This window comes from Ranitomeya variabilis, chromosome 8, assembly GCF_051348905.1.
Source record: "Ranitomeya variabilis isolate aRanVar5 chromosome 8, aRanVar5.hap1, whole genome shotgun sequence".
Taxonomy (NCBI): Eukaryota; Metazoa; Chordata; class Amphibia; order Anura; family Dendrobatidae; genus Ranitomeya; species Ranitomeya variabilis.
The window spans coordinates 182,063,218-182,207,396 of NC_135239.1; the positions used below are offsets into that span (position 1 = coordinate 182,063,218).

The following is a 144,179-nucleotide window of genomic DNA, read 5'->3' on the forward strand; positions in this document are numbered from 1 at the left end:
CCAATACCATCTATTTTTTTTCCTTTTTGGCACGGACTTACAAAAAAAAAAAATGTGGGATTTTAATGTTGTTGGCGTTCTGTTTCTCTGTAGATACGCTTGATATTTTTTTACATTTCTTATTTAGATCTTTATACTCTCCTGAAATGCTATTTCAGTATTCTCGGCTTTCAAGATTTTGAATGCCCTTTGTTTTTGTCTTATTAAACTTTGTACTGTCCTGATCATCCATAATGGTGTCTTTTTATGCCTTGACATTTTATTACCAGAGGGTATGTTTTTTGCAGGATTCTAGTAGTATTCCCTTAAAAATGCCCTATTTATGTTTGGTATCCCCAATTACCATGACGTTGTCCCAGTCTATACGATTAAGCTCTTCCCTTAATTTGTTAATCAGCTTTCCTAAAGTTCCAGGTTTTTTGGCTTTTCCCCCTTTGAATGTTTGATTATTACATTGAAACTTACAATGTTATGGTCACTGCTTCACAAATGATCTCTGACATGCAGATCTGAAATTGTATCTGGTCTATTTAACAGAACCAGATCCAACAGATTATCTCCCCTGGTTAGTTCGTCTACCAGCTGATAGGTAATTGTCCCAAACTGTTGATAAGAAATTGTAGCTTTTAGCACAACCTGGAGATTCTATGTCCCATTGAATGTCTGGATAGTTAAAATCTCCCATTATAAGAACCGTATTACTGTTTGCTGCCTTTTTAATTTGTTGCAGCATTTCATCCTCTACCTGTTCAGCTATATTAGGAAGCTTGAAGCAAACGCCAATTAGCGGCTTTCCATTATTACCGTCCCCATGTACATTTACCCATAGGAACTCCCCCGTCTTCATTAAGCACAGGTTTTAATGTTTATTTAACGAAGATGCACACGCCTCCACCTTTTTTTCTTTCCTGTCCTTTCTAAATGTAGTGTACCTCTCTACATGTTACCCAGTCATGGCTCTAGTCAAGTCAGGTTTCCGTAATGCCCACTACACCGTATGCTGTGACCATCATAAGAGTCTCCAGTTCATCCATTTTGCTCGTTAGACTTCTTGCATTTGCCAGCAGACATTTAATATTCTTAGAACATTTTTACTCCTATTCAGCTCCTTGCTTTGCTTACATATCCCAGCCCCCTAAATCCTTATTTATCCCTACTGACTCATTCTGTGTACTCTATCCCCTTAATAGAACTACCCTCCATCCGCCGTACTATTTTTTCCCCCCCAAGCACAGTTGCACCCTCCCCATTGAGGTGCAGCCCGTCCCTACTGTAGAGCCTGTAGCCGACAGAAGTCGGCCCGGTTCTCCAGGAACTGAAACCCCTCCTTCCTCCCTGCACTAATTTCTAAGCCACTTATTTATCTCCCTAAGCTCCCACTGCCTATCTAGTGATGCTCGTGGCACTGGCAGTATTTCAGAAAATACCACCTTGGAGGTCCTGGCCTTCAGCTGCTCTCCTAGTTCCCTAAAACCATTCTTAAGGCCCTTCTAACTTTGTCATTGGAACCGATGTGTACCATGATTGCCTAGGTTTTCCCCAGCCCCACCCAGCAATCTGTCTATCCGATCCGCAATATGTCAAACCCGAGCACCCGGCAGACAACACACTGTTCGGCATTCACGGTCTCGGCAGCAGATGACCCTGTTTGTCCGCCTAATTATAGAGTCCACTACCACAATCTGTCTGGTGTTTGCTGCACTCCTATTTCCCTCCAGCAGTCGTTTTCCTGGTTGCTAGGAGCAACGTCCTGCTGTAGTTATTATCCCAGTCCTGGGCTTGCATTCCTAATATCAGCCAAACATGCATATTTACTAGGTTGTGCCAGATCAGGACTGAGCTCCCTGATACTTTCCCCCTACCCCTTCTTGTAGCTTTTACCCAGCTATGTACTTCTCTGTCCTGATCTTCCCCACCTCCACCCTCCTCCATATCACTGGCCCCAGCCAGTGCAAGCTCAGTGAGCTCTCACCATTATGCTGTCAGGCCCACCGCTAGAGAAGTATGATTGGCATTTATTAGATCAACGTTCCATAGTTTTTTTTGTCACTTAATCTATAACCCACAATGTTATGTGTACTGAGGAAATCATCCATCCCTTTTCTTAAGCCGTTAATAGCGTCTGCCATTACTACCTCTTGTGGTTGTATATCCACAGTCTGACTGCTCGAACTGTAAAGAACCCTTTCCTATTTAGCTGCTGGAATCACCATGCGGCAGTGCTTTATTAACCACAAATTTATTTAGACATGAAAATGAGATCAACTCTGAGACATCTTTTTTCTAAGCAAAAAAAAGCCCAACTTATCATATGAGAGGCCTCCCATCCCTTGTAATAATCTAGTTGCAATCTTTGAACTGACTAATTTCTGAATGTCCTTTTTTAAAATGTGGAGCTCAAAACTGGTTCCCATATTCTAGATGTGGCCTCACCAGTGATTTATAAAAGGGTAACAATACGTTGGGATTGCAGGATTTTCTTTTTATACACCCTAAAATCTTGTTTGCTTTAGCAGCTGCTGCCTGACATTGAGTGCTGCTGCTCAGCTTATGTGTAACCAGAATACCCAAATTTAATGTATATGTAACTATAGGATTACTCCGTCCTAGGTGCATTACTCTTAATGTTGGCAAACGAGATTACATTTATCAAGTGTCTGCCCATTCAGTCATCTTATCCAGATCGTTTTGCAAAATTGTACTGTCGAGGCCCGATTTTAGTATCCTAAATAGTTTGGTGTTATCAGCAAAGACTGGCACTTTACTCTCAATGGTCATTAATAAAGAGGTTAAAAAGAATCTGTCCCAGTACAGATCCCTGCGGTCTCCGCTGCTGACTATACCATTTACGACTGTTTCCTGGCATTTAGCCAATTCTTACCCATCTGCATATAGTTCCCCCCCAGTCCTTGTTTATGGAGCTTCAGTATAAGGGTAAGTTCACACAGGACTTTTTTGCTGCGTATGTTTGCGGCATTTTTTATGCTAATTTTCAGCTGCTTATAGGTGCATTTTTGGTGCGTTTTTTTGTTGCGTATTTGGTGCGTTTTTTTTTCTCTTTTCCCAGGCTAATGTCCTTGGATTTTCAGCAGCAAAAACGCAGCAAATACTGATAACTGCGTTTTTGCTGCGTTTTTTTCAACACTCATTCAAGTCAATGGGTGAAAAAACGCAGCAAAGCACAAAATACTGATCAAACAAAAAACCAATGTGTGCGCATGAGATTTCTGAAATCTCATAGGCTTTGCTGGTACTGTAAAAAGCAGCTGAAAATTAGCATAAAATAACGCAGCAAAAAAGTCCTGTGTGAACTTACCCTAAGACTGTTACGTGGAACAGAATCAAATGCCTTTGCAGAGTCCAGATAAATCACATCAGTTCCATTACCAACATCCAGATTTGCACTCGCCTCCTCATAGAAACCCACCATGTTGGTTAGACACGACTTATTCTTCATGAATCTGTGCTTTTTGTCAGTTATTATATTTCTGCAGGTTATCTCTTATAATGAACTCCCATATAATGCACAATAGTGATGTCAGGCTTACCGGCCGGTAGTTGCCTTGTATGTTTGGCTGACACTGGCTTCTCCCCACCCTTGTACAGGCACACTGGGAGAGACCAGTCACTTAAGGCAGAGCGTGTGAACAGTAAGTCCCAGCGACCTGCCTCCCGACTAGTCAGCTGTTTGACCCGGTTTCCGGCGACTTAGAAAATATGGTTTTCTCTGAAACGTTGCAGAGTCAAACATACCTGCCTGAAATCGGGCACCATGGATCAGCTGTCAGGTTCCCTTTAATAACTCTGCCTAAATCACAGAACACCGATTCAATTCAGAAAAAGTTAATTTTATTCAAACACATGTATATGTACAATCATGTAATTACCATGAACATTTCCATTAGAAAATCAAATCTATAACATTTAATACAAAAACGCACGATTAGATGAATCTCATCCTGATGCCTAAATAAACCCCAAGAAAGACAGAGGCTTGTACAGTTGTCTCCTCCAGGGAAAAAAAGATAGGCAACCCACCACCTCTTCCTAGAAATACTACGCTACAGATCAGGACCCTCAGAATTAAGGAGACTTTTTTTATTTTGTGCTTTCATTTTTTTTCCTCCCACTCTTCCAAGAACATAACTTTTTATTGTTGCCATTACTGAAAATCTTATTTTTTTTGTGCCAAGCTGTAGTTTTTATTGAAGACTGAAACATTTTACACTTTTAAAACATTTTTTAAATAATTACATTTTACTTTTTCAGTTTTCTTAGGGGACTTGAGCCTGTGATAGTCAGATACAATATATTAGTATTGCAAGATATAGTTACAAAAAATCTGCATTCTTTGTAGGTGGCAAAACTTGCAAGATCAGCAGTGAATCAAACACTTATTTTCCCACTAATATATTTATGTAAACACACACACAAAAATCTACAAAGTGCAGAAACTAATAAAATAAAATGATATAATGTCTTGTATAACAAAGAGGTAAAATGTAAATATCAATGTTACCACCTCTGTGCAGCAGGGGGCGCAAGATGACAGCGATTCGTGAAGCCGAAGCTTCCATGGCCGCAGTAGATGAAGCTTCTTCTGGACGCTCGTCTGCTCCACAAGGAAGGCAATAGATTGTACAGTTATCTCCAAAATAAGGTAAAAATCACTACCTTACAACTATACAATCTACTACCTCACCCTGACGCTGGAGCACTGCACCAGGAGGGGGCGCTGACGGCCTTCACGATACATTTTCAAACATCCCGAAAAGTAAAGAGCACGTGCCGTGAAGATGATGACCGGAGGAAGGTGACCGGGTTCAGAGTCGTCGCCGTTCTGCCACTTTGGGAAAGACAGTAGATTGTATAGTTATCTCCCATCGGTGGGTGTGACCCTAAAACTAAACAACCTACTACCTCATCTCACAGCGCAGGGGTCTTCAGGATGGTCCCGACCTGCTACTACCTACAGTAACCAATCAGCAATGTAAGAGTTAAACACCAGCTTCTCATATTTAATTTTTCCATCTCAAAGACACAAATGGCGCCCATATAGTCAGATAAGGAGAAAACAAAAATGATGCATGTCTGAGTATGATCCGATACAGATCGTACTCAACTGTGCTAGTCCATTAGTGTGGAAACCAGCGGACTGCACTCGGACGACATCTGAGTGCAGTCTGATTTCCACACACTGACAGAATGGAGTATGTACCGTATATATAATTTTTGTCCAGCATGGAAAGTTGAGAAACTTTGCAAATCACTTTTTTCATTTGTCTTCATTCTTGTAAAAAAAAAAAAGTGGCTTCCAAACCACTACTTTTCCCCACATGTGCGATCATCTGCAGGACGTACTCATTTGGAGTACAGACAATAGCAGTGATGTCTGTCTCACTAGGGCTAGGTTCACATGTCCATTAGTGATCTGTTCTAATGGATCCACCAGCAAAAAGTGGTGCAGACACTACATTTCAGTCCGTTTTTAACTGATCTCTGCTGGATCCGTTTATTTAACATTGAAGTCTATGGAAAACCGATCAATTAATCAGCCATCCGTCTGCTGGATCCGTTCTAATGGCTGATTACTGGACATGTGTACATAGAAGAATCTTCTGTCCAGAGTTAGGCTTGATAACCTGAATACTCAGGAGGAGACAGGCGCTGACCCATCACTGCCATCAGCGGTACTCCATATGTGTATGTTCTGATACCAGTAAATAGAGTGGGGAAAAGCTAGGAATTGGAAGTCTATTACATGTCTTATTTTTACAAAAAGCGAAGACGAAGTTCCTACAAGTGACTTCCTAAGATTCATAACTTTCCATGGCGGATACATTTATAAAAGAAAAATAATAATAAAGTTTAGTTACAAAGTTGGGCAAAGTTCACACAATCCATGAACGCTGCAGATTTTTCATTTGTTTTTGTGGGCAGAATATCTGCGGAATCACACACTAGCAGCCCAGTGGAAGATATTTTAATGAGTCTCATCCACTCGCTGTGAAAAAAAAAAAAAATCTCTAGTGGAAATAGACCGGCGGTGCAAGACAACTTCTGCTTTTCGAGTTTGTACGTGTGACTATTCCTTACCTTGGGGCGGCGTCAGATCACATATGTGACAGCAGACAGGTTGTCAGTGTCCTCGAGCAACCAAGAAGAGCCACGAATGCAAGGCGCATCTCATATATAAGGCTGTTCGTTCAGCCGTAGGGTATGTGCACAGAGAAATCCAGGAACAAGGGCTCCAAACGTCCTCCTTTTGATAACTATCAGTACAGAAAAATCACAACATTTCGTCCATGCAGGGCCTTTATCAAGCCATAAAAAAAAAAAAAAAAAAGACATCTGGTTGATGGAGGCCCTGCGGGGCTAAACGTTGTGATGTTTCTGGACTAAAAGTTACCAAAAGGAGGACGTCTGGTGCCCCGCCGGCTCCTGGATTTCTCTGTATTCCTGCAATCATCTGGAGGATTGCACCGAGTGTGTACAGAGAGCAGAGTGGTGCGTGGGACTCCTCTATTGCAAATTTGTGCACATTGTCTTTTTCAGGAGGAAACCACCAGAAAAACCCATCTGCAAACACGTTAAAGGTTTATGTAGTTCTATGTAAAAACGACTCGCTGTTCATAGGGTCCGGTTTTTGAACGGCTTTTAACCGCTTCAGGCTTCTAAAATCACCCAAGCTGTTAAAAAGAGCGACCAGTCTGTTCTCCTGGAGTTTGTCGCCCAGAAGACTGTCTGCATTTTACAATACAAGTCAAGGGGAAAGTTCCAAAGACATTTTCAGGAGCGTTTTACCATAGTTTTCACCAGGGCTGTAGTCGGTCGAGGATTCAGAGTCGGCAGTAAGAGAAATTGAGGAATCGGGAGGTTTGGCTTACCAACTCCACAGCCCAGGTTTTTACTTAATTTTTTTTTTTTTTTTTTTTTTTAAATCAGATATTTTTTATTCAACAAGTAAAGCAAATACAACTTATATAAAATAACATACAATGAGGCATTTATAAAAATTTTTGGATTAGTTGCGATACATACCATATCCCTCTACTCGACCAAGCTTTCTGTTCTCCCAATTTATGGAATTCGGCCAAATTTTCATTCCTCCAGAAGGGAGTATAGGTCGTCAATCCAGAAATCTCTAATCTTTTTAATCCTATACCATGTTTTCTGCACCAGACCCAGAGTGGGGAACCTCTTACCCAACCGCCCAAAACTCCCATCCTCCAGCCCCTGCACCAAAGGGACCTTTCGAACCATATTATCCAAGGATAGCCTGCACTGAACTCCCTCCGACCCCTGATTCCCACCCTCTAATATGCGGGCCTTTAGACGCCAGGAACTATATCCAAGGATTTGATAGAGCCAATCCCCCTTCATCCTTAGGTCTCTGCGAAATCTCTAGTTTTATCCTAGGTTGACGTCCACCCCAAACCAAAGTCTCAAAATATTGAATTAAGTCTTTGGAATAAACCCCATGGGAGCCAGATTGGCGAATTATGAAGCACATATAGGAGTTTTGGCATAAGTATCATCTTAGACAGGTTTGTTGTACCCCCCACAGAGAGACTCATCTTGCACCAGATCTGGGCCTCATCTTTAAATTTTGCCAGGAGCGGAATCACATTTAGAATACAGTATTCCTTAATCGGTAAAGCAATCTGTATTTCTAGATATTTAAACTGGTCCACCACTCTAAGCCTAGTACATCCAGATTCTCCCAACTCTCCCTGTCTACCATCATAAGATTGTATTTATCCCAATTTATCTTCAATCCAGACATAGCCCCAGACCGCTCGACAATAGCTACCGCCTGACTTAATGACTCATGGGGATCCTCCAAGAACAGGAGAACGTCATCTGCATAGAGTGCAATCTTTTCCTCCACCGGGCCATACTTAAAGCCTTTAACTCCAGCTGCTCTTCGAATATGAGCAGCATGTGGCTCTATCGCGAAGGTGAACAGTAATGGAGATAGGGGACAACCCTGCCGAGTTCCACTGGTAAGATCAAATTTATCCGATCTCGCTCCGTTCACCCTTATTCTAGCCATCGGGGAGGAAGAGAGCAGCTTAACCCAAGAAATGAATCGGCCCAAGAACTATCCACAAATACTCCCACTCTACACAAATGCCTTATGCGCGTCCAAAGAAGCCACCGCTCTGCATCCCGCATTATCCGCCTACAGTTGAATATTCAAGAATAGCCTCCTCAGATTGATTGCTGTTGATTTATTAGGCATGAACCCAGTCTGGTCCGGGTGTATCACTCCAGTAACCACCCTCGGGAGCCAGCCCGCCAGAACTTTTGCCAATAATTTGAAGTCAACTGGCAAAAGAGATGGACCTATACGAATCCGGTCTCCGAGCATCATTCTCTTCCCTAGGCAAAACCACAATCGTTGCCTCCCTCATAGACTCCGGTAGCCGTCCCTCCCAAGGGCCCCCAAAATACATCACAATTTAGGTAGCAACACATCCTTAATCTGTATATTTCAACTGGTAGGCCATCTGCCCCAGGAGCCTTATCGTTTGCCATAGAAGTCAAATCCTCTTCCAGCTCTTCTACTGTCTGGTTTTTACTTTAAATTAAAAAAAAAAAAAAAAAAAAAAACTCACTGGATCGTCATTCAATGGAGTGAAAAGAAAAAAAACTAGAAAATAATTTTAAAAAAACTTCATAAAAACCATGGGAAAACCCGTGAAAAAACTCAGAAAACACCCGAAAAATACGACACAAAAGACACTTTAGGAAAAATGGTTTATTGAAGTGTCTTCTGCATGAAAAGAAAAAAAAAAAAACCTCAAGTATAAAAGATGCTGTGTGCACAGAGCCGAAACATCTCCATTGTGCATTTCCTGAACCTGAGTTATGAGGACCAACGGAGAGAAGAAAAAAAAAAAAAAAAGTGGTTGTAAAAACAAATTTACGACTACATTCTACTTTGAGATCTTGGATTTGGTTAACATATTTGAAAAAAAAAATAAAATTAAAAATTAAAAGAAGTTGAATCCGGCTTACAGACAGATTTAAATTCACTTTGACTTCCGCAATAGTTTCATTATGTCCTAATAAACACCAAAAAGCAGCCAACATAGCTACTGCCTACATTACGTGGTGTGAATCTATGAATGGATACTTACCCATCTATCCGAGCTGGCACAGTGAACCGATAAACTTGCCACACGGAATACCCACGGACGTGCCTCTGTAATGGGGTCCGATCCTGGAACGAGAAAAGCAAAAAATAAAATAAAATGGAACAAAATGACAACGAAGGTATCAAGAGCTGCAAAGTCACGTAATGGCATACAGCAAGAGGTCTGGATAGAATACACTAGATACGTCTCCAAACAAAGCCCAGGGATGGCTCCATTCGGCACGGCCACAGAATGCTAATGCCTGGTAGCCACCCGCCGTCACAAAGGGGACGCGCATTAAAAATAAAGGCATAGTAGCGAATTCAGCCACTCCTGGAATACCTGCCTTTTACTTGGAGCATCTCCTTTAAGACAGAAATGCGCCGCTGACAATACATTAAATACAGAATGGGTCATTTAGGAGTCTGCCAGCGCTTGGCATATATCCCAGGCAGCCTCAACGGCAAAACCAAATGCTTTTTTTTTTTTTTTTTAAAGTATTCCTGCATACAGATGGTTACAAGCAGTTGGTCCAAAAGGCCCAAAACACAGATTAAAAAAAACAAACAAAAAAAAAACAAAGATGGCACAGTGACAAGAACCAAAGCCACTTAAAGGCGCTGGCACCCGGCCTTCATAGGTCAGTCTCCGGTCATTGCAAGGAGGCAAAAAAAAATAGCATGGAATCCAGAGACGGCTTTTAGCTTTTTCCTCCTCTCTCGCAGCCATCCGGAGAGCGGTGGTGGAGCCTGCCCGGTGATGTTGGACCTCCGAGCCCGGTGATGTTGGACCTCCGAGCCCGGTGATGTTGGACCTCCGAGCCCGGTGATGTTGGACCTCCGAGCCCGGTGATGTTGGACCTCCGAGCCCGGTGATGTTGGACCTCCGAGCCCATCTACGTCAGAGGAAGCACCATACGCAGGACAGCTTCTCCACATTTCTTCTCTGGGATTTGGGGAGTTAAATCCACGCAGCCCAATTCGCGTCAGACCCTGGCAGGACGACACAGCAGAAGGGGTGCGTTATATGACGATTTCCCCCCCAGCCAGCCGCCGCGCCGGCGTGCAGCTGCATCCAATCAGGCCCCTCAACATGTACACCCCATCAGGGAGCCCTGGGGGGGGGGTTGTTTTGTTTATTTAACCCATAAAAGGCAACGCTGGATTCAGAAGAAATCCTCTAAAAATGTTCTATTCCAAAATAAGACGACAGAATACCACTACGGGGGAAAGAACATACGCAGGGAAAAGGGGACAGAGGATTTGTTATCAATGGCAGGCAGGGAAATGAGAAAATGCCAGCTGTCAAATACATGGTGCGCTTTTTTTTTTTCTAAGTGCTGTTCCTTCACTATTTTTCCTGGAAATTTAGGACTAACCTGACAACGGGGGGTTTACCGGGACCCTTCTTGACAGCATGTTGGATGCACGATGAGTCAATACTGCCAAAAAAAAAAAAAAGTCGTCGTATGCCGTGGCTTTATGGCAGCAAAGTGCAAGTAAACGATCCACGATTCCAACTCTTAGCGGTTATTGTGGGTCACAATGTGACCACCATTCACTAGCACTAAATGGCGGTGTAACCTGTGTCAACGCCAAAGTCATCAGCCTCGGAAAACCTACATTACTGTAAGGCCATGTTCCCACCATGAGTTTTTGACGTTGCGGATTTTCTGCACTTAGGTTACTTGCATTTTATATCGCTGTGGTTTTTGGCTTTTTTTTTGGGGTGTGTCACACTTTGTTTTTGATACTCCCCGGTATTTGGCTTTAACAAAACTTTACTGATACACTCCTGGGCGGATCACATGCATTTTTTTTCTTACCTGCAGATTTGATGCATCGATGCAAATCTATGGGGAAAATCTGCACATAAAACTAAGTGTGCACGTGAGAGCAATCAACTTGCAAAAATTGAAAACCCGCATAGCAAGTCGATTTACGCATCATAAAAAAAGCAAACAAAAAAAAAAAAACAATGGGCACAAGTCCTTAAATCCCCCACTTTGTTGGAACTGTAAGATGCTGCGATTTTAGATTCTTCTCCCAGTCTATAAAAATCAGTACAAATAGCGGTGTGCGCTGCAGCTTATCGACAGCTCTTCTTCTCGCTAGACTATTTAGTGCAGACGAGCGTATTTTTAGTCATTGAGAAAAATCGGATCAATTATGCAAATGACAATCTGATCAAACTCTAAATCAGAGAGTAATCAGTGTGCTTCAATTCTCTCAAGTGAGAAGATGGAGGGAAAAAAAAAAAAGTATCTCCATGTTCTCCACTGTGTTAATCAAAAAGCAAATAATTGAAAAACTGCATACACTTATGAATAAAAACAATAAACAGAACATGTCCAAAGGGTCTAAACTTCATATGATAAATATACTTTCATTAATTTTTTATTTCCTTTCTTGTATTTGTAAAAAAAAATATTTTTCTTCTCAACTTGGACAGCCTCGTGTGCCTATCCTATGAACTCTGACACATCACACACTGTCAGGTGTCATTTTCGGCACCCTTAGACCTGACCTCTATATAAACATATAAATATGTTTTTTGTTTTTTTTTCATTTCCTGAAGGAGTGGGTTACACTTCTAGAAACGTAGAAAAATAAATTTATTTTATTCTGGGGTCTGACGTTCCTTCACAAGCTGGCAGAGCGGATATGGACCACAAACGCTGTAAAAGGGAAGATTCAGCGGCGCCAAATGCATATGGGGACCCCCGCCACCTCACTGCGGGCTGTCATGAGGGTTTCGTTCTGCTCACTCATGCAAAACTCAATACATATTCCCGGACAGACAGTGAATTGTGTGTCCTTCAGGAGAAGGCAGGCTGTCTGATCACACGGAGCAGCACACACAGGCGCCTATAGCCGCCATGTTTCATGGAAAGTTCCCACAGCCCTCGGCCACTTCTACACACCTCAGCTGCTTGGCCCCTCTTTACTCTTCATCGTCAGGAAGGCATCAACCCCAAAACATATGAGGGGCATTTGCTATTTGTAACTCTACAGGGAGAGTCTGCTGGCCGAGAGAGAGGACACCAGGAATAGGTGAGAATATCACCCGAAGATTCTTGGCAGACCTTTAGTTGTATAATCACTTAAAAGTTTTGAATCCTGACTTTGATCATTTATAGGTGATGGACCTCTACATGACCATATACCTAACTGCACGGACCTCCACCGTGAGAAAAAAAAAAAAAAAAAAAAAAAAAGGGTCCCCAGTGATGCACATGCTCAATCACTTCTATGAGACTGGTGGAACCGCTATCTCAGCAGTGCTATGGGGGCAGTGACTGAGCACTGACATCACTGCTCCATTCGCACACAGGACCTGTTCTCGGGACTGGCGGAGGTCCTAGCAGTCGTCCATTTATCACCCAGCCTGTAAATAGATAATAAATGTATTTAGAAGAGAACTACTTTACCTCTATAAAAAACAACAAAAAACAAAACACAGGGCTGTACGCTCGTAACATACTTACGTTGACCTTCCGGACCCTACAATCTATTCATTCATTTACACTTATGTCTTAGCTGTCAGAGCACGTTGGGTGTTGTAGTTATGCGAGACAAGCAGCAGATTGTTTGACCCCGCAGTGCCAATGTCTTCACCAGGTCAGTTTAGCATTTGCCATAGACTTTTATGGGCCTGCTTCATCTAAAATTAAAAAAAAACAGTCAGTCTGAAGAGCAGGCCCATAGAAGTGGTTAATAAAAGCAAAACGGCCATTGCCTATAAGTAACTCATTAATACCCTGTGCCGGCTATTTTGTGCTTTGTTTGAGCACTATGCAAAAAGAAGAGGAGACGCATGAAGCAATGGCGAGTGCCGCTCGTTCCTCCTTTCTGCTTCCGCGCTATGCGACAGCTTGTAGACTAAGGTATTAGAGGATAAAGCCATGTGCTGCCATTGCATTCGTTCTAGAAAACATCCACCAACACTTCTGCAGAGGTCACAAGAAGAATAAGACATCAGGAACATTAAGGTTTTTCACTTTGAAATATCTTGGCGAAATGCTAAGTGCAACACTTACGCAGCTGCATCTTGAAGACCAGAGCATTGCCTGCGAGCGGCCTCTCCCGGCAGCCATTAATAATTCAGGCGGCTGGATGGGAGATCAGAGCCGGAGTCAGGCAGTGGTTTGTGAGCTCATCAGGCGCCTTCCTGCAGCAGATCAGCGAGCCGCGGCCAGTCCCTGCGCCGTCTAATCAATTCCCCTCACATAACAGGAGCATGATACCAGCAAAGCCTCTCCGTCTTACAAGAACACTGCTTTTAATTTCCCAGGTCTTCTGAGGAAACGCTGGATCTCCACAATGTACACCCTTCAACAAAACAAAGAAAAGAAAAACATGTAAAATATTTATCAGGAGACATTCTAACCTCTGCTACATAGAAAGGAAACGTGACATTTCTGTGATTGCAGTAGATGTGTTCTATTATATAACCACATACTGTAGCACAGTACCCGAAACGCCCTATATAAAGGCAACTTGGCGGCGGATACACGCACAGTACCCGAGACGCCCTATATAAAGGCAACTTGGCGGCGGATACACGCACAGTACCCGAGACGCCCTATATAAAGGCAACTTGGCGGCGGATACACGCACAGTACCCGAGACGCCCTATATAAAGGGAACCTGGCGGCGGATACACGCACAGTACCCGAGACGCCCTATATAAAGGGAACCTGACGGCGGATACACGCACAGTACCCGAGACGCCCTATATAAAGGGAACCTGGCGGCGGATACACGCACAGTACCCGAGACGCCCTATATAAAGGGAACCTGAAGGCGGATACACGCACAGCACCCGAGACGCCCTATATAAAGGGAACCTGACGGTGGATACACGCACAGCGCCCGAGACGCCCTATATAAAGGGAACCTGAAGGCGGATACACGCACAGCACCCGAGACGCCCTATATAAAGGGAACCTGAAGGCGGATACACGCACAGTACCCGAGACGCCCTATATAAAGGGAACCTGAAGGCGGATACACGCACAGTACCCGAGACGCCCTATATAAAGGGAACCTGACGGCGGATACACGCACAGCGCCCGAGACGCCCTATATAAAGGGAACCTGAAGGCGGATACACGCACAGCACCCGAGACGCCCTATATAAAGGGAACCTGAAGGCGGATACACGCACAGTACCCGAGACGCCCTATATAAAGGGAACCTGACGGCGGATACACGCACAGCACCCGAGACGCCCTATATAAAGGGAACCTGACGGCGGATACACGCACAGCGCCCGAGACGCCCTATATAAAGGGAACCTGGCGGCGGATACACGCACAGTACCCGAGACGCCCTATATAAAGGGAACCTGGCGGCGGATACACGCACAGTACCCGAAACGCCCTATATAAAGGGAACCTGGCGGCGGATACACGCACAGTACCCGAGACGCCCTATATAAAGGGAACCTGGCGGCGGATACACGCACAGTACCCGAGACGTCCTATATAAAGGGAACCTGACGGCGGATACACGCACAGTACCCGAGACGTCCTATATAAAGGGAACCTGACGGCGGATACACGCACAGTACCCGAGACGTCCTATATAAAGGGAACCTGACGGCGGATACACACACACAGTACCCGAGATGTCCTATATAAAGGGAACCTGACGGCAGATACACGCACAGTACCCGAGATGCCCTATATAAAGGGAACCTGGCGGCGGATACACGCACAGCGCCCGAGACGCCCTATATAAAGGGAACCTGAAGTCGGATACACGCACAGTGCCCGAGACGTCCTATATAAAGGGAACCTGACGGCGGATACACACACACAGTACCCGAGATGTCCTATATAAAGGGAACCTGACGGCGGATACACGCACAGTACCCGAGACGCCCTATATAAAGGGAACCTGATGGTGGATACACGCACAGTACCCGAGACGCCCTATATAAAGGGAACCTGACGGCGGATACAAGCACAGTACTCGAGACGTCCTATATAAAGGGAACCTGAAGTCGGATACACGCACAGTACCCGAGACGCCCTATATAAAGGGAACCTGACGGCGGATACAAGCACAGTACTCGAGACGCCCTATATAAAGGGAACCTGATGGCGGATACACGCACAGTACCCGAGACACCCTACATAAGGGAACCTGACGGCGGATACACGCACAGTACCCGAGACACCCTACATAAGGGAACCTGACGGCGGATACACAGTACCCGAGACACCCTATATAGCCTGACACCGTATACACGCACAGTACCCGAGACGCCCTATATAAAGGGATATATAAAGAGAACCTGGAGGCGGATAAAGGCAAAGTACCCGAGACGCCGTATATAAAGGGAACCTGACACCGTATACACGCACAGTACCCGAGACACCCTATATAAAGGGAACCTGACGGCGGATACACGCACAGTACCCGAGGCGCCGTATATAAAGGGAACCTGAAGGCGGATACACACACAGTACCCGAGACGCCCTATATAAAGGGAACCTGACACCGTATACACGCACAGTACCCGAGACACCCTATATAAAGGGAACCTGACGGCGGATACACGCACAGTACCCGAGGCGCCGTATATAAAGGGAACCTGAAGGCGGATACACACACAGTACCCGAGACGCCCTATATAAAGGGAACCTGACACCGTATACACGCACAGTACCCAAGACGCCCTATATAAAGGGAACCTGACGGCGGATACACGCACAGTAACCGACACGCACTATAAAAAGGGAACCTGAAGGCGGATACACGCACAGTACCCGACACGCCCTATATAAAGGGAACCTGACAGCGGATACAAGCACAGTACCCGACTCGCCCTATATAAAGGGAACCTTAAGGCAGATGCACGCACAGTACCCGACTCGCCCTATATAAAGGGAACCTGAAGGCGGATACAAGCACAGTACCCGACACGCCCCATATAAAGGGAACCTGACAGCGGATACAAGCACAGTACCCGACTCGCCCTATATAAAGGGAACCTGAAGGCGGATACACGCACAGTACTCGAGACGCCCTATATAAAGGGAACCTGACAGCGGATACACGCACAGTACCCGAGACGCCCTATATAAAGGGAACCTGACAGCGGATACACGCACAGTACCCGAAACGCCCTATATAAAGAGAACCTGAAGGCGGATACACGCACAGTACCCGAGACGTCCTATATAAAGGGAACCTGACGGCGGATACACGCACAGTACCCGAGATGCCCTATAAAAAGGGAACCTGACGGCGGATACACGCACAGTACCCGAGACGCCCTATATAAAGGGAACCTGGCGGCGGATACACGCACAGCACCCGAGACGCCCTATATAAAGGGAACCTGACGGCGGATACACGCACAGTACCCGAGACACCCTATATAAAGGGAACCTGACGGCGGATACACGCACAGTACCCGAAACGCCCTATATAAAGGGAACCTGGCGGCGGATACACGCACAGTACCCGAGACGCCCTATATAAAGGGAACCTGAAGGCGGATACACGCACAGTACCCGAGACGTCCTATATAAAGGGAACCTGACGGCGGATACACGCACAGTACCCGAGACGTCCTATATAAAGGGAACCTGATGGCGGATACACGCACAGTACCCGAGACGTCCTATATAAAGGGAACCTGACGGCGGATACACGCACAGTACCCGAGACGTCCTATATAAAGGGAACCTGACGGCGGATACACACACACAGTACCCGAGATGTCCTATATAAAGGGAACCTGACGGCAGATACACGCACAGTACCCGAGATGCCCTATATAAAGGGAACCTGGCGGCGGATACACGCACAGCGCCCGAGACGCCCTATATAAAGGGAACCTGAAGTCGGATACACGCACAGTGCCCGAGACGTCCTATATAAAGGGAACCTGACGGCGGATACACGCACAGTACCCGAGACGCCCTATATAAAGGGAACCTGATGGTGGATACACGCACAGTACCCGAGACGCCCTATATAAAGGGAACCTGATGGTGGATACACGCACAGTACCCGAGACGCCCTATATAAAGGGAACCTGATGGTGGATACACGCACAGTACCCGAGACGCCCTATATAAAGGGAACCTGATGGTGGATACACGCACAGTACCCGAGACGCCCTATATAAAGGGAACCTGACGGCGGATACACGCACAGTACCCGAGACGCCCTATATAAAGGGAACCTGAAGGCGGATACACGCACAGCGCCCGAGACGCCCTATATAAAGGGAACCTGAAGTCGGATACACGCACAGTGCCCGAGACGTCCTATATAAAGTGAACCTGACGGCGGATACACACACACACAGTACCCGAGATGTCCTATATAAAGGGAACCTGACGGCGGATACACGCACAGTACCCGAGACGCCCTATATAAAGGGAACCTGACGGCGGATACACGCACAGTACCCGAGACGCCCTATATAAAGGGAACCTGATGGTGGATACACGCACAGTACCCGAGACGCCCTATATAAAGGGAACCTGACGGCGGATACAAGCACAGTACTCGAGACGTCCTATATAAAGGGAACCTGAAGTCGGATACACGCACAGTACCCGAGACGCCCTATATAAAGGGAACCTGACGGCGGATACAAGCACAGTACTCGAGACGCCCTATATAAAGGGAACCTGACGGCGGATACACGCACAGTACCCGAGACACCCTACATAAGGGAACCTGACGGCGGATACACAGTACCCGAGACACCCTATATAGCCTGACATCGTATACACGCACAGTACCCGAGACGCCCTATATAAAGGGATATATAAAGAGAACCTGGAGGCGGATAAAGGCAAAGTACCCGAGACGCCGTATATAAAGGGAACCTGACACCGTATACACGCACAGTACCCGAGACACCCTATATAAAGGGAACCTGACGGCGGATACACGCACAGTACCCGAGGCGCCGTATATAAAGGGAACCTGAAGGCGGATACACACACAGTACCCGAGACGCCCTATATAAAGGGAACCTGACACCGTATACACGCACAGTACCCGAGACACCCTATATAAAGGGAACCTGACGGCGGATACACGCACAGTACCCGAGGCGCCGTATATAAAGGGAACCTGAAGGCGGATACACACACAGTACCCGAGACGCCCTATATAAAGGGAACCTGACACCGTATACACGCACAGTACCCGAGACGCCCTATATAAAGGGAACCTGACGGCGGATACACGCACAGTAACCGACACGCACTATAAAAAGGGAACCTGAAGGCGGATACACGCACAGTATCCGACACGCCCTATATAAAGGGAACCTGACAGCGGATACAAGCACAGTACCCGACTCGCCCTATATAAAGGGAACCTTAAGGCAGATGCACGCACAGTACCCGACTCGCCCTATATAAAGGGAACCTGAAGGCGGATACAAGCACAGTACCAGACACGCCCTATATAAAGGGAACCTGAAGGCGGATACACGCACAGTACCCGACACGCCCTATATAAAGGGAACCTGACAGCGGATACAAGCACAGTACCCGACACGCCCTATATAAAGGGAACCTGACAGCGGATACAAGCACAGTACCCGACTCGCCCTATATAAAGGGAACCTGAAGGCGGATACACGCACAGTACTCGAGACGCCCTATATAAAGGGTACCTGAAGGCGGATACACACACAGTATCCGAGACGCCCTATATAAAGGGAACCTGAAGGCGGATACACGCACAGTACCCGACACGCCCTATATAAAGGGAACCTGACGGCGGATACACGCACAGTACCCGAGACGCCCTATATAAAGGGAACCTGAAGGCGGATACACACACAGTACCCGAGACGCCCTATATAAAGAGAACCTGACACCGGATACACGCACAGTACCCGAGACGCCCTATATAAAGGGAACCTGACAGCGGATACACGCACAGTACCCGAGACGCCCTATATAAAGGGAACCTGAAGGCGGATACAAGCACAGTACCCGACTCGCCCTATATAAAGGGAACCTGAAGGCGGATACAAGCACAGTACCAGACACGCCCTATATAAAGGGAACCTGAAGGCGGATACACGCACAGTACCCGACACGCCCTATATAAAGGGAACCTGACAGCGGATACACGCACAGTACCCGAGACGCCCTATATAAAGGGAACCTGAAGGCGGATACACGCACAGTACCAGAGATGCCCTATATAAAGGGAACCTGAAGGCGGATACACGCACAGTACCCGACACGCCCTATATAAAGGGAACCTGAAGGCGGACACACACACAGTACCCGAGACGCCATATATAAAGGGAACCTGACAGCGCATACACGCACAGTATCAGAGATGCCCTATATAAAGGGAACCTGACGGCGGATACACGCACAGTACCCGAGATGTCCTATATAAAGGGAACCTGAAGGCGGACACACGCACAGTACCCGGGACGCCATATATAAAGGGAACCTGAAAGCGGATAAACGCACAGTACCCGACACGCCCTATATAAAGGGAACCTGACGGCGGATACACGCACAGTACCCGAGATGTCCTATATAAAGGGAACCTGAAGGCGGACACACGCACAGTACCCGGGACGCCATATATAAAGGGAACCTGAAAGCGGATAAACGCACAGTACCCGACACGCCCTATATAAAGGGAACCTGACAGCGCATACACGCACAGTACCAGAGATGCCCTATATAAAGGGAACCTGACAGCGCATACACGCACAGTACCCGAGACGCCCTATATAAAGGGAACCTGAAGGTGGATACACACACAGTACTCGAGACGCCCTATATAAAGGGAACCTGACGGTGGATACACAAACAGTACCCGAGATGTCCTATATAAAGGGAACCTGAAGGCGGATACACACACACAGTACCCGAGATGTCCTATATAAAGGGAACCTGACGGTGGATACACAAACAGTACCCGAGATGTCCTATATGAAGGGAACCTGAAGGCGGATACACACACAGTACCCGACACGCCCTATATAAAGGGAACCTGAAGGCGGACACACACACAGTACCCGAGAGGCCCTATATAAAGGGAACCTGACGGCGGATACACGCACAGTACTCGAGACGCCCTATATAAAGGGAACCTGACGGTGGATACATGCATCCATTGTATGATTTCAGCCAGGTATGCCCGACTGTGAACCACACTTTGCACCAGGGACCGAGCCGCATGGGCTTCTCCACGCCTGCTGCCAGGTCTCTTCCAATACATACAAGGAGAGACATGTCCTCCCAAGTGAGCAAGCGGGGAGAAGCTGCAGGGAACTTGCCTGTTGGACTAGTGTCCCGTGCAGCTCAGTCCCCGGCGGCTGTTTTAGTACGTTTTTCTCAGCGTTTCAGAGTCAAATATACGAGGCTGAAATCATATAATCAGTGTCTGATACAATGCCTGATCCACGGGAATCATGTATCAGCTGTCGAATTCCCTTTAAACTGACAAAATTAATATATTGCACTAGGAGTCTGCATACCTTTTCATTATGTGCAACTAGAAAAAGTGGAGAATAAACCGCGCCGCCGTAGTAAAAATGCAGTAGAAAAGCCTTGAAAGTACAAATGCGTTTTTTTTTTTTAATCTATAGTCGTGTTTCTAAGCACACCTCCTTCTTCATCAGGATAAACCACAGTATGGACCCCTGATTGACAGTCTCTTCAGGGTTCACAGGGGCTGTGTCTATCCCAACCTTTGGGTGAGCATGTTCTTTGCTTTCATGTTTACCCCATATAAAACCCTACTATGCTCATTCCCTTTCCAGTTTTTCATCATAATCGTACCTTTTCATTATATGGTAGAAAGAGGTACAGGGACCCTGGAAGACACTGTGCTACTGGGTCAATATCTATGCAGGCGACGGGTTGGAACAAGCAAAGCTGAGCCGTCATCAGTTCAGCCCTGTCCCCGTGCCACTTCTCAGGGATGATGATGGCATATCATAGCAAAATACCATTCGCCTCTTTAACACTTCTGCTTGCAATCAGCGAATGAAAACCTTCATTAAAACTTAAGAACTAAAAACATGGAGTAAGTCATGTAAACATAACATTAGAAAAAAAAATTCATTTCAGTAGCACATATGAAAACTCTTTGTATGCGAGGTTACAATAGTTTAGGAAACAGATTTAAGTATCACAAATTTGGCCCTTAAAACCTGTCTTAAGGAATCATTTAAAGTGTGATTTAGATTTGACTTGATTTTCCCAAATATACTGTAGGTCCAGTCTACCAAAAAACTGGCACACCCGGAAAAAATCGGGTTCATTTTTAGACTCACAAAAACCTTGCACCGTTTCAAGACAATTTTGACAAGTTTCTGGCAATGATTACACTTTTCATTTAGGTGAAAATCAGTAACAAATTTGTCTTAAATAAGAGTCTGTAGTTCAGTGACCTGCACTTCATTCTGTTGCACTCAGTTGTAACCTAGACATGACGGTATTATAACACAAGGAACCAGGCAAGGAGCGGCAGCAGTGCTGCACCAGGTAATGAAACATCTTTCATGCAGAGTAGCGGCATCCCCCTCTCCACCATCTAAATCCCTTTCTTTATGAATGCTAAGTGACTGATGTGACCCAGAAGTATCTTGGCAGTAAGTGGTATAGATAATCTCCAGGTCACAGCAAACACTCAGCATTCAGAAAGACAGCAGTGTGAGCAGCCTCTTCTAATACTGGAGATACCAGGAGTGCTGAGGTAGGAAGAGGCTGCTCACACTGCTGTCCACCCGGTCTATCTGATCTAATACTGAAGATACCAGGTGGTTGAGTTAAGAAGAGACTGCTCACACTGCTGTCCACCCTGTTTATCTAATCTAATACTGGAGATACCAGGAGTGCTGAAGTAAGAAGAGGCTGCTCACACTGCTGTCCGCCCTGTATAGCTGATCTAATACTGGAGATATCAGGAGTGCTGAAGTAAGATCAGCTATACAGGGTGGACAGCAGTGTGAGCAGCTTCTTCTTACCTCAGCACCCCTGGTATATACAGTATTAGATTAAGTAGACATGGTATATAGCAATGTGAGCAGTCTCTTCTTACCTCAACCCCCTGGTATCTCCAGTATTAGATCAGATAGACAATAGACAGCAGTGTGAGCAGCCTCTTCTAACATCAGCACCCGCTATCTCAAGTATTAGATCAGATAGACAGCAGTGTGAGTGGCCGCCTCTTACCTCATTACTCCTGCTATCTAGTATTAGATCAGAATATTCACTTGGATCACATCTTTCTAGACATATGGAGGGGGCTTATCTTCCTACTACACATGCTCAGTGTTTCTTTTCATTTTAACATTCTAGTACACGATTTTGTTAGTGTAATAAGGTGGTGGCCATTCTAATTCTACAGGGGGATTACCTCTCTAAACAAAATGAGAATGATTTGTAAGATATTTATTTATGACATTTATTTATTTCTATCCTCGAAGAGCCACTTTAATGTTGATTACAAGCACATATTTCTATCAATACCTGTTAAAATTTTGTCCTCTCTTCATTGGGAAACAAGAGGTTGAGCTGTAAGATTTGCTTCATATGAAGAGAACCTGCTAAAAAAAAAAAAAATAAATAAAAAATTCAGAATTAACTTTAGTGAAAGCTATTGAATGCTTAAAACACTAAACTCTCCAGTGTGCAATTGGGATCGGCAAATAAGATTATTTTGCCAGTAGGGTGTCTCGCGATCAGAATGGTTGAATTAAATTTGGGGGAGAGATGTCGGGAGTGCGCAGAGCAAAAACCAAGCTCCACTGGCATCCTCGCTTCTTGCGCAGCATGTACTAGAGCTAGTCCTTCCACAATACAAGGAAGCCATAGGTGATTAATATACGTGGTAGTTTACAGCCTGATCTCTATGCAAAGTACAACGGTGAATGATCACTACAGGTCCTTCTCAAAAAATTAGCATATAGTGTTAAATTTCATTATTTACCATAATGTAATGATTACAATTAAACTTTCATATACTATAGATTCATTATCCACCAACTGAAATTTGTCAGGTCTTTTATTGTTTTAATACTGATGATTTTGGCATACAACTCCTGATAACCCAAAAAACCTGTCTCAATAAATTAGCATATTTCACCCGACCAATCAAATAAAAGTGTTTTTTAATAGCAAACAAAAAACCATCAAATAATAATGTTCAGTTATGCACTCAATACTTGGTCGGGAATCCTTTGGCAGAAATGACTGCTTCAATGCGGCGTGGCATGGAGGCAATCAGCCTGTGACACTGCTGAGATGTTATGGAGGCCCAGGATGCTTCAATAGCGGCCTTAAGCTCATCCAGAGTGTTGGGTCTTGCGTCTCTCAACTTTCTCTTCACAATGTCCCACAGATTCTCTATGGGGTTCAGGTCAGGAGAGTTGGCAGGCCAATTGAGCACAGTAATACCATGGTCAGTAAACCATTTACCAATGGTTTTGGCACTGTGAGCAGGTGCCAGGAAGCATGAAGTGCTCCAAAATCTCCTGATAGCTAGCTGCATTGACCCTGCCCTTGATGAAACACAGTGGACCAACACCAGCAGCTGACATGGCACCCCACACCATCACTGACTGGGTACTTGACACTGGACTTCAGGCATTTTGGCATTTCCTTCTCCCCAGTCTTCCTCCAGACTCTGGCACCTTGATTTCCGAATGACATGCAAAATTTGCTTTCATCAGAAAAAAGTACTTGGGACCACTTAGCAACAGTCCAGTGCTGCTTCTCTGTAGCCCAGGTCAGGCGCTTCTGCCGCTGTTTATGGTTCAAAAGTGGCTTTACCTGGGGAATGCGGCACCTGTAGCCCATTTCCTGCACACGCCTGTGCACGGTGGCTCTGGATGTTTCCACACCAGACTCAGTCCACTGCTTCCTCAGGTTCCCCAAGGTCTGGAATCGGTCCTCCACAATCTTCCTCAGGGTCCGGTCACCTCTTCTCGTTGTACAGCGTTTTCTGCCACATTGTTTCCTTCCAACAGACTTACCATTGAGGTGCCTTGATACAGCACTCTGGGAACAGCCTATTTGTTGAGAAATTTCTTTCTGGGTCTTACCCTCTTGCTTGAGGGTGTCAATGATGGCCTTCTTGACATCTGTCAGGTCGCTAGTCTTACCCATGATGGGGGTTTTGAGTAATGAACCAGGCAGGGAGTTTTTAAAAGCCTCAGGTATCTTTTGCATGTGTTTAGAGTTAATTAGTTGATTCAGAAGATTAGGGTAATAGGTCGTTTAGAGAACCTTTTCTTGATATGCTAATTTATTGAGACAGGTTTTTTGGGTTATCAGGAGTTGTATGCCAAAATCATCAGTATTAAAACAATAAAAGACCTGACAAATTTCAGTTGGTGGATAATGAATCTATAATATATGAAAGTTTAATTGTAATCATTACATTATGGTAAATAATGAAATTTAACACTATATGCTAATTTTTTGAGAAGGACCTGTATTTTACTTTGCAAATACAGAGATCGGGCCGGGATCATCGAGTCTATAAATTAACCAATTATGAAACAGGATGGGGTTTAATAAAATAATACAAATACTGAGCTCATCAACTTCTTGCTGCCCCATCCAGACACTCTCCCGGGCCTTCAACTTGTAATAGTGTGGCCGCAGCGGTGACATTACACTACTTCGACCAGTAATAGGCAGCAGTGGCCATATGCTGACAGAGTCAGGTACACAGACCAGTGGAGACATGGAAGCGTTGGCCAGGCAGGATCATTAGTACTCATACTCCAGTTAGGTCCAGAAATATTTGGACAGTGACACAAGCAGTCATTTTAGTGGTTTACCAAAACATAGTCAAGATAGTTATATAATCAGTATGGCTCAAAGTGCAGACCCTCAGCTTTAATTTGAGGGCATTCACATCCTAATTGGAGTAACCGTTTAGGAATTACAGCTCTTAAATTTGTAGCTTTCTCTTTTTAATGGGGTCAAAAGTAAATAACGAGCTTTTGAAATAATTGTCTAAAGGGCTGCATGGACTATTCACTTGTTAATCCATCAATTAAGCAGGTAAATGGTATAGAGCTGATTCTAGGTGTGGCATTTGCATTTGGAAGTTGTTGCTGTGAACCCACAACATGAGGTCAAAAGAATCCTCAATGAATCCTCCCTCCATACAAGCTCCTCACATTCCAGCTCCCTCCATACGTGCTCCTCTCATCCCGGCTCCCTCCATACGTGCTCCGCTCATCCCGGCTCCCTCCATACGTGCTCCGCTCATCCCGGCTCCCTCCATACGTGCTCCGCTCATCCCGGCTCCCTCCATACGTGCTCCGCTCATCCCGGCTCCCTCCATACGTGCTCCGCTCATCCCGGCTCCCTCCATACGTGCTCCGCTCATCCCAGCTCCCTCCATACGTGCTCCGCTCATCCCGGCTCCCTCCATACGTGCTCCGCTCATCCCGGCTCCCTCCATACGTGCTCCTCACATCCCGGCTCCCTCCATACGTTCTCCTAACATCCCGGCTCCCTCCATACGTGCTCCTCACATCCCGGCTCCCTCCATATGTTTTCCTAACATCCCGACTCCCTCCGTACGTGCTCCTCTCATCCCGGCTCCCTCCGTACGTGCTCCTCTCATCCCGGCTCCCTCCGTACGTGCTCCTCTCATCCCGGCTCCCTCCATACGTGCTCCTCTCATCCCGGCTCCCTCCATACGTGCTCCTCTCATCCCGGCTCCCTCCATACGTGCTCCTCTCATCCCGGCTCCCTCCATACGTGCTCCTCTCATCCCAGCTCCCTCCATACGTGCTCCTCACATCCCGGCTCCCTCCATACGTGCTCCTCACATCCCAGCTCCCTCCGTACACGCTCCTCACATCCTGGCTCCCTCCGTACATGCTCCTCACATCCTGGCTCCCTAGATACATGCTCCCTCCATATTGTTATTCTTCTCTCATACCCACTTCCTACATTCGGACTCCCTTCACATCCCGGTCTCTGGTTCTGCTTTCTCATTAATTTCCAGCCCAGTTCCTTCGTTCTCTCAGCCCTGTCTACAGTCCTCTCCTTCCTATCCTCTGCTCCGGGCCATAGTGCCTCCATGCCAGCAGTTACGCCCCCACATTCCTACTCGCTTCCCACTGGAGGAGGAGTTGGGACGGCTTCCCAGTCACATTTCTCTCTACTGAGACTTCAGATTCCAGGTCTAAAATCCACCGTCATCTCCCTGCAGGAACACAAGGCACCTCTACACCGGAGGCCTCATCCAGTGACAATGCTGCGCTGCCAACGTCATGCAGTGACCGCTCCACACTGGCATCCTCCGACAGTCACCCCTTAGTGCTGTCAGCTCCATGCAGTGACCCGTGTACGCTGCAGACTCATACAGTGCCCATTCTGCACTGCCACCCTGCTCAATGACGCCTCTGCACTCCCAGCAGCAGTGCCCCCCACACACTGACAGCCTCCTGGTGACCCCTACTGCATCCCCGCCTTCATGCAGTGTCCCCACCATGCAGCGATCACCACTGCACTACAAGCCTAATGCAGTGTCCCCCACACTGGCAGCCCCCTCCTGTGCCCCGCTAGCACTGCAGTCTCCCGCAGCGATGCCTCCGCACTGCCTCCGTCCCCCAGCGCAGCAGCCGGTCATGCCTTCGGGAAAAGATCCGCTCACCTCGCTGCAGTCACCTACAATCTCCGCACACTGCTCCCCCGTCCATGTTACCTGTCACACGTCCTTGCCGATTTCCTCAGCACCAGTCCCCAGTTCCCTCCATTCTCCGGCTCCTGTCACACCTCCTCCTCCAGCCCAGCTCCCCGCACTCTGCTTCCCAGTCACACCTCCTCCGTCACAGCCCACAAGGTCTCCCGCTCTGACAAGCTTGCTTTAAGCCGGAAGTGACGTCCTACCACGTCAGTTGAGATATTTTTCTTTCACCAATCAGATTGTGGGGCGCCTGATCGTTAGCCAATCAAAGCGTCATGATGCAGTTTGGGTGCCGTGCAGGAAGTCAGTTTGGATGCGAGGCCCGCGCTGGGGTCACGTGGTTATTCATTAAACTTTAACCCAATCAGTGCTGAAGTATGAGAACCATTAGTGGAGTGGAGTGCCCCTGTTCACTCACTGTGCCTGAGCTCATAGCACCCCACCCTCCTCCTACCTCACCCTCCTCCTACCCCACCCTCCATCCACCTACCTCACCCTCCACCTACCTCACCCTCACCTCACCCTCCACCTGCCTCACCCTCCACCTACCTCACCCTCCACCTACCTCACCCTCCACCTGCCTCACCCGCCTCCTACCTCACCTCACCCTCCACCTGCCTCACCCTCCACCTACCTCACCCTCCACCTACCTCACCCTCCACCTGCCTCACCCGCCTCCTACCTCACCTCACCCTCCACCTGCCTCACCCTCCACCTGCCTCACCCTCCACCTGCCTCACCCTCCACCTGCCTCACCCTCCTCCTACCCCACCCTCCATCCACCTACCTCACCCTCCTACCTCACCCTCCTATCTCACCCTCCACCTACCTCACCTCACCCTCCACCTGCCTCACCTCACCCTCCACCTCGCCTCACCCTCCACCTGCCTCACCCTCCACCTACCTCACCCTCCACCTGCCTCACCCTCCTCCTACCCCACCCTCCATCCACCTACCTCACCCTCCTACCTCACCTCACCCTCCACCTGCCTCACCTCACCCTCCACCTCGCCTCACCCTCCACCTACCTCACCCTCCACCTGCCTCACCCACCTAACTCACCCTCCACCTACCTCACCCACCTCACCTCACCCTCCACCTGCCTCACCCGCCTAACCTCACCCTCCACCTGCCTCACCCGCCTCCTACCTCACCCTCCACTTATCTCGCCCTCCTCCTACCTCAGCCTTTTACGTCACCCTCTGCCTACCTCACCCTCCACTTATCTCGCCCTCCTCCTACCTCAGCCTTCTCCTACGTCACCCTCTGCCTACCTCAACTCACCCTCCGCCTACCGCACCCTCTTCCTACCGCACCATTTGCCTACCTCACCTCCATGTCCTCTCCACACATCTCACACTCTGCCTGAGCCACCACCTTCCTCACCCTCCATCTTCCTAGCCCTCACCCTCCACCTACCTCATACTATTCATCCTCCTCACCCTCCACCTTCTTCACCCATCCTATGTTAGTCACACATTGTGGTGTCTAAGTCAAGGGCAGCTATTTCTGAATGATGTAATATTTGGTGCTTACTGGGATGGTTGGTCACTTCTGTCGTGCATCGCTGTGCCCATAACTTTGGAGGAATTTGTGATACACCCAGACATGTGTTGGTCTTTGGCCAATGGGCCCCTCTTGGCTTTTGTTTTTGCCTTCTTGTCCTCCATGGGCTGTAACTAAATTATACTTTTTGATTGATGTTTTTTGTGGTATTAACTTTCTGATTTCTTTTCATTCCATTTGTTTTTTGGATGTGAAGTGACCAAAAACAGCTATTTTTTCCATTTTTGGCATGCACTGTATGGGATAAATGTAATATTTTTATCACCAGATATGTAATTTTGATTTTTATTTTGTGGGAAAATGAGGCCTATGTGATATCAACGTATGTCTGTTGTTTTTATTGGGCCCGCTAAAGGACTTGAATAGAGATGAGCGTTTCTTTTTAAAGTTCTTTTTAAACCCCACAAATTTTTAAAGTTGAATTTGTCGGCTTTGCAAAAAATGTTTTCAATTTGATTTGCAGCAAAACACGATTCCTGCAAACCCTACAATTGCCCTGGAAAGACGTGTGCAGCAGTCTGAGGCATCCTAAGACTGTAGTGAACATCTTTTAAGCTAAACACAACCTTAGTAATGTCCAAGTGACCTAAACATGTGTGGATGTAACTGGTAATAACTCAGTCTGTTTAAAAGCACACTTGTCTAATAGACTTTACATGGCTTGTAAAGTATAAAAATTATCCACAAAATATTCCTTTTGGGGGGCAGATAGCTGCTTTGCTGGAGTTCATACCCAGGCAGTGTATACAAAAGAAGCTGTGGATTTTTGGCAAGTGGTGGTCCAAAAATGACCCGTTTGGGGAGTAGCAAGAAATTTGTTGTTTTGAAAATGAAGAAGACGGCTTTCTTAACAAGCGTTCCAAAAATTATCCTTTTTTTTGGGAGGGGGCATAGGAACACATTTGCTGTTTTGAAAGTGAATAAGCATGGGTTTTCAAAAAGCAAGCCAAAAATGGTCCCTTTTTTGGGAAGAGCAACAAGTTTGCTGCCTTGAGATGGATAGAATATAATGGGACAGGCAAGGGGGTGTCCTGTTGTGTAAAGCGAACACTGGCGACCACCACAGCAGTACAGAATTGCAATAGAACACAATGGCAGAAGATGTGTGGCTGTCTAGTGGAAGCAACAACACAGTATACAACACGATTAACTGGCAGAATATATGTGGTTGTGTATGGACAGCTGTCAGATGCTATGTCCAATCTATTCATTGGTATCAGCCGTAGGTGAATAAAAATCAGCACAGCACAGATCCATGACTGATTTATTTTGAGAAATGTAAGGTTTTCCATGCTAATGGAGGGCAATCTGGTCCTTTTGGGAGTGCCAAAGCTACTGGCCATGCTGTATACCATCTCTGACAGTACATGATAGTACGCCAATAGCAAACTGGGCCACTTCTTGCAACTGGTCAAAACTGCTGACCCAGAAGTCAACGAGGTCAGGGTTTGGGGTATTTGCTGGGAAAAAAAAGAGACTTAGACCAGGTGCGATTGTACCTGTTCATCTGGTGAGAATCTGTTTTCTGAAGTGCGTCACATTGGCACAGCGGCATGGAAAAAATCTGGTCCATTATGTCTTATATATCGTAATTGCGGCTGCCGTGGCTGATTGTAACAGAACAGGCAGGAAGTTTTGCCTCTGCGGGGAGGATAGAGGGTTCCCATGGTCAAATGTGGTCAGCAGGTGTCTACTTTGTGAAAGCTTTCCAATGGCCGGAAGCGTGATTTAAATGCCGCTGTCAGAGTTTGACAGCGGCCTTTAACTAGTTAATAGCCGCGGGCGGATCGCAATTCCACCTGTGGATATTGCGGGCACATGTCAGCTGTTCAAAACAGCTGACATGTCTCGGCTTTGAGGTGAACTCACCGCCGGAGCAAACATCAAAGCGGGGGATACTTACATTGGCATATTAGTACGTCCGATGTCAGTAAGGGGTTAACTTACAGATTAACCTTATATCTGCAGGTAGAGTTATCTGACCTGACAGGTTCTCTTTAAGTTTCACATAGTGTTATACTGGCTAGGTGTAATGTGCAGGTAGCCCAATAATTTGTCCACATAGTGTATGAACAATGCCAATGGAATACCACCGTAACCCAAATTCCTAAAATTTCAACAGTTTAGAATTTTTTTTTTGTAGCTATTTTTCAGCATGAAAACAAACAAAAAATAAACAGAACATGGAATTAGAAGGATTAAAAAGCTTTTATTTATGAAACGGTAAAATGACAAAGATTGATAGAAAGTTTAAAAGAGATCTAGACAGCCGATGACATCCTCCCTCCTCGATACCCCTCTATCGTCTTTCCACTACAAATACAATTCTAAGCCTTTACAAAAGCGACAAAAAATAAATAGTCCTTGAGAGTTGAACATTTTTTCTAGATGGCTGCTTTTTAAAAAAATATAATAGCAATATAAATATACTATCATTTCTAGTACCTAGCATACCAGAGGGCAACCTAGATCAACATACCAATGATACAATACAACATACTCGCACATGTATGTACATACGCCGGACAACGTCCATGCATGATTTGGCCCCAGAAATAAATAGAATGGTAAACATTCGACAGGTAACGTGGACGTGTTACCTAAATGATGTACAAGAAAATACCCTACATGGCAAATACTCCAAGTCTGGCAACTAAACTGCAGATACCTATGAGTCCATTCTAGGTGTCTCACAATCATGGGCAAAGATAGCGCACGTCTTAACCTATCTTTCCATATCTAGAACAGACTACCTGTACTCAAGAAGTAGATCAATCCCAGATCATGCTCCATCGCACTATTCTCTCCTGGATACAAACTATGTCCAGGGCGTCTACCGATGCAAACGGTGCAGGATATAGTGCACATTACTGCTACGAATTGTACAGACCAAATGGACATGGATGCCTGAGGCCTTAATGGGGCCGTATCAGACTAGAAAACTATGTCTGCTTTATTTCAGCACTGTTGTCCATGGTCTGCGACTAGTATTGCATCTTAGACCCAATCGCTCAATGGGAGCTGGGCCAAGAGTGAAGAATTACCATAAGCCATTGTTGGTTTTCTAACACGATCCTCGTAATCAAGCTTCGAGTTGTAGAGTTAGCATCACTTCTTTAGTCCATGACTGCCGAAACAGAGCCCTGAAAACCTTCTACCTGTCGGCATTCCCTGGCGTCTCTTCTGATTACTAGGCACTGAGTGATGTCGTCTGTGCTTCATGCCACCATGAAGATGTCATGGTGGATCTGAAGAGGAACCGGTAAGGCCGGCGGGTAGGAGGAGGTTCGTCTGGCTCTGGTCCGGTGGTCACAGGCTACAGATGTGGACTCTGAACAAGGAAAAATCTTGTTGCTCAACTCTACGGAAGAATTTTAAGTCATCGTAGCTATTTGGAGTCCACTGTTAATTTTACTATCAGAGCTTATAAAAAAAATTAACCTAGACTCAAATTAGTTGTGGGAAACAAGTCCACGTTTGATATGATGTACGAGACTCATTCAGTGGTGCCAAGACCTGTCACTTGTCATATATATGTGATTTTTGTACCTTGGTGTAAATTCCGCTGTTCCATTGAATCCGGCATCGTGTTTCTTTTCTTCCTACGTGTCTCCATTCCAGAGATATGACCCCCTTCTTCCAAGTCTTATTTAAAGCCAAGTGGGCAGTTGTCTTTTTCTTGGCATCTTTTTAAGGCCATATCTCAAGAATGGAAAGGTAGAGGAACAAAAGATAAACTACGCCAGACTCATGAGAACCAGGTAAAAAAAAAAAAAGATAGTAATTTACGGTAAGCGAAAGGTCCTAGTCCTGCCGGATTAAAAAAAAAAAAAAAAACATGGCTGCTTTTTACGAAAGCAGGTTAGGTGTGGTTTTCCCATTGACGTAAATGGGGCCTACTGAATACCAGACACAACCGAAGAACAGGTGTGAGCTGGAAGAAGGCAGCCATGTTTTTTTTACACAACCGCTTTAATATATTAATATACATTTAAATCAATAAAGGATCAATAAAGACTAATGAGGGGTAAAACTTAAACAAGGAATCTACAAACACATCAGTCCAATATGTCTAGTTCTCCATATAAGTTGGCTCTAAACCTAGATCTCTAAAGTGGGGTTTCCCTTTAGCCGTTGCATCAGGATCAGTTTTCTTGTGCCTTCGATGTCAAAACTACAGATAATGTGAATTGATAGGCAGCACCCGGTCCTACAGCCATAGTCAGTAATCTGGGGCCCTTGGAAGGGAGCCCTGCAAACCACCTCCTACCTGACTACATGCCTAGCTCCGCTTTTGATTGGCTGGCCCGATTGCGGTAAGAGGCGGTTCACAATCCTCCCGCGGCCATTACACCGGGTCCTGCTAATTGATTTGCACCATCTCAAGATAAAACTACATCAGTAATCATCCGGCTCTTTTACCAGTTTCTACTGCAAAAAAAATGGAGCCGTAATGGAAACGGCAAGATACAACGTTTTTTTGGGATCCGGAACATCAACTGTCCTGAATTGTGACGTGAATAAGCCCATGAAAAACAATGAGATCAGTTTCTACATCAGTTTTCCTCCAACATTTCTAGTGGAGGAAATAAGAAGAAAAGCCATCCGACTGGATAAAAACGGCAATAACGCAACGTGTGAACATACCCTTAAACAATTACACAAATATTTATCCCTAGAAATGGACGATATGGAATTTTTGTAGGTGAATTTGTGTGCTCCATCCTATAAAACGGATGCCTATTATAAGGCAAGTAACAGAGTTTAATGATCTGGTGCAACGGAGAGATGATTTTTCTCTTCTTCCTTTTAGAAGTAATTTGTCATCGCAACTGGATGTTAAACATTTTATTTTTGTTTTAAAGGCACATTACACCCAACTTGCAAGTACGATTCCTAATCACAGTGATTTATTAATTCAGTGTCCGCACAATTCATTATTCATATCTCGGTAAATGAAAAAATAAATAGAATTTATTTATATCACAAAATAATATGAAAATCAATTTGTTGGCCACGTACTGAATATAAGGTGGCCTGCGCTGATAATGTGCAGTTAAGTATTTGCTCTTTACTAGTTGTACACTCTGCCTGTACATAAAAGGGTATACCCATTATGGATATGTTTATGTGACATGCCATAAGTTTCCGACAAGTGTGGATCTGTCACCGGAGATAAGCTGTCTCGAGAAGATTGTGGTAGCAGCTAACTCCCCTCTCCCCACTGGAAACAGGTGTATGGTGAGGTCGGGAGGAAGAGCTGTTGGAGGTATATGGGCGTTTTTCTCTGATTTCTCCTCTGTCTCTGCCTGACGAGGCTCCTTTGTATTTTCTGATGATTTTTAAATGGCTGAGAGGTCCCCTAATAAGGACTCACCTGAAAGAGCCGGATTGAAGGCCGCTCACAAAAAGTAGCTCCTACAAAGGTGGACACAACCTTTATGTATGTTGCTTACTTATATAGCGCCAGCACATTCCAGACATTATCATCACTATCCCCATTGGGGCTCACAATCTAGATTCCCTATCAGTATGTCTTTGGAGAGTACGAGGAAACTGGAGAACCCGAAGGAAACCCACGCAAACACGGGGAGAACATACAAACTCCTTGCAGATGTTGTCCTTGGTGGGATTTGAACCCAGGACTCCAGCGCTGCAAAGCAACAATGCTAAGCACTGAGCCACTGTGCTCCCCTTGACTATATTCGTGTCATAAAAAAAAGAAGGGAGTGGCAGACGGATAGGTGATAGCTGCCATTCAATTCATGAGTTCATGTAAGACTACAGGCCAGTTCCCGTTATTACGGTTCTCCTGGTGTTGGCAGTCGATTGCCGGTGACTGGAACAGACGGACTTAAAGTAATCTTCATGATGGAACCTCTTTTAGGTAGAGGTACCGCCGATGCGCGCTGTCACTCCATTCATCTTTCAAGGGATTGAGACAATCGAGAACAGCAGTCAGCTATCAGCGCTATGTAAAATGAAAGAAGCATCGGCACCACACACATGCTCTGCCACCCTCATTTCCTCTATATCTGGATACGGTCAATTCATGTGCACCCCAATTCACGCACCGGGTGGAGAATGTGGTGTAGAACGCTCTCTCATCAGACATTGATGTGTGGAGGCTGTGAGTATGCCAGGAAAATCCAAATGTAAGTAATTCACAGAACTGAGCTGACCGGAAACTCACCCTATGAAAATAAAGTACCCAGTGGAAAATAAGGAAATAAAGAGTCCAATCCAGAAGATACAAATATAATGCCTGAGTGAGTCCTTTTTCAAGGATTCTCTTATATTTTTTAATGAAAGTCTATTTCCCTGACATATTCTCTGTCACGCCTTCTTCATATAAAACCATTTCTTACTCCTATTTTATTCCTGCTGCTCCCCTGATTATTCTGCTTTTTGTTTTTATAAAATTCGTCATACGGTTCCAGAGATGTGAGCCCTTTTTTCAGTTCTAATTTCTATGATCTTTACCAAGGAGGCGGGGCTCACAGGATCCTCTAGGGCGTGTCTTTAGCTTGCTCTGGATAAGCACCCTGTGAGCTATGCCCCCTAGAAAAGGCAAAACAAATTATGGTTCAACCCATGTTAGGCTATGGGTTGAACTCGATGGAATTAAATCTACCTTCAACCTTAAAACTATGAACCTTGAACTATGACATTAGCACTAAATAAAAAGCCCCATACCTCTGGAACCGGATGGCGAATTTTATAAAATAAAAAATGGAATACTCAGGGGAGCAGTGGGAATAAAAAAAAGGAATAAAAAAAGAGCAAAAAACTGGTCACTTTGACCTGGTGATATGTCCTCTTTAAATTAGATGCAAGTTGGTCGGTACTTATGAGGGGCTTAAACCTAAAGTTCGCTAATAAGCAGCCTCTTTCTTACCCTTAAAGGTCAATTTGAAGCTATATAAGGACCCTTTAAATACAACACATTCTTTAAGATAACCGTACACCTAAGATAAGAGCTGTCCTGAAACTTGTTTGGCAGACAGCTATTATCCCAAAACCCCACCATACAAATGCACGGTCAGTGTGGCAGAGAGTGCATGTGTGTTCAATAGGCAAACTTCTTCCTCCTTAATAAAATATTAAAACATGTTAAAATATAACATGTCTGATCCTTTTTTCCCTTATCATCTGCCGTCAAGGGAAAGATGGGACGCATTTATTCAAATTAGATGGTTGGACGATCCCACCCAAATCAGCGGGTTCGGCCACCATCAGATGAAACTATATTGATGCTTGTGACTACCTAATAGAAATCGGGTCAAGGTGGAGCACTTGTAACAAAAAGTATTGATTCCCTCCATAAAATGTTCATGGGCTTTTAAAGGGAAGCGAGCCTCAGAAAATGACCTATTATTTATATCAGGTTTTTAGGCTACATATACATTTTTTTAATGTTGGCAATGTTTTCTTCACAATCTGTATAAAAAATAAAAATGGTGCAATTTTCACACCCTCCACTGTGGTGTTTTTAGACTTTAACTTGCTTTTGCTTCAGGAAACAACATATGTACATGGCCACAATAGTCGGATACCGTCCCTAACTTTTGTATTGAAGCATCTAAGGAGTGTGCATAGGTCATTTAGGGGAAAGGTAGCTGTGACATCGCCTATTGTTACTGGTAGATCCCGTATTTTCTGCTGTGGGTGTAGAAGTGCTTCCTAACATTCTAATCCTACCTCTGCTGATAATGAGCCTGCTGAAAACTCTTACTGAAAGAACAGGAAGAAAATTGCAAGACTTTTTCTAACTAAGGATCTATCTATCTATCTATCTACACACTGCTCAAAAAAATAAAGTGAACACTAAAATCCCACATACTAGATATCACTGAATGAAACATTCCAGTTGTAAATCTTCATTCATTACATAGTGGAATGTGTTGAGAAGAATAAAACCTAAAAATGATCAACGTGAATCAAAACTAATATCCAACAGAGGTCTGGAGTTGGAATGATGCTCAAAATCAAAATGAAAAATTAAGTTACAGGCTGATCCAACTTCAGTGGAAATGCCTCAAGACAAGGAAAAGATGCTCAGTAGTGTGTGTGGCCTCCATGTGCCTGTATGACCTCCCTACAACACCTGGGCATGCTCCTGATGAGGCAGCGGATGGTCTCCTGAGGGATCTCCTCTCAGACCTGGACTAAAGCATCTGCCAACTCCTGGACAGTTTGTGGTGCAACGTGACGTTGGTGCGAGACAGGATGTCCCAAATGTGTTCAATCAGATTCAGGGTCTGGGGAATGGGTCGGTCAGTCCATAGCCTCCATGCCTTCAACTTGCAGGAACTGCTGACACACTCCAGCCACATGAGGTCTGGCATTTTCCTGCATTAGGAGGAACGCAGGGCCAACCGCACCAGCATATGGTCTCACAAGGGGTCTGAGAATCTCATCTCGGTACCTAATCGCAGTCAGGCTACCTCTGGCGAGCACATGGAGGGCTGTGCAGACCTCCAAAGAAATGTCACCCTACACCATTACTGACCGACTGCCAAACCGGTCATGCTGAAGGATGTTGCAGGCAACAGATCGCTCTCCACGGCATCTCCAGACTGTCACATCTGTCACATGTGCTCAGTGTGAACCTGCTTTCATCTGTGAAGAGCACAGGGCGCCAGTGGCAAATTTGAAAAATCCTTTTGTCCTGTGGCAAATGCCAAGTGTCCTGCATGGTGTTGGGCTGTGAGCACAACCTCCATCTGTGGACGTCGGGCACTCAGACCATCCTCATGGAGTCGGTTTCTAACCATTTGTGCAGACACATGGACATTTGTGGCCTACTGGAGGTCATTTTGCAGGGCTCTGGCAGTGCTCCTCCTGTTCCTCCTTGCACAAAGGCAGAGGTAGCGGTCCTGCTGCTGGGTTGTTGCCCTCCTACGGCCCCCTCCATGTCTCGTGGTGTAGTGGCCTCTCTCCTGGTATCCCCTCCAGCCTCTGGACACTACGCTGACAGACACAGCAAACCTTCTTGCCACAGCTCACATTGATGTGCCATCCTGGATGAGCTGCGCTACCTGAGCCACTTGTGTGGGTTGTAGAGTCCGTCTCATGCTACCACGAGTGTGAAAGCACAACCAACATTCAAAAGTGACCAAAACATCAGCCAGAAAGCATTGGTACTGAGATGTGGTCTGTGGTCCCCACCTGCAGAACCACTCCTTTATTGAGGGTGTCTTGATAATTGCCAATAATTTCCATCTGTCGTCAATTCAATTTGCACAACAGCATGTGAAATTGATTGTCAAACAGTGTTGCTTCCTAAGTGGACAGTTTGATTTCACAGAAGTTTGATTTACTTGGAGTTATATTCTGTGGTTTAAGTGTTCCCTTTATTTTTTGAGCTGTATATATATATATATATATATATATATATATATATATATATATATATATATATATATATATATATATATATATATATAAAGCCATGTTTATGTAACATATAACATAAAAAACTGATCTAAATAGGTCATTTTCTGAGAAGCATAGTCTATTTCCATGTAAGCATCTTGATAAAAGAGATGCCCTATAGACTTTATACCCAACATTCATACATGTATGGCTCTACCTATGTAACAGCAGGTCTATTGCTATATTGTCTGACCCGCCGTATTCAATCCTTCATACTAGATTTTCACAGTGCGTTCCCCGGACGCGTTCTGCAGGGAGCTTGCATTACGCCCAGTAAAGTAATAAATACAATACATACTATTCACAAATAAGATACTGGCCCATGGACGTATAAAGGTGCCGCAAAACACAGTGAACCGAGCTCGTAAGAAACACGTATAAAGATAAAATAGCTACTAGAACATGAAGTCCCCTGGAGTTTCCTACATTCTCTGTAGTCTGAGCCCTTTATGTCACCAACATGTAAACACGAACCTCACAGGAAACACACATGACACCTAAAAAGTGCACACAAGGCCGAGCTCGTGCACCGCGGAGCCGCGCTGGAGGCTTTATTTTCGGATGTCCATCAAGGCGTGTTGTAAAATCGGTTTCAGAGTATTGTAGACCAGAGGACTGTCTTCTGAATCGTGTTTAACCTGCAAAATGAATATCTCAGGGTCAGACAAGCCTATGTTCATAATTAAAATCAAGAAGCAATGAAAAGCAAGGGGAGGCCAATGAGAGACACAAAAAAAATGAAGATAAAAAGACAATACACGTTCACTGTTCGCAGCAGAGCCAAAGGGCCTCATTTATCAAAATAGACTAAAAGAAGAACTGGCTCTGTTTCTCATGGCAACCAATCACAGCACAGCTTTCATTTCTTAAACTGCTCTGCTAAAATGAAAGCTGAACTCCTATTGGTTGCTATGGGTAACAAAGACAGCTTTTCCTTTACACGGGTTTAAGAAATCTGCCCCTTATTTTCCTGCGGTCACAGTTGCGGCGCAGCCACAGCCTCCTGTGCTCGCTGGCAAGAGCAAATGGCGAGTCCGATCCCTAAATTACCACATATACATATTGTTGTGGCACAGGGGCATACCAGAGATTAAAAGAAAAAAAAATAACAAATTCATGTTTTATAGTTAAAGGGGTTGTCCACTACTCGGTCTCACATATCACATACATCAGCAGCAGCTCTCACTTCCTACGGATATATGTGATTTGTCCAAAGGCGGGCGCCGATTGGCCTCAGGGAACGCTTGATGTAACAATGTGACGCCATCGCCGGGACAGCCAGTGCCGCCGCCGCTCTGGAACGGCGCCGGAGAGGAGTAAAAGTGTTATTATTTTACTAGGAACAAACATAAGGACTGAGAAGGGGCTGTCCGAGTAGTGGACAACCCCTACAAAAAATGAAAGGGCAGCCAACTGGCATGGGTGCTGGGAGTTAGACCGCCACCGATCTAAGACTAATGGTCGATCCTAAGGATAGAAGGACTACAGCTGTAGGCAGCTAAATCGTTCCGAACCCCAGATATCACACAACAGTACCTACCATGGTGAAAGCGATGACCATTCGGGTCAGTATTGCATCCTCGATGTCAGAGGGGAGCGGCCGCAGGTTACTCACACACTGCAGGATGCACAACATGGTCTGGTGCTGCCCCTGTAGTTAGACACCAATTCATTTAGCATATTAAATATTCAGTATCCTTACAGGCAGTTATACACCAGCTCCTATTTTGTCTATATGGCATTTATTACTAATACATTCTCATTTTATTTGCGAGTCAAAAGGCATCAGCTGGCAGCAGTGGTCCCATTTCTGGAAGCTGTCTGTGAATGGCTTCAGGGAAGCTTCACTTATCAGCAAGGTAAAAATATATATATATATTTAACACATGGCTCTTATATTATCTTGTAGTCTATAGCAGAGTTGTGTATGTAGGAGAGGTTTGTATTTGCATGTAGCAGAGTTGCGTGTGCTTGCACATGTAGCATAGTCGTATGTAGCATGTAGTGTATGTAGCAGGTTACATGTGTATGAAGCATAGCTTTGGGTGTGTATCAGAGCTGTCTTGGTGCATGTAGCAGGCTGTGTGCGTATATATATATATATATATATATATATATATATATATATATATATATATATATATATATATATATATATATATATATATATATATATATATATATGTAGCTGTGTGTATATAGCAGAGCTGTGTGTGTGCTTACGCATGTAGTATAGTTGTGTGTATGTAGCAGGCTGTGTTTGTATGTTGCAGGCTACATGTGCATGTAGCTTAATTTTGGGTGTAGCAGAGCTATCTGGGTGTATATAGCATGCTGTGTGTGTATGTAGCAAAGTTTTCCTCCAAACTAGGATACAAATCACTTTTAAAATCAGCTGTGCTGCTGGAAAAGAAGTCTCTTGCTGCAATATAACTTTAAAGAAGTTGTCCACTACTAGGCCAACCCCTTCTTAAATTAAATGTTCGTTCCCCATAAAATAATAAAGCCTATACTCACCTCCAGTGCCGGCTCCACTCCAGTGGTGTTGGCACTCGCAGTTCCGGGGATATCATGCGGTGGTAGGACATACGATGCCCAAAGCCCAATCAGCGCTGGCTTCACAGTCTCTGCCTTTGGACAAACTGAACATGAAGAGGAAGCCCGGGCTGCAGCTGATCCCTGGCTTCCTCTTAACGTTCAGTTTGTCCGAAGGAAGAGACAGTGAAGCCAGCGCTGATTGGGAGTCGGTGTCACGTGTCACCACACCGCATCACACCCCCGGGGAGGGCAACTGCCAGCACAAGAGGTGAGTATAGGTTCTATAATTTTACCGGGGCCGAACATTTAGTTTAAGAAGGGGTTATCCTAGTAATGGAAAACCCCTTTAAGGTTCTGTATTAACCACTAAGTGTTTCAACGCAATCCTGGCATCTTTATCAAGTGTGAAAAAAACAACAGATACACAAAGCTGTGTCTGTATGCCGCAGAGCTGTGTGTATATATGTAGCAGAGCAGTGTGTTTATGTGTTGATGTAGCAGAGCAGTGTGTTTGTGTGTTGATGTAGCAGAGCAGTGTGTTTGTGGGTTGATGTAGCAGAGCTGTGTGTTTTGGTGTAACACACATGCTTCAGAGAAACACTAATAAGTAGATTTATTACCTCCCTATTCTACACTAGTAAAGTAAAATAAGTAATATTGACCCACCACTTCTTTACACCTCCAGGGAAGAGTTAATCAGTAATAAATGTGTTTTTCCTCTATTCTGCTGTCTAAACCTGGGATGCGTCTTTCAGTAAGGTGCAAGACATGGTCCGAAATATACAATAAATGTTGTTTCACTTTTTTATTACAATTTAGTCCCTTCCTAACGTTAAAGGCCCTGGTCCCACTATGCAGTGTGCTGCTCAGGAGGCAGATGCGCGGAGCACAGATTTGTGAGCACAGAATAGTGTACAGGCTCAGTGGAAAGTCTGTGAGCCTTTACACAGATAGGAGAATGGAATCACAGACTTTCGATGAAGCCCGTACACAGCTCTGTCCATGTGCTAATGCAAGAGCTCAGCAGCCCACTGCAAAGTGTTTCGCATTAAGTAAGCAGTGAGGGTCTGATAATCAAGACCCTCAGCAACTGGCTGCGCATGTTAGGAAGGGATGAGATGTTACATAAAACAAGTTGATAGGTGCCGTATTTCCTATTTTGCAGCACAATTTAGTGTCACTTGCGCCATACATGTCAGTATCTAATAAATCGCATAAATTAAAAAACATCTCTACTGATGAAGAAACAGTGCCGCAGTTATTGCCAACCAGTGATTTATGTTGTGCACATTTATCAGAGAGGGTGCAGCCAAAGTTTTTATCAATCTGATGACAGTTACCTTTTCTAGCAGGTAGAGGGCGCTGTCGGGATCGCTGCTATAACTTGCTAATAAATGAACGCTTGCCTTTGTGATCAGAGGTTCCTTAAGCTGTTCAATCCATGACCACATTAAATTGCTTAAGACAAAAGGGTTCCTCTCTGCGCAGATCCGGTCCCAGGCCGCTTCTCGAATATTCAACTCTTTCTAATGGAAGGTAGGCAAAAGAACACCATATTAAATCACTGTCATAAAAAACTTGATGCTTCCAAAAGTACAAAATCTGTAATGTGCGATATAAAAAACAGCTATGAGTGTGTCATTCGTCCTCACCATAACGGAGAGTAAAAAAATGGCAATTTTTCAGTTTTTCTACCTTGAGGTATAAATGACATTTCTTGGTCTTACTTATTATTTAACGGCCTTCAACTCGAATGATGTAGACTTGATGGATGAACCTAGATAGGTCAGCCGAGGTCTTCTCTGTCGTTATCTTGACAGTATCAATCCATCGGGTTGCTGGTCGTCCTCTTTCCCTTGTTCCTTCTATTCTTCTGACCATGATGTCCTTCTCCAGTGATTGTTCTCTATGTGTCCAAAGTAGGCAAGTCGTAGCTTGGTGATCCTTGCTTCGAGTGACGTCTGGCTTCATTTGTTCCAAAAATGATTTGTTTGTTCTTCTTGAGATCCATGGTATTTATGAAATCCTTCTCTATTTTGAAGGAGTTGAGTCTTCTTTCTTGTTTCACTACAGTTCACGTTAAGCATCGATATGTTACTATGGAAAAGACCGGACTATGTACGAGCCAAGTCTTCGTTCCCCAATTTGAAGACCTTTTCCAGTGACTTCATTGTTGATTTGCCCATATCTATTCTCCTATTGACTTCTGGTGTTGTCGCTGCATCTTTTGGGACCATTGACCCAAGTAGGCTGAAGTCCATTACAACTCACAGTTCGTCGATGTCCATCTCAATGGTGTCTCGACCTGGCAGTAGTCAATATCTTCTGTGGACGAAAAGAGAGGTTGGATCCAGCTTCCAAAATTTTTAGCAAAAAATGGATTAGGAGAAGGTGCAAAAAATACGTACAAAAATCAGTGAAAGGACAGCCTAACAGCAACACATTTCAAACGCACAAAGTGTTCTTTGTCAGAGCTCTGTGTAGAGTCTCTGTGATTTTGGAAGATGATGTTCATGATGGACAGTTGATTTGCTGTACAAACATTGATGAATCTTCCTCCAACCTCGTTTCGTTCACCAAGTCAAAAGTTTCCAACAACGATTCCACGTTTGCCATGGCCCACTTTGGCATTCAAGTCTCCCATGATAATGAGCAAGTCTTGTTTTGGCGTCTTGTCGATTTCTTCTTGAACTTGATCTTACAATAGCTCAACGTCGTCCTCCTCGGCATCTGTTGCTGGTGAAAAGACTTGCGTAACTGTGACATGAATTGGCGCTCCTTGTAGTCATATCGACATGACTATCACTGAACTGCGCTGTTATTCAGGACACTGCCGGACAATCTTCGGTTGAGAATAAATTTAGTCTTCCTACTTTTGCACAATAAAAAGATTAAATAATAATAACTATTGTCTTCATGTTCTCATATACTACCAGCTATAATTTTTTCTTATTTTTCTGTTGACGGACATAAGGGAGGAAGTGTTTTTAACCCCTTCACGACCTTGCCCTTTTCCATTTTTGCGTTCTCGTTTTTCGCTCCCCTCCTTCCCAGAGCCATAACTTTTTTATTTTTCCGTCAATGTGGCCATGTGATGGCTTGTTTTTTGTGGGACGAGTTGCACTTGTCAACAACATCATTGGTTTTAGCATGTCGTGTACTAGAAAACGGGAAAAAAATTCCAAGTGCGGTGAAATTGCAAAAAATGTGCAGTCCCACACTTATTTTTTTTTTGGCTTTTTTGCTAGGTTCACTAAATGCCAAATCTGACCTGCCATTATGATTCTCCAGGTCATTACGAGTTCATAGATAAAACGTAACCTAGTTTGTTTGGTGTCTAAGTGGTAAATAAAAATTCCAAACTTTGCTAAACAAAAAAAAAAAATGCGCAATTTTCCATTACCCGTAGTGTCTCCATTTTTCATGATCTGGAGTCGGGTGAGGGCTTATTTTTTGCGTGCCGAGCTGGCGTTTTTAATGATACCATTTCGGTGCAGATACGTTCTTTTGATCGCCCGTTATTACATTTTAATGAAATGTTGCGGCGACCAAAAAAACGTAATTCTGGCGTTTCAAATTTTTTCCTCGCTACGCCATTTAGCGATCAGGTTAATGCTTTTTTTTTATTGATAGATCGGGCGATTCTGAACGCGGTGATACCTAATATGTGTAGGTTTGATTTTTTTTTTATTGTTTTATTTTGGATGGGGCGAAAGAGGGGTGATTTAAACTTTTATATTTTTGTATTTTTTTCATATTTTGTAAAGCTTTTTTTTTTAACTTTTGCCATGCTTCAATAGCCTTTATGGGAGGCTAGAAGCAGGCACAGCGCGATCGCCTGTGCTACATAGCAGCGATCTGATGTTCGCTGCTATGTAGCAGAAATGCAGGTGTGCTATGAGCGCCGACCACAGGGGGGCGCTCACAGCAGGCCGGCATCAGTAACCATAGAGGTCTCAAGGACCTCTATAGTTACCATCCTGACGCATCGCCGACCCCCGATCATGTGACGGGGGTCGGCGATGCAATCATTTCTCGGAAGCTCCGATTAAATGCCGCTGTCAGCGTTTGACAGCGACATTTAACTGGTTAATAGCGGCGGGTGAATTGCGATTTCACCCGCCGCTATTGCGGGCACATGTCAGCTGTTCAAAACAGCTGACATGTCCCGGCTTTGAGGTGGGCTCACCGCCGGAGCCCACATCAAACAGGGGACCCGACCTCCGCAGTAATAGTACGGCGGAGGTCGGGAAGGGGTTAAGGAGAGGTGATGCGCTGACATTTTCATTAGTACCATTTTTAGGTACAAAGGAATTTTTGAATGCTTTTAAATCTATTTTTTTTTATCTAAGGCTAGTTGACCAAAAAAAAAACAGTAATTCTGGCATTTTTTTATTTTATTTCTTATGAAACTCACCATGAGGGATAAATAATCAGTGAATTTTATAGCTTGAGTCATTACAGATTTAAGTATAGTAAAAAAGTGTTATGTATTTTTTACAGTTTTTTATATATATGTTATCCCTTCCCACTATAACTATTTTACAATTTTGCACTTTTGCTTTTTCCTCCTCTTCTTCGGAGAGCCATATCTTTTTTAATTTTTCCATTGACATAGCCATATGAATTGTTGCAGCTTTTATTGACACCATTCACTTTCCCATATAATGTTCTGAAAAAATGTGAAAAAAAGTTGTAAAATGGTGAGAAAAAAAATTCCGACAATGTTTTTAGGTTTTGTTAATTCTTCTGTAATGTACAAAAATTTTTCATCACAGCACTGTACATGGACAGTCGAGGTTAGGAATGGATTAAAGGGGTATTACCAAGTTTGAAACCAACTTCCAATGTGCGGGATAGGGAATAACTTCCCTATAGCTAGTGGGCCAACCTCTGGGACCCCCATTGATCCCAACAATATTTGAAGATCCCCCTATGATCATTCTTAATGGGACTACTGGAGATCACTGAGCCCAGCTAATCTTCGGCACTCCCAGAGTGTCAGTGCAAATGATCAACCACTGCTCCATTCACATGGGGATCTTCTGATCCATGGGGGTTACGTCCCAGAGGTCAGACCTCCAGTGATTGAGAAGTTATCAACTATACTGTGGATATGGAATAACTTCCAAAATTAGTACAACCCCTTTAAATTAGTTAGATAAAAAATACAGAAAATGGCAGAATGGACTCTTCACCAAGGTGAACTGTTTACCTGCCACATGATGACCTTCTCAGCTATCTGTTCCACATCGTCACAGTCCAGATTTGCAAGGGCCTTGGCAGCTAGCAGTCTCCTGGCCTCCAAGTTTAACTCAGACTGTAGGACAATCTGTGGGATGAATTCTGCAATCTCGCTAGATCCAAGATAAAATGAGACTCTTGGAGATGGGGACTCATCTTCTTGCTCGGAGGAGTTGTCATCCTCCAGAACATTGTTGTTTCCACAGACACAACTACAGTCCGGGGTGTCCTGAGGAGTCATGTTTGACGCTGACAATTCTGAGTCCGTTAATGATGTTTGGCCACTTAACGCTGAGGAAAATCCTAAGGAAAAAGTGCGGCTTCTTTGTATTTCCCTGGGTAATCGCCTGCGGTGGAACAGCGGAGAGTTCTCTCGTGGAGCATCAATGCTACTAACTTTACTTTGACTCCAGAATGAGAATGCCGTGGACACGCAGGGTTCGTTCTGCAGATTTGGCGTGGGTATAGAATGGGCTTCCTCACTTCCAGACACAAAGCATTGCTTAGTTCTCAACTGTTCACTCAACTTGCTCAAGAAAGTCATCTGTGAGGGTTCCGTCCATGGAGTCTCGCCTTGCTCTAGAAGGATTTCTGCCTTCGTAAGATCGGAGTCGCTGTAACTTAAACGTTTCTTCAGATGGGATAAGGGCTGGAGACATTCTACGTTCCTCCTTTTCCACAATGGGTCAAACTCCTGTTCACTGGTCAATGCCAAGTCCTGAACCCCGTAACATGCTGCCGTGGTGGCTGAATGGGTCAACGAGTCCACCGTTCCAATATCACGGCCTAATACTTTATCGAGCTGCTCTGTGGAGAACTGCGACACCGTCTTCTCTATTTCTGCAGATAGATCTGGGACATCTAGTAATTGTTCCTCCACCACCAGCCGGTTCTCTACCAAGTCTATTAATAATTTACATATTAAGTGAATGATTTTTGGCACATATTTCAGGTGTCGCGCTTCGTATCCGTGGAGTAAGTGCTGCTGTCGTATTAGGTACTGCGATAAAGTGACTGCATGAGCTTTGGGATCGCAGCAGGAGAAGACATTATGCAGTGGGATGAGAAACTGGGTGAACTCTTGGACACATAGGAGCTGGACCCGGGTCTGAATCGCGTTATGTCTCTTAGCACGTACGTAAAGAATGGCTTGATCTGCAGTCATCCTAGTGGCATATATTAGATAGCAAGCAATTAACACGCCTGGAAAAGAAACAACGTCAGGTTAATTCCAAAATTAGATGTATGCAATGATATAAACTGCATGGAGATAAGTATCAGGACTCACATCTTAATCAACGAACATAACACTAAGCCCCCTCGCCTAGGGTGTATAAGATCTGGACCCCCGCCTGCCGTGACTTATTAACGTGACAAATGGCTGGTGGTGCAGAACTGACTGATACTAGCGCAGTCCTGTAATAAGAGCCACCAGTGGAACAAGTCCGTTCATGACATTTCTTCCTCGCAAACAAGGAGAAGTGGAAGTAACCTCAGCAGCTCAATGAAAAAGTGGAGAGCGGGGGGCCAAGTGCTGAGGAGCAGAGGGCAGAAAAGTCACCAGTGCTCTGCTGACTCCATAACTGCAGAGTCCAGACCTTCTCTGGTAATAAGATCAGCACAAACACTGCAACCCCACGAGGAGCTTCATGATTAGACAACTCTTCATGGCACAGCAGCTGCATGGAGCCTTACGTCACCAAGTGAGTATAAAGCCACCACATCCGGTCTCTGGAGGACAAGAGTTCCGTGCAGCGACGGATCACACTTCTCTATCTGGCGTCTGATGGACAGTCCGGGTTTGGTGAACGACAGAAGAATGTCACTCCCTGACTGCATTGCGCTAGCGGTAAAGTTTAGTGGAGGAGGGATAATACTATGGGCTTGTTATCAGGGGTCGGCCTCAGTCCCTGAGTTCTGGTGAAGGGAAACATTAATTCTTCAGCACAAGGCATTTTGGACAATTGTAGCTACTGGCTTTATGAGAACAGTTTAGGGAAGACCTTTTCCTGTTCCCCATGACTGGGCCCAGTGCAGAAGGTCCATAAATACATGGTTGGAAGAATTAGTGTAAAAACACGAGCGGCCGGACAGAGCCTGTACCTCAGCCCCATCCAACACCTTTAGGATGAACTAGAACGCATATTGTGAGCTCGGCTTCTCCCCCAAATCAGTGTCCGACCTCACAAATTCTATTATGGATGAAGAGGCAAAAATTAACACAGACACCTCCAAAATCTTGTACGAAACCTTCCAAGAAGAGTAGAAGCTGTCAAAGCTGCAGGCGGAGAGCGACTCGATATCAATGTCTATGGAAGTAGAACGGGACAGTAATGTCTCCTGTAGGTGTAATGTACAGTAGGTGTCCCAGGATTCTTGTCCATATACTATACGTATGAAAATTAAGTGAGTGTCAAAGGTCAGATAGGTCAGGATGTGGGGTTTTTTTCCCATACTATTTAGGATTTCCCATGGGTTCATTATTACGATAATTATAAGTAGTGACAACCAATTCAGTTTTGGAAAAAATCTGATTTCTAGTGAAGACTGAAACTAATGTCTTCTTCTCATGTCTCAGCTAGCGCTGGTCTAAGAGCATGGAAGGGGCAGCAGGCTTGGTAGAAGCCAAATTAAGATTATTTTTTACATCTGACTCAACCTAATCAGATGCCTCCTTCTTCCTGATCCTTCGGCCATTACTGTGTCCCCATGTACACCCCTTTTAAAGTGGTGCCTCCAAAAATAATATTTAGCGCATTTAAATATGATTTCTGTGACTCCCGATCTAGCTCCCTAGAATTAACGGGTAAACTTATATTAACCCTGCTGTGGAACCATGGGGTCATATAGACCCCAGTGCTGAATAAATTGAAATATTTCTAAAACTGGTCAATCTCAGACATTGACCTTCTATGTATTTTCAAGTAACATATTTCTGCTTATGTTGATGATATTTTGAATTTGTTTTTCAATTTTGTTTCAAAGTTATTTTCAATTTTCTGTGTTTGGGACTCTCCTGACCCCAAAGTACCTTTATTGTCTGATTTTTTTTTTAATTTTTTTTTTTTTTTATATTTTCTGTTTATTCACAGGATTTACAATTATATTGCAAAACCTGTGAATAAACAGAAAATATTTAAAAAAAAAATGGCTAGATGAACTGTGATGACTCCTGATGAAATATTGGCAGCTTTGGATGCCTCAAGTGACACCAGCTATGTTACAGGACAGCGCAAACGGTGCTATGTTTGTCCTCGATCGAAGGACAAAAAGACGAGATTTGTTTGCTATGACTGCAAGAAGTTCACTTGTGAAGAACATGGCACTATGACGTGCAGTGACTGCAAGGGCTAAATTTATTGCCAGATCATTCGTTGTCATAATGTTTTTACTAAAATCCACACAGTTTCAGATATTGTGCTTTTTTTTTATTAATTGAATTTGAATACTTTTAGTTATTAGTAAAGCATTTTGGTATAAATTTCAGTTTGTGGTTGATGATGACAAATAAATCGCTTCAAAGTTACGTTTGATTTCATAACGGAGTTCTGAAATGATGACAGAATAAAACTTGATTATTCTGAACAGCCAGCATGTTCATTTTAATGAAATATGACGATTTTGAGCCTGGGGTCATATAAACCCCATGGTACCAAAGCAGTGATTTTTTTCATGGTTCCACAGCAGGGTTAAAAAATGAAAGTTTAGTTAATCTTTAGTTAATCTTTCACAAACAGCTACCTTACCTGTCCGCCCCAGCCCAGCATGACAGTGAATAGCTACTTTTCCCTCTTGTAAGGCAAAAGACATAACTTTAACCATGTCGAGGATAGTAGTTAGGGACGCGACGCCATAGTCCTTCCATCCAAAATTATAAAAATAGACTGAAAGAGAAAAATACATTAAGACAAAAGGATATCAAAGACTGAGAATAATTCGCACACTGCGCTGGAGCAGGTGTGCTGCCTGCGCTCCGCCATGTTCTCTGGACTCATACAGGGGGAAATCTTCTTAATTAGTAGTAAGAATGTAACACCATCATTAGACCCAGAGAACAGAGACGTCATGATGGTGATAAGCACAGGATGTGTGAAATGTGAGCTGCGACATTAAGATCTAATGGAAAAACATCATTCAACGCTATGTAAAAGGGTCTTACATCCCAATTATTAGACCCAGAATTAATTGTGCACCTATCTAAGTGGGCTCCTTGCTTCAATGACTGGACTGTGATATTCAGAGAAGGATGTGGATGCAATAAATGGTGTACAATACTCGTTAAAAAAAAAATAAAGAGGACCCTTCACCGGGTTTTTTTAAAGGACCGATGTGTATATCACACAACTTTAATCATTAAGTATTCCCTTAAAGGGAACCTTCCACTGGATTTTTTAAATTTAAACTGACAGATTCCTCCAATTGTCGCTGTTCCACTGGTTCTAGAACAGTTTTTCTTTTTCTTCTGGGCCCCTTCATTCCAAACTTATGCCCCCTGGTAATAAAGATGCAAATTTTCCCTTCATCGCACTGGGTGTGTACCATCGAACTTATCTGTGGGCGTGGCCGTGTTTTGATTGGCCAGAGTCAGAGAAAAAGCCAACGCCCATAAAGGAGTTCTCTGGTACACGGTTAGGGGAAAATGTGCATGTTTAGACATAACTTTGCAATGGAGAGGCCTAAAAGAAAAAGAAAAACTGTTCCGGAATCAGTGGAACAGTATTAATCGAAAAAGGGAATCAGTTTAAATGAAAATTTCCAGACAAAGGTCCTCTTTAAAGGGATCTTCAATGATTAAAGGGGTGCGCTATACATATCAGTCCTTAAAAGGGAAACGGTTATTATCACCACCATGAAACAAACAGAAGCCTCACTGAGTAGTAGAAGACAACAGCGCATGTGTATGATTTAAAAGACATGCTAAAATACTCTATGGTTGCTTCAATGATTATGTTAATTAAGCAAAATGGGTGTATTTAGGAACGGCCGTTTTGACTTTTCAGGTGATTAGCTCCTCCTCTATGACTTCAAAAAGCTAATTAGCATGTGCAGCAATTAAAGTTCATGCATACCAGTACTAATTATACATACAGGGACATGTTTAAAAATCTATTAACTCACACTACAAGGCATTGAGTGGGTACGGTGGGATAATTACAGTTTGTTTTGAATGCCAGAGGCAAAAGAAACCTGATACATGTTACTGGGCAGTATTGAACAAGATGATGCCAAAGACACACCCCCTTCTCTGACATCACTCAGTGCTCTGCTGCCATTGGCTTGAGTGGCTCCTCAGACTTACTGTTCTGCCCTCAAGGGGCCATCAGTATGGTAACTGCTCTACTGTCACACAACAGTACTTTACTGCAGTAGGATATTTTCAAGAAACAATCCGGGGTTGTAAATATACAGATTCCAGTTATAGATACATATCAGACTAAGAGGTTATTAGAACACGGATAATATAACAGGAAGTAACGGGTATTATTTAAGAAGCCTAAGTGTCCTTGAACATCTGTAACATCCCGGCGTGAAACTTACATTCCAATTACTTATAGCAAGGAGCAGCGGAGAATCTTACACCACATTGCCCAGCGGCACAAATTGATGCCGTTTCATAATTAATGAGCACAAACAGCAGGAAAAAAGACTTACTTTCAGCTTCCATAAAGGCCTCTGGAAGATATGTGAACCCACTTTCTTGCTCTAAAGGATTCCCACAGCTCGCATGCTCCCCGGGACGCTGCAGGTTAATTACTGTTTTTATTCCGCAGCTTTGGAAAACAAGGAAAAGAAAATATGGTGAGACGTTTAATATCTACGACATTGTATGTAGGTCAAACTGGGCAAATTATTTGTTTTATTAGCAAATCATTGCTAGAATAGAAAGTGGTTGAACTGCTGCTACACTTCGGAGTGATTTTCTTTTGGCCCCAAATAATGATTCCATTTTTTTTTTAATCTAGTTTTTCGGTTCTGATTTGCGCCAAATTCGTTGTTAATTTTATTTGTATGGTAGAAATGTTTCTGCATGTTGCAGAGTTGTGTACAATATTTTTACGAAACTTGCACCCCCAAAAACATAAAGAGCATATTTTTCTATTTTGCGCAAAATTAATGAACCGTGTGCGACATTTTGAAGAATTTGTCATAAAAAAAAATTACAAGACAAAAAAAAAAAAGAGTAACTGAAAAGCGGAAATGAGGAATTGAGCACCATGTGTGGGTTATTTTCCTATCTATTAGATATACAGAGCTAATGTAACAGCAATGTGACCCCTATCTATGTGCTTAGGTTTCAGTCTACAATGGTGAAGCGGGGCACAGATAGTGCTGTCTTTCTGTAACTGATATAGGCATAGATAGTATGGTATAATATTAGTCCCATACAAGCAAAAGACATGAGGCTAGATCAAGGTTAAAAGCCATAGGAAAAAACAGGTAAGAATTGTTATTGCTTTTCATACCTTTTCTGACCCTTAATCCTAACACATAGATAGTATTGTCTCTACGTAAAATATATAAGCACAGACAGTATTGACTCCTTGTTTCTTCCTCTAAATTACTACAGATAGATAGTACTATCTTCCAGTAAATGATGTAAGCATACATATTACTGACATATTTCTCCTCATTATGCACACAGACAGTACTGCTTGCCTTTTTCTATCTGTAAATAATATAGGCACAGAAAGTATTGCTTCCCTGTTTCTTATTGTAAATAATCTAGGCATACAGCTTTCCTGTTTCTTGTTGTAACATGATCAGGCTCATGCAGGTACAGGCAGCACTGCCTATCTGTTCATCTCTACTATCTATGCAAATGACAAATGCACAGTAAGTACTGCCTTCCAGTTTCTTCTTGTAAATTATACAGGCTCATTATGCGCACACATACAATGGGTATGGCCCTTCCCGTTTTTTTTTAAACATGTACAGGCTTGTTATGTAGGTACAGACAGTAGTGCCTGCCTATTCATCGCTGTAAATAATGTAGGCCAGATAGTACCACTTAGGGTACTGTCACACAGTGGCACTTTGGTCGCTACGACGGTACGATCCGTGACGTTCCATACGATATCGCTGTGTCTGACACGCAGCAGCGATCAGGGACCCTGCTGAGAATCGTACGTCGTAGCAGATCGTTTGGAACTTTATTTCGTCGCTGGATCTCCCGCTGTCATCGCTGGATCGGTGTGTGTGACAGCGATCCAGCGATGCGTTCGCTTGTAACCAGGGTAAACATCGGGTTACTAAGCGCAGGGCCGCGCTTAGTAACCCGATGTTTACCGTGGTTACCAGCGTAAAAGGAAAAAAAAAAAAAACGTACATACTCACATTCCGGTGTCCGCCAGGTCCCTCGCAGTCTGCTTCCCGCTCTGACTGACTGCCGGCCGGAAAGTGAGAGCAGAGCACAGCGGTGACGTCGCCGCTGTGATCTGCTTTCACTTTACGGCGGCACTCAGTCAGAGCAGGAAGCAGACTGCGAGGGACCTGGCGGACACCGGAATGTGAGTATGTACGGTTTGTTTTATTTTACTTTTATGCTGGTAACCAAGGTAAACATCGGGTTACTAAGCGTGGCCCTGCGCTTAGAAACCCGATGTTTACCCTGGTTACCCGGGACCTCGGCATCGTTGGTCGCTGGAGAGCGGTCTGTGTGACAGCTCCCCAGCGACCACACAACAACTTTCCAACGATCACGGCCAGGTCGTATCGCTTGTCGTGATCGTTGGAAAGTTGCAGAGTGTGACAGTACCCTTACCTTTTTGTTAATGTAAATAAATGATAAACAGATAGTACTGCCTTCCTGTTTGTTCATGTAAATGATGCAGGCTCAGAGAATACTTTTTTTTTCTTGTAACTATTGTAGACACATTTAGTACTTTCTCCACAACAGTGGAATGCTAAAATATTTAGGCACAGGTAGTACTACCTCTCTGTTTCTTCTAATTAATTGTCTCAGCACAGGTAGCATTACTTCCCTACATGTCGCTATAATATGATACATATAATAAAGCAAGTACAGATAACACTGTCTCCTTAAAGCAAGCGACACTACTCTGTTCTCCTGCTCCTCGACCTGTCGGCTGCCTTTCACACAGTGGACCATTCCCTATTATTACAGACCCTCTCATCCCTTGGCATCACAGACTTGGCCCTATCCTGGATCTCATCATACCTAATAGACCGGACATTCAGCGTCTCCCACTCACACACCACCTCCTCACCTTGCCCCCTATCTGTCGGAGTCCCACAAGGTTCAGTCCTTGGGCCCCTGCTCTTCTCCATTTACACATTTGGCCTGGGACAGCTCAGAGAATCTCATGGCTTTCAGTATCACCTCTATGCTGATGACACACAGATCTCTGGACCAGATATCACCTCCCTACTAACCAGAATCCCTCAATGTCTGTCCACTATTTCATCCTTCTTCTCCGCTAGATTTCTGAAACTTAACATGGACAAAACAGAATTCATCATCTTTCCCCCATCTCACGTGACCCCCCCAACGAACCTATCCATTACAGTAAATGGCTGCCCACTCTCCCGAGTCCCACAAGCTCGCTGCCTCGGGGTTATCCTTGACGCTGATCTCTCCTTCAAACCACATATCCAAGCCCTTTCCACTTCCTGCCGACTTCAACTCAAAAATATTGCACGAATCCGTTCATTCCTCAACCAAGAATCTGCAAAAACCCTAGTCCATGCCCTCATCATCTCTCGCCTTGACTACTGCAACCTCCTGCTCTGTGGCCTCCCCTCAAACACTCTCGCACCCCTCCAATCTATTCTAAACTCTGCTGCCCAACTAATCCACCTGTCCCCCCGCTATTCTCCGGCCTCTCCCCTCTGTCAATCCCTTCACTGGCTCCCCATTGCCCAGAGACTCCAGTACAAAACCCTAACCATGACGTACAAAGCCATCCACAACCTGTCTCCTCCTTACATCTGTGACCTCGTCTCCTGGTACTTTCCTACACGCAACCTCGGATCCTCACAAGATCTCCTTCTCTACTCCCCTCTTATCTCCTCTTCCCACAATCGTATACAAGATTTCTTTCGCGTATCACCCCTACTCTAGAACTCTCAGCCCCAACATATCAGACTCTCGCCTACCATCGAAACCTTCAAAAAGAATCTGAAGACCCACCTCTTCCGACAAGCCTACAACCTGCAGTAACCACCGATCAATCAACCGCTGCATGACCAGCTCTATCCTCGCCTACTGTATTCTCACCCATCCCTTGTAGATTGTGAGCCTTCGCGGGCAGGGTCCTCTCTCCTCCTGTACCAGTTATGACTTGTATTGTTTAAGATTATTGTACTTGTTTTTATTATGTATACCCCTCCTCACTTGTAAAGCGCCATGGAATAAATGGCGCTATAACAATAAATAATAATAATAATAATAATAATAATAATAATAATAATAATAAAGAGGACCTGTCACTTGCTCAAAAAACTGAATTAAACAGCTGGTAAAAACCCCTGAACTACCCAGATTCTGCTGCCGTTTTCCATTTTACGCTGCATTTCTCCATTGCATCTGTATTCATATTTGTTGCTTTTAGAGCGCAGTATGTGAAATCTCTGCTTGTAGTCCAATTGGGCATTTCTTCGCAGTCTTCTCTGGGGGGGGGTGAACTTTCATTCTTCGCTCCTAGATGGTGTCAATCACAGCTCAGTAGCTGATACAACAGTCTGTTAGTCTCAGATGCTGCTGAACTGTGATTGGCAGCATCTGGGAGGGAGAGGTGAAAGCACACGCCCCAGAGAAGACTCTGAAGAAACACCCAGTTGCATTACAAGCTGAGATTTCACATACTGAGCTCCAAAAGCAACAAATATGAATATCTCTTTAATGGAGTGACAGAGCGCAAAAAGGAAAAGAGCAGCAGAATTGAGGGGAATCAGGGAATTTTACAAGGCATTTAAAAAATTTTGAGCAAGTGATAGGTCCACTTTTAAGGCACAGTCAGTACTGCTGCTATGTTTTTCTTGGTAAATCACTTAGTCACAGAGAAAAGAGCGTCTTCATAGAGGAGGGGAAATAATGTGAAATTTAGAGCTGGTTATAGCACAACTAATTTATATTACTATACATAACATAGGGATTATATATCGACTGCAAAGCAGATTTTTTCTCTCTGCAGAGTCACCTCTCTGAACACTTCAGAATAAGCAAATCCGCTATAATACACATTTAAAATAAAACCAGGGAATCATCATCACATGGCCGGCCTGTTCAAATAAGACCAGTCCGCTTTCCTAATATGCCTACTTTAATTAAAAAAATGAATTAACAGTGAAAACCTCTTTTTTATAATGTTATATTATGCTGTCCCTCTATTATTGCTCCTGGAACTGTAGGAATAAATAGGCAACAGGGCGTTATTATGGACAATACAAATAGGGTATGTCCCTACAAAAATCTAAAACTATTCAATCAGTGCTGGCATTGCTGTGAGGAGTCCGGAAACAGTAGAGATATTCACATTAAAATATTATTTCTCGCTTTTCTTCTGGTTCTCTATATTTGTTTCTATGACCATTTTAAGGCAGTGAGGGGGATAATATACGAGGTCCGGTATGTGCCCCCCAGGATGCGTTCAGGGTCATATTAAACCGCATGAAGCGCGTTGTGTTTACAGCAAAACGCCTGTAACTCACAAGGCAAAATAAAAGTAAGTGTGGATTTGGTCAAAGTAGTTGACTCAGTCAGATTTTAGGAAAATCCGACATGGGCTTTTATTTTTAGAGGCATTTGCAGGTTTGGTAGTGGGGCGAATCCCTCTCTCCACTCCGTGTTTTGGGAGTGGCTCTATGTCCATGATTCCCATTTAATCTCTCAGTTTTGTCTTGTGTTAGTCTTTTTTAGTTTTGCAAGCTGCAGAGCAGGAGGCTCCGTGCACCCAGGCCTGTGTGACGCCAACACAAAACCAGGGACTTCAAAGCGGCTGACGCACCCAGGAGTTATAGCGGTGCCATTGCCCACAGCAACAGGTTGGAACACGGACTTGTTTTTTGAGAACCCAAACTTAGGGTACGTGATCAGCCATGGGGTTATCAAACCCCAAATAAATAAGACCGCGGCCGTACAGAACTGGCCCCAACCTGTTACTCCTAAACAGGTAAGAGCGTTCCTCAGCATCATTGGACATTATCGACGGTTCATACTTAATTTTGCTGGGAGAACAGCACCCCTGACCGATCTCTTAAAGGGAAAGAAGTTCCGGTGGAACCGTCAAGCGGAGGAAGTGTACCAATCTATGAAGTTGGCATTGTGTGGACAGCCTGTCCTCACTAGCCCCAACTTCAAGAAAGACTTCATAGTGCAAACGGATGCCTCCGAGGTAGGCCTAGGAGCGGTCCTGTATCTGGAGGTGAATGGAGAAGAACATCTGGTCACCTACCTGAGCAGGGCCGGTTTTAGACAAAGTGGGGCCCTAGGCAAAAGTTTAAAATGAGGCCCCCAATGCTCACATACATATTGCACCATGACGCTCAAACATTTTGGTTGCATTTACATGCGTTGAGTTCAGACCGTTCGATGCGTGCGATTGACAACATTGAAGTCGTTTGGCTCTTGTTTCTCGGCCTCTTTACATCGTCTGAGGACGAATCGAATGATGGGGACAGAACACTAGTACATCAATCTGTCCCCATATAGTATCATGCTATAAGCAGCAGGGCTGTGTGTGTGTGTGTGTGTGTATATATATATATATATACACACACACACTCTAGTCTGTTCAACCATTATTTTAAAATGTGCATGGAACACACACACTATCACTGTATGTTTATATAGAATAATGCAAAAAATTATATATATATACACACAATTAAACACACACGACACATGCTTATACACACACACATACATGTACACGGCACACACTTATATACACACACATATATATGGCATGCACTTATACACAGACACATACATAGCATTCTTATACATACACACATACATAGCGTATATATATATATATATATATATATATATATATATTACACACACGGCACACACTTATACACACAAATATATACATGGCACGTACTTATACACACACATATATACATGGCACGTACTTATACACACACATATATATACATGGCACGCATTTATACACACATACATACACACACATATATATATACACATACATACACACACATTATATATATATATATATATATATATACACACACACGGCAAGCAAAGACACACTTATACACACACACATACACGGCACACACATGCAGCACAACAAATGCTCATTTGATACATGTGATTCACATAAGCACACACATGACACACGCTATACACACCACACACACACACACACACACACCTTTATGCTGGAGGGAATGAGATGATGCACACTATCAGATGCAGCTCCTCCTGCTCCCAGCAGACACCTTTCTGCCCTCTCCTCTGCTGGGACTGCCGACAAGAGCAGGAGTTGCTGACAGCAGGACAGGAGCCATCATCACCAGGAGCAGCACACACAGTGGGACGGTGCTCTTTACTTATCTGCCGGCTCAGGTTGTTACTGGTGCTGGGTCTCTCTCCCTTCCCCTCAGAGGCTCCGTGCAGCAGGACAGGGCGCTGGCCAATGAGCACTTCTATCACGCTGATGGGGGAGGTTCAGTGGCCGCTGCTCCTGTGCTTCACTGCAGGCTCCCATTTTACTGCTACAAACATTCCCAGAGTACATGGCCTGTGGTGACATCACGGTCACATGGCAGGTCACCTGATCGTGATGTCACTACAGGTCCTTAACCAGTCTCTACTCGGAAGCTTCACTGATAATGCTATTATCAGTGAAGCTTCTGCTGTAGATGCTGGGGGCCCCCAAGGGAGTGGGGGCCCCAGGCAGCTGCCTAGTCTGCCTGGCCCTAACGCCGGCCCTGTACCTGAGTAGGAAACGTACCCCGGCCGAGAAAAATGATAGCGTAGTGGAGGAGTGCTTGGCCATTAAGTGGGCCTTGGAGTCCTTACGCTATTATTTGCTCAGGCAACTTTTTCGCTTGGTGACAGACCATTGATCTCGTCTGGACGAGAAATGCAAAGGAGAGGAATGCTCGGGTCACAAGATGGTTCCTGTCACTGCAAAACTTTAGCTTCACGGTGGAACATCGAGCGGGGAAGGCGCAAGGAAATGTGGATTGCCCTGGCATGGGCACAAGTTTTCCACCTCACAAGTTTGAACAGAGGGGGGGGATATGTAAGGCAGTGAGGGGGATCATATATGAGGGCCAGTATGTGTCCCCCAGGATGCGTTCAGCGTCATATTAAACCCGCTGGAGTGCCTTGTGTTTACAGCAAAACACCTGAAAATTACAAAGCAAAATAAGTGTGGATTTGGTCAAAGTAGTTGACCCAGTCAGATTTTAGGAAAGCGAGACATGGGCTTTTATTTTTAGAGGGATTTTCAGGGTTGGTATAGGGCAAATCCCTCTCTCTACTCAGGGTTTAGGGAGCGGCTCTATGGCCACGATTCCCATTTAGTCTCTCAGGTTAGTCTTGGGTGGATCAGTTTTAGTTTTGCAAGCTGCAGAGCATGAGGCTCTGTGCACCCAAGCCTGTGTGAAGCCAACACAGAGCCAGGGAGTCCAAAGCAGCTGAAGCAACCAGAAGTTATAGCGGTGCCATTGCCCACAGCAACGGGTTGGAACACGGACTGGTTTTCGAGAACCCGGCTGCAAACTGGAGGATATCCTTTTCCTGTTTATGTCAGTTCTGGAATAAAGACATTTTATGTTGAACTTTCTGTGGTCCCTGCCTATCTGTCGCACCGTGTAAACCCCGCTGCACTACACCATCCATATACAGAATACAATGTCGTCACCGTCTTACTGTCTGTACTAATATTCACACACTCCAGATACATATTGTACAGTTACCTCTGGAATTGCTTAATGATGTTATACTTTTCTAGAATTTCCGTGGATGGTCTCGCCATTGCCAGTATGTTGTCTGTGATCCTGAAATAAGCAAAAAGTCAAGTTGGTGTTTGTTTTCTCTATTATCACTAAGTAAAAAACTGCATTGAGTTTTCCAAATTTGGAAAACCCTTACTCCCTGGCTGCAATTTGTTGTAAAAAAAAATAAAAAAAACTGAGCTTTACTCACCCTCCCCGGGTCTAACGATGCTCGCGTTGCTGATGTCATGTCGACAGCTCTGCAGCCAATCAATGAGCTTGTGACGTCAACTTGGGTTGAGCCACTGAGCTCAATGATTGACTGCAGCGCTGGAGACATGTCATGAATAATGCTGGCAAAAACAGTCACTGCAGTGCTAGACCTGGGGATGGTGAGTAAGGCAGTGTTATGTTTGTTTTTTGTTGTGTTTTTCTTAAACAAACTGATCTGGATGAAAGGGGCTTTTCAGTTTTAAAGGGTTGTTCCTAATATTGTAAGTGATTCCATTCTGTAACCGAGAGAGCACAGCTCCGAAATGCCTCGGTGGCTGTGCAAGTTTGCCAACACTCTGTTTACTGTCTACAATGCATGTCAGAGCCGCGTTCTCTCTTGCAAGTCGAGGTGTTAGGTTTCATGTTTCACAATACACATTACTAAATAGATCTGCTAGACCTGATGAGGCCGGTGTACTTTCTTTGAAATCCATGTCATAATGGCTGTATAATCTTTTTTCAAAGTTTAAACTCAAAATCCAACCACCCAGCCTGATTGACAGCTCCTCAGTGTCCCTCCTTCATGCTGCTGCGCTGCGGAAATATTATGCTGCCCAGTACAATTTTCTGCCGACAGACTGGTTACCCTTGAAATGTCACTCTTTAACTGAACGTATAAAATGATCATTTCTACATTAGGATTATACATGGACCTTTACAGTAAGTACGCCAGTCAAATCAGGTCTAATAAAATCTATTAAAAAATATATGCAGTTTTTATTGTAAGAACTGATTACAGGTGACAGATCTGCTTTAAACGGTTTGAAAATCGGATCCCTTGCACTTAAACAGGTTTTCTGAGAACTGATCCAAGATGACCGCTGTCTCCTAATTCCGGCTTCAATGCGTCCTAGTCATGCGTACCGCCTTGTCAGTGGTATGATCTTGCATAACTTCTCAGAGAACCCCTTTAGGAAAGTTTGTCTGGGAAAGTTTCACATTTCCCTGCAGCACCACCACAGGCTGAATGAAGTATTACAAAGCTCTAATGGCAATCAATGAGCAGCCCATGTCATGTGTGAATGTGCCGGGTCCTCCATTGAAGGCGCATGCTTTTTATTTCCCCTCCTCTGTGTCTGATACATGAGGATCCACCATAATAAACTTAAAAATCCTTAAGATAATATTTTCCTAAATCAAAACACCCCTTTAAATGAGTTGTCTCAGGAGACGAAACATATCTTATAAAAAAGAGGGGGGGGGGGGGAATACCAAGATTTCCTTAATAATCAATTAAAATAATGAGCGGTTTCTATAATCCCATGATTATGCTCCGCTCCTACGCAAGATCCGTGCCGATCTAGTAGACCATTAACGAGCAACCGCCAGAGATTACCAGGAGGAGTACAGTCCCTTAATGACTTGTTCCTCATCACTCCACCGTGCCGGGTTTTCATATTTACAAGCCCGACCTCCGCACGTCATGGAACACTGCATGTGGCCGGGGATGACATGGCGCAGACGCTCCCCAACCTTGGTGTATTTCGATGTTGGACGTCTGACGCTTCCTAAGTCAAGAAAACACAAAGAAATGTGGATCATTAATTAGGTAACCTAGTAGAGCGCTCCAGTTTCCATACATGTGTTTCCCCACTTCAGTGTTCAAGAGAAGAATATTTGGGGTCCTACAAAAGAAGACTATAGGGTCCGATTCATAATTGCACTTGCGCTTTTTTTCATCCAATTTTGGGGTTTTTTTTGCCTCTTTTTCATTTGCCCCTTATTCTTCCATTAATTTGTGCCTTCTTTTAAGTCCATTTTATATGTATTCACCTGTCTTTTCTTTTTTCTTATGTTCATTGTGGTGAAATGGGGGAGTTGGATTTCCCAAAATTTTATGTACGCCTGAAATTTCTGCGTAAAATTATGCATCATTTAGCAAAACGCATGACTTTTTGTGCTTAAAAAAAAAATGTAAAATAGGTGAAAAATAAAGAACATTTTCTACATTTTGAACAAAATTCATAAACCGCTAGGACCATTTTTTTTTTTTTCAGGCTTTAAGTAGTACCCTAATGTTATCTGATGTATCTGGAGCGGTAGCAGGAAGTGTATTAAAGAAAACCTCTTCACTTGCCACAAACTATGTAATTTTTGTTTTACCTGGCGTGTAAATGCCGCTGTTCTCCTGAATCCGGCGATGAATTTCTTGTGTTCCTACGCCTCTCCGTTCCTGAGATATGGGCCCTTCTTCACTGTATGTGAATCTTTTAAGCCAACTGGGCGTGGCCTCCAAGAAAACTCCCGCGGAGAAGAGGTGTGGCCACTCTCACGGGATATTACACACAGGGTATAAGGGGTCATATCTCAGGAACGGAGAGGCACATAAAGAAAAGAAAAACATCGCCGGATTCAGGAGAACAGCGGCATTTATAACAGGCAATAATAATTACATATTTATGGCGAGTGAGAAGCCACTGACTGTATGTCACATCTAGAAACATCTAAAATTTCATTGTTCCCCACTCACCAAACTTCCACCCAAAAATATATTTACAGCTATGTTACCAGAAAAAAAAACTTTTACAAAATTTAGACATGTTTTTCAACTAAAAATATGGAAGTAACCTTACAAGCTTGATATCACTGTAGTCGTACTATCCTGAAAAATCATGTTACCAGGTCATTTTCACCGCGCAGTGAATGGGTCGGTTAAGCCGCACATTTCACACTTTACACTGCGGATCGACCGGATCTCAGACATTTCCGAAGCCCCAGCAGTAGGACAAATTAATCCTTTCTACCCAACCCCTGGATCACTGTAGGCATGTCCTTAAAAATAATATTTAAAAAACAAATTCTAATAGTCAAAATAAGTTAGAATCTCAAACAATTCAGAAAAATAAAAAAAGTTATATTGAAAAAAAACAAAAAAACTTAACTTTTTATCTGGAAGCCACTTGTCGCCCCTTCGTCTGTGCTGATTGATGACATGGCCACCATGACTCTATGAGTAGAGGAGGACAGTAGCTCGATGGCGGAGCCGCGCCGTCGCTGGAGGCGGATGACAGCAGCGGAGGTGGAATGTCTGCGGCCGCGGAGAAAGGTACTGACGATATTCACAGCTGAAAGTCTGCGGGGCGATGGCTGCATGGTGTGCGCTGACCTGTCACACAACTGCCAGGAACTGCACAACTTACTGGGAAATGTGCGGACGGATTTATAGTATCTCACTGCACCGCACAATAGGCTGAGAGGTTTCTATAGAAACCAACAATTCGCTCATTGATGGTATTAAATCATCCGTCTAGGCTGCACCGGCTCCATGAGTGCACGGGTATAGCAGAGGCTGCCGGTGCCTCGGACACATCGGGAGGCTCATACTTCCACCACAGTGAAGGCTCAGGCTACCGGAGGGGCAGGTAATGGAGGAAGTCACAGGCTTTGCTGTCAAATCCAAAATCTGTCATCACTTCAAGCTGATTTTGTTTCCCCTTTTATGCAAAAAACAGCACTGGGCTTTAACCCTTTCAGGATCAGGTAACTTTTTATTTTTACCTCCCCTTCTTACAAGAACCATAACTTTTTTTTTCCTTCCACATAAGTCATACAAAGGCTGGTTTTTTTTTTTTTTTCGTTTTTTTTAAGGTACGTGTTAAGATTTTGAAATACACTATTCACTTTACTGAAAAACAAATGTGGGATGATATAGAATGCAATAGAACTGCTTTTTTTTTTTTCGATTTTGCCTTTATGACATTCAGAGAGCGATCAAAATGACCTGGAAACATAATTCTTCGGGTAGGTTCACACCACCATCTTCGCCACATCCAAGAAAAGCGGTCGGATTATTCTGATTCAACTTTGATCAGGGCGGCATGACTTTTTCTCTGATGTGGAGAAATAAAAAAAAATTCTCCTGTGAAAATCAGACCGCACTCGGATGTCATCTGAGTGCAGTCCGATTTTTTCCACAGAACCTTAGTCGTGCATTGTTGATTTTGATCCGACGCTCAGATCAAAATCGGACATGTCTTCTTTTCCATGGATCACTCAGTCCGAAGAAAAAAATGAGACATGTGCACAGCCCCACAGAATATCATAGGTACAAGTAATATTCATGAAGACCACAGATAACACGGGTCTGAGAAAATCGGCTGTATGCATGAGCCCTTCAGGTCACTACAGTCTCCATATAGTATAATACACTTCCTATAGTCCTCCATTATACAATGCACCCTCCCATATTCCTCCATACAGTGTAAATCACTTCCCATAGTCCTCCATATAGTATAATGCACTCCCCATAAGCCTCTATATAGTACAATGTGCTCCCCATAGGCCTCCATATAGTATAATGCACTCCCCATAGGCCTCTATAGGCATCCATATAGTATAATGCACTCCCCATAGGCATCCATATAGTATAATGCACTCCCCATAGGCATCCATATAGTATAATGCACTCCCCATAGTCCTCCATATAGCATAATACACTACCCATAGTCCTTCCTTTTTTGGAAGTGCATTGAACAGCAAGGTGGATTGCTGCTGAGGGGAGAAAAAAAATCTTTAAATCTTCAGCTTAGTGAGTGTGAGCGAGCTGAGTGTGACCTGAGCGTAAGTGTGAACGGCGGTAAGTGTGACTTGTGATTCAGTGACTTTGGATTCAGGGAGTTTCCAAGGGAGGAATTGCTGAATTGCTGTCTGTATTTTATTAATACTTTACATTTATTTATTTAATGCTTTTGTCTGGTGCAATCCCCATTAGGAAATGTGCTCCACTATTGTTAATACCATCCAGTGCACATCTTGCCACATGTATGCAGTCCTTGATCAGCCGGTCGAGGGTGCATACTGCTGTGCAAGATGTGAGCACGTTGTGCATTTGGAAGCCCAGATTCTGGATCTAAATGTGCAGCTGGCAACACTGAGATCCATTGACAACATGGAAAGGAGTCTTCTGCTCACAGAGCAGACGCTCAATGGGATAGATGAGGAGGGGGATGGTAGGATGGAGCTGCAGGACAGTGTGGCAGTTAGCTGGGTGACAGATAGAAGGCGGGGTAGAGGGAAGAGTGCCAGGGAGGCTAGTCCTGATCTGGCACACCCCAATAAGTTTGCTAAGTTGGCAGATGAGGGGGGTGCCAGTACAGGGGTAGCACTGCTGCAGCCAGGCATGTCCTCTGAAAGCCGGAGGACTGACTGCTCCAGTAAGGAGGGAAATAGGAGAGCAGTGCAGGCCAGACAGGTGCTGGTAGTGGGAGACTCAATTATTAGGGGAACAGATAGGGCAATCTGTCACAAAGACAGGGATCGTCGAACGGTGTGCTGCCTACCTGGCGCTCGAGTCCGACACATCGCTGATCGGGTGGACAGATTACTGGGAGGGGCTGGTGAGGACCCAGCAGTCATGGTGCACATTGGTACAAATGACAAAGTTAGAGGTAGGTGGAAGGTCCTTAAAGATGATTTCAGGGAATTAGGCTGCAAGCTGAAAGCAAGGACCTCCAACGTGGTATTTTCCGAAATACTGCCTGCACCACGTGCCACGCCAGAGAGGCAACGGGAGATTAGGGAGGTTAATAAGTGGCTCAAGAATTGGTGTAGGAAGGAGGGGTTTGGGTTCCTGCAGAAGTGGGCCGACTTCTCAGTTGGCTACAGGCTCTACGCTAGGGACGGGCTGCACCTCAATGGGGAAGGTGCAGCTGTGCTGGGGGAGAAAATGGCTAGAAGGTTGGAGGAGTGTTTAAACTAGGGATTGGGGGGGAGGGTATTCATTTTATAGGAGGGGAAGATAGTGCAGATAGAGACCTGGGCACAAATAAGGAAGTTGGGGGGGGTGGCATGGGGGGTGGGGTTAGAACAGTTAATAATTTAAGAAAGAATAGAGGTACAGAGAGTAACATCAAGTGCATGTATACCAATGCCAGAAGCCTCGCCAACAAAATGGACGAATTAGAATTAATGTTGTTGGAGCATAATTATGACATGGTGGGGATATCTGAAACATGGCTGGATGAGAGCCATGACTGGGCTGTTAACTTGCAGGGCTATAGCCTGTTCAGAAATGACCGTACAGATAAGCGAGGGGGTGGGGTGTGTCTATATGTAAAATCGACCTTAAAACCCATCCTGCGTGATAATATAGGTGAATCTAATGAAAATGTAGAGTCCCTGTGGGTGGAGATAAGGGGAGGGGGAAAAAATAATAAATTACTGATAGGGGTTTGTTATAAATCTCCAAAAATAATGGAAGCAATGGAGAATATCCTCGTAAAGCAAATAGATGAAGCTGCGACTCACGGAGAAGTCATTATTATGGGGGACTTCAACTACCCTGAAATAGATTGGGGAACAGAAACCTGCAGTTCCAGCAAAAGTAATCGGTTTTTGACAACTATGAGAGACAATTACCTTTCAAAACTGGTTCAGGACCCAACAAGAAGGGGGGCACTGCTAGACCTAATATTAACCAACAGGCCAGACCGCATGTCAAATATAAGGGTTGGGGGTCACTTGGGGAATAGTGATCACAAAATAATAAGTTTTCATGTAACCTTTAATAAGATGGGTAGTAGGGGGGTGACAAGGACACTAAACTTCAGGAGGGCAAATTTCCAACGGATGAGAGATGATCTTGGTGCAATTAACTGGGACGATATCCTGAGACACAAAAATACACAAAGAAAATGGGAGACGTTTATTAGCATCCTGGATAGGACCTGTGCACAGTATATACCGTATGGGAATAAACATACTAGAAATAGGAGGAAACCAATATGGCTAAATAGAGCTGTAAGGGGCGCAATAAGGGACAAAAAGAAAGCATTTAGAGAATTAAAGGAAGCAGGTAGTGAGGAGGCATTAAATAAATACAGAAAATTAAATACATTCTGTAAAAAGCAAATCAAGGCAGCAAAGATTGAGACAGAGAGACTCATTGCTAGAGAGCAAAAATAACCCCAAAATATTCTTTAACTACATAAATAGTAAGAAACTAAAAAATGATAGTGTTGGCCCCCTTAAAAATAGTCTGGGTGAAATGGTGGATGAGGATGAGGAAAAAGCCAATATGCTAAATGACTTTTTTTCATCAGTATTTACAATATGATCAGTGCTAACAAAAATTCCCCATTAAGTGTCAGCTGTTTAACCCAGCAGGAAGTACGGCGGCGTCTAAAAATCACTAAAATTGACAAATCTCCGGGCCCGGATGGGATACACCCCCGAGTACTGCAGAAATTAAGTACTGTCATTGATAGACCATTATTTTTAATCTTTAAAGAGTCCATAATAACAGGGTCTGTACCACAGGACTGGCGTATAGCAAATGTAGTGCCAATATTCAAAAAAGGGGCAAAAACTGAACTCGGTAATTATAGGCCAGTAAGTTTAACCTCTACTGTGGGTAAAATCCTGGAGGGCATTCTAAGGGATGCTATACTGGAGTATCTGAAGAGGAATAACCTCATGACCCAGTATCAGCACGGGTTTACTAGGGACCGATCATGTCAGACTAATTTGATCAGCTTCTATGAAGAGGTAAGTTCCGGACTGGACCAAGGGAACCCAGTGGACGTAGTGTATATGGACTTTTCAAAAGCTTTTGATACGGTGCCACACAAAAGGTTGATACATAAAATGAGAATAATGGGGATAGGGGAAAATATGTGTAAGTGGGTTGAGAGCTGGCTCAGGGATAGGAAACAAAGGGTGGTTATTAATGGAGCACACTCGGACTGGGTCGCGGTTAGCAGTGGGGTACCACAGGGGTCAGTATTGGGCCCTCTTCTTTTTAACATATTTATTAATGATCTTGTAGGGGGCATACAGAGTAGAATTTCTTTTATATTACAGGATGGTTTATGTAAACTAGAAGCTTGGGCTGATAATTGGCAAATGAGCTTTAATGGGGATAAATGTAAGGTCATGCACTTGGGTAGAAATAATAAGATGTATAACTATGTGCTTAATTCTAAAACTCTGGGCAAAACCATCAATGAAAAAGACCTGGGTGTATGGGTGGATGACAAACTCATATCCAGTGGCCAGTGTCAGGCAGCTGCTACAAAAGCAAATAAAATAATGGGATGCATTAAAAGAGGCATAGATGCTCATGAGGAGAACATAATTTTACCTCTATACAAGTTACTAGTGCGACCACACTTAGAATACTGTGCACAGTTCTGGTCTCCGGTGTATAAGAAAGACATAGCTGAACTGGAGCGGGTGCAGAGAAGAGCGACCAAGGTTATTAGAGGACTGGGGGGTCTGCAATACCAAGATAGATAATTACATTTGGGGCTATTTAGTTTGGAAAAAGAAGGCTAAGGGGTGATCTTATTTTAATGTATAAATATATGAGGGGAAAGTACAAAGACCTTTCTGATGATCATTTTAATCTTAGACCTGAGACAGGGACAAGGGGGCATCCTCTACGTCTGGAGGAAAGAAGGTTTAAGCATAATAACAGACGCGGATTCTTTACTGTAAGAGCAGTGAGACTATGGAACTCTCTGCCATATGATGTTGTAATGAGTGATTCATTACTTAAGTTTAAGAGGGGACTGGATGCCTTTCTGGAAAAGTATAATGTTACAGGGTATATACACTAGATTCCTTGATAGGGCGTTGATCCAGGGAACTAGTCTGACTGCCGTATGTGGAGTCGGGAAGGAATTTTTTTCCCCAATGTGGAGCTTACTCTTTGCCACATGGGTTTTTTTTGCCTTCCTCTGGATCAACATGTTAGGGCATGTTAGGTTAGGCTATGGGTTGAACTAGATGGACTTAAAGTCTTACTTCAACATTAATAACTATGTAACTATATAGTATAATGCACTCCCCATATAGTATAATACACTCCCCATAGTCCTCCATATAGTATAATGCACTCCCCATAGTCCTCCATATAGTATAATGCACTCCCCATAGTCCTCCATATAGTATAATATACTCCCCATAGTCCTCAATATAGTATAATGCACTCCCCATATGCCTCTATATAGTACAATGTGCTCCTCATAGGCCTCCGTACAGTATAATGCCCTCCCCATAGGCATCCATATTGTACATTGCACTGCCCATAGGCCTTCATATAGTATAATACTCAGCCCTGTAATCTCAGCATGTGTTACTCTAAGCGTATCTAATAGCGCACGTGATACACTCCACAAATCTAACCCCAGCTTATGATACAGCGAGCTTATGCTGCTCTCAGGTTAGGGGTAAAAATCTGGTGACAAATTCCTTTTAGGGAGTTAAACTTATGCAATCAGAGCTATCTCTGACCACACCAGTTACTGGGTGCCGGCTATGCAGTGCAGCTGCCACTCCCGCTGTACGGAGCAGGCTCAGCTCCTGAACCGGCTGCATATAGTGATCACTAAGATGTTTAAAGGAACCTGGAAACTGATTCATGCTGCCAGAGACTGCATTTTTCTTTTTAGGAAAAAACCTTTGAAAAGACAGCCAGGGGACAACATGTCTCAGACAACTAAGTGCAGAAGGCTTTTTGGTCTAGTCATCCGAGACAGACAAAATAACAAGCCCATTTTCTTAGAACTTTGCTTTATTTTCCAATCTCCTGTTATGCCTCCATATATTATACAAATAAATTGGCAAGCGGGTGTTACCATTTTTCTCGTCAAAAAGGCGTGTCCCTACTCATTCTGATAATGTTACCACTGATTGGACAATGGTCCACAACTGGTGACGCTCAGCTGTTAATGTATTCATTAAAGTGGTTGTCCAGACTTAGGTTTTCTTGTGCCGTGAGAACCCACCGGTGCCAGGCGTGTTACCGCAAGTATGTGATTTGCATACACATAACGGTCACATGCCGACTAGACGTGCGCGGCTTTGCTCAATGCAAGTGTACTGACTGAGGCCAGATACAGTCTAATTGGAATGTGGCCTGACGTATGCAAATCACATATTTGTAATCACATGACCACCTACTGCCGGAGAATCCGGACAGTGAGCACTGCACATGATCTGAGGGTTCACAAGTCTGAAATCACATACATTGACTGCAAACTTGTACCCTAAGGCTGAACAACCCCTTTAACTTATAGTAGTGATTCTCAATGGATATGAAGGCGAGTACCTGAACTCATCGCCGCCTGATGCATGTTGCTTGCAGCAGTACAACACAGCAAATCATTCTGAATCAGGATCCCAGACGCCACTGCAGCCACTGAAAAACAGAGAAATAAAAATTCATAAGAATTTTAGATGAACAAAACTATTTAGTAAATGAAAAAAAGACTAATGGTTTTGCGCATGTCTGACATTAACGGTCCGAGCACGGACTTCAATGTCCAAAACGGCCATAGGACTCCTTCCCTGAACTCTGACTCGTAGGAACACATGAGACTGATAAGTTTGGGTCAGGCGTCCCGCAGCCGGTCGAGGAATCTCGCAGCCAGTCCAGGTGTCCTGCAGCTACTATAGGCATACCGCAGCCAGCCAAGGCATACCGCAGCCCACCCAGGTGTACCGCAGGCGCTCCAGGCGTCCCGCAGCCAGTCCAGGCATCCTGCAGCCAGCCCAGGCGTACCACAGTCCAGCCAGGCGTACCGCAGCCCGCCCAGATGTACCATGGCTGGTCCAGGAATCCCGCAGCGAGTTCAAGCGTCTCGCAGCCAGTCTGGGCATCCCGCAGCAAGCCCAGGTGAACCGCAGCAAGGCCAAGCATCCTGCAGAAAGTCAGGCATCCCAAAGCCAGCCCAGTCGTATCACACCCTACACAGGCGAACCGCGGCAGGTCCAGGCATCCCGCAGCCAGTCCAAGTGTCTCGTAGCCAGCCCGTGCATCCCGCAGCAAGCCCAGGCGTACCACAGTCCAGCCAGGCGTACCGCAGCCTGCCCAGATGTACCATGGCTGGTCCAGGAATCCCGCAGCGAGTTCAAGCGTCTCGCAGCCAGTCTGGGCATCCCGCAGCAAGCCCAGGTGAACCGCAGCAAGGCCAAGCATCCTGCAGAAAGTCAGGCATCCCAAAGCCAGCCCAGGCGTATCACACCTTACACAGGCGAACCGCGGCAGGTACAGGCATCCCGCAGCCAGTCCAAGTCTCTCGTAGCCAGCCCGTGCATCCCGCAGCAAGCCCAGGCGTCCCGCAGCAAGGCCAAGCATCCTGCAGTAAGCCAGGCATCCCACAGCCAGTCCATGAGTCTCACAGCCAGTCTAGGTGTTCAGCAGCCAGCTCAGGCATCCTGCAGCGAGTCCTCGCGCTCCTTATTTGGATTAATATATTTTTCTATGTAAACTGACTGTCATGTGCCAAAATTGAACAGAAAAAGTTGCAGTCATTCAACTTTTTATAGATGACGCTCTGCAAAAAAAATTATTTGCAGATTTTCTAAGATGGTTTTTTTTGTAAAAGTTAGTCACGAGACAGCTCCTAGTTTTATGAATCACGGTTTTCATATAATTTCCCCTATTCTTCAGCACAATGTTATATAATGGAAGTTAGTCAGGCTGCTTATGCAAAGGAAAGGATAACAGCAAACCGGTGGGCTGCGAGGAATTTCTGCACTCGATCTAGGAGCGAACGTGGGCAAAGGAGCACAGAATCATTGACTATTATGTAGGACTGAGCGTGGGGGGACGAGCAGAGACACTTCCATTGAATTTGAAGGACCTCTACACATGATGCCTCACGTCCTTCAGTAAGAAGCAGGCTTTAGTTTCCTATACCCGACAGACAGGATGAACTGCAATGACATGAACAGTTACTGCGCAATTTCGCAGAACACAAAATAAAGGTTCTATTTAATTCTAGCTCCATAAAGACAGAGAAAACACAGACTGGATAATGCAAATTTCAGCAATCATCATTTAAGTATCTGGGGCAAAATTGATAAAATATATACAATTGTAAAAAAAACAGCTGAATATTAGAAGCAGTAAAGAAAAAAAAAAAAAAACAACTCTGCCGGTCTCTACCTCCTGGTTCCACTCTTGAAACAATCACTGACTGAAGCGAAACACTAATGCGGTCAATCATTGGCTTTACTGTGCAGATTCGGACAGTGTCAGCATTGGTTTCAAGAATAAACGATTGCATTGGCTTTACTGTGCAGATTCGGACAGAGTCAGCATTGGTTTGAAGAATAAACGATTGCTGTAGGTCTGAAAATCACAGCCCAGTAACACCATACACATGGGCTCTACATGCAACTCTCGTGTCACTGCCGCATCTCTGGAGAAGGGGGCTATACTCTATCAGAGTCGCAGAGTCATATTGCCCTCTACGAGACCTGGTGACTCTGATGAGCGGTATAGTGAGTGACGTCACCGCTATTCAGAGCCACCGGGTCTTGCGGAGTGCAACAGGAGCCGGCAACTCCGATTAGTGATGACATCAGTACCCAGTGACTGTGAATAGCAGTAACATTACTTACTGCTATTCACAGTCGCCGGGGCCAAATTTGGGAACGCAGGTCAGTGCAGAGGTCACTGGGAGAGGAAGGAGAGGAGCTGGGTGTATGGCAGATTTTGGGTTGTCATTGAAAGTTTCCCTGCAATAATGAGATGCTGTCCTTAAAGTGTCAGCTTACAGAATTAGAAAGCCATAATGCTAGTTAATTGCTTTATTAATGATGGGCTGGAAAAAAGGGACCTCTGCAATTGCAGCAAAAAACAGCAAAAAGTAGGAGTTTTATTTTTTCCACTATACATTATCACTAGTGATGAGTGAACGTGCTCGGAAAAGGTGTTATCAGAGGACGTTCGTGTGCTAAGAGTAACATCGGCGTGCTCAAAAAATATGTTCCCGCTCCAGCATGTCGAAGATAATCGGTCAGCACCCGAGCATGTTTTGATAACACCTTATCCCAGCATGTTCGCTCATCAATATTTGACTCAAGTACATGACTGCAAGATTCTGGTGAACGAGAATTCCTAGATATGCCTGTTTCATGATAATCATGCAGTCTAAACAGGCTGAGAGTCAACCGACGAACAAGCAAAATACATTTTCATTGGGTGAAATTATTATTTTTTTTTTTTGGGGGGGGGGGGGGGTCCACAAAAAAAAAAATCACTGTTCTCGGCATCAGATCGTCCTGCATAAGCAGGACCTGTGCTGCCGAGAACAATAGCAACTTACTTGCATAGAGCCATCTGACTGTGAATGCAGGCTATTAAAAGACCCCCATTCAGCAAATGAAGACAGCTGGTGGTCGTTTATCACCGCACATCACGCAGTATAGTTGCATCTATACACTGGTCAGCATACGGTCATTGTGCACACAACAAAACACAAAGTTCATGTGAACACAGCCTAAAACAAAGTTCACGTGAACACAGCCTAAAACAAAGTTCACTTGAACACAGCCTAAAACAAAGTTCACATGAACACAGCCTAAAACAAAGTTCACGTGAACACAGCCTAAAACAACTTATTCAAGAACGTTCAAACAATTTAACACCAAAACCATGAGAGCCGGAGATCTAACCTAAAGTCTCACTATTTCGTCCAGTAGTCTAACAAACTAATGACCCGTAATGCCCCAACTTCTCCGTAATAAAATTAGGCTCACCCCAATGTCGTCTTTTTGTCGAGTGTTTGAAGGCTGCAAGTTTAGAAGACATTGTTGAATATCTCTTGTACGTTCAGCGTTCACAAATGTATCTTCACTTCTGAGAAGCTTTTAGCATTGACAGCGAACAATCGGGCCATTGTCCCCCGAGCTCGCTTAGCTCAAAAAGGCCGTATTATTCCCTAAGCCACGAGTGAGCGCGCACCATGACGTGACGCGGTCGGTAACATGTCTCCCACACGCCATATTGACAGTGCTACAAAATCATTATCGCCATCTTTAATTTTTTTTTTATTAACAGATTTCGGACAGCTGAAACCAATCAATGACGCTTTGTTCTTTTTCCTCCAGAGTACGAGGGTTTATATCCATGTAGGCTTGCTTGTTCTGTTTAAGTCCTGGATCCTAAAGTCAACAGGTCTGATCTATAAGTATTAACTGTAAACCCGCAAGTTGTGTAGCTACACAAAAGGCCACACAAAGCCGGGCTTAACTCACCAATGTAATATATTGCAACATCCTGAAAAGGATCTGTCCCCGGAGAGAGGTCAGAAGGAGCGGTAACGTCGTCGTTTATTGGCGGTCTACCCAACCATACTATATTTGACACAATTAGCCGGGTGTAAAACCGATGCATAGAAAAATCAATGTCATTAATTAGATGGGTGTTTTTTGTTTTTTTTTAAAATTTTTCCCTCGTTCAAGTCAATACATTTCGTCTTTGTGCCTGAATGGCTATTATCTACTCGAATGGTTAACTTTACAGGTATGGTCTCTGGTTATGGTGTATGAGGCACTCAGAAAACGTTCGGTCAGTCCATCCTTGCGGATATCACGTAAGGGCAGGAGGGACACAAATAGACAGATCTTCTAAATTAATTTGCACATCATAAAACCTTATACTAAAAGTTGAAGAAAGGCCCCAAATTTTTTTTTTTCCAATTATACACAAGCAGGCAGCAGAGAAATTATACAAAATTATGGAAAATGTGAGCAAAGTTCTGCCAAGAGGCAAACTATTAACATTATTTCATCACTCTACAAATGCAGCACCATCACCATTGGCTGTATATTTTCTTTTTTAAAGGGAATGTGTCAGTAGGATCAACCCTCCTAAGCCATCTAAATGGGCATGCAGGTCATAGGAAGCTGAATAAAATGATACCTTGATATCTGCGATCCGATGTTTTATTCCAGAAAAATCTACATTTTTCTTAATATGTAAATGAGCTGTTAAGATCTATGAGCCGGACATAGATCTCCCGGAGAATCTGTCTCCAGGGCTTATTTTACATGTGTAAACAGTGTGAGATATATAGATCAGGACAGCAGACTGTCAGCCATTACATGTCTCGCGCTGGTAATGTCCTCTTATTTACAATAAGCTCTGGAGGCGGATTCTCAGGGAGATCTATGTCCGGGTCATACATCTTAACAGCTCATTTACATATTTAGAAAAACACTGATTTCTCTGGAATAAGACATCGGATCACAGATATCAATATATCATTTTATTCAGCTTTCTATGACCTACATGCCCACATAGACGGCTTAGGAGGGTTGATTCTACTGAAATTCCCTTTAAAGTATATAATGAACTGAGACAATGGGTCAAGACTGGAGTAGGATTCGTGAAGAGGCACACAGAGGTCACGCCACTCGTCTGATGCTCCTGATTCATTTACAGTCATACGCTTCTTCATGAATAAGGAGCATCTTACTGCAGCACACCACCTCATCAAGACAGGTGTGGGGAAAAAAAAGATAATATACCAAAAAATTATTCAAAAATCATCCAGATATGAGGATTAGCCAAAAAGAAGAGTAAACTATATGGATCCCTAGGGAGAGGTCTATAGCTATTCTAATGTATTTATAAAGGAGGCTCCTGCAGAACGCTGCCTAATCTCTATGTATCCCAATACCGCGGACCTAGTCCTACAACTAACACTCTAGAGTGTCCCCCCGTTACGTATTGGAAAAATGGATAATTTGCTTCGCTTTTCCTTCTGAAGCCTACGTCCGATTACATGAGCAGTGTGCTTCTTTCGGAACTTCGTGCCAAATTCATCGTTTTCGATTTATTGAAGTCACTTTTCTGTTTGACCAAAACGTATGGAGAATAAGGCGCAAATACAAGGGTCACTAAAAAGGAGCAAATTACTCCAGAAACGTGGACAAACAACGATGATGAAAGGTATTCGTGACGGGCAAACGTGCTCGGCACTCGGTTGAGCATTGGGGTGCTCAATCAAGCAGTGTCGAATATCACGTGCTGCTCGAGTGCCCTTGGGCAACGTCTTGCCAGAGCTTGCGTCAAAAATATATCTGAATAAAAATAGGAATTTCCTTAGGGATCTATTTCGGTATAATCCACCAATCAGGAGGAGTTTTTTCTTTATATGATGTGCATTGATAATTTTTTGGCCTGCCATTTTTAATTACAAAAATACGCAGAGAATGGTGATGGAGCAGCTTATGTAGAGCGGTAAATTAAAGGTGTTACCGTAGTTTGTCTTCAGGCAAAAAACTATGCTCAGGTTTTGTACATTTGTTGCACCCATAATCCGGTCCACGTACTAGTCCTATTTAAATAGTATTTATACAACAGTACTAACATCAACAGTGCCCCTTGTAATATTACCAGTGACAGAACCAGTCATAACGGCAAACATTGCTCTGAACGGTCTGGTCTGGTCCAGCCAATGGGTGCAACAAAATCCCCAAATAAATCACAGCATAGTCCAATTCCATTAGGCCTCATTCAGACGTCCGGTTTCTTTACTATAGTTCCTTGGACTTATTCACTTAACCATGTTCTTTGGGGAGTGTGTCCATTAAATAAAAAAAAAAAAAAAAAGAAGTGAATTTTATTGTATTTTTTTTTTATACACATGCACACCATGAAAGGAGGGAGGGAAGATGTCATCATTCATGTCATGATTTCAGCACCATCGCCGATAAACAAAGACCATGGAACGGCCAGTACTGGATCCACGTAGGTGCCAGTAGGTAAGTATTGCTTTTATAATACACTGCTCAAAAAAATAAAGGGAACACAAACAACAGAATATAAGTCCAAGTAAATCAGACTTCTGTGAAATCAAACTGTCCGCTTAGGAAGCAACACTGATTGACAATCAATTTCACACGCTGTTGTGCAAATGGAATAGACAACAGATGGAAATTATTGGCAATTATCAAGACACCCTCAACAAAGGAGTGGTTCTGCAGGTGGGGACCACAGACCACATCTCAGTACCAATGCTTTCTGGTTGATATTTCGGTCACTTTTGAATGTTGGTTGTGCTTTCACACTCGTGGTAGCATGAGACGGACTCTACAACCCACACAAGTGGCTCAGGTAGTGCAGCTCATCCAGGATGGCACATCAATGGGAGCTGTGGCAAGACAGTTTGCTGTGTCTGTCAGCGTAGTGTCCAGAGGTTTGAGGCGCTACCAGGAGCAGACAAGTACACCAGGAGACGTGGAGGGGGCCGTAGGAGGGCAACAACCCAGCAGCAGGATAGCTACCTCAGCCTCTGTGCAAGGAGGAACAAGGAAGAGCACTGCCTGAGCCCTGCAAAATGACCTCCAGCAGGCCACAAATGTGCGTGTCTGCACAAACGGTTAGAAACCGACTCCATGAGGATGACCTGAGTGCCTGACGTCCACAGATGGGGGGTTGTGCTCACAGCCCAACACCGTGCAGGACGCTTGGCATTTGCCACAGAACACCAGGATTGACAAATTTGCCACTGGCGCCCTGTGCTCTTCACAGATGAAAGCAGGTTCACACTAAGCACATGTGACAGACGTGACAGTCTGGAGAGGCAGTGGAGAGCGATCTGCTGCCTGCAACATCCTTCAGCGTGACCAGTTTGGCAGTGGGTCAGTAATGGTGTGGGGTGGCATTTCTTTGGAGGGCTGCACAGCCCTCCATGTGCTCACCAGAGGTAGCCTGACTGCCATCAGGTAACGAGATGAGATCCTCAGACCCCTTGTGAGACCATATGCTAGTGCGGTTGGCCCTTGGTTCCTCCTAATGCAGGACAATTCCAGACCTCATGTGGCTGGAGTTTGTCAGCAGATCCTGCAAGATGAAGGCATTGAAGCTATGGACTGGCTCACCCGTTCCCCAGACCTAAATCCAATTGAACACATCTGGGACATCATGTTTCGCACCATCCAACGTCACATTGCACCACAGACTGTCCAGGAGTTGGCGGATGCTTTAGTCCAGGTCTTGGAGGAGATCCCTCAGGAGACCATCCACCGCCTCATCAGGAGCATGCCCAGGCGTTGTAGGGAGATTAAACACGTGGAGGCCACACCCACTACTGAGCATCATTTCCTTGTCATGAGGCATTTCCACTGAAGTTGGATCAGCCTGTAATTTCATTTTCCACTTTGATTTTGAGCATTCCAACTCCAGACCTCCATGGGATATTAGGTGTGATTTACGTTGATCATTTTTAGGTTTTATTGTTCTCAACCCATTCCACTATGTTAATCTTGCCTGAAGAAGGAGCTTCTGTGCTCTGAAAGCTTGCAAACATTTTCTGGTTAGCCAATAAAGGTATCACTCCTAGAATACTTCTGTCATCATTGGGCAGAAAAGTATTCACATCGACTATGTAATGAATAAAGATTTACAACTGGAATATTTCATTCAGTGATATCAAGGATGTGGGATTTTAGTGTTCCCTTTATTTTTTTTTGAGCAGTGTATATATTATACATACACACACTCTACATATACATACATATACCAAGCCACTGGTAAAATCGTAATTTTGCTTATACGACACCTTTAAGCTCATATATTAAAATAAACCCAGTGATTACATCTTTAAGTCAGAATTGATTATTGTATAACAGGACGTACGGTATTTTATGACCTTAATTCCCCCACCAGATAAGACGCACAATCCAATTGTACCGACACCAAATTCAGTCACGCAAAATTAAAGTGAACTATGGTAATTATCCAGCAAAAGAGATAAAAAGAAGCATCATGCCCTCATCTAAATAGGCAGCCAAGTTAAATTTTTCATTTCATGGGGTTGCCCACAATCACATCACACGCATTTATATGCTGGGGAAAAACTATCCAAAAGTGATCACAATTTTGCCGGGGCACAGTATTTGGCTTACTCCAGCAGACCCATCGGGAATGAGTGAAGCGGCGAATAGTGATGAGCGAGTATGCTTGTTGCTTGGGTTTTCCCGAGCACACTCGGGTGGTCTCCGAGTATTTATGACTGCTCGGAGATTTAGTGTTTGTTGACACAGCTGCATGATTTACAACTGCTAGCCAGTCTGAGTACATGTGGGGGTCGCCTGGTTGCTAGGGAATCCCCACATGTATTCAAGCTGTCTAGCAGCCACAAATCATGCAGCTGCCGGGATGAAAACAATCTCCGAGCAGTTATAAATACTCGGAGACCACCCGAGCGTGCTCTGGAAAACCCGAGCAACGAGTATACTCGCCCATCACTAGCGGCGAACATTCTAAGAGATAAAAAGTGTCCCGTTCTGGAAATCGGTGGCAGTCCTAGGGGTTTGATCCAAAGGTTATCACCTATCCTTGGCGTGTACATCCATGGGGGACATAACCGCAGCATAGATCGACAAGCTGAAAATATCAAGCCCAAAACGATGGTCAATTTATGCAGATTTTCTCCACTTCATAGGAATTTAATTTTTTATAATCTCAGAAATCACAGAGCTGATAATGCGATATGCAGAATTTCTGCACAGACAATCCGATGTGCAACTGATTATGTGAAAATATGCCTAAAGGTCCACGACAGGTTCTAATTGATCTTTCAACACTAAATCACAGCCTCTCCATTTCATCGGCGGGTCGGGGTCACATCATTGGCGGGTCACCGCCTTGGTTACTGCCGACGCCATCGGTGGGCCAGGGTCACGTCATCGGCGGGTCACAGTCTTTGTTACCGCTGACGTCATTGGCGGGCCAGGGTCACGTCAATGTGTGCAAAATGAAAATGGCAGAAGAATTATTTTTTATTATCAAAAGCCTTTATTTCCAGGCATGAAAAGAAAATCCACTGTAAAAGCCTACATCAACAACAAAAATACTTTATTCCAAATTTCAAAAGCAGCAAAAAAGTTGTAAAAATAAAACCAGAAATACAAGCGGAGCACACTTTGGCGATCTGAAATGGTGACACTTGTACATTCAATCGATACGTTAGGTAGTCTGTTTTACAAAGGCAAACGCAAATCAAGAGAAAACATTATCTCAATTTTTCGTATCAATGTAAAATATTGCCCCATGCAAAAAAGATTAAAAAAAAAAAAATGACTAGGCGGCAACAAAGTTTATTTGACATCAGCGGTTACCGATGACCACCCTGTCCTACCTATAATCAGAGATTACCCACCGATCCCAGACCATCTACAAAGTTCTCACGCTAGCAGGGATGAAGATCCCCGGTCTCCAACTCTTTAATTTTCCAGTTCTGCACTTAAATTGATGTCATCTACTGAGCACCCCGCTACAGGTAGCTATGCATTGCTTATTGGCATTGCGAATTCTTATGTGAACTTTTTCATACATAGGAATTCCTCTAAGAGGCACTTTGGGAGGGCACATGGGGGTCTTGTTCCTCCGGCTCAGGAGGTGGCGGAGGCAGTGGCGGAGCTAGCGCTACTTCCTCTTTTTTCTGAGACTCCAAGTAATCATGTATCGCCTTTTCTATCTGTGGTCGGAATATGTGATTCATTTTCGGATCCACCACCTGCGAAATAATCCTATCAACTCCGGCTTCCAGCATTCCGGATTGAGTGACGCTTTGCCTCAGCCCATTGCGGAGCTGGTTTTTGTTCATTCCAGCGTTCCACTCCTGTTTGTCTAGATGGGTGGAGACGAAATTGTCCACTTTTTGGCGCAAGTTCTGGTACGCCGGCTTTGTGTCGACGTCGGCTAGGCAATCCCTTCGGAAACCGTCGAACAGCCCTCGACTCTTGAGTTGCTCCACGATTAATGCAACGAGATGTGCGTCACCGGGAGGAAGAGAAGAAACATTTGTAATGCCTCCCACTGCAGAAGATCCACTTGTCCCGCTGCCACTCTCCGCCATGGTCTCCTCCAACCCAGTCTGCTCTCGTATCGCACCTAGAAATAAGGAACACAGCATTGCATTAGGGTTTGCGGGAGGGGGCACATTATGCATGAGCAATTCACAAAAACGTTCGAAAAAACAAATAGAACCGAAACACTGCATATTTATAACATAGAGCTGATTCGTATGTGGATTGTTCACTTTGGGTGGCTGGGGTCCTCCCTGTCTAAGGCCGTACTTCCCTCAGGGTCCCAGAAATAGCACGACCTGTCGCTTTTACAATAGGGAGAGAAAACCTAACAGCAAATTATAAAATGCCTTACAACAAGATTTAGGCAATTAAGGGGTTCCTCTGTGGTTGGGAATTACATAGGCCATTAAAATGACTGTTCAAACCAAGCATAAACACTCGGTGCACCCTTGGCATGGCCAAACAGTTTGGTGCACCTTTACATTTACCTCTGACCACCTCCGGAAAATAAGTAGGTGCTCTGAACTCCTCTGCTACGTCAAGCTTGCACCGAGCACCTGTGCTTGGTTTGGTCAGTCAATTTGCTTTAGAATTAGTAAACCGCCTAGTTTCCACGTGACACGGCAATGCAGATACGATGGTATCTTTAGAGCAAGGGTGCACCTTGGGTCACAATGCCAGGCAGAACAACTCTCGAGGGCCACAATAAAAACAAAGTGATACTCGCATTCGATATCTGATCAAACAGGGGTTGCATTTACATTTCCACTTTTCTGGAGAATGGAAGCCTCCTACTTTTTTGGCAACCCAGATAAAAATAAAAAATAAAAAAAGGAGGACGAGGTGGTCACGAATAATAGAAAAACACATGCTGTTGAAAATCCCTAAAACTAGAATACAGAGAGCCACATTCAAGCACCACCATGTCTTCCTCTCTGGAGTACTGAAAGGAGGCCTGAGGGTGCCAAAGACAGCTAGGGGCCACAAAGTCTATCTAGCATTGCGGGCTGCAGATTCTGCCCCCCTGCTACATAGTGGTGATGCCAACATTGGGACATACAACAGAGTCAGAGGATCGGTTTTAGGACTATGGCCAAATAAAAAAAAGGCTAAAATGTATAGAAACTTAAAGAACTATCAATGGTGCTAGATATAGACCTACGGAAATACACATTGCACGGATCCCTGGCATCACTTATACGTATTCTATGCTTCGTGAAGCCATTTCTGCCCTTCCTTCAGGACACAATTTAAATCTTGCAAAAATAGAAAATTAATGAAAAATTTAGAGAAAATGCTCGTTCCTACTAACTATAATTAAAAGAAAAAAAAGTATATACACAAATTCTTAGTAAAGGCTGTGCGGACAGAAAATTGAATTACAGTACCATGTTTTCGTACAGTACACCCACATTTTGGGGCACCTATCATCTTTACAAAAGTACCTCCTTGTAATGCAGGCTTATCTGTGCTACGACTAAAAAAAAATAAAATAAATAAATCGGTCACGTATATTTTAAAAAGGGTCATCCGTCCGGATGACTGACCTGTAACGTTGCATTTAGTATGTGGCTCGGAGCAGCAATATCAGCTGGTTCCCCGGGGTATCAGAAGATGTAATCTGCCTCTGCTATAGTTGTTTAAGTCATTAAAGTCCTTTAAGGAGTTTTCCACTAAAAGAAAATTGATGATCTATCCTTAGGATCGGGTATGAACGTGTGATCGGTGGGGATCCAACCTCCGGCACCCCACGGATCGGCCGTTATAACTCTGGCGTTGGCTCGATATATAGTGTATGGAGCGGAGCACCACAGCGCCACACTGTTTAGTGGCTGCTTCCAGGTACTGCAGATCATCTATTCAGATAGGACCTGGAAGCAGCCACTGCTTCTATCCAGCCAATGCTGGCGCTGACAACAGCTGGTCGGTAGGGTGTGCCGGCTGTCAGACATGCACCAATCTATTACCGATTACGTATTCTAAAGGCGCAGATGACAGCCATATAAAGCGAACTGAAATCGAAACACAGAGTGATCTATTTCACGTGTTTATTTCTGTTAATGTTGATGATTATGGCTTACAGCCAAAGAAAACCTGTATGCCATAATCATCAACAGAAATAAACACGTGAAATAGATCACTGTGTGTAATGACTATAATATAGAGTTTCACTTTTTGTATTGAACAGTAATAAATTAACTTTTTGATATTGTAACCTTGTGAGAAGCATCTGTGTATATACCATACAGTATGAGAATATAAATTATATAGATAGATATATATATTTTAATTTTTTTCTCTTTTTTTTTTATATATATTTTTTAGTGTAGCAGAGTCCCTGTCTTTTAGTATCTTTCTTTATGACAAGTACATTCCATTTAAACCATTTATAAAATTCTAAAAACAAAGCAGATACATGTTAGAAAAGATGTATGAAAAGGATCAGCAGCTGCAAGAAAACAAAACGAAAATCACAAACAAAAAACAGTAAACTCCAGCCAAAGTCTTCCAACTGTCTCCTAAAAAAACAGCCTGTTTCTTGAACTTCATAAAGTTTTTTTTTTTTTGGAGAACAAATTAATTCTGGGCAGAATACATATTAAAAAAAGAAAGACACTGTGGGCACAGGCTTGGGGGTGGTCCGAAACAAATTAATTTTTATTCTAAAAGCCTATTTATTGCCATAATCTAATATACCTTAAATATTCGTTATCTTTTCCTAACTAAACTGCTTTAAATATTTTTTTTTATAATTTCTTTTTTGGTGACTATTCATTTGAAAATCCCAGTGCATGCAAACAAAGAGTCATCATATGCTAACACAGCCTTTTGCCCCCTTCCTGAAACAAAGAGTCATCAGTGACCACCGTTTCAAGGGCTGGGCTAGTCCCTGCTCTGCCATTGTGCGAGGTGCATAATGACAGTGCGCTCTCTATAGACTGCTTTGTTTAGAAGTAACAAGCCTGGCAACATGGAGCGCTGTCACTGTAAGATGAATACACGGCTTGCAAGCAGAATATTCTTACAACGCAAACTGACTGTGTTCTGTTGCCAGCTGATTACTTCACATTAGAGCCGGCGAGAGAGTGCACTGTCACTGTGCATACTGAACAGTGACAGGAAACTACTGAACATGTCGGAATTGACAATAGTCACATTCTCAGTAGAGTTCCCATCTGAGAATTTTGGTTAACGCTACAGTCTGTAGTTTTTTTTTTCTTCCCACTGCTGACCACTTTTGTGAAGGGGGGAAAAAAAAAGGAAGAAGTTGTCAGCGTTACGCGCGTGTGCGCATGCTTAATAAATCCCCCCTCACTCTGTATTGGAAACGTTTTCCATCGATCTCAGTCTGCATTTTCCTTGACAGATATGCTTTACAAGAGCCAGGGGATGGCCAAACACAAGTTGGTGTGAAAGGTGCCCTGAACTGTTTGGCTAACCTGAGTGTGCATAGAGCGCCTGTGCTTTGTTTGAACAGTCATTTTGTACTGAAAGACTCCCCTTAAATATGTTCCTAATCTTAGTGCGAACACAGCCTTAACAGCTAAGCCTCCATATCAAAACCCACAATTATTTTTGAGAGCCAGAGTCTAGATACAAGAGTGTTCACTTAACTCTGCACAGATCGTTCACTGGCTCTGACCCCCATCACTACAGTGCAGGCCATAGCCGTGGTCTTCACTAGGATAGGACATGAGGATGTCAATCCATACGACGGAACGTCCCGTGGCAATGAAATCACTGCTCTGGTCAGAGACTTCAGCGGTCAGATGATCGAAATATAAGCTGCCATTACTTCCTGCCCAGCGGACATCAAATGAATTTTTTTTTGCTGCAATTTTCCAGAAAAGTGGCAAAAACAAGGCGAATTTAGGGTATGTACACCAAATGCCGCCAAAAAAAAGAAAAAAGAAAAAAGACAATGCACAGGCAATGTCAAAACGACATTGCTGTGCACATGTTCGGAATCGCATCACTTCTTAAACCTAGTCTCATGGCTTCCACTGGGAATCTGTCCGTGCCCTATACTGAGAGTATAGACCAAAAGACGTCGGTGACCGATCCCCTGCGAGAACAATGGCAAGGCTGCAGGAGAACGCACATTAGGATAAGGTTTTTCTGAAGATGCATCACCTGGGAAAACTCAGCGCCTGCGTCTAATAGATGCCATGTGCACATACCCCAACTAACTGATTTTTAGAAAATCAAAGCAAAAAAAATCAAACTCCCACATCTGGAATGTAATTTTTTTGCAAACTTTATAAATTGGACAACCCCTTTAATTAGATTATCTGGCCTTAGGCTACAAGTCTGCAGTCATTCTAGGTGAATCCTTACTGCATATTGTAAGGACTTTCTGGGATCAAGTGATTTGCATACTTCCGATCACACTCCGACTAGACTGTCCGGTCTCACTTAATACACTTGCATTTAGAGAGGCCCCATAAGTCTAGTCGGCATGTGACCACATATATGCAAATAACACACTTGCAGTCACGGGGCCGGCACCAGAGAACTCCTACAGAACGCAGTACACGCAAGGTCTGCAGGCACATAGGCGACAAGTCTGCAGTCACTAAGGCTGGACAACCCCTTTAAAAAGGTTTCTGTATCTGCGATCATCACAATCCATGAACAGCGATTTTGCAGCTTTAATTTGTTCTATGTACAATCCAGAATCTTTAGTGCGTGACTCCTCGGCAACTTTTGGCAGCTGAGAAAGTGGCTTTGCTTTTCCTTCATAGGAGAATATTAAAGGGTACAGAAATGGTTGGGCCACCCTGGATATTTCCCCCCATGGTAAAATGTTCCACTTTGTAGAATTTTATCAATAACTCTGTGTCATGGCTCATTCAGACGTCAGCGATTTTTTTTTTTTGTATGCAAAAAACGGACCGATTTTCATCAGTCTTTTGAATCAGATTTTCATCAGTTTGTCGATTTGTAGTATAAGGTTTCTGAAGCTTTGTCAAATATGAAAATTGGACGGCTCACCAATGGCACCTGAGAACCGTCCAATTTTTTTTTCTTACATTGACGAGTTCGATCCGTGACTCAGATCAAAATCAAACAGGTCGTCGTGTTATGGAGGTCCACAAAAAAAAAAAATTCACGGTCATGTGAAGGTACGGAGTTCTATCCGTGAAAAACTGAGGTCTGAATGAGCCCTAGATCTTTGCCAGGATTGGGGCAAAACACCATCATACACTTGTACAGCAGTAAACACAGAAAAGTTACTTGACTACTCACCGGGACATAAAGCGTGACTCCAGCACCGAAATCCGAGTGCAAGACGGGCTCAGCGTTCCTATAAAACTGAGCGCTCCGAGAAAGATGGCTGAAATCTGGAAGAAAGTGGGGACACATGACTGCAAGGAAGCAGCACCCACAGCCCTGGTGCACAGGAGGCAATCGCAATGTATCGGCGATTCGAGAGAGGGGTGAACAGGGTACAAGAAAAAACACCAAAATCTTAGCTTGATGGAAGATCCGGTGAAGGGAAAAGGCTTGAAATATTGGTGACAGCAAATATAGAAGCTGCTGAGCACTCGTTACGACAATTAGTCTAGCGCGCTTAGGTTCCGGCTTTAGGACCCATTCATGTTCCCAATTTTACCATCTTCCCTGTTCATAGCTGTTGACCCCAACTTTTCCAGCCTTAAGGTGGAGTCAGCAACTGACGCAAGCAAATCACATTTGTTTTAGCAAATGGCGGCACAATACAGCCTTCAATGGGGCTTTAAAGGGTGGTCTTTAAGGCATATTGAACGACCTTCTCTTATGGGAACCGCTCTATAAACAGACGACTCTTCTGGTGCAGTCTGCCGTGCATCACGTTTGGCGACATTTCCGGTGCCAAAAATGAGAAAATCCAGCCCAGCAGCGATCAGCTAAACACCATTGATTTACCAAGGCGCTCGCTTATTGAGCCAACTTTACTGCAAACTTTTCAAGTATAGAAAACTCCTAATGGAAAGAGTAAAGCAGATTGTGTTTTAACAACTTGGGGCTCGTTCAGACGGCAGCAATTTTTCTAGTTTGCCAAAAACATTCCGATTTTCAGCAGCGCTTTCGATCGAGTTTACAGTGTGCGAGTTTGTACCATCAATGTTTTCTTGTATGGAAAACAAATTGCGAAGTTTCTCTCACCAATTAAGGCTTGTTCATACACTTAAGTTTTGCCCGCATGGGGAAAAAGAAAAGAGAAAAAAAAAAAAAAACACGCAGCGCTTTACTGTACCAGAAAAAAAAAAAACTGAATGAGATTTGTGAAATTTCATCCAGGCGCTGCTTATTTTTTCCTTGCAGATTTGAACCAAATGGTCAATTATTTCAGCGTTTTCTTCTTCTTTATTTCAAATGAATGGGAAAATTAAAAAAAAAAAGTCAGTAAAAACACGCGGACTGGGCAAGGCAAAATTCAACATGTCCAATCCTTGGTTCTCCTGGGAAATAATTTGTGTCTAGCAGCGACTTTCCCCGAAATCCCTGGTGGGAACACAAACATAATAGACCAAGCATGTGTATAGGAGGTTTGGAAGAACAGCTGTAAGTGTATTGGGCACCTTTGGTATTGCCAGCATTGTCGACGGTCCAGTCCAAAACAGGCGGACCGTCACCTTGTGGTTTTATGAAGTCACAGGGCTTTGGTAGTTTCCCATTTCTGTAGTGAAGGGTGAAAGCACATTGGAACATAACATGTATAGTATCTCCAGAGAAGGCGCCATGCTTACTGAAATTGTCACCAAGAGATCGAAAAATGACACTAAAAGCCGCCATCGCTTATCGCCAGCCTCAGCTTGTATCTACCGTGCCCTTATCAGGTGAGAAATTATAGTAAGAGACGTCATTTCCTCAAATGCACCAAGCAACGATTAAAAGGGGCTGTCCATACACAGAAAACCCCTTTCGAAATGAGGATGGACAAACAAATTTGCACCCCGGATATTTTTCTCGCTGTGGGTTGCTGGGAGTGTAGCGATACACCATGGCTATTAAGGCTTCCATATAATTCATGAGCAATATCGGACGGCCCAATAGGACCCGGTATATGGACGGAAAAGAATTTAACGCCTTCCCATCCAAGCCTTTTTTTTTACATTTTGGTTTCCATTTTTTTCCTCCCCCTTCTTCCAAGTGCAATTAGGCTATGTGCACACATTTAGCATTTTTTTTCCGCGAAAAATGGCTGAAAAATACTGGAAAAAAAAAAAGAGCATACATAAGCATTCCATAATTTTTAATGCATTCCGCAATTTTTGTGTGCATGCTGCGTTTTTTCTGCAAAAAAATGCAGCATGTTCATTACTTTTGCAGATTTTTCACTGCTATATTATTGCATTGGGAAGACCCGGAAAAAAAATGGGAAAAATCCACAAAAAAAAAATAAAAATAAATAATAATAATATTATTATTATTACAAGAAAACATGCGGATTTCCTGCAGAAAAATTCTGCAGACCTTCCTGAACATGTGCACATAGCCTTAAGGTTCATTTTCCTTTTTTTTTTGCAGAATGACTTATAGTTTTGCATGAAACCAAACATTTCACTGTATAATGAAAGTAGGTTGAAATCGTAAATAATAATAGTAAATTTTAAAAAATTCCGCCATTTGTTGTTTGTGTTTGGTTTTTACTGTGTTTGCCGTGTGACCAATATCACCTGGTAACACAATTCTCCGGGTATTGGTGTATATGTATATCATTTTTAATTTATTGCTTTCTCTATTGGATTTCAAAAATAAAAAAAGTGTGTGTCGCTTTTTTGTTGATAGCCCTGAGATTTTATGAGCAAAATAAAAAAAAAAAAAAAAAAAAAAAAAACTGGCGTACTTTCAATATGGCTTTTTCAGTATGGGTTGATTAAGGTTATATCTTCATGGATCAGACTTTTATGGATATTGAAAATAGAGAAAAACTAAAGTTATTGCAAATTGGGAAAAGGAGGTGGAGGTAATTTTAAATATTAAAAAAATAAAAAGTACTTTTTACATATTTTTCTAGATCCTCTAGCTAAAATTTATCACTTATCCACAGGACTTCGAAAAAAGGGGCTCTGAAATCTCCACCATTGGAATAGAGCGGTAGTCGCCCATGCACGTCACCGCTCCATTCATGGTCCAAGTGATTTTTTTTTGTCTTGGAATTTTTGCCTTTACATTTTATTTTTTATCTTTAAACACTGGCGCGTTTCATAAAAAAATAAAATATAAAAAATAAAATAAATAAATCACCCTCCGATGTCTGATTCATGCTTCCCGTGGATCAGGCACCATGAATGTACTCTCAGGGTCCCTTTAACACAGATAAAGAGGATTTGTGGATGATCCGCGCTGCTGGTCAACAGTATAATAGATCCAAGTTCACACAGGAGGCATCAGCGGAATTTTATTTAGTCGACACGTTTCGAAGTACTACAGACTTCATCAGGACAAAAAGAACCAACCAACCATTTTCCTCCTGGTTTCCTAAAGGTTCCCTTTAACAACATTTTAATACATATTTATTACCCGGTTTTGCTGTTCGTTATTTTTACGCCGTCATGGAAATTGTCGACACCTAAATTGTCTGACTTGCATTCGACACTCGTGTTCATTTTTTTTTTTTTTTTTTTTTTTTTTTTTTTATAAAGGAGGAGATGAGAAGACTGAATCTGATTTGTCCCAACTGGTCTTAATATTAAAGGGAATCTGTCACTAGATTTTTGTTATGTAATCCAAGAGCAGCTTGATATCGGGGCTGAGACCCTGATTCCAGCAATGTGTCACTTACTGGGCTGCTTGTTGTTGTTTCAATAAAATCAGTGTTTGATCAGCAGGAGATTATCACTGCAGGACTGGGTGTCCTGTGCCTCCTAGTCAACTTGTGTATAAACACACACTCGCCAATTATTGGTAGCTTCCTGTGTACACTGTGCGTAGGCAGAAAGTTGCCAATCAGTGGTGGGGGTGGGGTTAGCATTCCAAGCACTGCAGCAGTGAAAACTAGGATGGTACACATCGCTGGAAGCAGGATCTCAGAGCCTAAATCATGCTAATCTCAGATTACATAGCAAAAACCTGCTGACAGAATCCCTTTAATATGTTGTCGTTACCTGGCACAATATATGCATATTGCTAGCTGTAGTGGATGAGCGTATAATTAGAGCCAAACTCTCCAAGGAAACGTCTACATCTAATGACAGTATTATTATATAGCAGAGCGTTCACATGAGACGCTCAGCTGAGACGATAGTGGAACTAATCAGAGCCGACAAAAGGCAACAAGTAGGCAAACAAAACAGCTAAAAGTCAGAAAAATATTAAACAGCATTAAATATACTATTAACACAACCCCGAGCTGCTCTGCTGATTACATCTAGGAGTATATCTACCACATACAGGGTACACAGGGGCCCATTTACCATGATACAAGGTGGGCACATCACTGAGCTGCTCTGCTGATTACATCTAGAGTATACCTACTACATATACGGGGTACACAGGGGCCCATTTACCATGATACAAGGTGGGCACATCACTGAGCTGCTCTGCTGATTACATCTAGAGTATACCTACTACATATACGGGTTACAGAGGGGCTCATTTACTATAATACAAGGTGGGCACATCACTGAGCTGTAACTGTTGGTCTTTGTATACTGCTTATCCTTCATCCATCAAAAAGGTCAAACGTGCCTACTCTACCATCTTGGCATTCACAACTATGGAAATCTGTTAACCTTAAAGGGAACCTGTCACTCCATTTTTTCGATGAGAAAAATATGGTTCAATAAGGCCTGAGCTCAGCTTTACATCAGTACCTTTCATATCCCCCAATTCCCCACCTTTGCTGAGAAAATACCTTAGTAATCTCAGTTTTCGCATGCAAATCAGCCCGGTCCGATGGGCGGGGCCTAATCGCTGTCTCTCCCCCTCCGCTCCTCGACGTGTCAGACGTAACTAGATCTGTGAATGGCACAGACGGCGGTCAGTTTCTGCACCTGCAAATTCAATTAGCATCTCGCGCGTGCGCGGTATGGTTTGCCCAACTGTGGGCAAAGCATGAAATCATTATTGCACATGTGCCGGCTTTTGACCCTATGCTCTGTGCCCCGGAAGCATAGAAAGACTTTCAGGGCACAGAACGTCAAGAAAAAAGCCGGTACATGCGCAATAATGAGTCGAATGCTTTGCCCACTGTTGGGCAAAACATACTGCGCACGCGCGAGACGCCACTGGAATGCCACTTGAGAATCGGTGATTAGGCCCCGCCCATCGGACCGGGGTGATTGACATACAAAAAAGGAGCGATTACTAAGGTATTTTCTCAGCAAAGGTGGGGAATCGGGGGATATGAAAGGTACAGATGTAAAGCAGATCTCAGGCCCTACTTGAACCATATTTTTGCCTTATTATCTTATTGCCTGTGCAGGTGATGCAATTATCACCTGGGCCATACTAAGGAGATCCTGAAAACATGACCTGTTGGTGGCTCTTGAGGACCGGAGTTAGGGAGCACTGCCGTACACAGACGCGATAACTCAGCCAGTGTTCGATTCATGGTTCATGGCAGGTTCTCCCTTCTATACATAATAAAGCGACTTCCAATGGAGGTGGTTGAACAAGATCATGGTCAGTGCCCCACCGATGCCACAACTACAGGACAAGGGAGTATGAAACGTCACCTCAAAAGATCACACGAAGAAGCCGAGACCGTCTAACACTTAGAGCAGCTTGTTACAATATCCAGCTTCTGTCATGATCCTCTTATCTCCAACTTAGGGATCTAGCCTAATGAGCAGACCTTGAGCCAAGCTTTTACTACACGAATTTCTGCAAGGCGAAGAACATAGTATATATAATAGTGTATACAAGGTCTAGGAAGCACATCGCATGAAAGGCAGACAGCACATTGCCCTAATCGACCGGAGAACCTGGTCTACCACAACCCATCACCCATCCAAACTTCACCAAGGAGAAGTAAGAACACGGAACTGAAGGATCAGGGCTATGTTGTAGGTCATCCTCATACATCCCCCTTCGGATAAATGTGAAACTGCTTTAATGGAGAAACAAAACACACAAAAACAAACCTGAATGTGTAGATTAAATATTGCACCATTCTTATGGATTCCATTTTTCATTCCCAATATAGGAAAATGGTTTTCTTCGCTTTCACCTCAGTTTTTGACCTTTCTTTTCAGTAATGATACGGTTTTTGGCCCGTATATGTCAATAGGACTATAAATATATATATATATATATATATATATATATATATATATATATATATATATATATATATATATATATATATATATATATATATATATATATATATATATATATATATATATATATATATCTCCATCCATCATGTATTAAGCTAAAAATCATTTTTAAAATTGGATTTAATTAAAACAAATGTGCACGGATTTGCTTTTTCAGGCTTTGTTTCTCAGGATATTCAGCCGATGTGGTCTGTGATTATATATCAGCTAAGAACTCAAAAAAAGACAGGTACAATTTAGAAACTCCCCTACTGGATCATCAGAAGGAGCTCACTGATCGATACTCCGTTAACCCATTCTGCATCCAGCAATAGACAGGGCAACACAGAGGCTATATAGAAGGCAGACCACCGTAAAGGTTTTAAAAGGGAACTTGTCAGCAAGTTTTTGTACCATAAACACATCTGTGTTAAATTGCTGTTTTGTTTCTACGCCCATAGCAAAAAAAAAAAAAAAAAACAGGCAGATTGTTGCTAGTAGAGATGAGCGACCCCAAACTGTACAGTTCGGGGTTCATAACAGAGGGGGTTAAATGTGAGAGGAGAGAACAGCTGCGGTTCAAATACCGAACTTGGACTAAAGTTCGCTCGAACATGCGACCTGCCTGGTCTACCCATCATGGTCACTGCTCGCTCCTGCCTGCGATTCAGCTGCTCCACATTAACAGAGCAGCAGCTTCTTCTGGGCTGCTCTGTCAACTTTGCATGAATGCAGACATCATGCTGACTGACCGCTGGCTTCCTGCAGTTAGGCAGCGAGGAACCGGTTGTCAATCAGCATGATGTCGATAGTCACGCTCTGTTCGTCTCGCCAGAGCAAAAAATAAAAATAAAAAAAAGAAGCTGCTACTCATTCGATCTGAAAATAGCGGAAGCAGATAAATCACCAACAGGAGCGGTCTGTGATTGCGCTCTCTTGGCAGAGATTGGCGCCGGGCACAGCAGGCAGGAAGATGGCACCTTCTTAGACCTATAATAAAAAAATGAATTAAAAAAAAAATGAATAATGTCTTGGATAAACCCTTTAAATCCTGAGGATGCAAGTTCAGGATTATGCATAAATGCATGTGCCGCTCCCTCGGAGAAGATGACCGTTGTGGGGAGTGACTGTGCGCGGTTTCAAAACGTGGAAGGCAGGTTACTCAGAGAAGAGAGAGAAGAGAGGGAAAAAAAATAAATAAATAAATAAAGGGGAGAGCTGCCTGTGTAGGGCCAAGCCTCCTGCACTTGCGCCTTATTACACACATTGGATAGCGGATTATTTTGTAATGAAGGGAAGGATTGCCTTTACTGTAAGATTTAACTTGAATTACAGTGATCTAACAGATACATTTGGTTTAGGGTACAAAAAAACTTTGTCGAGACGTTCCCTTTAAATCAAACACAAAAATAATTTTTAGCCAAAAATTATCCCTAAAAAAAAGGTGTGCACATTCTGTGCATGCATAGATCACATATGCACATTTATTCCAATTTTTAATCACCTGTATATCAGCATCACAAAAAAAAACGTAAAACAGTTAATGTAATAAAAATTAAAGAAACACAGATAAAACAAAAAGACAACACCAATATTCAGATTATTCATCCATAGTCTCACACACGAGATGGATCCCTGATTAGGTAAATTGTAGGTTCATTTCTACATATATTTTCTTACACTCTTCCCTGTCAATTACCCAAAAAGTCACTTTCCTCCACACTCCCCATCCGATCAGATGATTGATCGGCTACAGATCACTAATATTCAGAAAAGAAGATGAGAGAAAAGTACAAACTACGGTATCTTGTATTATGGAGGCACAGGGTAAACCAATCATTATATTTGTAAATGGACTGAGATCACTAAAGATTTTCCAGCATCTTAGTGTGTGTTCACATGGGGCATTTTGGCAGTGTTTTTGGCAAAAAATAAATAAAAATATGCCTATATTCCGCACATTTTTATTTGCACTTTTTTTCCCCCATTCACATGAATGGTTGAAAAATGCTGCAGATTAGAAAAAAAAGGTACGGAAGAAAAAAAAACAAAAAAAAAAAAAACGTAACATGTGAATGGCATTTTGGAAAATACATTCGTTATGCTGAGACTAAAAACACTGCCGAGCACGAAAAAAGCACAGAAGAAAATATGTAACTACTCAACATGTGAACAAGCCCTTAGGGTGTGTGCAAACGATAAGTATTTGCAGATTTTTCTGCACAAAAAAAAAAAAAAAAAAAAAAAAAAACAGGAAAAATGCAGTGTAAAATAATTTTTTAATTCCATTTTTTTCCCCCATTTGTTTGAGTGAAAAATGCTGCAGAAAATGCTTTAAAAAATTGGATGTGCTGCAGAGGTTTGGGGAAAAAAAAAAATAATATTTGATGATTCAAATCTGCAAGGAACAAAAAAAAAAAAAAAAAAAGCTGCAGATTTCAGAAATCTCATTCATTTTGCTGGCACTGTATAGCGCTTACCTTTCAAAACCATGTGGCAAAATACAATGTGTGAACAAGCTCAAGCTTTTATGCCGAGTTTTCAGAGCAGAAACGCTAAAAGGCCATGTTCACACATTGTGTTTTTGCAGCTTTATTTTATGCAGCTTAAAAGCGGTGCTTTACAGTATCAGCTAAAAAGTATAAGATTTCAGAAATGTCTTGCGCCCGCCTTTTTTTAACCTTTTTTTTTTCCTTACCGAATTGGAAAACTGCTTTTTTTTTTTTTTTTTTTAAATCTGCTGCATGTCACTTAGATTTTTGCAGCTTTTTTTTCCCACCACAGAAAAGAAAAAAGTGCAAAAAAAAAAAACAAAAACAACCTTGCGTTTTTGCTGATTTTTGGTGAATAAAACTAGATTTTTAGGAAACATGTACTGTAGACACATGAAGCACATAATCCACAGCAAAACCTGCTTTTTGTAAGCAGCTTCGTTACTGCCAAGAGAGCAGGTTTTTCCACTAGATTTTAAAAAAATAAATAAAAAAAAGCCGCAAAAATGCAACTTGTGAACATAGCCCAAATCTCCAAATCAAAACTTTTGTGGTTTTCACTCCTAACAATCTCCTAGATAATGCAATCCTTTCCTTCACAAATGCAGAAATGTTATCCAAGAAATAGCACACAACGACAAATGTCTACAGTTAAATAGCTAAAAGAAATAATTAAAATAAATAACCCCCAAATTTGACTATTTCAAAGTCAGATCTACGTAACTTAGACACAATAGACATTTGACAGCACAACAAATTTACACAAGCTTTATGAAATCTTCCTGGCATTGGCACTACGACTCGGTTATGTTGCTGGAGATCGCTTTTACCTGCTAAATGTCCAAGGTTTAAGTTGAACATTTTGCTATCTTCCTGCTGCGCAAAACATCTAGGATCCACTGGCCGGTAGAAGGAGCGTCATGCTGCGGACAGACTGTCAGTACGGTGTCCCAGAAGACCGCGGCCAGAAGAGCCGGTGACCACACGTCACATGGTCTCCACCCGGATGGCCAGAAGTAACACGGCTTTCAAGACAGGCACTTAATCCCATCAGCCATCCTTCATACAGTAATCAACAATGCCGCCACGTGACCAAAGCTTTCCTGGGAAGCAGCCGCAGAAGCCCTTTACATTGTCCATCGCCGAAGACCGGCTGGGATTAGGTGCAGCCATAGTATTATGCTGTAACCCATGAAGAGACAGCCTGGGCACATGATGAGGAGAAAGTCCTCTCCCGAATCTGACACGGCAGAATTAAAGACCTCATCTTTAGGTTGCGTCAGGGCTCAGATTTATTTAATTTTTTTTATTATTATTTTTTTTTTTCCAACTTTACCCTTTGGTGTTTGTTTCTATGTTACACTTTTAGATTTCTTAATAAAATCAAAAGATATATATCTTGGTACCGTGTTAGCCAGTGGATAGAAAAATATTTAGAATTGAATGGTAATTCTGCTTCACGTCACCTGTCTTATCAATGGCATTTTTCTGTGATGTGTTGTGTATAAATATGTGATTCTTCAGAATTTCTTTTAGTCTATGCCTGATGACGAGACCCGAGTAGTCTCGAAAGCTTGCAATGTTACCATCTTTTCACCAACCACTGAGGACTCTCAATTCTAAATATTTTAATAAAATCAAATAAATGTAAGATAAAAATTATTTTAGCAACAATCCTCAAAAATTGCAGAATGGGCCCTTTAAATTTTTCTCACTGTATACTGCAGACTGAAGGTATATTTTGTACGTACATACGTACGTATACACACACACTGCTCAAAAAAAAAAAAAAAGTAAATAAAGGGAACACTAAAATACCACATCCTAGATATCACTGAATAAAATACTCCAGTTGTAAATCTTTATTCGTTATATAGCGGAATGTGTTGAGAACAATAAAACAAAGATTATCAATGCAAGTCAAAATTAATATCTCATGGAGGTCTGGAGTTGGAATGATGCTCAAAATCACAGTGGAAAATCAAATTACAGGCTGATCCAACTTCAGTGGAAATGCCTCAAAACAAGGAAATGCTCAGTATTGTGTGTGGCCTCCACGTGCCTGTATGACCTCCCTACAATGCCTGGGCATGCTCCTGATGAGGCGGTGGATGGTCTCCAGAGGGATCTCCTCCCAGACCTGGACTAAAGCATCCACCAACTCCTGGACAGTCTGTGGTGCAATGTGATGGTGGATGGAGCGAGACATGATGTCCCAGATGTGTTCAATCGGATTCAGGTCTGGGGAACGGGCGGGCCAGTCCATAGCTTCAATGCCTTCATCTTGCAGGAACTGCTGACACACTCCAGCCACATGAGGTCTGGCATTGTCCTGCACTAGGAGGAACCCAGGGCCAACCACACCAGCATGTGGTCTCACAAGGGGTCTGAGGATCTCATCTCGGAACCTAATGGCAGTCAGGCTACCTCTGGCGAGCACATGGAGGGCTATGCGGCCCATCAAAAAAATGCCACCCCACACCGTTACTGATCCACTGCCTAACCGGTCATGCTGAAGGATGTTGCAGGTAGCAGATCGCTCTCCACAGTGTCTCCAGACTCTGTCACGTGTCATATGTCCTCAGTGTGAATCTGCTTTCATCTGTGAAGAGCACAGGGCACTAATGGTGAATTTGCCAATCCTGATGTTCTGTGGCAAATGCCAAGCGTCCTGCACGGTGTTGGGTTGTGAGCACAACCCCCATCTGTGGGTGTCGGGCACTCAGACCATCCTCATGGAGTCTGTTTCTAACGGTTTGTGCAGACACATGCACATTTGTGGCCTGCTGGAGGTCATTTTGCAGGGCTCTGGCAGTGCTCCTCCTGTTCCTTCTTGCACAAAGGCTGAGGTAGCGGTCCTGCTGCTGGGTTGTTGCCGTCCTACGGCCCCCTCCACGTCTCCTGGTTTACTGGCCTGTCTCCTGGTAGCGCCTCCAGCCACTGGACACTACACTGACAGACACAGCAAACCTTCTTGCCACAGCTCGCATTGATGTGCCATCCTGGATGAGCTGCACTACCTGAGCCACTTGTGTGGGTTGTAGAGTCCGTCTCATGCTACCACGAGTGTGAAAGCACAACCAACATTCAAAAGTGACCAAAACATCAGCCAGAAAGCATTGGTACTGAGATGTGGTCCCCACCTGCAGAACCACTCCTTTATTGAGTGTGTCTTGACAATTGGCAATAATTTCCATCTGTTGTCTATTCCATTTGCACAACAGCATGTGAAATTGATTGTCTAACAGTGTTGCTTCCTAAGTGGACGGAAGCGGCGGAGCATTGGGTCACGGGAGGCAGGAGCCGGCGGCTGCGGCTAAAGCCTGTGCCCACTGCTAAAGAGAAATTAATATTCACTGCACTGCCATGCATACCAGGATAGGGATGAGGGGGCCAAGAATACGAGGATGGGGGTGAGGAACCATGCAGACCAAGATAGGGATGAGGAACCATGCATACCAGTCTTATACTAGAGTCAATAAGCTTTCCCAGTTTTTTGTGGCAAAGTAAGGTACCTCGGTGTAAACATAATCTTTATTTTTATATAGCGCTAACATACTCCGCAGCGCTTTACAGTTTGCACACATTATCACCACTGTCCCCGTTGGGGCTCACAATCTAAATTCCCTATCAGTATGTCTTTGGAATGAGTATATGCGGTGTATAAATATATTGCTGCTGTCTAGCAAAATATAGGCCATAGAGGGCAAATAATAAAGAGAAAAAAAAATAAAGGTCCCACCCATCTCTTTAGAAGAGATTATTTGCGGTAGATTAAATCTAACATCTTTTTTGGCTACAGTTTTACATATCTAGAGGTCATTTGTGAACAAAAGCCTGATTAGATATCCTACTTGCACTGACTAATGTTCACTCCAGCCTTCTGGCTTCTGCTGATTGTAACAAAGCCATAACTGCTTTGCATTTACTGGATAGTGAAAAATGCTAAGGCTACGTTCACACATTGCATTTTTGCTGTGGTTTTTTTCAGCAGGCAAAACCTGTTCTCTTGGCAGTAAAGAAGCCACTTACAAAAAGAAGGTTTTGTGGAGTTTTTATTGCAGAGTTGTTGTTGCCTCTTATGCATGTTTATAAAGTTTAGTGCCCCCCCCAAAAAAAAACAAAAAAAAAAACACATGATTTAACTTCTTTAGGTTTTTGCACCAAAACCCAATACCTACGGCTTTTTACGTGTTTTTGCACTTATTGTTTCCTATGGATGTACAAACGCTGCAAAAACGTTGAAAGAAAGGACGTGCTGCCACTGCTTCCGGATAGCGGGCACCCGGGCTTACTGATCAAATTCATGAATACACTTTTTTTGGGGGGGGGGTTATTAAGATAAGTGGAATAAAACATCTTCAATGCATTAAAAAATTTTTTGAGATACTCTGTTGGGGGGGGGGGTTATGTTGTATAAGCCTATAAGTACCTAATAGTGTTGTCCGTTGCGGTCTGCCATTTGCTTTTGCTAGCTGGTGTATAATATATATTGTTTTATATTTCCCCGGTCAATTCCTTATTATTACCCTACCCTATTAACCACTGGGGACTGGGAAAGCATCTAAATGAAATCAGAGGGACATCCTGCTGCTGATTAATGCGGCAGATAACCAGTACAATAACTCACCCCAGCACCTGCCTGTCCCCAATGGTGCTGCATTAACAGAATTTCTCCATGCAAATATATGCAAATGTTCTAGACAGTCAAATGAACAGAAGAGGAGAGTGCAGGAAAAAAAACAAAACACTTTTGCAGCCCTGCAGAGTAAATGAGGGCCTATGACTATGTTCACACATGCAATGGTGGCCTTCCCAGTGCACACACGGAACGTGTTCACAAGTGCCTAGGACAGGACACACAGGAGGAAGTGAATTACCCTACTGCAGTGACCGGCCGATTGGGTAAGCCGGGAAGTGACGCCAGTGACCACAAAGTCACACCATGGACCAATGTACATACTGAGAATAGGCCTAAAGAGTGCAAATGCCCCCCAGAGCTATGCAAGTCACCCACTGACCTCTAATATTAAAAAAAATGTATACTGACACCCACTGTGGCTCAACCATAACTCCACCGCGGCACGCTCACCGTCTTGGGGTCATATCTGACACAAAACTTCTCTTTAGGCCACGCTCACACATACAGTATTTGGTCAGTCTTTTACCTCAGTATTTGTAAGCCAAGACCAGGAGTGGGTGATTAACAGAAACACATCACCACTTCTGCATTTATCACCCACACCTGGTTTGGGTTCACAAATACTGAGGTAAAAGACTGACCAAATACTGAATGTGTCCTCACCCCTATATCCAGTTGCTCACTCGCTCGTGTCACATGCATCCTAAAAACATCTCCAAAATATGACCTTTTTGTCACCTTTGATTCTGCAAAAACTCTTACAATCGCTCTTATTCATTCTTGGACTACTGCAACTGTCTTTTGATCGGTCTCCCTCTTATTAGGCTTTCTCCTCACCAATCCATCCTGAATGCAGGAGTCATATTTCTGTCCAGCCACTTCACCAATGCCTCCACCCTGTGCCTGTCATTACACTGGTTACCCATTCCATAGAGAAAACAATATAAACTGATCTCTCACCCACAAAGCTCTCCACAGATCTGCACCACTCCAAATCTCCTCCCTCATCTGTCTATCACCCTATCTTTGCTCTCCATTCTGCAACCGATCCAAGACTACCATCCTCCATAATCCAAACCTCACATCTCGGTCTCCAAGTCTTCTGTCATGCTGCCCCAGTTTTCTGGAATGCACTCCCCAAGACAATACAACTAATACGTAGCCGCCATAGTTTTAAACATGGTTTCAAAACACATCTTTTAGACAGGCCTATCACCTAAGTTCACTAACCTCTCCCGTTTCCCCTTTCTACATTTTCAGCAGAATCTGGTCCATCCTATTCATCTGTCTCCACATCCTCCTTGCACTCAATAGCACATGGTAACTGTGCTTAGACACACATACTTGTAGTGTGAACGCAGGAATTATTTGTTTCCTGTATCATGCAGAAAATACAGGTAAATGTGAAAGCGTACCTTCCATCTCAGGTGACCTTTTTACCCCCATCACCGCCACTCCGCAGTAATGCTAGAAGCCCCTTTAAGGTCTCGCTTGTGAAATTTTCAGGAAAAAACACATACAAGACCCCTGTTCATTCTGCATTAGTAATATAGTAGACGCTTTAAAAGGTGTTGTCCCCTTCTAGATAAGTTTATTTCTATAAGTTCTGCTAGAAGAAGAAAAGAAAAAAACAAAAACAACTGTGCTTTACTCATCCTCCCTGGGTCCAGCATTGAGCATCTGTCGCTGCCCCGGTTGCCGTTTGGCAACTTCAGCGCTACAGCCAGTGAGCTTTACTGATGCAGACAGCACGAGCTGCTGAGCTGAGTGATTGCCTGCAGTGCTGTCAATAGGATGTCAATGCTCCAGTCAAAGAACAGAGATTGGGGCAGCAGAAGAGACTGAACACTAAACCAGGGGAGGGTGATTAAAGCACAATTATTTATAAATGTATTTATTTAATTTTTTTTTTTTTACAAACAGAGCTTATAGAAAAAAAAAAAAAAAAAAAAAAAAAAAAAAAAACACACACCACTGTAAAATCCTTTTAAACACACATGTACCCCCCCACCCCAACTGCCGGTGGCTTTCATCTACGCAACAGTAAACTTATTTTACCACTATAGCTCCATATTGGCGTCTATACAGAGTCACCCTCTAAAACCAATGTGACAAATGTCTGGTCCTGGTGGGATGGCTTTTTATGCCTTTTGGATCAAAAACTCACTGTTTACCAAGTACCCTATGTATTTGTATGCACTATTACCATTTACTTACAGCAGGTTATATGCTTATTTTGTTGGTATTTTAGGTTTTGTCTGTGAAATGGCCACAATATGAACATGCTCCTACAGCAACTTATGCTCCGGCTCATTTACTTGGTTTTGTTGTAATTTCTTGCACTTTGTACAACAGCCTGTGGCTCCCCTTTTTTGGAGTTAGGCATTTAATCTACGGTATATAGGTTCCCATGAGCAGGTGACTGAACAGTCGGACCCGGTCCTGCTCTGCCTCCACCTATATTGGGGTCGGCTGACACATGGTGAGGTTTAATGCTAGAGGGTAGGATGGTCCTGAATGGGTACACCTTGATGCGGTGGGATGGCTTTTACAGGGACTTATGGGCGGCTATAGGGGGGCGCGCAAGCTCCTGTAAACAAACCTCCTCTGCCATCCTGGTAAAAAAAAAATAAGCATGGCTTCCGTCAAGTGTAGCATGCCACGAGTTCTGCCCTTGAACAATGTGCCTTCCCTCTGCATGACAACTCTGCGAAAAGTTGGCAAGATGGAGGCTGTGTTCATTGGGGTTTTGGTGCCCACACATATGTAAAGCTCCCGGTAGGCATATGTACGCTATCTGGTCCCCATGTAGTGGGATACATTGCAGCCTTCCTCTGGGGGTATATCCCAGGAGTTCCCCCCCCTAGTAGCACACACGTCAACATTCACCCCAAAGCTATGTTCCCATATCGCAAAAATGCAGATTTTCTATTGCGCATTTGTGGACAATCTGCGGCATTTTACAGGACCATGTCATTTTAGGAAATCACCTGAAGGGGCGGCGAAACATAAATAAACCAGAGCTGAGGGATTGAGATCAGCACCAGACCAACTTATGCCGTCAATGTCCATGTGAATTTTTACCCTTTTCCAAAGCAAAGGACAAAATGTTGTGGCTCCTCCACTATGGATATCTACTGCCGCGGGTGTCACTACAGGACCTCTGCATGTAACCCAATAGTCCATCTAGACACCAGCACAATCTACAAGAATAGTTACATTCTGAATCCCCTCAACACAAAATGAAAGGGGGTTGTGCAGAAGCAAAAAAAATGTATTTTTTTTTTTCAAAAACAGCGCCACACTTTTGCCTATAGACTGTGCGTGGAAATGCAGGTCAGCCCATTCACTTCGCTGTTTTTTTAAAGATAAAGCAGCCATGTTATTCTAATGCAGGATGAACCCCTATTAAGCTGGTGGAGAAGCACAGGGGGGTTTATTAGGGCAATGTTGTAAGACTAAAGAAAAGTCCTTTCACATAGTTTTCGAATTGTACAAAAGGGCAATAAAAACCTTTAGGAATTTTTAAGAGATGAGAGCCCAACAAATGCGGATTAAAGTACCCAATAAACATCTATCGCACATCGTGGAGCAAAACCGGTAGCTAAAGAAGCTCCTGTCACAAGCAGTGTTTCTCAGCAAAGGTAAGGATATGTTAACAGTATGTTTTTTTAAGGAAGGGCTTTTTTTTCTTTTTTTTTTTTAAACAAAATATATTTTATAATATTATATATACAGAATTTAAAGTGAATCAGATCAAAAAATCCACATAAGGAAAAGGCGATGTGATTTGTTTCCTAGTGCAGTCTTCTCTAAACTTTACAGTTAAGTCAAAAGGCTGCAAAAAAACTGTAAAAATAATAATAATAATAATAATTTAACATAGTAATTTATACAAAAAATATATATATTTTATTACTGTTTTAAATTATTATTAATAATATAAATAATAATATTATTAATAATATTTTTTTTTAAATAGTTTGGTAATTTAAACAAAAAAATATATATTTTTTTGCTTGTTTAAATTACTAAATTGTTAATTATTGAAAAAAATTTAGATTTTTCCTTTTTCCACCTACAAAAAAACAATCCAATTCTACAACCAAGCAGCCCAATCCAAAACCAGGACTGTAATCTAGAGAAAGAAAGATTTGAGCCAGTCATACATTTGACTTTTTTTTTTTTTTTTTTTTTTTTAAACTGCAAATACTAATATGAAACTGATTGACATGCTTCCAAAAGCTTATGGAGCAACCAACATTATTATTATTTTTTGTATTTATAAATCAGTAATGCATGTAAAAACAAGGAACTTTGTGATATATCTTATAAGGGAAATCGGCTTCTTTCTCCTCCTGGATTGAGGTTTCTCAAAATTATCAATTCATGGGTAAAATCTGTCTTCAGTGAATACAGATTTTTAAGTCAACATTAACATTTTTCTACCATTCTATTAATCTAGAACATCAAGTTATCTACACTCTTGTCCGAGTCTACCAATCATCATTTAATACATTAAAAGATAACTTTTCACTTGTCACAATAATTAGTTGTTTTTTTTAACCTGGTGTAAGTGCCGCTGTTCTCCCGAATCCGGTGACGTTTTTCTTTTGCTTCTGAGCTGCTCCATTTCTGAGATATGGCCTCCTGAACCCAAAGTAAGTCTTTTGTTAGCCAAGTGGGCGAGGTCCTCAAGAAAACTCCCACTTGAGGGTCACACCCACTTGGCTAACAAGACTAGATTTACGTACAGGTAAGAGAAGGTCATACCTCAGGATCGGAGAGGCGCAGAAACTAAAGAAAAGCATCGCCGGATTCAGGAGAACAGCGGCATTTACACCAGGTAAAACAATTACATATTTAGGGCAAGGGACAGGGGCAGTGTACACGGTAAAGATTGGAATGGGAGAACTTTATGGACGCGCCTCTTCCACAAATCAACAAACATGGCAAAACGTTAGAATAACATGGATCAGAAAATCAAATGTACAATCGAAAATGGTATCTGATCTGCAGGCAGGATGTTTTAGAGACGGAGGAGATCAAATTTATATAGATTTTTGTGGGAAAAGTTTCAATATAACATGCATTTTTTGCAGTGAAATCTGTGTTTATATACATAAGAGTCCAGTGGGCGGTCCTATCAGTGATTGACACGTCTTCCATGTATGACTGTGCCTGCAGAAATAGCTGTCAATCACAAGTAGGACCGCCCACCGGACTCCTAGGCACCAATACCAGGGATTTCAATAAAATACACTCTCTTTTATCACTAACTATATATTATTCTGCTCAGTTTCTCTATGCCATGCTGTCCACAGATCAAAGTACAACGTGAAAGGTTCCCTTTAAGGACAATATTACCCCTCACCATACTCCCAATGACTTCAATGAAAATAGTAGTGGTCTTTAAAGGGGTTTCCCCGTTATTGCACATTAACCCCTATCCACACAATAGGAGATAAATTGCTGAACGCTGGGGGTCCAAACTTTGTGACCCCAAGTGATCCTGGAAACATGATCGAGAACAGGCCTCTGCAGAGCTGCATCTTGAATGGCGAGGATGTGCGCACTCGGCCATTTATTTGAGTACAGTGCTCCACTATTTCCAGCAGTCTCATAGACAATGAACGTGTGCAGAGCACATCTGCTCCATTCATGTGGCTGCAGAGGCCTGTTTTCAGGATTACTGTGTGAGCCAGACAAGCAGGAGCCAGACAAGCAGGAGCCAGACAAGCAGGAGCCAGACAAGCAGGAGCCAGACAAGCAGGAGCCAGACAAGCAGGAGCCAGACAAGCAGGAGCCAGACAAGCAGGAGCCAGACAAGCAGGAGCCAGACAAGCAGGAGCCAGACAAGCAGGAGCCAGACAAGCAGGAGCCAGACAAGCAGGAGCCAGACAAGCAGGAGCCAGACAAGCAGGAGCCAGACAAGCAGGAGCCAGACAAGCAGGAGCCAGACAAGCAGGAGCCAGACAAGCAGGAGCCAGACAAGCAGGAGCCAGACAAGCAGGAGCCAGACAAGCAGGAGCCAGACAAGCAGGAGCCAGACAAGCAGGAGCCAGACAAGCAGGAGCCAGACAAGCAGGACCTTACTCCGCTATATGGATAGGGGATAACTTGCAATTTTTAGACGACCCCTTTAAGGGTATGTTCACATAGAGGATCTGTTCCAGACGTTTCCTTCCATACATGTGAATGTGGTTATTTCTGCAGATCAATGGGGCAGTTGTGCTCATTTTGGTAACACTGAGCGCAGTCAGCCATTTTTGGGGCCTTTTTCTTACAGGATTAACTTTTACCCAAATTGCTTCCCATAACAGCTCATAAGAACAATCTAACGCTTCCGGGTCGCTGTGTCACCGACCCCGACTCTCGCTGTGGGACCATATGATGGACCGAGCTGACCGTCGCCCATAGTTCCATGCAGTGCCAGACTTATGGATGAATCTGGAGAAGATGCTCAGCCCAGGCATGGCTTTTTGACCCTTTTTTGGCATTTGACGTTGATGCCGATGCCAGGCGCTGTGATATTGCTACACGTGCAGTGCATGGAGTGTAGAGGAGGCGGCAGCTCACCTATCACCAGGGGCAGCGGCGGGCAGCACCGAGCGGCGGCAGGTCAGGAGACATTCCACGCACAAGTAGATATCGGTCGTCACAGCAACGGTTCAGAACGGGGCAACCACCGCTGCCTGCTGTCAAGAGAAGCAACAGATGAATAAAACTCCCGGGGGGCCGCACAGACACCCAACACCATTACTAAGCAAATATTTACCCAGCAGAGGCGGCTGTGGACAATCAAGATCGCCGATTACTAAAACCACATAGCTCTTACCATGATGTTTAAAGGGGTTGTACATCTTTCTGGATATTTTTTTATTTTATTTTTTTTTATTAAATGCATGTATTCGGGGCTAAAAATCATTTTTACAATTGGGTTTCATTCAAAATTTTGCACCGTTTTTGGCTTTTACAGGCTCTTTGTGTTTCATCAATCAGCTGAGATGAGGACAGGTAAGCTGCCAGTGAGACCATCATAGGGAGCTCACTGATGGATTCTCAGTTAACTCATTCTGCAATCAGAAATAGACAGTGCAACTCAGAGGCTATAGAAAGAATTTTTTTTATTTAAAGGACACTCAATCGCAACAATTTTTAGCCCCAATTACCGTACATGCATTTGTTAAAATAAATAAAAAAAAAAAAAGTGGAAAACCCCTTTATCTGAGTCATACACATGAGATAAATGCGGGCAGACCACGATGTCTCCTGACCTCCCCTTGAGTGTTACTTCATGGGTATCCAACGGGAGAAAAGTCACTGACAGAGGCGTGTGCAGCAGTTCTCTCCCCTGAAAACAAAGGGGTCAGTTGCTAAAATCCCTAATGTCCGATCCTTCTCTCCCCCTGACCCCCAATGTGCAGACGCTCCAGCCAACCTTCACCTAATGTGCATGCCCGTACACCTGTGGTGCCTTAACCCCCCTCCAGCCTAAACTATATGAATGGGCTGTGTTAATACCCTTAAAGGGGAACATATTACTAAAAAAATGTTTACATTTAGTCAATGGAATCTGAATGTGACCCAACATTCTCAATGAATCCAGATCTAGTCGCAGGTTGCATGCCCCCATGGATGCAGATTGGACGCAGATTTGGCTGGGGGTCAAAGTCAAATCCCAGCTTTAAAAAAGGGTAAAAATCCACAACAGAGATAGATGCCAAAAAATACAAAGCTGAAAAATTCCGCATGACAGTAATCTGCAGACCGTCTCTGCATTACTTGTCCTCTAATGTGTCACTCAGGGGTATGAGGGACCCTGGCAATGCTACAGGTGCTGAAAATGAAGGTCCCTGGAAGGCAGGACGAACAGGTGTCAACTAGTGGGGAGTGAACGTGCTGGGATAAGGTGTTATCTGAGCATGCTCAGGTGCTGAGTGACTTCAGCGTGCTCGAATAATATGTTCAACTCCCTGCGGCCGCATGTGCACAATGCATGCAGGACTGCCTGATTGTTAGACATGCAAAAGCAGGGAGTTAAACATATTATTGGAGCATGCTGATGTCACTCAGCACCTGAGCATGCTCAGATAACACCTTATCCCAGCACGTTCACTCATCACTAGTGCCGACCTACGTATACATATAAAGAGATAGATATATATAGTAGTGTGCGCATAGACATGTAACCAGTGGCATATATAGTGTATATAGTACAGTATGCATACACTAGTGTTTGCCAATCTCCAGTCCTCACAGCCCCCCCACACGTTTTCAGGATTTTTTTAGTATTACAAAAGGTGATAGAATTATTATTAAGGAATCCAGAAATGCCAATGGTTCCTTCACCTACAACAGTAAGGAAATCCTGAAAACGTGATGTGTTGGGGGCTGTGAGGAAACACTTATGTATGGCGAGTTACCTATATTTATTCACACACATCAGTATGTGTACAGTGAGTAGTGTATATATCACAGTATATGTAGTATATATATATATATATATATATATATATATATATATATATCTAATATATAAAGCTGAATGTGTGTGTGTGTGTATGTATGTATGTATGTATGTATGTCCGGGATTGGCATCTGAACCGTAGCAGCTACAGCCACAAAATTTTGCACAGTCACACGTCTGGACCCCGAGAGCGTCATAGGCTATGTTGTGAGGTGAAATTTTAACCCCGCGCTTTCCAATTCACCAAACAATTTTCCCCCTATCTACATAATGGGGAAAAAGTGAAAGGAAAAGTGTTGGAGGCGTCGCAGCTACAGGCACAAAATTTTGCACAGTCACACGTCTGGACCCTGAGAGCGTCAAAGCTATATTGTGAGGTGAAATTTTAACCCCGCGCTTTCCAAGTCACCAAACAATTTTGCCCCTATCTACATAATGGGGAAAAAATGAAAGGAAAAGTGTTGGAGGCAAATTAACAGCTGCCAGATGTGAACAAGGGGGACTTAAAGAATGACAGCGATGGCACCAAAGAGTATATACTGTACAGTTGCTAAGGTGGGGCCCCAACATGGGATAATCACACCACCACGGGGATATGAACACACACACAAAATGCGCCACACACTACCACGTGCTCGAACACATATACCACCCTCAGTGCACATTTCACCACACATACACCAACCTCGCCACATAAAAGTAGAAACACAAAAGTCGCCGCTCAAAACTCGCCACGCGCAAAACTCTCCACATGCAAAACTCGCCACACGTGCAAAACTCGCCACACGCAAAACTTGCACACGCAGAAAAATTGCCACACGCAGAAAAATTGCCACATGCACAAAAGTTGCAACACATGCAAAAGTTGCCTCACACAAAACTTGCACATACTCAAAAGGCACCACACATAAAACTCGCCACGCGCAAAACTCGCCATGCGCAAAACTTGCTGCACACAACTTGCTACACTAACCTGTCACATGCAACTCGACACACAAAAAGTTGCTACACGCATGTCGCCACACAAAACTCATCTCACAAAAGTCCCTACATGCATGTCGCCACACGCAACTCAACACACACAACTTGACACACGAAACTCGCCCTAAAACACACACAAGTCTGGTATCCTTCAAAAATAAAAATCTGATTAATAAGCAGACAAACTACAAGAGCAACAAATGTACCATATAGGAATCCGGCAGCTGTCAGTCACATGACCAGTCTATTATGTGTATGTGTGAGCTAATATATACTGCCAGGGGGTGGGCTTACTGTTGGCTGGGGATTTATCAGGCTGCCATTTTAGCTTACAAATACTGAGGTAAAAATACTGACCAAATAACGTGTGAACGAGGGCTAATACAGGAGGAGATGGCATACAGCTATATACTATATACAGGAGATGACACACAGGTATATACTATTTACAGGGGAGATGACACACAGGTATATACTATATACAGGAGGAGATGACACACAGATATATACTATATACAGGAGAGATGACACACAGGTATATACTATATAGAGGAGGAGATGACATACAGGTACATACTACATACAGGAGGAGATGACATACAGGTATATACTATATACAGGAGGAGATGACACAGGTATATACTATATACAGGAGCAGATTACCTACAGGTATATAGTATATACAGGAGGAGATGACACAGGTATATGCTATGTATAGGAGGAGATGACATACAGGTATATACTATATACAGGAGATGACACACAGATATATACTATATATAGGTGAGATGACACACAGGTATATACTATATACAGGAGATTACATACAGGTATATCTAATATATAAAGCTGAATGTGTGTATGTATGTATGTGTGTATGTCCGGGATTGGCATCTGTACCGTCGCAGCTACAGCCACAAAATTTTGCACAGTCACACGTCTGGACCCCGAGAGCGTCATAGGCTATGTTGTGAGGTGAAATTTTAACCCCGCGCGTTCCAATTCACCAAACAATTTTGCTCCTATCTACATAATGGGGAAAAAGTGAAGGGAAAAGTGTTGGAGGAAAATTGACAGCTGCCAGATGTGAACAATGAGGACTTAAAGAATGAGAGCGATGGCGACAAAGAGTATATACCGTACAGTTGCTAAGGTGGGGCCCCGACATGGGATACTCACCACACACGGGGATATGAACACAAACACAAAATGCGCCACACACTACCACGTGCTTGAACACATATACCACCCTCAGCACACATTTCACCACACACACACACCAACCTCGCCACATAAAAGTCGAAACACAAAAGTCACCACTCAAAACTCGCTACATGCAAAACTCGCCATATGCAAAACTAGGCTCACGCAAAACTCGCCACACGTGCAAAACTCACCTCATGGAAAACTCACCTCATGCAAAACTTGCACACACAGAAAAATTGCCACATGTACAAAAGTTGCACCACATGCAAAAGTTGCCTCACACAAAACTTGCACATACTCAAAATGCACCACACATAAAACTCGCCACGCGCAAAACTCGCCATGCACAAATCTTGCTGCACACAACTTGCTACACTAACCTGTCACATGCAACTCAACACACAAAATGTTGCTACACGCATGTCGCCACACAAAACTCATCTCACAAAAGTCGCTACATGCATGTCGCCACACGCAACTCAACACACACAACTTGACACATAAAACTCGCCCTAAAACACACACAAGTCTGGTATTGTCCTTCAAAAATAAAAATCTGATTAATAAGCAAACTACAAGAGCAACAAATGTACCATATAGGAAATACGGCAGCTGTCAGTCACATGACCTGTCTATTATGTGTATGTGTGAGCTAATATATACTGCCAGGGGGGAGGGCTTCCTGTTGGCTGGGGATTTATCAGGCTGCCAATAGCAACCAATCACAGCTCAGCTTCTATTTTGCTACAGTTAATTAACCTGAGCTCTGATTGGTTAATATAGGCAACAAAGACATTCTCAGTATAACAAAGCTAATATATGTTGTGAAATGCTTCTATTTGCTTAGTTTTTGCCTTTTAATAATTACATTTCTATCTATTTGTTTTGTGGTTTTTGTGTGCAGAATAAATTTTTGTTAACACATTCTATTTTGCTAACAGCAGTCATTAACCCGGGCGAAGCCGGGTAGTACAGCTAGTGTATATATATATATATATATATATATATATATATATATATATATATATATATATATATATATATATATATAAACTCCCTAATAGAGATCGATTATATAAATCAGGAAGCATAAAGGATATAGATTGTAACCTCTTACAGGCAGGGTCGTCATTATCTTTGCTTTACTTACTGTGTTATTTTTAATATTGTTACTTATGACTTGTATATGAAGTGTTGAGTTGTAGAGCGCTGTGGAATATGTTGGTGCTATAAACATTATTACAGTGTATAGATAAATAGATCTAGAGAGAGACGCACAGGCTCAGATTGGCCCACAGGTGAACAGGTCGATCCTCCGGTAGGCCCCGCTGAGGCAGTCCTGATGAGCAGGGTTATTACACATGATGCACTATTTGCAGAAATATTATATTCTAATTATTCAGGACACGAGCGAGACCGTGTAATATTATACACAAGCAAAAGTACATGTGCATACTATTGTCAGGTCTCTCGTATGCAGCTGAACATTGGGCCCCAGGAGTCCATACTGGGGGTCTATGCCACCCCAGTCCCACACTGGCTGTGTGTGTGTGTGTGTGTGTGTGTGTGTGTGTGTGTGTGTGTGTGTGTGTGTGTGTGTGTGTGTGTGTGTATATATTAGTCATAGACTGCAAGAAAGACAGCCATGATATCCCATGGACTTCCTTAGCCCCCAACCTGTACCCCATCCATCGTTCCTACAGTCCCCATCCATTATCCCCACAGCCCTTCTCTACACGTGCTTTGGCAAAACTAATGTTTATTTGGTCCTGTCAATAAAGCTTCTTTGAATTTGAATTATATATTACACTATGTGTGCATATATGTAAGGAGCAGCATATATAGTGTATATATTACATGTATAAGTAGTGTGTATAGTATATGGCGGGTCACACATGTAGTGTAGGGTATACTGCAGCATGTATAGTGAGTGCACATATATAGTGTATATATTACATGTATAAGTAGTGTGTATATAGTATATGGCGGGTCACATGTAGTGTAGGGTATACTGCAGCATGTATAGTGAGTGCACATATATAGTGTATATATTACATGTATAAGTAGTGTGTATATAGTATATGGCGGGTCACATGTAGTGTAGGGTATACTGCAGCATGTATAGTGAGCGCACATATATAGTGTATATGTTACAGTATTTATACAAGTCATGTGCAGATATAGAGATAGATAGATATATATATATATATATATATATATATATATATATATATATATATATATAAATATATATATTAGTCACACACTCACTATATAGCACAGCACAGCCATGTGCACGCTCCTGTACCATGTGCACGCTCCTGTACCATGTGCACGCTCCTGTACCATTTCCCCGCTTCCTGCACCATTTCCCCGCTTCCTGCACCATTTCCCCGCTTCCTGCACCATTCCCCCGCTTCCTGCACCATTCCCCCGCTTCCTGCATTATTTGCCCGTCTCCCTTTGTGCACAGAGGGGCCTGCCGCACACCTCACAGCTGATGTGACCACCCTGCAGCAGGTGACCAGCACTGCCCGGCGCCCCGTCCCCCGCCCCGACCACCAGGCTGCCCGGGCTCCGCAGTCGGCGCGTTACCTGGTGCCCAGCAGCGTCCACTTTCTTCCTCCTTTCTTCCTGCAGGCAGCAGAAGGTGCCATGTGCGGAGGGGAGGGGCTCTACCTGGCCCCGCCCCCCACTTCGGAGACTGTGAGCGGCTCAGCGCTGGATACTAGCTCGGCTATTGGTGCGCACACGGTCACGTGGCCTGATGTGACGTCATGGTGGGGCCGCTTGTAGGTCTGTGCCGGGGATTGTAACCCCTTGTATTAGCGGCTTCAGCTTTCCCGGCTGCTGCAGGTAATACTATTCATCTGCGCATGCTCGTTCACATCGCAGCTGTTATTATGGTGACTACCGAAGATGTTACGTGAGCTGTCACTCAGCTTTATTTATACTGTGTCATAGTGACAAAGCCTGCTATGATACCGCATAACTAGGTACCAGGACCCTGGGAAAAGCTGGGTGCCACAAGGTGGTGCCTCCTAGTGCGTACAATGTTGCATAATTGTCAAATTTCGCAAAGGGACATCAGCTTACAACACAGTAGGACTAGGAAGGCAGGGCCACAGCCTGCAAGTCATGCTCAGTTTTTGGCCTCATTCCCCACGCATTATGTAGGACTGGTGACTGGTCCTAACTTGGGATTTTTTTTTAACAAAAATGTCTGTATTTGGGGCTAAAACTGCTGTTTGAAAATGGTTTTCAATAAAAATCTGCACAACTTTGCTTATCCAGGCTCTTTGTTTCTTGCAAATTCACCTTTCATGTGATCTGTGGTCATAAATCATCTGAGAAGAGCTCAGGAAAAGACAGATAAAAGAGTTACAGCCTATCCCATCATCCAATGTGAGTGAGCTCACTGACAGATTCTCAGTTAGCCCATTCTGCAGCCAGTAATAGACATCACCACACAAAGCCTAGACGAGATTATGTCAAATTTGTAATGAAACCAAATTGCAAACATTTTTATAGACATAAACTAAAATGTCCCCAAAGTGAGACGACCTAAAGCCTCCAAACCAGTCTGCACCCAAAATACGGACCTAACGGGACTTCTTAATACAAGTGTCCCACTAAGCCCTGACTTCTGCGACACGCTGCACTTCTTTTTAGGTTCCGTTCACACCATTTTGTTTTTACGAACAGACAAATGGAATTAATGTAAAAAAAAAAATAATCCATTGCATAACGGATGTAAACAGAAGCAGAGGGGTCACGTGTGATCATTATGGGGTCCGTCCGGGTTCCGTTAGGCGTTATTTTTAGAAAGGATAAAGAGTTCTTCTCGCTGCACTCTCTGCTCCGATCAAAAAACAACCTATAAGAGAACCCAGACGGACCCTGTTAGGAATCACTGAGGCCCCTCTGCTGCCGTTCACATCAGTTGTGCACCTGACATTATTTCCGTTTGCCCGTTTCTAAAAACGGGAATAAATTAAATATCAAAACGGAAGTGTAAATGTAGGCCAAAAATTGCAGTGGAACCCTACACGCACCACAATATGGATCCCATTTTCGTATCCTTCAGAGTCGGAGATCAGTAATGCATGTAGGGGATCAGACCGTAACTTTCTCTTGCAATTTTCATACTAAAAAAAATTGGTGTACATTCTGATACAAACCGTACTGCCAAAATATTCTCCTCAGCATTGCTTCCACGGAAGAATACCCAGCTTTACAAAATTACCATATGACATGGAGTCGTCTACGGCCACATACTCCTCCGTTTATGCCTCTGTACCACTATGCCTCTGGAACCGTACATGTGCCGCAATGTGGATCCCTTTTTCTTATCCTTCAGAGTCGGAGATCAGTAATGCACCTAGGGGCTCATACCATAAGTTTCTCTTGCAATTTTCATACTAAAAAAAATTGGTGTACGTTCTGATACAAACCGTACTGCCAAAATATTCTCCTCAGCATTGCTTCCACGGAAGAATACGCAGCTTTACAAAATTACCATATGACATGGAGTCGTCTACGGCCACATACTCCTCCGTTTACGCCTCTTTACCACTATCCGTGCTCAGTGTCGGACTGGAGTGCCAAGGGCCCAACAGAAACCAACTCTAGGTCCCCACTTTTCAGCTACATTATCCTGAACCACAAATTTATAAAATAATGAGCTGTGTAGATTGTTAAATGAATTAGATGCCACCTGTGTCCATAGCTGTTTAAGTATATAGTGCCAAGTACTGTTCATGGCCCACTCTTACAGAACGGCCCACCGGAGAATTACCCGGTTCTCCAGTGAGCCAGTCCATACCTGTCTGTGTACCCTGCTTGGACAATTTGGAGCACTCCGCAACAATTATTAGTGAAAATTTAACTTTTTCTCATTATAGGGCCAACAATCCATTATCTCTATATACTTCCCATAAATCCAGGGTTCACTCACTGGCCCCTAAAAATCAACCATTATCCTTACTCAAACCTGCACTAATAAGGGGTAAAATCCACACAAATTGTGAGGAACTGCAAAAGGTAAGACTGTGGCAACATTTGCTATGAGACTAACCCATGTCGGCGTTCTCATTCCTGGATAGAAGCCTTTTCTATCCTAGCAACCAGAAAATCTTCTGGGACTTCTGATATAATGAACACAACAGATAATGTCGTAGAGAAATCCACTCTGTACTTATCTGCGCTATCATTTTTCTTACCAGAAGTATTATATAACTCGAATTTTAGATTTGATTCTCAAAGGGCGGAGATATTGGGCAAAGGTGAAAGAATTGTTCCAATATTTTTTAAAATCTGTAGTACATATAGCCTGCTGGTCACTTGCCTCTAGTCCAGGGGTCCCCAACCTGTAGCTCGGGAGCCACATATGGCTCGCGGTCCCATGAATTGTGGCTCGCGGCTGTCTGTCAGCTTGGTGCATTAGTTCCAGTTCTAGCAAACAGGTATGAAGAGCACATCTGAAAATGGTGAATTTTGTGAGCAGCCTGGACAGAAGAGCTGATCTGGATGTACTGGTCTTAGGGGTTTTGAGATGATTTACGTATGGTATGCTGGAGACAAGATGATACCACCTGTCAGAGGAGGTGTTTGAAGCTGGATGTGACAGTGTCTTGGGAGTGCTTTATAGGAGAATACTGAATGTGGGGTATTGTGGGATCCCCTGGATCTTTGTATACTGCTTTGGGGTGATTTTTTGTGGAAAAGCTTTAGTTACCATTATGACTGTAATGGGGGCTTTGGTTGCCACTATTGTGAGGGGGCGGGAGTTGAATGTGGCTCGCAACCCTCTGTCAAGGCTGGATGTGGCTCTCAAGGTCAGAAACGTTGGGGACCTCTGCTCTAGTCTATGGGGGTACTTGTGGTACTCCAAGCCTTGTTTTGGTCTCAAGCTTCTGGGTTTTTTTTTCTCAAGCCTTCCTCTGGCACAGTCATGGCGGTATGGTTGCAACCGTACTGCTGTCATGGACGCAATGTGGCAAGGATGTTAGTCTGTGTTCCTACATAGGGTTCCTGCTGGTTTTTTTAGGGCCACGGGCACACGTTGAGTATTTGGTGAATTTTTTACCTTCAGTATTTGTAAATCAAAACCAGGAGTGGGTGAAAAATACATAATCGGTGACTAGTGATGAGCGAATATACTCGTATGAATGATTTGCATCTGTTAGCCAACCTGAGTACATGTGGGGGTTGCCTGGTTGCTAGGGAATCCCCACATGTACTCAAGGTGTCTAACAGATGTAAATCATTCAGCTGCTGCGATGAAAACTAAATCTCTGAGCAGTCATAAATACTTGGAGACCACCTGAGCGTGCTCGGGAAAACCCGAGCAACGAGTATATTCGCTCCTCACTATCGGTGACATGTTTCTATTATATTTTTCCTTTGATTGTTCCACTCCTGGTTTTGGCTTACAAATACTGAGGTAAAAAACTCACCAATTACTCAACATGTGCACATAACCTTAAAATCCTGCCTGCTTACTTTACTAAAACAGTGGCTACAGGGAGAAAATGAATGTATATCCTCGCTGTAGCCGCTCGCTTTCAGTTATCAGGGTGGTGCAGGAGTCACTATACTGTGAGCGCGGCTGTAATCACTTTCCAGGACTTTGATTGACTGCCTGTTCTGCACACATATTATGTGGTGCAGGCTGTGAAAGTGCTGAGGAGTGATTAAAGCCGAGCTCACTGTTCAGTGAGTGGTGACTGTAGTCTCTCCCTCCACCGCCCCAATCACTGAAAGTCAGCGGCTGCAGGTTTAATATACTTTCATTTTCTCCCTGCAGCCTGTTCCAGTAAGATAGGCAGGCATGATTTTAATGCTATTTACCTGCATATTAATCCTATATGACATAAATATGTGTTGCTTTAGCACTCCTCTCCCGCCGTATACTAAATAAAATCACTCTGCCCCATTAGGCCATATTCCCATGTAGTTAAAACGATGCATTAACATCAAAATCTGTTGCATTAACAGTTCAAGCAAAGTGGATGTGATTTCATGAAAACTCCTATCCACCTGTTCACACAATGCAATTGCTGGTTTTTTTTTCATGAATTTTCAAAAATTATGGTAACATTTCTGTGTTTTTACTCAATTTTGGAAAATTTAAAAAAACAGCAGCACAATCACCCCTTGTAAATATGACCTGATCCTGTGGAACTTTGTTTTTTTCCCCTATAGGCTACTACTGGGAGCCTGAAAAAACCCACATAAAAGAAGCACAAAAAACTTTTTAAGTGTGGAATATTATAGACTATTATACTTTTTTTTTTTTACTACCAGACAGGTAGTTGCTACCTGTCTGTTCTTCCCGGCGCTGGCTCAGAGTGGTCACTGACCGCTCCTGCCTGTGATTCAGCTGCTCCACGTCAACAGACCAGCTCTTCCTCTTCTGGGCAGCTGTGTCGATGGGACATGACTGGTGACGTTATGCTGAGTGACAGCCAGCTCTTCGCACTTAGGCTGGAGACGCTGATCTGTCGATATGACATCAGATGAAGCTGCTGAATCGCTAGCATGAGCAGTCTGTGATCGCTCTGTTCTGGCAGAGATTGGCTCTGGTCACAACAGGCAGGTAGATGGCAACTACTAGCCTGTTAGCTTTTAGGCCATTAGTAAAAAAAAATTAAATAGTTTTGGATAAACCATTTAAGGCCATGTGGGCACGTTGAGTATTTGGTGATTTTTTTTACCTCAGTATTTGTAAGCTACAATAATTAGCAAATTAATAATTAAATCACTGTTGAGGGGCCAGGATCTGTTCTTTAGGTCTTGGTGCCCCTGTATGACTGGCCTAGGGAGATTGGAGATCGGTTGCCGGCTGGAGCTCGATACACGTGCTGCAGGTCTGATATCTATTGTCTGAATGTGAGGAACTGTTTTAAGCATTGTTATTGCCAGCTGGAGCTGGACATATGTGCTACGGTCATGGTATGGAGCATGGACTGTGACAACAGACTATACTGCCAGCAGACACAAAAGTGTGGGCCAACCAAAAGTTGGGAAACAGTGGCAGTGAACTATTGGCCCCAGGATGGGATCTTGTTGACTGGGGACTGAGGACATTGCATTGTGACTATACCCAAAATTGCTGTAACTCCATGGCTATAAGGGATAAAAATAGTTGCATTGTTAACCTAACTAGGTGATTATTACAACCCACAACCTCAGATCTTCACACTATGTATGGAGGAGTTCAGGGAGATATCTATCTATGGTGTATGGAGTCTTTGAGAGCGAATGCTGTGACAGCTATCTATTGTGTTTGGCCAGTTGAATAGCAAAGTCCTGCAGAATTTGGCTGGCAAGACTAATAGCCATAAATAAGCAGGTAATTAAAATGGAAGCTTCCTGCTCAGGCAAATTTATAGATGGCAAAGTTGCCAAGAAACAGATTATGTCAAATGCAAACACTGCCGTCCCTTCTTGTGAAGCTCCAGAATATTATGTACGTATCAGCATCTATCTATTATAACATCTCTATGGAATGTGATGTGAACATGGTAAACATGATAAGGAAAGAAATAAATCCAGTTCGGATAATCATGAACATGACAATACAACACTTCCAATTATACCGAGGCCGGTTATCCAGATCCAGTGATCTCATTGTAAAGATTGTGAAAACCTGCACTATTCCCAAAGCAGACTCAATACCCTTTTTTTCCAGCTTTTCCAAAAAAGCCAACTTTCCAACTGAGACCAACGTTTTCTGTGTTCACATGACCATAATGCATCCATATATTCTGGTCTATTTTACTAGCGGAATTCGAAGCCTGACCTGTGATAATGTCAGTTTGGGTCATGGAAATTGCAGACATTGAATGAGAACGTTTTCAGTGAATCCAGCGTCTACTAAGTCAAGAATGCCTTTTTACGGAAGTGATCAGCTCGACTAACCAGATGGCAGACACAAGCAGTGCAAATCGAATTTTCTCATCTCTAGTTTATCTACATATATTATGTACAGCATTCCCATAGTACTGTTCAAAAGTTTTTGGCAGGTATGGAAAAAAATGTTAGAAAGTAAGAATGCTTTAAAAAAATGGATCACAAGAGCTACCAGAATATCAAGGAATCACCTGCTACATTACAAAGCTAAAGAAGAAAATAACCGGGTGCCTCTAGTGGTCACCTATAATCCAAATCTGGAGGTGCTAAGGGGAGCTGCACGGAAATGACAACCTTTAGTACAAAACGGTGCCTGCTTACAATCCATTTTTCCAGACCCCCCACTACTGTGTTTCAGGCAGCCCCCAAATCTAAGAAGCATCATTATCAGAACTCCCTGTCCTCTCCAACAGCAGCAGGAACCTTTCCTTGCAACCAGAAAAAATGTAAAACCTGTCCATTTATAATGACCACGGACAAGATAAAGATCCCCAATTCACATCAGGACTACAAGATCCCAAGTACTTTCATCTGCGATACTTCTAATGTGGTGTACCTAATTATTTGTACTAAATGTCCAACTGGGGGCCTGTATGTGGGGGAGACAGGGCAGGAACTGAGAACAAGGATGAACTCTCATTGCCATACAATAAGAGAAAAAAAAATTGATCTACCTGTGGCAATACACTTTTGTCTCCCCGATCATAGCATTATGGACATGAAATTACTTGTATTAAAAGGTAACTTCAAATCTCAGAGAGACAGAAGAGTCAGGGAATATAAACTGATGATGAACTTTGACACTCTCAGTGCAGGAATGAATGTGTCGCATGGATTTATGTCTTTTTACATCAACTAAGGAACTAAGGAATTTGCCCATCAGACCATGTGGGGTCGTCATAACAGAACCAGACCCCAATCAGAGGACAATAAAACATTCACACTCCTTATCTATGAACTGCTCCAATATTTATGGACACAACTGTTTATTACTCACATAATGGTAATTCTGCTTCAATTCACCTGTCTTATCTATGGCATTTTTTCTGTGATGTGTTGTGAATAAATATGTGATTCTTCAGAATTTCTATTAGTCTACGCCTGATGAAGAGACCTGTGTGGTCTCGAAAGCTTGCAATTTGTTACCATCTTTTCAGTTAGCCATTAAAAGGTATCAACCACTAAGGACTCTCAATTCGAAATATTTTCTTAAAAATAGAGGTCTTAATAGTTTATTTTTATCAATTGATAAAATGCAAAGTGAATGAACAACATAGAAATGTAAATCACATCAATATTCTATGTGACTGCCCTTTGAATTCAAAAGCGTAGGAATTCTTCTAGGTGCACTTGCCAAAAGTCAGAGATTTTGTAGGATTATAAACAGGTATATGAATAACCAGTTGTATCAAACAGGTGATTATGATCATCATTTTCATATGTAGGTTGAAACATGGTCATTAATTGAAACAGAAACAGACTTGTGGGATTCATAAAAGTGAGTGAGGAAAAGCCAAACTCTGCTACAAAGGAGACGTTGTGGAAGACAGGTTCATATCACAGGTTATAAACTGCAATTAATGAATGCACATAAATTCCACTATTGCTACACACATGAAAATGTAGGGTATTTAGAAAACATTTTTTGTACAAAATCTGTAAAAGCCATCCAACCACGACAAGGTTCCCCTCATATGGATTGCTATGTTTGCGCAGCAACTAACTCTTCTGGATAATAGTTAGTATACTGAAAATGCAACTGACTCTTTTGGTTCCAGTAAAGAGTAGAGATCCTGAACTCGCAGTCCCTAGCGGTTCCTGCGTGAACAGAAATTACCTTAACTGCAAACTAGAAGATGGCAAAGCGGACCTAATCTGAATAAAAGTCCGTTGAGCGCATCACGTTCCTTCTAAAGAACAGGAGGGCAGAGTAGAGTGTGAATTACCTACAAAAGGGAAAGTGTGCTGAAAAAGGAAAGATCCCAAAGTGAGTAGAATAAACGACGAAATACAAAATAAAGTACAAAGTACAGGCAGATAATATGCCACTTACTTCCTAGAAAGCAACAGAAGATAGGTGCAGAGTAACTTATGGAAACCTCAAAGAGAAAACCTTTAGCTGGAATTTCCCTGACTGGATTTAACAAAAACAGAATATCTGAACACCTATATGAAACCACCAGCAGGAAATACCAGCAGAGGGGAGAGAATATAAAGCTGCACCTGAAAGTACCTGAAAACACCTGTTACCCTGAAGACACTGGAGAAAGGTTAACAGAAACAAAACACCCAGGGAAAAGGTGTGTCTGCAGTGCCTCAGTGGAAAGAGAAGCCAACAACAAAACACGGGCTCAAGAGTTCAAATCCAGGAGCGTAATATGGATGGTTCCTAACTCTAGTGACTCACCTCTCCATGTGCCTAACCAAGCCTCAAATTAAATCGTTCTTTCTCAGTTTTCCCAGACAAGTGTTAATTAGAGGTAAGCCTGGATCATATGTCTATCCTATATCTCCAATCAATTAATTGATCCTAAGTTGAAGTTACCTAGGGAGAGTTAAAAATTAGGCAAATATTAAAAAAAGTTTGAAAATATAAACAAAAGTAAAAATTATATAATAGTTTAAATATTCCCCTCTTTACCTCCTTCCAAAAAGATTTGATATCACCATGCCTGAAAAAGTCAGATCTATAAATATATAAAATTATTTAAACCATACATTAAACGTCAAAAAGAAAATAAAATCGAAAAGCTAGAAGTGACATTTTTTGATTACCACACTTACCAAGAAAATGCAGCAAAATTTGATCTAAATGTCATATCTACCCCCAAATGGTATCAATAAAAACATTATCTCAGCACGAACAAAACAATTCCTCACCCAGCTCCATGGATGGAAAAATAAAGTTGCGTATCTCAGAAAACAGTAATTGTCTCTTCATAGAGGAAGAGGATTAGAACTCTAGTGCCACCTATAGAAAGTAGCAATCCTAACAGTCAATATCCACTCTCTAACGAGCCTTGCCACATGACTTGGAATAAAGGCTAAAACCAAAATCTCAATTTGCAGACACTGCAAAGCAGCATTGCAGCTTAAAAGTCTCCTCAGCTTGACATGTCAGCCTTGACATGTCACTCTCCACAAGGAGAAATGCTACTCCTTGGATCCTGGTCAGACAACTCTCACCCAGCCAAACCAGATCTCACACTTTGCACTGATGAGGGGCAGTACCCCGAAACACAGTGTCTGCAAATTGAGATTTTCGTTTTGGCTTTTATCCTACGTCATGTGACAAGGCTCGTTAGAAAGTCTGTATTGACTTTTAGGATTGCTACGTCCTATAGGTGGCGCTAGAGTTCAAGTCCTCTAGTGCATTGCGGCTTAAAGGGAACCTGTCACCCCAAAAATGGAAGATGAGCTGCGGCCACCGGCATCAGGGGCTTAACTACAGCATTTTGTAATGCTGTAGATAAGCCCCCGATGTATCCTGAAAGATGAGAAAAAGAGGTTATATTATACTCACCCAGGGGCGGTCGCACTGCTGTCCGGGTCCGATGGGTGTCGCGGTCCGGTCCGGGGCCTCCTATCTTCTTACGATGACGTCCTCTTCTTATCTTCACGCTGCAGCTCCGGCACAATCATACTTTATCTGACCTGTTGAGGACAGAGCAAAGTACTGCAGTCCGCCTGTGCCGGACCGCGACACCCATCAGACCCGGACAGCAGCGGGACCGCCCCTGGGTGAGTATAATATAACCTCTTTTTCTCATCTTTCAGGTTACATTGGGGGCTTATCTACAGCATTAAAGAAAGCTGTAGATAAGCCCCTGCTGTTGGTGGCGGCAGCTCATCTTTGATTTTTGGGGTGACAGGTTCCCTTTAAAAGTCTTGTCACCTTGACTTGTCAGTCTTGGCATGTCACTCGCCACAAGAAGATACGTTACCCCTTTGGATCTCAGAAAATAGTGATATGGACATTTTTTTTTTTGCAAAAGTTTGGAATGCCGTAAAAGCAAAACCCAAAAAGCAAAGGTTGAATTGTGTTTTTTTTCACTATTTCAATCCACTTGGGTTTTTTCATCATATTTCAGTACATTATATGATAAAATGAATGGTGTCATTCAAAAGCTACAAATCATCCCGCAAAAAAAACAAGTCCTCATACGGATATGTTGACAGAAAAATACCAAATATTATGGCAGTTTGAAACAAGGGGAGGAAAAAAATGCAAAATGTCCAGGTCTTCACGGGGATAAATCTACCACCATGTCATGTTTTGTCAGCTGAACTTATTTGCTTGTAGAAAAGTATGAAACCTCTGTAACATTGCATAAATCTTATCATAATGAAGCAACAAACAGAAAACTCCTAGCACAATAATGTATGTTACAAATTAACATGTAAGGAATACTGATAAAATTAGTAAAAAAGATATCAACAGTAATAACCAAGCTTAATCCCTTCCTGACATTATAATAATAATAATAATTTTTATTTATATAGCGCCAACATATTCCGCAGCACTTTACAATTAAGCGAGGACATGTACAGACAATAAATTCAGTACGAGTTAAGACAATTTAAACAGTGACATTAGGAGTGAGGTCCCTGCTCGCAAGCTTACAATCTACAAGGAAATAGGGGGACACAATAGGTGAAAAGTGCTTGTTATTTCAGGTCTGGCAATTATAATACATAGGGATTTTCATACAAAGCTGCATGATCCGGTCATCATCCCGTGTGTTTAAGTGCAATAGTCAAGTATCAAGTGCAGTTATCATGTGCATGGAGGGTGTGGAGACAGATGAATAGTAGGGTGCAGATTCAGAGTAATATTTGGAGGGAGGGAACAGGGCAAAGTTAATTTACTGAGTAGTTGATGTGGTAGGCTTGTTTGAAGAGATGGGTTTTTAAAGCTCGCTTGAATAGGTCGGGGCTAGGTATCAGCCTGATCGTCTGGGGAAGTGCATTCCAGAGAGCTGGCACAGCACGAGAGAAGTCTTGGAGACGGAGGTGTGAGGTTCGGATTACGGGGGATGTTAGCCTTAGGTCATTTGTAGAATGGAGGGCACGTGTAGGGCGATATACAGAGATGAGAGAGGAGATATAAGGTGGTGCAGAACTGTGGAGAGCTTTGTGGGTGAGAGAGATGAGTTTATACTGGACCCTGTAGCAAATGGGTAGCCAGTGTAATGACTGGCACAAGATGGAGGCATCGGTGAAGCGGCTGGACAGAAATATGACTCTGGCTGCAGCATTCAAGATGGATTGGAGAGGAGAAAGTTTGGTAAGAGGGAGACCGATCAGAAGAGAGTTGCAGTAGTCCAGACGGGAATGAATAAGAGCGACAGTAAGAGTCTTAGCAGTTTCAACGGTGAGAAAAGGTCGGATTCTGGAGATGTTTTTAATATGCAGGTGACAAGAGCGAGTGAGTGATCGGATATAGGGAGTAAAGGAAAGTTCAGAGTCGAATATGACCCCAAGACAGCGGGAGTGCTGCTTGGGAGTTATGGTTGAACCCTCCAGGGTAACATTGGACGTATACATACGTCATTACCAATCTTTGACATATGGATACGTCATGGTGATCTCCTGTGCACAGGGGCTGTGCGGGGGCAATCTCTGATTCTGACCGCTGACATCCGGCACTTGGTGCCAGGAGCGGTCACGCACCGCACCCGTCACTTTAACCCCCTACATATCGATATTGATCGCAGTATTTAGCAGGCGAGCAGAGGAAGGAAGCCCCTCTGCCCTTGGATCGTCGCCCCCCAGCAATGTCATCGCCAGGGGCCAATCGTTGCAATGTTGACTCGGGTCACCAGAGCTAGCAAACTTGCAAGATCATGATCAGTGCAGGGTTGACTGTTTCCAAAGCATATGGATGCTGCTGCATTGAGTTCATCCATGGAACACTCACCAGGTTTCTACCACATCCTCACCACCTCTGGGGCACTGGCGCCAGCAGCAGTGTGATGAGGTCAAAAGTGTGCTGACCTCATCATGCCTCTGCACGTTGGGGTCAGGACTGACGAGTGCTGCTTTGCCCCAGTCCTGGCGCCTAAGGATTGAAATGTATTCATGTTAAGACACGACATTTGAATATAGGAATGAAGGAAACTGGCATCTCCCGATTCCCGCGGGCGGCAACAACCCTTTTGGCGTGCCATAAGAGGCCCATGGAGCTTATGTAGTTCTGGCCTGATTTTGGGGTGGCAGTGTGCTGCTAAATTCTTAAGTGGGGAACTCAAGAATTAAATATTATTATATTTGTATAATCTTTTATATTTCCTTTGGATCATACAGCACCAAAATATTCTACAGCGCTGTACACGGATTGTCAGCACTCTCATTAGTCGATGTCCCTAGCTGGGTTCATAGGCTAATTTTAGCTCACGCTCTCAAGGACCAATTTAAAAGGAAACCAATTATTAAGAATATTTTTCTAATGTGGGAGTAAAACTCAAGGACCTGGAAGAAACTAAAGCAAGCACGATAAAACCCCACATAAACTCAATGCCCTTGTTGTCGTTGGCTCTTTAATGTGAACTGGCTGCCTGCTCAAGACCAAGCAATACAATAAAGAAGGTCTACTTGTAGGAGAAGAAGACTCCATAGAATCCCCAACTTTTTGTGATTTTTTTTATATACAAAACACATATTAAAAAGAATAAAATATGGTATTTTAAGGACTTAGGAGCCTCAAATTTTGAAAAAAAATTGGATATTCCGAAATTGGAATTTGGAGTTTGTTTAGCGCGAATTCAGCAAAATGACATCCAAATTGTAGTAGCCCCTTGTGATGTCTGAGCCTTAGATAACATAAGAGTCAAAGAGGACGTGTGGAGGACCCAGATACACAGCTATGTTGGTGGAACAGGTAAGCAACAAGGCGAGTAATTTTTTTTTACCCCGTGTTTATTATGCTCTGGGGTCTAAAGATACCCCAAAGTATAATAAGGAACATTCGATTTGCGTTGAATAATTTTAATGAGAATCTGATTTCATGGTCAAATTTGAGCGATTATCACTATTCATCGTTGCTTTTGTACCTTTTTTTCTGGAGTAAAAATAGATTTAAGGTTAGGGTCAAACAACCGTTTTCTCCACATCCGAGAAAAACGGTCTGATTATTCTGATCAGACTTTTATCAAAGTGGCATCAGATTTTCTCGGACGTGGAAAGGAAAAAAATGAGTTTCTTCGCTTTCTGCATTCTGGCACTCCATGTTATCCAAGTGCAGTCTGATTTTTTTATGGACGCATATACTTGTGCAGCGCCCCATTGTCCTGGTCGTTGCAGTACTGAAGCTCTGCCGGTAAGGGGAGCTATGGTACGTCTGATGGCACTGAAGGAGTTCATCTGACCAGGTATCACATACACCAATACATTTCACAGTCGGGCCTCCAGGGGGAGCTAAGGGTGCTATTTATTAGGCCACTCCTCACCTGGTGGGTAAAACTGGGGGTCAGGCAGGAAGTTAGACAGAAAGCTGACTGGGTTGGAACCAGGCAACACCTTGTGGCAGAAGGTGTTGTGGGGGAAGATTCGGTAGGGTCCCTGTCAGGGGTGGGATCCTGACAGAGGCCTGGCAACGAGATAGAACGTTACGGGACCGTGCCTGCTCAGCATAGCGGCGGTGCCCTAAGAAAGGATAAGAAGCGAGATATATTGTGCTGAGTGAGAAACGAGATCAAAGCAAGGAGAATACCAGTAGGAGTCGTGCTGTAAGACCGAGGCAACATCCTACTGAGGCGCACAGCCGGCGGCCAGAACGCCGAGGAAGTATTTATATATCTAGCTCTAAGCAATACTTCAAACCAACGGCAGGACAGTCAGTCACAGGCCACACCATTGCCCAACTAAGATTTCAAGTGATTGAACAGGTAACAGCACCACGCAGGGGGGGTGACAGGATAAGCCTCCTTAAAAAGAGGGAGGCGTACTGGATACATGAACTGCAGACTCTAGCCCCAAGGGGCCTGAACAGAGACTATGATATCCAGTCCTTCCTCTCATGAAACATGAGGAATTGAAGCGGGTTATGCATCTCAAGGACTTCCAATGTTACCTCCATTTTTGTATATTACAATGCTGTCAAGAAATATACTAATATACTAATATGTATCTGTGACCTTCATCTTTAACACCATTATCTCTCTTCACAGAATCGGCTTTATTAAGTTTTGTCTGGATTATGACATCACCTCCGATAAATCTCACAACTTAGGAATCACTCCTGTTATCTCACAGCCTATGGGCACTAAATATGATCACACTGTCACCGTTTGTGAGCGAGTACGCCTCGACACCACTCTGGATGAGCGGATCCTGCTGCACAGACCTCCTAGTACCACCTCAGCACGCATGCCCGCAGTGGAACGCAGGGCTCCACCTACACCATCAGCGGTGGAACGCAAGTGAAGCCATACCCACACCACCGCGTCACTTCCGGTCTGATACTTCCGGTAGCGCGTCTTTGAGCGCGCACATATACGGCACTCATACCACAGACTCCTCACACTAAGGACGAGCGGTGGATACCGCGTCCGGAGGGGATCAACTTAGGTAAGCAGAGCACCGTCCTTGTATATAGTACGGCTGCAGCACGTCACTCCAGAAACTTATGCAGCAATGTGTGCTTCCTCTCCCTACAGTGTCAGACTGATTCACAGCCCGTATGTGGGTAGGTTAACCTCTGCCACCACTGTGTAGTGCACCATCGTATAAGCTTGTAGACTGAGACACAAAATATATATATTTACAGGTTCATTTATCCCAATAATTTGCTTATCAGACAGTTTATCCAGAGAGAGGGTATGTTTTTTTCCCTTTTTTTTTTTTTTTTTTTTTTTTTTTTTTTTTTTTTTTTCCCTTTTTTTTCCCTTTTATCCCTATATACATTCAGAGACTTTACCTTCATTCCTACGGTCACGATAAAATAAACCTTCGGACACCACTAGTGCATGATTATTGGCACGTTTCTTCCTTATAACTACTGCACCACAGAAATGAATGGCACATTTTGAATGCCGCTGATCTTGAGCAGTTGTTCTATTTATTAAACTTGAATCTGTATAAGACCATATATTAACTGCATTTAATGTATATACTTTATTTATTTATTTTTATTTATTATCAATTTTGTTTAGTACATTGAAGAAGGTCTATGACCGAAACGTCTGTATGTACTCTCTTCCTATTAAATTACACCAAGCATCAGATCACGTGTGTGCCAAGTTATTCTATAAGTCAGTCACAGGCGGGCTGTCTCACCTTAATCACCTAAGAAGACATAGGGGGCAACCTGTGGAGAGGGGCAACTCTAGGGTCCCGGAAGAGCTCCGAGCCTACCCGTCATACGGGTGCGTCCCAACCGTAACATCAGGGAGGGACGGAGGATTAGCAGAACATCATCTAATCGAGTTGTGAGGGAACTGTTGTGAACTCTGTTTTTGGGCTCCCTCTTTTGGTCACAGGTGGTATGGTGTGACTTTTGTTTTGGGCTCCCCCTGGTGGCTTTGTTTGTTATCCTGCGGATCTGTGGCTGATCAGCTGCCTCATTATTCACTGGGAGGTTCCTATATAGCTCTGTTTCACTTCCACTTGTTGCTGGCTGTCAATGTATTCAGTGCTATTCATATTCCTTCTGACTACCTTGCTCCCAGTCTCTCCAAGACAAGCTAAGTTTTTGTTCGTTCATTTTCTGATCATCAGTGTTCATTATGTTTTTGTTCCAGCTTGCTAAAATGTGATTCCCTCGCTTGCTGGTTGCTCTAGTGGACTGAGTTTCTCCCCTCACACTGTTAGTTGGTGCGGGGGTTCTTGAAATCCCAGCATGGATATTTTGTAAGGGTTTTTTACTGATCGCATAGACCCCTTTTCTATTTTCTGCTATCTAGTATTAGTGGGCCTCATTTGCTGAATCTGTTTTCACCCCTATGTATGTGCCTTCCTCTTACCTCACCGTTATTATTTGTGGGGGGCTTCTATATCTTTGGGGATTATTTCTCTGGAGGCAAGCGAGGTCTTTCTTTCTCTCTAGGGGTAGTTAGTTTCTTAGGCTGGCTCGAGACGTCTAGGATTTTCAGGCACGTTCACCGGCTACCTCTAGTTGTGTATGGTTAGGATCAGGTATGCGGTCAGTCCAGTTACCATCTCCCTAGAGCTTGTCCAATGTTTAGTTACTTAGCTGGTATATTTGTGATCCTCAGCCACTAAGGATCATAACAGGGAACACGAGAAACAGACACAACAGTTGTGGGGACTTTCCGTAAGCACAGCAGGGGAGGACCACAACACATAGTGCTAGCAGGAAGGCACAGATTTCCACCTGCAAAGAGAACTCTGGAGGTGCCATTGGACCGGCCGGACTTGCGCAGCCTGGTTAACCGTATTTCAGACTGAGGACCCAGAGATCTTCAGTAAAGAGGTAAAGAGACTGCAACCTGGTGTCCTCGTTATTTACTGCGACCGGCACTTCACAACTACACCACCATTCACCACCCTTTCACCGGATGCCCCCCCTGGCAGGCAGGGCAACGGACCGGGTCTGGCCACCGTGACAACCCCAGAACAAGAGACTCAGAGGCCCGGTACCGGGTACCCCTCGGCCCTGCGGCAGTGGGGGCGCCGCAATCTTGGCGTCACGAACAGGATCTACTTAAGCCTGAAGAATCAGATCATGTGTGCCTTGGAACAGTGATTTATAGTGCTTGGACTGTGCTTTATTGAAAAGAACTGTGTGCTGCCATTGCTACAAGGATTACCGCCAAAACCGCCGCCATTGCAGCGCTGAGAAGCGCAGGAGAAGAAGAGGGGCGTGGAGTGGGCGTAGACAAGCTGGAGAGCGCGAAGGACAATGGCCGCCCAGTCTAAATATTTCTGTGTCCTGAGGACGTGTCCGTCAGCAGCCGAGGTCCGCCTCCTGATTTTCTATGGCGGGCGGAGACCGAAGAAATGAAACTATGACTCAGATGAGGTGGGACTGGAAACCAGCGAAGGCCTATGGAAAAGGATGGCCCCGCATCGACCCCCGTCACCGGAGGATTATTCCGATATGCCCCCGCTGGAGGATCTGGACCCGTGGGAGCTGTTGATGGGGCATCCGGTACCTGGAGGGTCCCCAGTTCGCACACCTCCCTCAGGAGAGGAGAGCGGCACCAGGGGAGCTACCTCAAGAAAAGGTACCCCGTGCCGCAGCCTCCGGGGAGGCCGCCTCACCTCTGCATCCGACCCGGCCGCTGCTGCGACCGTGGGCGCCCCAGTGCCCCCGCCGTCTGGCGCCAATGCACCGGGGGGGCATGACCTCGGCCCCTTCCCCTGGGGAGAATATCGGAACCATCTGATCGCGGAGTTCCAACGAGAAGTGGAGCGGGAGGCGCGAGGCGAGCTACTGGAGGTCTCCCTGCCGAAGTGGGGCGTCGTGATCGTCTACCAGCCCCAGGTAGGGAAAGGCTTCGTCCAGGAAATCGGAACGGCCTTGAGGTTTCGCATCACCAGGGACGAAGTAGAGCCCTGCCTGTGTGGGGATGGCGCAAAGTCCTTCCTGGAACCGGGAGACGTAGTGACATACCGCCGGTGCCTGAAGGGGAGCGGCTGGTGGGCCCGGGATATGCAGCGCTGTACGGCCGTCCTGGCAGTATTCAGAACCGAGGGGGAGGAGCTTGCTGCTGAAGCAGTTGCTGCAGCCTCTGCCGCCACCAGTGTTATCCATCGCCCTACGCAGACACTCATCGCGGCGCACGACCTGGCCGTGCAGAAGACCCAAACCCATGGGGTACACCTGGCATCAGGAGTAGACTTGGAGTCCGGCCTGCCTGGGCCGCAGAGGGCCACCTGCCAGGTAAAGCCCCAGGGGGGAACCACCATAAAATGAGTAAGCAGGAATGCTTTATGGATTGTAAATAGTTCTTCAAACTGTTTTCTGCTACGTTGCTGCTAAAACCCATCCAGGGTTAACTCTTAAAGGGATCCCTTTGTTGACCCGGGATCCCTATTGTTTTGTTTGTTTTCTAATTTTTGCACAAGTTCCAAAGACTGCTGGAATCATGAACGATGCATGATACAAACTCCTTGTAAATAGTTTGCACCTTCTTAAAGGTGCTCTTTACTGGTTTTACTTAAAAGAAGGACTCTTTGTGAAGAAACTGTTCCTGGAAACAGCACCGGAGTCCTTACAGTGAACAGACTTGCAGCTTGAGAAGCTGCGCTACCTCATAAAGACTTGGCCCCCTCTTAAAGGGGACGTTTACCTGTTGCACTTATGAGTAGTATTGCCTTAAGACAGTAAAGTGGCAATGATGTTTTGAAAGAGAGTAATAATGCTAATGTGTAAAAGTTAAATGTAACTAACTAGTTGATTGTAGGAACTGTTTAATAATGTTGCTAGTAGATGAGGACAGGAAGTGAACCCGTGGGGATTAGTGGTGAGTCCTCCTATGAGCCATATAGAGATGGCTCAGTAGTCTTGAACTGAAGGAAAAATGTTATGTTCTATACTGTGTATAGTAGTGGAAGGGCAGTAGGCCCGGGCTGAAAGGGGCGGTCCTGTATGGAAAGGAGAGGCAGTAGGTCTGGAGCAGTTAGGACAGGCGGTCCTGCAGACTCAAAGAAGGGGAATGAAGTTAATTGCCTTATAATGTGATTATAAGAAGGTCTTTCGTGGATGCCGAGTGTACGTCCGTAAAGGCAATGTTAAATTATTGTTCGAGAATTTGCACTAAGTAGAATACCCGGTTGGGTAAGAAAAGTTATTTATACTAAGTTATGCAAAGTATTTAACCATGTTTGTAACGTTCAAGTGTCCTCACCTCCCATAAAGGGAAGCTCTGTTAAAGTTTACTTGTTATTGCACTCACAAAAATTGTATGTCTTTTTGCTAACCTGTATTGTTGTTTCTTCCCAGTCCAGGAGTACTGGATTTAACTGGGGGGGAGTGCAGTGCCCCAGAGTCCTGGTCGTTGCAGTACTGAAGCTCTGCCGCTAAGGGGAGCTATGGTACGTCTGATGGCACTGAAGGAGTTCATCTGACCAGGTATCACATACACCAATACATTTCACAGTCGGGCCTCCAGAGGGAGCTAAGGGTGCTATTTATTAGGCCACTCCTCAACTGGTGGGTAAAACTGGGGGTCAGGCAGGAAGTTAGACAGAAAGCTGACTGGGTTGGAACCAGGCAACACCTTGTGGCAGAAGGTGTTGTGGGGGAAGATTCGGTAGGGTCCCTGTCAGGGGTGGGATCCTGACAGAGGCCTGGCAACGAGAAAGAACGTTACGGGACCGTGCCTGCTCAGCATAGCGGCAGTGCCCTAAGAAAGGATAAGAAGCGAGATATATTGTGCTGAGTGAGAAACGAGATCAAAGCAAGAAGGAGAATACCAGTAGGAGTCGTGCTGTAAGACCGAGGCAACATCCTACTGAGGCGCACAGCCGGCGGCCGGAACGCCGAGGAAGTATTTATATATCTAGCTCTAAGCAATACTTCAAACCGACGGCAGGACAGTCAGTCACAGGCGGGCTGTCTCACCTAAATCACCTAAGAAGACATAGGGGGCAACCTGTGGAGAGGGGCGACTCTAGGGTCCCGGAAGAGCTCCGAGCCTACCCGTCATACGGGTGCGTCCCAACCGTAACATCAGGGAGGGACGGAGGATTAGCAGAACATCATCTAATCGAGTTGTGAGGGAACACGAGAAACAGACACAACAGTTGTGGGGACTTTCCGTAAGCACAGCAGGGGAGGACCACAACACATAGTGCTAGCAGGAAGGCACAGATTTCCACCTGCAAAGAGAACTCTGGAGGTGCCATTGGACCGGCCGGACTTGCGCAGCCTGGTTAACCGTATTTCGGACTGAGGACCCAGAGATCTTCAGTAAAGAGGTAAAGAGACTGCAACCTGGTGTCCTCGTTATTTACTGCGACCGGCACTTCACAACTACACCACCATTCACCACCCTTTCACCGGACGCCCCCCCTGGCAGGCAGGGCCACGGACCGGGTCTGGCCACCGTGACAACCCCAGAACAAGAGACTCAGAGGCCCGGTACCGGGTGCCCCTCGGCCCTGCGGCAGTGGGGGCGCCGCACTTGTATTTCCAGTTTCGATCCGACACTCGGATCAAAATCAAACATATTTCCGATTCTTTCCCTTGACCAACTCGGCCCTAGGAAAAAATCGTGTGCACATCTCCATAGAAAATCATGGGTATGAGCTTGCTCATTTAATTCTGGGAATAAAACCAAGTTTGCAGGAGGAAATCTTCTGGTCGATAAACCTGTGCCCCTGCTGGGGAATGATATTTACTTGCTTCCTTTGCTCTGTTTTTGCCCTTGCACGTCTATTATTTATTTTGATCTTCTTTCAGTCCTGTGTTCATGGCACGTTCTGTCGCTCCGTGGGCATCACATGTGTCGTGTATGTTTAGTGCCAGCACCTTTCACACTACTACGGATCTACTCTCAGCTGCTGCTGTTGCTTTTGGATCCAAGTTTGTACAGACAAATATTAAACTGCAAAAAAAAAACCTTTCATTTTGATGTATATTTTATACATGAAAGTTATGTTGATGATGGAACCTCTTATGCTAAAAATCGTCGTTTCCCCTAATTTCCGTACATTAATGCTTTTTGGAGGTGCCTCAAACCAGATGTTCATAGCTCACATAAGCACCAGCACCTCTAATAGTAAAGGTTCTATACAGTATCTTATAATGTTAGGGGTTTTTATATGATTGGTTGTAGTATTTTCTTTTACAGTATTTATGCTATATTTAGTATTTATGCTACATAAAAAGTGTGATCTGTTAAATACAGTAAATTACAGTTTGGTCAAGAAGTATTTGGACAGTGACACAAGTTTTGGCATTTTAGCTGTTTACCAAAACATATTTAACCCCTTCACCCCAAAGCCTGTTTTCACCTAAGTGACACGGCCAATTTTTACAATTCTGACCACTGTCACTTTATGAGGTCATAACTCTGAAACGCTTCAATGGATCCTGGTGATTCTGACATTGTTTTCTCGTGACATATTGTACTTTATGATAGTGGTAAAACTTCTTCGATATGACTTGCATTTATTTGTGAAAAAAACAGAAATTTGTCGAAAATTATGAAAATTTAGCAATTTTCAAATTTTTCATTTTCATGCCCTTAAATTAGAGAGTTATATCACATAATATAGTTAATAAACAACATTTCCCACATGTCTGCTTTACATCAGCACAATTTTGGAAACATAATTTTTTTTGTTAGGGAGTTATAAGGGTTAAAAGTTGACCAGCGATTTCTCATTTTTGCAACAAAATTTGCAAAACCATTTTTTTTACGGACCACCTCACACTTGAAGTGACTTTGAGGGGTCTATATAACAGAAAATGCCCAAAAGTGACACCATTCTAAAAAACTGCACCACTCAAGGTACTCAAAACCACATTCAAAAAGTTTATTAACCCCTCAGGTGCTTCACAGGCATTTTTGGAATGTTTAAAAAAAATTGAACATTTAACTTTTTTTTCACAACATTTTTACTTCAGATCCAATTTGTTTTATTTTACCAAGGGTAACAGGAGAAATTGGACGACAAAAGTCGTTGTACAATTTGTCCTGAGCACGCCGATACCCCATATGTTGGGGTAAACCATTGTTTGGGCACATGGCAGAGCTTGGAAGGGAAGGAGCGCCATTTGACTTTTCAATGCAAGATTTGCTGGAATTGAGATCGGAACCCATGGCTCGATTGGAGAGCCCCTGACGTGCCTAAACAGTGGAAATCCCCACAAGTGACACCATTTTGGAAAGTAGACCCTCTAAGGAACTAATCTAGATGTGTGGTGAGCACTTTGAACCTCCAACTGCTTCACAGAAGTTTATAATGTAGAGCCGTAAAAAAAAATTCATATTAATTTTCACAAAAAATGATATTTTTGCCCCCAATTTTTTATTTTCCCAAGGGTAACAGGATAAATTGGACCCCAAAAGTTGTTGTGCAATTTGTCCTGAGTACGCTGATACTTCATATATGGGGATAAACCACTGTTTGAGCACATGGCAGAGCTCAGAAGGGAAGGAGCGTTGTTTGACTTTTCAATGCAAAATTGGCTGGAATTGAGATCGGAACCCATGTCGCCTTTGGAGAGCCCCTGACGTGTCTAAACAGTGGAAACCCCCAACAATGGACCCCATTTTGGAAAGAAGACCCCCTAAGGAACTTATCTAGATGTGTGGTGAGCACTTTTAACCCCCAATTGTTTCACTAAAGTTTAGAATGTAGCGCTGTGAAAATTTAAAAAATCATTTTTTCTTTCCACAAAATGATGTTTCAGCCCACAATTTTTTTTTTCCCAAGGGTAGCAGGAGAAATTGGACCACAAATTTTATTGTCCAATTTGTCCTGAGTACGCTGATATCCCATACATGGGGGGGAACCACTGTTTGGGCGCACGGCAGAGTTCGGAAGGGAAGGAGCGCCGTTTGAAATGCAGACTTAGATGGATTGGTCTGCAGGCGTCATGTTGCATTTGCAGAGCCCCTGATGTACCTAAACAGTAGAAACCCCCCAAAAGTGACCCCATATTGGAAACTAGACCCCCCGAGGAACTTATCTAGATGTGTTGTGAGAACTTTGAACCAACAAGTGTTTCACTACAGTTTATAACACAGAGCCGTGAAAATAAAACATATTTTTTTTTTCCACGAAAATGATATTTTAGCCCCCATGTTTTTATTTTCCCAAGGGTATCAGGAGAAATTTGACCACAAAAGTTGTTGTCCAATTTGTCCTGAGTACGCTGATACCCCATATATGGGGGGGAACCACTGTTTGGGCGCACGGCAGAGCTTGGAAGGGAAGGAGCGCAGTTTGAAATGCAGACTTAGATGGATTGGTCTGCAGGCGTCATGTTGCATTTGCAGAGCCCCTGATGTACCTAAACAGTAGAAACCCCCCACAAGTGACCCCATATTGGAAACTAGACCCCCCGAGGAACTTATCTAGATGTGCTGTGAGAACTTTGAACCAACAAGTGTTTCACTACAGTTTATAACGCAGAGCCGTGAAAACAAAAAATAATTTTTTTTTCACGAAAATGATATTTTAGCCCCAATGTTTTTATTTTCCCAAGGGTATCAGGAGAAATTGGACCACAAAAGTTGTTGTCCAATTTGTCCTGAGTACGCTGATACCCCATATATGGGGGGGAACCACTGTTTGGGCGCACGGCAGAGCTTGGAAGGGAAGGAGCGCAGTTTGAAATGCAGACTTAGATGGATTGGTCTGCAGGCATCATGTTGCATTTGCAGAGCCCCTGATGTACCTAAACAGTATAAACCCCCCAAAAGTGACCCCATATCGGAAACTAGACCCCCCAAGGAACTTATCTAGATGTGTTTTGAGAACTTTGAACTAACAAGTGTTTCACTACAGTTTATAACGCAGAGCCGTGAAAATAAAAAATCTTTTTTTTTCCACGAAAATGATATTTTAGCCCCCACGTTTTTATTTTCCCAAGGGTAACAGGACAAATTGGACCCCAAAAGTTGTTCTCCAACTTGTCCTGAGAACGCTGATACACCATATGTTGGGGGGGACCACTGTTTGGGCGCACAGGAGAACTCGGAAGGGAAGGAGCACTGTTTTCGTTTTTCAAAGCAGAATTGGCTGGAATTGAGATCGGACGCCATGTCGCGTTTGGAGAGCCCCTGATGTGCCTAAACAGTGGAAACCTCAAATTCTAACTGAAATCGTAACCCCAACCTTAACCCCAGCCCTAACCCTAGCCCTAACCACAACCCCAACCCTAACCCTAGCCCTAACTCTAGCCCTAACTGTAGCCCTAACCCTAACGCTAATGGGAAAATGGAAATACATACATTTTTTAAAATTTTATTATTGTTCCCTAACTAAGGGGGTGATGAAGGGGGGTTTGATTTACTTTTATAGCGTTTTTTTGGTGGATTTTTATGGTTGGCAGCCATCACACACTAAAAGACACTTTTTATTACAAAAAATAGTTTTTGCATCACCACATTTTGAGAGCTATAATTTATCCATATTTTGGCCCACAGAGTCATGTGAGATCTTGTTTTTTGCGGGACGAGTTGACGTTTTTATTGGTACCATTTTCGGGCACATGACATTTTTTGATCGCTTTTTAGTCTGATTTTTGGGAGGTGGAATGAACAAAAACCAGCAATTCCTGAAATTCTTTTAGGGGGGGCGTTTATACTGTTCCACCTGTGGTAAAATTGATAAAGCAGCTTTATTCTTCAGGTCATTACGATTACAGCGATACCTCATTTATGTAATTTTTTTGCGTTTTGGCGCTTTTACACAATAAAAACTATTTTATATAAAAAAATAATTGTTTTTGCATCGCTTTATTCTGAGAGCTATAACTTTTTTATTTTTCTGCTGATGATGCTGTATGGTGGGTTTTTTTTTTGCGGGACAAGATGACGTTTTCAGCGGTACCATGGTTATTTATATCCGTCTTTTTGATCGCGTGTTATTCCACTTTTTGTTCGCCTGTATGATAATAAAGCGGCGTTTTTTGCCTTGTTTTTTATTTTTTATTTTTTATTTTTGCGGTGTTCACTGAAGGGGTTAACTAGTGGGATAGTTTTATAGAGCGGGTCATTACGGACGCGGCGATACCAAATATGTGTACTTTTATTGTTTTTTTTTATTTACATAAATAAATGGATTTATTGGGAAATGTTTTTTTTTCTTTATTTGGGGATTTTTTTATTTTTTTTTTATACATTGTATTTTTATTTTTTTTTACTTTTTACCATTGTCCCAGGGTGGGACATCACTGTTTTACATCAGATCGTTGATCTGACAGTGTGCATAGCACGTCACAGAGGCTTGCCGGCGCCTGCACTCAGCAGCTCTCAGCAGGCGCCGGCAAGCCAGGTCAGTAAATGACCCGGAAGGAGTCCCGCGGCCATCTTGGATCCGGGGACTCCTTCCAGGTCACCGGAGCAGCGCGATCTCGTCGCGTTGCTCCGGTGGGAGAGCGCAGAGAGCCCCCGTCCCTGCGCGATCCCCCTCTATGCCGCTGTCACTATTGACAGCAGCATCAGAGGGGTTAAATGCCCGCGATCGGCGATAGCGCCGATCGTGGGCATTGCTGCGGGGTGTCAGCTGTCATATACAGCTGACACCCGCACCCGATCACCGCGGCGCTCAGCGCGAGACCGCGGTGATCGAGCCGCCGTACTAGTACTGCGGCTGGCACAAATGCAGTGCCGGCAGCGCAGTACTAGTACGGCGCATGTCGCGAAGGGGTTAAGATAGTTATATAATCAATATGGCCTCAAAGTACCGACTCTCAGCTGTTAATTTGAGGGTGTTTGCATACAAATTGGAGTAAGGGTTTAGGAACTGCAGCACTAATATGTAGCTACCTCTTCTTAAAAAGGCCAAAAGTAATCGGACAATTATCTCAAGAGCTATTTAACCCCTTCATGACCTTGGGATTTTCCGTTTTTACGTGTTCGTTTTTCGCTCCCCTCCTTCCCAGAGCCATAATTTTTTTATTTTTCCGTCAATATGGCCATGTGAGGGCTTATTTTTTGCAAAACAAGTTGTACTTTTGAACAACATCATCGATTTTACCATGTCGTGTACTAGAAAACGGGAAAAAAATTCCAAGTGCTGTGAAATTGCAAAAAAAAGTGCAGTCCCACACTTGTTTTTTGTTTGGCTTTTTTGCTAGATTCACTAAATGTTAAAACTGACCTGCCATTATGATTCTCCAGGTCATTACAAGTTCATAGACACCTAACATTACTAGGTTATTTTTTTATCTAAGTGGTGAAAAAAAATTCCAAACTTTGCTAAAAAAAAAATAAAAAAAAAATAGCGCCATTTTCCGATACCCGTAGCGTCTCCAATTTTCGTGATCTGGGGTCGGGTGAGGGCTTATTTTTTGCGTGCCGAGCTGGCGTTTTTAATGATACCATTTTCGTGCAGATACATTCTTTTGATCGCCCGTTATTGCATTTTAATGCAATGTCGTGGAGACCAAAAAAACGTAATTCTGGAGTTTCAAATTTTTTTCTCGCTATGCTGTTTAGCGTTCAGGTTAATGCTTTTTTTTATAGATAGATTGGGCGATTCTGAACGCTGCGATACCAAATATGTGTAGGTTTGATTTCTTTTTATTGATTTATTTTGAATGGGGCAAAAGGGGGGTGATTTAAACTTTTAGATTTTTTTTATTTTTTTCACATTTTTTTAACTTTTTTTAACTTTTGTCATGGTTCAATAGCCTCCATGGGAGGCTAGAAGCTGGCACAACGCGATCGGCTCTGCTACATAGCAGCGATCATCAGATCGCTGCTATGCAGCAGAATTGCAGATGTGCTATGAGTGCTGACCACAGGGTGGCGCTCACAGCTATCCGGGATCAGTAACCATAGAGGTCTCAAGGACCTCTATGGTTACTCTGCAGAAGCATCGCTGACCTCCGATCATGTGACAGGGGTCAGCGATGCGCTCATTTCCGGCCGCCCGGCCGGAAGAGCTGGTTAAATGCAACTGTCAGCGTTTGACAGCGGCATTTAACTAGTTAATAGCGGCGGGTGAATCGCGATTTCACCCGCCACTATTGCGGGCACATGTCAACTGTTCAAAACAGCTGACATGTCCCGGCTTTGATGCGGGCTCACCGCCGGAGCCCTGCATCAAAGCGGGGTATCTAACCTCGGACGTACTATCCCGTCCGAAGTGAGAAAGGGGTTAAAGGGAACCTGTCACCAGGTTACGGCCACCCTCTTTCAGGGCTTATATACAGCATTCTATTCTGGACAGCAGTATATGCAGTCTCTTATTACCGCAGAATCCCTGATATCTCCACTGTTAGATCAGATAGACAGGGTGGACAGCAGTGTGAGCAGCCTCTTCTTACTTCAGCACTCCTGGTATCTCCAGTACTAGATCAGATATACAGGGTGGACAGCAGTGTGAGCAGCCTATTCTTATCTCAGCACCCTGGTATCTCCAGTATTAGATCAGATAGACAGGGTGAACAGCAGTGTGAGCAGCCTTTTCTTACCTCAGCACCCCTGGTATCTCCAGTATTAGATCAGATAGATAGGGTGGACAGCAGTGTGAGCAGCCTCTTCTTACTTCAGCACCCCTGATATCTCCAGTATTAGATCAGATAGACAGGGTGGACAGCAGTATGAGCAGTCTCTTATAACCTCAGTACTCCTAGTATCTCCAGGATTAGATCAGATAGAGAGGGTGGACAGCAGTGTGAGCAGCCTATTCTTATCTCAGCACCCTGGTATCTCCAGTATTAGATCAGATAGACAGGGTGAACAGCAGTGTGAGCAGCCTCTTCTTACTTCAGCACCCCTGATATCTCCAGTATTAGATCAGATAGACAGGGTGGACAGCAGTGTGAGCAGTCTCTTATAACCTCAGTACTCCTAGTATCTCCAGGATTAGATCAGATAGGGTGGACAGCAGTGTGAGCAGCCTCTTCTTACTTCAGCACCCTGGTATCTCCAGGATTAGATCAGATAGACAGGGTGAACAGCAGTGTGAGCAGCCTCTTCTTATCTCAGCACTCCTGGTAGCTCCGGTATTAGATCAGATTAGACAGAATAGACAGCAGTGTGAGCAGCCTCTTCTTACCTCGATACTCCATTTCTGGCATTTCCAGTATTACATGAGAATATCCACTGGGAGAACATCTTCTTACACATAGTTGGAGAGGCAGAGCTCCTACTATATATGCTCACAGCCATCTGTCCTATTAACATTCTTTGACAGGTTTCTGTCAGTGTAAATGTTTGTAAGGAGGTGAAGCACAAGAAGAGTCCATGGGCGGTTACCTTCTCGGCTCCGTGCCTGGAGCCATTGAGCTGTGCTACAGGTTCCCCAGGGGGCAGACTTGGAGAATGGGACAGGAAGAAAGCGGGAAAGGCGTGCGCGCAAGGGTCAGAGCAGCAGTCAGAGCAGCAGTCAGAGCAGCGTGAGCAGTGGTCAGAGCAGGACGCAGCTGCACTCCGGGAAAGAGAGAGAGCTCCTGGTCAGAGGACAAATACAGGGAGATCGCCCAAAAAGACTGCATCTTGTGAGTACATGAAAGCAGACTCTGCTGTGACTGGAGAGGGGCGCCTTGACACCCATGCGGAGACAGTGGCCCATGCAGAGACTGTGACCCCTGGTACCCACAGTACCAGTGCAGAGCCCTTGATTCCTGTTGAGAGACTTAATAATAGACTGACCATCGATTTCCCGAGATAGGCTGTGCTGTAAAAGTTAAAGACTCAGAGCCGGTGTATATCAAATTAACTCCCGAAACCCCAGGCAGCGGGTTCCTACAGACTCAGCCCACGGACAACAGAGGGACGACAAGTGCCGCTGTTTCTTGGCGCCTACATTGGAGAAGACGACCTTTCAAGCAAGTCCTCATCAGACTGATAAGTGTTTTTCCCAAAAAATTCCGTTTTCTACTGTTACACTGTTTGACTCCCAGATTTTTGCACTGTTATATTGTTAGTTATATTCCACTGCTTCCTCCCTGCGAGGAGAACCTGATTCCTGTTAATAAACCCCTCAACTGTTGGTCTGCCTGTTCCGTGGTGACATACTCAGTACCTGCATACTATTACATGTTCAATAGTGATTCTTCCATAGATAAAGAAGTGTAACTTGCAAAATGAGAATGTGCGCAGAAATAAATATTTATAATGCCACATTTTTGGTTTTATATTTAATTATTTATTCATTTATTTATGTATCATTTTTCTATTTCCAGAGAAACTCTTTTAATCTAACCATGTCAAAGACTTGACCCATTTTAAAGAGATTGTCCATAAGCGAGCAGCGCTACGGTCTGCACACTTTCGGTGGTAAGTTCAGTAGGTAAGCAGCAATGTGGGCACAGTGGCGTTCTGTTTGATTTCTGCGTGTTTGTTCCGTAATTCTTACACTGTGCCTGGTTACTGTCCTCCATGCTACTCCATGATATATTTTAGATCTTTTCAAGGATTTTTTGTAGTTTTTTTAGTCCCTTTTTAACAGAACATTACTTGGCAGAAACTTCTTTTTAATGCATGTTATGTCTCCTCCTAGTGGACAAATGTAAACGCTACAATCAAAATGAGCAGATTTGGTAGCTATTAGGTCAGGTTAAAGAGGTCCTGTCAGCTCTCTCATCATTGATTAGACATAGACAGTGTCAGAGAGTACAGGGACAACCTCGACTGGTAATAGCTATTTGTACCACGACCTTTACCACCCAGCTTATTCATATACAGTATGTCTAGGAGGAATGATAGAGGAACAGAACAATGCCGAGTTCCATGAAAAGAAGCTTCAGAAATGTTATTTTATGAGGAATGTCTAAAATAGACATATCGGGAGGGATGACAGGTCTTGTGTGACCCATGGTCCTTTTGTTTCAAAGGGTCTTCTGTTCCTGTAGTTATATTAATTGGGAAATTTGCTCACTTACCTATAAATGAAATATGCCGCCATGGTGTTAAAATACTATTCTTCTCCAGGTTGTTGTTTGCAGACAGTTAAATTCATTTACTAGTTGCAGAAAGCTACTGAGATAATGGAAACTTGTAAAAGTGTGGAATCGAGAAGTGGTTCCACCACCCTTCACAATAGCCTCGTCGTATTGTTGAGTCTAAAATAACTGCAAAACTAGAGTCATCTTCTATCATTGTTTTCTTATCCTGTCCTAGCTGTTACCAGTAATTATAATTGCAATTATTCTGCTTTATATAGTGCAATGCGGGCATCTTACGCAAGTCGCCAAACTTTACTACTAAACGATTTACATGGGAATAATCTTTATTGCAGGGAAGTGTTGTGAAAATGGTGGATTCGGGCAATGAGCTTTATTCGGTGGGCCCAGAGTTTGGCTTTGTGATAGGTCACCAGTGCGAGATACCGAAGCATGGAGCCACCAAGCTCCGTTCCAATGAAGGTCCTGAGTGTAAAAGAAGCGTTCTACTGCACCCTGTGGTCAGACGCTAGATGAAGCGTGATAGACAGAGGATGACTCTGATGGTTAGCTAAGGAATTGGAGACACTGCAAGCAATGAGTCTGCTGAGAGAAGGAGAGAGAGAATAGGCTCTGTGATGGTGGTTGTGTCCACCCGTGGAAGACTGTAGACATCTTTAGCTAAGTAGAGACAAATCCTGGTCTGAGAGATAAACTCTGGGCTGGAGACACCAGATAGGGCATAAAGAGAACCCGAGTGCCTAATTGAGTGATCGCACAAGCCTGCATGCCCGAAGATCTGAGATCAGAGACTGTGGGCTGCGTGTGAAGTGAGTTGTGGTTTGACACAGAGAAAGAACCTGTATCCTAGATGATGAGATGGACTGTTACCTGAGTCAGAAGGTGGAACTGTAGCAGGTGGTGGTGAACCCTCCTTGGACCCTCTATGGCAGGGATCCACAACCTGAGGCTTGAAAGCATCATGAAGTCTACCAACTTGGTGCATTACATTGCTCGCATAGCTTTTATTCCCACACTAAACCGCTTTCATGGTTATCTGACATTAACTTTAGAGAGGAACATCTGAGATTTTCTGTACAAAAAAATACTCATAATGCATCAGTTATTTACGCACTGCATTTCCTATGGCAGTACCTATGGTCTCATGCATCACACTAAAAAAAAACACACCCCATACAACCTAAGTCAAATAAACCTACACACACAGACTTTAGTCACTGACACTGTATATTATAATAAAGGAGGATATTGTACAGTATATAGTAAAGGAGGGCACTATATGCAATAGATGTCCCAATAGCAGAGAGAAAAAGTCTGATGTGAGCAAGTGATAGGAACAATTTGGTGCAACTCGCAAGGCATGGCAGACACATTACTCAACCTTATGCCATCTCTGTGGAATCTTTCATTTTCACTTGAAAATGGCACGCATCTTAAAGGGAATCTGTCAGCAAGTTTTTGCTATGTATTCTGAGAGCCAGTAGCGTAATTAGAGTCTGATGGGTCCTGGAGCAAATTTTGGACATGGGCCCCACTTTAGATGCATGGGCCCTTGTAGTGTTCTAGATCTTATAAAGCCATGTGTGATTGCTATCCATGTAATAATGTCTCCGATTGTCTGTTCGTGGTGTAATGTCCCCCATCGTGGTTTAATGTCCACCATTCTGGTATAATACCCACATCCTGATAAAATGTCCCAAATCCAGGTCCTTTCCAGTAATAATGCCCCCCATCCAGGGCCTCATGCTATAATATTTTCTCTTATCCTGGGTCTCTTCATGGTATAATATACCCCATTCTGGTATAATGACACAATTCTGGTGTAATGTCCCCAATTCTGGTTTAATGCTCCCATCCTGGTATAATGTCCCTACTCACCGTCTACCGCTCCGATGCTGCGTGGCGTCCTCTTCTGTAGCCGATACAGCAGCCGGCAGCTGATACAGAGAACATAGACCCTTGTCTTCACCCTGTGGCAGAGCCCAGGAACCACCGCTCTTATTCCTCTTTGATTTGAATACATTTCTTCCCATCGGCGTGTGGGTCAGCGATTGGACCAGCAACCATCCATTCTTACAAATGCGGAGTTGTGCCAGGTCGTAACCCAGGCAGGTGAACATGTTCATTCCCTTGATCCATTGGGGGTAACACACTTGGAGCTCTTTTTCTCTTTTTCTTTTCACTTTATAAAGCAGAGGCAGGGAATGCAGCAGCCATTTTGTGGTGAATCTGGTTAGTGAATGGACATCACAGCTTAGCAATAGAAATAGGGAGCGAAAGCTATAAAACACTGAATTATCCTTACAGCTACTATCCATCTCCCCATAGACGTATGCTGAGATT

At 43.7% G+C, this 144,179-nt stretch overlaps 2 protein-coding genes and 2 long non-coding RNA genes across 12 annotated transcripts; all 4 read right to left on the reverse strand.

The window, feature by feature from the left end:
- Nucleotides 1-4,132: 4,132 nt before the first annotated feature.
- On the reverse strand, nt 4,133-6,314 carry LOC143788260 (uncharacterized). The gene is made up of 2 exons (XR_013218578.1): nt 4,703-6,314; nt 4,133-4,612 (listed from the first exon to the last, which is right to left on the reverse strand). It is a non-coding gene; the product is annotated as an uncharacterized LOC143788260 (long non-coding RNA).
- Nucleotides 6,315-6,399: 85 nt separating this feature from the next.
- LOC143788261 (uncharacterized) lies at nt 6,400-26,999 on the reverse strand. 5 transcript variants are annotated; one of them, XR_013218580.1, is made up of 6 exons: nt 26,846-26,999; nt 22,642-22,718; nt 13,183-13,474; nt 12,903-13,092; nt 9,958-12,806; nt 9,236-9,911 (listed from the first exon to the last, which is right to left on the reverse strand). It is a non-coding gene; the product is annotated as an uncharacterized LOC143788261 (long non-coding RNA). The 5 variants fall into 5 exon arrangements; XR_013218582.1 differs by lacking the exon at nt 9,236-9,911 and having other exon boundaries at nt 12,348-12,530; nt 12,631-12,806; XR_013218583.1 differs by lacking the exons at nt 9,236-9,911; nt 9,958-12,806; nt 12,903-13,092 and adding exons at nt 6,400-8,867; nt 9,147-9,229.
- Nucleotides 27,000-37,815: 10,816 nt separating this feature from the next.
- Nucleotides 37,816-112,036, reverse strand: PTPDC1 (protein tyrosine phosphatase domain containing 1). Of its 3 annotated transcripts, XM_077277791.1 has the most exons (11): nt 112,016-112,036; nt 105,343-105,458; nt 69,873-69,962; nt 61,158-61,329; nt 59,531-59,611; nt 51,266-51,384; nt 49,360-49,497; nt 45,585-46,816; nt 41,710-41,895; nt 39,372-39,482; nt 37,816-38,469 (listed from the first exon to the last, which is right to left on the reverse strand). In XM_077277791.1, the coding sequence occupies exons 3-11, from the start codon at nt 69,895-69,897 to the stop codon at nt 38,383-38,385; spliced, it is 2,151 nt and encodes a 716-aa protein (XP_077133906.1). In that variant the 5' UTR covers nt 69,898-69,962; nt 105,343-105,458; nt 112,016-112,036; the 3' UTR covers nt 37,816-38,382. The 3 variants fall into 3 exon arrangements, with proteins under 3 accessions (XP_077133906.1, XP_077133905.1, XP_077133907.1); XM_077277790.1 differs by lacking the exons at nt 105,343-105,458; nt 112,016-112,036 and adding an exon at nt 73,313-73,870 and having other exon boundaries at nt 37,833-38,469; XM_077277792.1 differs by lacking the exons at nt 69,873-69,962; nt 105,343-105,458; nt 112,016-112,036 and adding an exon at nt 62,704-63,503 and having other exon boundaries at nt 37,833-38,469.
- BOD1 (biorientation of chromosomes in cell division 1) lies at nt 79,339-112,088 on the reverse strand. 3 transcript variants are annotated; one of them, XM_077277793.1, is made up of 3 exons: nt 105,343-105,457; nt 85,628-85,722; nt 79,339-80,459 (listed from the first exon to the last, which is right to left on the reverse strand). In XM_077277793.1, exon 3 carries the CDS (start codon nt 80,422-80,424, stop codon nt 79,912-79,914), a length of 513 nt encoding a protein of 170 aa, XP_077133908.1. In that variant the 5' UTR covers nt 80,425-80,459; nt 85,628-85,722; nt 105,343-105,457; the 3' UTR covers nt 79,339-79,911. The 3 variants fall into 3 exon arrangements, with proteins under 3 accessions (XP_077133908.1, XP_077133910.1, XP_077133909.1); XM_077277795.1 differs by lacking the exons at nt 85,628-85,722; nt 105,343-105,457 and adding an exon at nt 112,016-112,088; XM_077277794.1 differs by lacking the exon at nt 85,628-85,722 and having other exon boundaries at nt 105,343-105,464.
- Nucleotides 112,089-144,179: the final 32,091 nt, after the last annotated feature.

What these genes read in the sequence shown, in the direction of transcription:
- PTPDC1 (XM_077277792.1), bottom strand. Translation starts at nt 62,914, where the DNA reads ATGCAGCCATCGCCCCGCAGACTTTCAGCTGTGAATATCGTCAGTACC. An exon ending in AAGGGACTGTACTCCTCCTG is followed by an intron (nt 59,612 to 61,157) that starts GTAATCTCTGGC and finishes TGCTTATTTCAG; the next exon opens with GATCACAGACAACATACTGG. An exon ending in TGGTCATCGCTTTCACCATG is followed by an intron (nt 38,470 to 39,371) that starts GTAGGTACTGTT and finishes TTCATTTTGCAG; the next exon opens with GTTAAACACGATTCAGAAGA.
- BOD1 (XM_077277795.1), bottom strand. Translation starts at nt 80,424, where the DNA reads ATGGCGGAGAGTGGCAGCGGGACAAGTGGATCTTCTGCAGTGGGAGGC.